The sequence below is a fragment of the Tenrec ecaudatus genome, chromosome 1, assembly GCF_050624435.1.
Source record: "Tenrec ecaudatus isolate mTenEca1 chromosome 1, mTenEca1.hap1, whole genome shotgun sequence".
NCBI classification, from domain to species: domain Eukaryota; kingdom Metazoa; phylum Chordata; class Mammalia; order Afrosoricida; family Tenrecidae; genus Tenrec; species Tenrec ecaudatus.
Genome location: NC_134530.1, coordinates 48,445,415 through 48,582,061, shown reverse-complemented (window position 1 = coordinate 48,582,061; position 136,647 = coordinate 48,445,415). Strand labels below are relative to the sequence as shown.

At 47.1% G+C, this 136,647-nt stretch overlaps 4 protein-coding genes and 1 non-coding gene across 7 annotated transcripts; 4 read left to right on the top strand and 1 right to left on the bottom strand.

Annotated features, from left to right (window-relative positions):
* The first annotated feature begins 14,952 nt into the window (after positions 1 to 14,952).
* RHCE (Rh blood group CcEe antigens) lies at positions 14,953 to 56,025 on the top strand. 2 transcript variants are annotated; one of them, XM_075538529.1, is made up of 10 exons: positions 14,953 to 15,100; positions 30,600 to 30,786; positions 36,046 to 36,196; positions 42,213 to 42,360; positions 42,979 to 43,145; positions 44,343 to 44,480; positions 46,060 to 46,193; positions 47,374 to 47,453; positions 51,183 to 51,256; positions 55,999 to 56,025. In XM_075538529.1, exons 1-10 carry the CDS (start codon positions 14,953 to 14,955, stop codon positions 56,023 to 56,025), a joined length of 1,254 nt encoding a protein of 417 aa, XP_075394644.1. The 2 variants fall into 2 exon arrangements, with proteins under 2 accessions (XP_075394644.1, XP_075394651.1); XM_075538536.1 differs by lacking the exons at positions 42,213 to 42,360; positions 42,979 to 43,145; positions 44,343 to 44,480.
* Positions 56,026 to 57,531: 1,506 nt separating this feature from the next.
* Positions 57,532 to 82,673, bottom strand: TMEM50A (transmembrane protein 50A). The gene is made up of 7 exons (XM_075552599.1): positions 82,518 to 82,673; positions 79,433 to 79,537; positions 77,253 to 77,365; positions 75,624 to 75,691; positions 75,080 to 75,172; positions 68,785 to 68,845; positions 57,532 to 57,828 (listed from the first exon to the last, which is right to left on the bottom strand). The coding sequence occupies exons 2-7, from the start codon at positions 79,523 to 79,525 to the stop codon at positions 57,783 to 57,785; spliced, it is 474 nt and encodes a 157-aa protein (XP_075408714.1). The 5' UTR covers positions 79,526 to 79,537; positions 82,518 to 82,673; the 3' UTR covers positions 57,532 to 57,782.
* Positions 82,674 to 101,882: 19,209 nt separating this feature from the next.
* Positions 101,883 to 107,056, top strand: RSRP1 (arginine and serine rich protein 1). 2 transcript variants are annotated; one of them, XM_075552589.1, is made up of 5 exons: positions 101,883 to 102,041; positions 102,323 to 102,896; positions 103,586 to 103,737; positions 105,410 to 105,496; positions 106,628 to 107,056. In XM_075552589.1, exons 2-5 carry the CDS (start codon positions 102,368 to 102,370, stop codon positions 106,721 to 106,723), a joined length of 864 nt encoding a protein of 287 aa, XP_075408704.1. In that variant the 5' UTR covers positions 101,883 to 102,041; positions 102,323 to 102,367; the 3' UTR covers positions 106,724 to 107,056. The 2 variants fall into 2 exon arrangements, with proteins under 2 accessions (XP_075408704.1, XP_075408706.1); XM_075552591.1 differs by lacking the exon at positions 105,410 to 105,496.
* A 12,514-nt stretch (positions 107,057 to 119,570) lies between these two features.
* SYF2 (SYF2 pre-mRNA splicing factor) lies at positions 119,571 to 125,961 on the top strand. Its single transcript, XM_075552588.1, has 7 exons — positions 119,571 to 119,692; positions 119,840 to 119,947; positions 121,810 to 121,935; positions 122,321 to 122,438; positions 122,752 to 122,842; positions 123,566 to 123,664; positions 124,993 to 125,961. Exons 1-7 carry the CDS (start codon positions 119,666 to 119,668, stop codon positions 125,156 to 125,158), a joined length of 735 nt encoding a protein of 244 aa, XP_075408703.1. The 5' UTR covers positions 119,571 to 119,665; the 3' UTR covers positions 125,159 to 125,961.
* Positions 120,966 to 121,114, top strand: LOC142438403 (small nucleolar RNA SNORA57). The gene has a single exon (XR_012782781.1). It is a non-coding gene; the product is annotated as a small nucleolar RNA SNORA57 (small nucleolar RNA).
* Positions 125,962 to 136,647: the final 10,686 nt, after the last annotated feature.

The window sequence follows — 136,647 nt, the reverse complement described above, 5'->3', positions numbered from 1 at the left end:
TTACTGAAGATCACTTGAAAATGGTTAAAGTTGTAAGTCGGCAAGGAGCAGCCAGGTTCAGAAGAGGACATGGAAGGAGGGGTATCATTGCTGATGTCAAATGCATCTCGGCTGAAAGCAGAGATTACCAACATGATATTTAAAACTTCTGTTTTCTTGACTATTCAAAGGCATTAACCTGCGGGATCATGACAGATTATAGATACCATTGTGAAGATTATGAATTCCAGAACACTTCATTGTGCTCACGTTGTGGAACTGTACATAGACCAAGAGGCAATTATCCAAGTAGAACAAGCAGATGTTGAATGGTTTAAAATCAGGAAACATTTGCATAGGCTTTTATCTTTTCCCTGTGCTTATTTAAGCGGTATCTTTAGCAAATAACCTAAGAAGCTGTACTGTACTGTATGAAGCAGAGTGTGGCAACAGGATTGGGAAAAGGTTCATTGATAACCCGCTATATGTAGATGACATAACCTTGCTTGCTGAAAGAGAAAAGGATTTGAAGCACGTGTGATGAAATTCAAAGACTTGTAAGTAAAATCAACTCCTCGTAACTGGACCAACAAACAACAATGAAAAGATTGACATTAGAAATTTTATTTTATTTGTATCTGCAATCAATGCTCATGGAATTGGCGGTCAAGAAATCAAAGGATGCACTGCATTGAACAAATCTGCTACACACGTTTTCTTTAAAGTCTCTATACTTTTTTTGAATCAGAAAATCATATGATTTATTAAGTCAGGAATAACACAATCAAGAGGAATGATGTGGCTATCATTGTCAAAAAGAACATTGCAAAATCAATCATGAAATACAATGCTGTCTGTGATAGGACTATATCTACACACCTTCAAGGAAATCCAATCAATACAACTATTATCAAAATGTAGGGGGCAGGGAATAAAGAGGTGGGCGAAGGGTGTGGTGAACAGATGGCATCATGGACAGGGGAACAACTAGGGAAGTGGAACCAGCATCTAGGAGAGGGTAGGGATCCTGTGAGTATTAGAGCAACACCAAGCTAGTGGCGAAGAAGCATTTTAAAGAGTCAAGTAGTCACTGGAGGACTAAGGTGCACCTGACTCAAGTATTGAATTTTCAATCACTTCATATGCATGAGAAAGCATGTGAGCCCGTGAATAAGGAAGACCAGAGAATTGATGTCCTTGGATTATGGAGCTGGCAAAGACTGTTGACTATATGATAGCCCGGCAGAAGAATGAAGATTGGTGTCTTTGTAGCAAGTACTTTGGACAAGTTATCAGGAGACCAGTCCCTGGAGGAGGACAGCATGCTTGGAAAGTACAGAATCAGTGAAAAAGTGGAAGAACCTCAATGAGATGGATTGATACAGTGACTGTATTGATGGGTCCAAACATCAAACCATTTCTGAAGATGGCGCAGGACCAGGAACAGTTTTGTCTCTATGAGTTGGAGCCACTAGCTGTCAACTAACAACATTTATTAAGTGTGCTCCATTGTTTGGGCCTGTTCTAAGCACTTGATACTCATTCATTCAGCTAATGACCCTGTTACTAAGGTTTTCAGTGGCTTCTTCCTCCAAAATGGGGAGCTGACCCCTTCTTCATTGTCTGTTGTTAGTCTGGAAGCTCCACGGAAACCTGGTTCAACGTCCACATTTCAACACGGTTAGGTATCTACTATCAGCCTTGTATTACAGACAAGAAACATGCCAAAAAAAAAAGGTTAAATGTCTTGCCAAGGACCTTGGAGTAGTGGAGTCGGTATTTAAGTACACCTAGACGTGCTGTAGCAAAATGTGGTGAAGAAATTAGATGGTGCGTGGCTATCAGAAATAGCATATGAGGCCTTCAAAGCTTATCTTAAAGCAAGCAGCCATCTAAGTGAGGTGTCAGCTAAGTCCACACAGAACAAGCACCTCAGCCTGTGTGATACAAGGGTTGTAAATAATAAAGTCCAAGATTGGAACTCTATCAGAGCTTAAATTATGGGCACTCGGTTTTCAGAAGGCTATAGATGACAGTGGTCGCCCACAGTAAATTTGCAGGGTCTACATCAGGGGCCCTCAAACTGCGACCCGCGGGCCACAAGCGGCCCACCGAGAACATTTATCTGGCCCGCCGGGTGTTTTTGCCCCTTTTTTTTTTTTTTTACTTCAAAATAAGATATGTGCAGTGTGCACAGGAATTTTTTCATAGTTTTTTTTTTAACTATAGTCCGGCCCTCCAATGGGTCTGAAGGACAGTGAACTGGGCCCCTTTTAAAAAAGTTTGAGGACCCTCTGGTCTACATCATGGACTAAGCCTTTGGCGAATTCCCTCTGACCTTTGCCCCAGGGATGTGAACAGCTTGGCTGTCAGACAGAGTGCGTAGGGAAGTGGGTTAATATGGAATGTAGTTAGGTTAAAATTGAACATCTATCACTTGTTCTTCTTTTTAACTTGTTTCAAATTGGTTCTAGTTTTATTATTTTCTGCTTTCTTTTGGATTGATGTTTTTCTATGTTGTATTTTGTTAATGTTCTTGTTATTTGGTATGTTTTTTAAATATGAAATGGTATGTTTTGGTATGTTTTTTTAAGGATGCGTAAATCTATAGGGACAGTTACTGGATTAAAATAGTTTCTTAGTGTTATGGTGGGGCGGGTTGGGGAAAATGGGGAGCTCATAATAATGAGTACAAGAATGAAGAAGACTGTGGTGGACAAGAATTACAATTGATTGTGGTGATTGACGTGTATGATATATTAATTATATGTCAATTGTTGTTGTTGTTGTTGTTAGGTGCCATCAAGTCAGCTCTGAAGGTGCCATCAAGTCAGCTCTGACCCATATCAACCTTATTCACAACAGAATGAAACATTGCCCAGTCCTGCGCCAATAAAACTGTTCTAATTTAAAAAATGATAAACAAAAACACAAACCAAGGCGGTCTGACTTGCACTGGAGGAGTAACCACTTAACTCCAGTCCAGGTTACTTCTGGGACTTTTTCCAACTCTCAAAGGGTCAGTATATGAGATCCCAACCCCTTTACTACCCTACGAGCATGTAAATGAGTAACTGCCCTAACCTTAGAGTTCAGAGGTAAGAGGTTCCGATTGCTGACCTCCTGGCCGTCAGCATTTCCCAGAACTCTGTGTTGGAGGAGCGACTCCCCTGTGTGTGCAGGTGGATGAACGTGACTCCCACGCTGGACCAGTAACCCAGGCATCCAAACGCCTTCAGAGGTGCGAAGCCTCCTCCAGATGAGCAGTCGAGATGGACAGCCGCCCCCAGCTCCCTGGCAGCCGTGTTTACAGCCGGCGCACCCAATGTGTGTGGCCGCTGGTTCCACGGCACCCCAAGAGCCCTGTGATTCTTGATCCTGCTCCAATGAGGAAGCACCAGGGCTGAGTGAGGGCTGAGCTCCTTGTGGGACAGAGCGAGGCCTTCATTCCTGCAGCGGGTGCCACCTCACAGGCCTCTCCCGACACATCGCCAGAAGGGAGAGTGTTCTCGTCCGAACCCTGCGACTCTTGTAAAAGGCCCCTCTTTCCTTTAAATTGTATGTTTTATGTTGTTGCTGCTGAGACTATGCACAGTGATGCATCCGCGACTGAACAGTTTCTACGTGTACAATGCAGTGACGTTGATTACATTCTTCGAACAGTGGGAGCAGCCTCACCCTCCTTCTGCATCGTTCCTCCACCATTAAAGTGACCTCAGTGCCTCCTGAGGTTCTGGTCTAATCTTCTGAGTGGCTGCGTTCTTTGACTCTCTATAGACAGTTCTTAACAGCACAAAATGCTCAAGGCAGACATTTTCTACATTTTAAGTGATACTATTGTTTGGTTTTAAAAAGACTTCCAGGGTGTGGTAGGTTTGAGGCTTAAAGAAGATCTCAGGACAATAGTTTCAGGAGTCCATTCAACCTTGATAGCTCCAAGAAGTCTGCTTTCCATGAGAGTCTGAAATTCTGCTCAGCATTTTCCCTCTTTTGACCAGGGTTTTGTTCAGTAATGGTAGATGAGCACCTTCCAGGTCTTCTGGTCTTATGGCAAAGGAGGCAGTTTGGCATGGAAGTGCTTAGATCTCCTTCCTTATCCTTATTTCATTGATGGGCACCTTTCTTCCTCGGTTGATTCAAGTAAATGGAGGCCAATTGTTGTGCCTCGGATGGCCTCTTGCAAGCTTTTAAGACACAAGACATGACACAACAAACTGGGACGCGGAACCAAAGCACTACATCACTAAATTTGTTATTCGTCCAATTAACTCGTATGTCCCATGAAACCCTAGATCTCAAAATTAAGACACCAAACCCCATGATTGTTTTTTGGTTATACATGATCATCCTGAGCATGTACTCCTTTTTTGGTCATTGTTTTAAATATACCCATCACACAACTTTTGCCAATGCACCTTTTTACAGGCATATAATTACAATAAATGGCTACCCTTAACCAACCCCACCCTTCATCAGTGCAGTGTTTCCATCACCATTAAAATCTGCTTCCCCCTCCCTCGCGGTCGTTAAGTTGAAGCCCTCACTGCCATTGCGTCAATGCTGGCTCCTGGACGCCCAGTCAGAAACTCACTGCTTGGAGTCGAAGCCGACTCAGCGTGATTCTACAGGACAGAGTGGAACTGCACGGGACTTTGCAAAACTGTAACTGTTTATGGGAGCAGACACCCCCATCTTTCTCCCATGGAGTGACAGGTAATTTTGAACTGCTAACCTCATGGATCACAGCCCAATTCATAACCACTATGCCACCTGGGCTCCTGGCTACTCTATATAGGTTTCTAAGATTGAAGATCTCTACAGGGACAAGCAGCCTCATCTTTCTCCCACAGCGAATTTGAACTGCTGACCTTGCAGTTAGCAGTTTCATGCCTAACGTGAAGCGCCACCAGGGCTCCTTCCTCTGGTGCAAAAGGCACAAGGGATGTAGGGTAAATATGTCATAAAGGAAATCTAGTGAAATGTTGAATTTAGGTAGAAAGTGTGTGACTTTTCACTGTACAACATTTCCAATTTTTGTGTATACAAGGAGGTACTAAAAAAAATGGATTTTTTCCCCAAAGCCATGTATTTAAATATTTTACAAAACAATCTTATCACCTTCAAAGTATTAATACATTTGTCAAATCTGTGATTCCATTCTTGGAAACATTTTTCAGACTCATCTGTTTGGATGGCTGACAGCACCTCCCTTGTTTTTTCTTCATCTCTTCTACATCTTCACATCAAATCTCTGTCCTTTCATGTCCATCTTTATTCTCTGGGGGAAAGAAAGAAGTCGTACGGAGTGAGGTCAGGTGAGTAAGATATATGGGCAAGAGAGGCATGCTGTTTTTCCCAAAACTGGCACACTGAGATGGCTGCATGAGTAGGTCCAGTGTCGTGGTAACAATGTCACTCCCCTGTCTGCCACAAATCAGGCCTTTTTTTGGTCACACACTGATATGCTTTCTTTTCAGAACCTTTCAATAGAATGCTGATTAACAGTCTGACCTGGTGGAATGAACTCCAAATGCACTGAGTCAACATTTTTGTCCATTCGGGAAATTGTTGGACGTCCAGAACGGGATTTGTCATTAATTGACATTTCACCTTTTTTGAAATGAGAAAACCACTCAAACACTTGAGTTTTCCCCATAGCACTGTCCTTGTAAGCTGTGTTCAACATCACAACAGTCTCTGTGGCATTTTTCCTGAACAGGAAACCAAATTTCACAGCTACATGCTGTTCTCTTAAATCAGTCATCACAAAAAATGAGGTTTGAGCATAACTGCTTTCATGAGAAAATTCACTGTGACCAGAGAGAAGCTTCCCACGTGATGCCACTATGTGCCCTAACACACAGCTAGTTGCTGAATGCTCACCTACCGGAAAAAGTGCATGCACGACAGGTCTGCTTTGCCCGGTGAAATTCCGTTTATTTGTGTGTGTGGTACCCTCTCATATATACATATATCCATCACTTATGTATATAATGTATTAAATTATACATAATATATTAAATAAATTTTAAACCTATTAAGATATAAGTTATATTAAAATATATAATTTTGTTATTGCTGGGAGTATACACAACAGTACATACAACAATTCACCAGTTTCTACTCATACCAATTCGTGACATTGATGACATTCTTCCCAGCCTTCTTGTCTGAGTTGTTCCTCCACCATTAACGTACACTCACTGCTCCCTATATCTCTGTCTATTGTTTTGAGTTGCTGTCATATTTTGATCCCATACAGACAGGTCTTAACAGAGCATAATGCTCAAAGCAGACTTTTCTTTTTCACATTTTACAGCAATACTATTATTTAGGGGTTTTTTTTAAGCTTCAGAGAATATTTGGGGTTTAGGCTGAAAGATTATCTCAGGGCAATAGTTTCAGATGTTCCATCTAAATGTCATGGTTCCCGCTTTTGATTAGGATTCAACTCTGGAATTCTAAATGAAAATGTTCAGTAATTGTAGCTGGGAACCATCCAGATTTCCTGGTCTCATGGCAAAGGAGGCACTTGTTTCTGGAGCCAATTAGCCACATGCTCCTTGTCCCTGTCCCAGTCCTGACTCTTCTTTCTCTGTTGCTTCTGGTGAATAGAGACCAATTGTTGTGCTGGGATGGCCTCTTGCAAGCTCTTAAGACAAGATAAGGGATGGAAGGGCTCACCTTTGGGGCCATGACTTCAGGAACCAGGTCCACATAGAGAGAGAGAGAACATATTTCCATCCAAGGCTTATGTACTGTCAGGGGGCATGCAAGCCCTCCTGATTGCAGATAACCACGTATGTAGCAAAGTGGGCTGTACCCTAATATATTGGAAGAGTAACCTAACACCAATGCTGGGGGCAGGTATGGGAGACTGGCTGTTTTCAGAGCCTAGAGAGCAATTGCACGTGTCTGCTCCTATAGTTAAAGCTGCCAGCTGGGTAGCAGTCAGCCCTTGATTGTAAGAGGGAACTTTAAGGCAGCACTATAATGGGAGGATAGAATTGAGAACAATATTAATTCTGAGAATGTGATTGGGACTCACCTTCAACTCACAAGGGTGAAGGCCTCCCTCCACCCCAGAAACCCAGCCTGCCAGGCTTCTTAATAGATGACAGCAGAGGATTTATCCGTGTACACTCTCTTCCTGTTCTGTTTCCCACAACACTCAAGCTAGGAAGTGAAACTGAAGCACTAAACATATTATTAGGCCAATTAACTGGGTATGTACAAAGAATACATGACCCTAAACCTCGAAACCAATAATTCAAATCCCATGAGATTTTAAATGTAGACAAGGCACCTCAGTATCTACTCTCTTTCTTTGTTATCATTGTTTTACATATATCTATCACAGAACATTGCCAATTCACTTTTTGCAGGTGCACAGCTAATTAACAGTCATTATAATAATCGACTGTGCAAACTTACCCTACCCTTAACTTACCGTATGGCCACTACTTATTTGTCTGTCTGTTTGTGGACTGTGGTGATGTGTGCGTTGCTGTGATGCTAAAAGCTACCATGTCACTGGTATTTCAAATATCAGCGTAGTCACCCAACTTGGACAGACTTCAGCAGCGCTTCCAGACTAAGAACAGGCTACAAAGAAGGAATAACCACTGAAAAGCTTACAGATGGCAGTGGAACATTGTCAGAAACGGAAAGCTTCATGAACAGCAGCAGCAGAACTCTGTCAGAGAGAGGGCCAGGAGAGGGCCCTTGGTTGGAGGGCCCGCAAACAATGACTGAAGAAGAGCTGCCCTCTCAAAGTAGAACCCACCATGATGATGTCATGCAGTAAAGCCTTTGGGAATTTTATGTTATGGCATGACTAAAAATGAGATGAAACAGCTGTAAACATATATTAATCATTGGAACTTGGAATGTACCAAGTATGAATTTAAGAAAATTGGAAGCCATCCCAAATGACCTTGACTTAGAAAGGTCTCAATAGCCTTGGCACCAGTGAGCTGAAATGGATTGATGTTGGCCATTTTGAATCAGGCTGTCCACATGACTTACTATGCTGGGAATGACAAAGTCAGGAGGAATGCTGTCACTTTCATAATCAAAAACGGATCTTTCAAGATTGATTTTGAAGTACGCACTGTCTGTAATAGGGCAATAACTATTTGCACACAAAGAAACCCAGTCAACACCACTATTATCTGCGCCAACCACTAAAGCTAGTGGGGAAGAAACTGAAGACGTCTACCAAAAGCTTCGGTCTGATATTGATCAAACATGCAATCAAGGTACACTGACAATTAGTGATGTTTGGAATGCAAAAGTTGGAAACAAACAGGAAGGAACGATATTTGGGAAATATGGCCTTGACGATATAAATGAAGCTGGGGGTCACGTAGTAGATTTTACAAGACCAACAACTTCTTTGTTGTCAATAGCCTTTTCAACAACATAAATGACAGCTATTCATATAAACTTCTCCAGATGGAATATAAAGAAATCAAATGGACTACATTTGTGGGGAAAGATGATGCAGAAGCCCAATATCATCAGCAGACCAAGGCCAGGGGCTGACTGTAGTATAGTCAATTGCTCACCTGTAAGGTGAGGTTGAACTTGAAGAAATTAAAACAAATCCACAAAAGCCAAAAAATGATCTTGCTTATTTCTCACCTGGATTTCAAGAACAGATTTGATGCATTGAGCACTGATGACAGAGGGTGGATGAGCTGTGGAATGACACAAAGAACATCATATATGAAGAAAGCAAAAGGTCATTAATAAGACGGGAAAGAAGAAGGGAAGGGAAAGGGATGCCAGAGAGACTGAGGCTAGCTCTAATCACAGAGCAGCTCAGGCGAATGGAAGAAACGATAAATCAAAGAGATGAACAGAACATGTCAAGGGAAGCTCAAGAAGACAAAGTAAAATATTTAATAAAATGTGCAAAGACCTAGAGTTAGAAAACCAAAAGGAACAATATGTCCAGCACATCTGAAACTTAAAGAACTAAAGAAAAATTCAAGTCTCTAATAACTATACATTGAAAGATTCTGTGGGGAAAATACCGAACAATGCAGGAATTATCAAAAGAAGATGGAAACATGTACGGTATGCTTGCTATAATTGATGCATGAATTGTTATGAGCGGTAAGATCCCCCAATAAAATGATCTTTTAGTTTTAAAAAACTACCTACCAAAAAAAGAAGATGGGAAAAATACAGTCACTGTGCCCAGAAGAACTAGTTAACGTTCAGCCATTTTAAGAGCCAGCATGTGATCAGAATGAATGATACTGAAGGAAGAAGTCCAAGATGCATCGAAAGCATTAGACAAAAACAAGGTTCCAGGACTTGATGGAATACCAACTGATATGTTTCAATAAGCTGATGAAGCATTGACTCATCTATGCCAGGAAATTTGGAAGACAGCTACCTGGTCAGCTGAGTGGAGGAGATCCATATTTGTGCACATTCCAAAGAATGATGTCCAAAAGAATGCTCAAATTACAGCACAGCGCCGTTGCTGTCATCTGCAAGTAAAATTTTCCTGAAGATCATCCAACAATGGTTGCAGCAGTAATTGACAGGGAGCTGCCAGAGATTCAGTTTAGATTCAGAAGAAGACGTGGAACCAGGGATGCCATTGCTGATGTCAGATGGACCTTGGCTGAAAGCAGACAATACCAGAGAAATGTTTACTTGTGTTTTATTAATCATACAAGGGTATTTGACTGTGTGAACCATAACCAACCACGGACAACCTTATGGGGAAGGAATGAGAATTATGGAACCTTTCATTGTGCTCACGTAATGTGGAACCTGGACACAGATCTTCTGCAAACAAAACAAGGAAATACCGCCTGATTTAAAATCAAGAAAATTGTGTTTCAGGATTGTATCCTTCCACTACACTTATCCAATCTGTATGCTGAGTAAATAATCAGAGAAGCTGGCTTATATGAAAAAGAATTCAGCAAAAGGGTTGGAGGAAGGCTTATTAACAACCTGTGATATGAAGATATCACAACCTTGCTTGCTGAAAGTGAAGAAGACCATAGATTACAACTCAGCATAAAGAAGACCGACATCCTCACAACCTGACCAGCTGTTACCATCATGATAAATGGATTGACGTTGTCAAGGATTTTATCTCCTTGGATCCACTATCAGTGCTCCTGGAAGCAGCAATCAAAAGATCAAATGATCCACTCCATTGGTTAAATCGCCTCAAGACCTCTCCAAATGTTGAAGACAAAGATATGACGTTGAAGACTATGGTGTGCCTGACCCAAGTAGAGTGATGGACTTATCAACCCACAGAGCGAGTAAAGTTGAGTGCTTTGGTGGAGGAGACTGGCTTGGGGAGTGGGGTGCCTCTGGGCACTTACGTGGGGAGGTTGGACTTGCTGACTCACGCAAGTGGCGCTGAGTTCCTTTGGGCTGAGGCTTATGGGAGTGGGAGTCTCTGGCCACTTCATTGAGGAAGCTGGGTTGGCTGACTCATGGAGCTTAAGCTGAATACCTTCATATGAATCACCTCGTGTGCATTAGCAAGTTGGCCACTGAATAAGGAAGACTAAAGAAGAACTGATGCATATGAATTTTGTTGCTGGTGAAGAATATCGAAAGGACCATGGATTGCCAAAAGAAAAAACAAATTTGTCTTTTAAGTACAACCAGGATGCTCCCTAGAGTCAAGGTTGACAAGGCTTCATCTCGGGTGCTTTGGCCATGTTGTCAGCAGAGACCAGTCTCTGGATAAGAACATCCTACTTGATGAAGGCCCTTGATGAAATGGATTGATAAGATGAGATGATTGAAACTACAGGCTCACACATAACAACAATTGTGAGGAAGGCACACGACCGGGCAGTGTTTTGTTCTGTTGTCCTTACGGTCACTGTGAGTCAGAACTTATTTGACAACAACAGCACCAACTGGTGCAGTGGTCTTACATTATATGGGTACATAGGCTCTACATTTTGCTTATATGTTCATCTGTTCATGAGCGTCTATTAAGTATCCCTATCGCTTGGCTTTTGTGAATAGCGCTGCAATGAACATTGGTGTACAAGTCTCTGAGTTTCTGCTTTCAAGTCTCTTGGGCATTTTGATAGTTATGTTTTGTGTCAACTTCACAGGGCTGGAATTGTGAGTGGTTTGGCAGTTAAAAACCTAATAATTTCCCATTATGAGACCTAAAGCAATGACATTATCTCCATAACAGGATCGTCTATGAGCAGCCAATCAGGTTCAGAAGATCGGGGTGGGAAGCAACCACCCCGACACCTATCACTGCCCTAATACAATCAATAGAAAGGATGTTTCCTCGGGGGCGTGGCCTATTTCCAATATGAATGAACACTGTGGAAAACCTTCCTTTTGTCTGAGTCTGGATCCTGCATCTAGCTCATCTACCTCTGTGTCTTTGGACTTGAGCCAAGCCCTACCATAGTGCCTGCCTACGTAGTTAGGACTCATCAGTGGCCTGCCATCTGATCAGCCTATCTCGGAGGCACTCACTCAGAGAGCCACCAGCCTCTACAGTCACCAGCCTGTCATTTTACTGGAGCTACAGCAGTTGGGGGAGCCTCCAACTTAGCAGCTCACCGTGGACTTTTTTGTGTTGGGCCATCCATTCATTTAATTGGTATCTTCCAGAACACATGAATAGTGGTTTCAGAATGTCCAACCTGTACTCCCGTAGGAAACAACTTTATCAACGAGTGTCTATACACGATTCAGGCACAGTTCCTTGGCCTTGAGTATTACAGACTTCAACAGTTTCCAGTGTTACGTAGGTCAGCAACTTTTTCTCCCACCTTTTCAGGGAAGCCATTTCATTATAAGTTAGATTGTCTTATCACATTATATAGTTAGGCGGTCTTATCACAGGGCATTGCAGCCTGGTATGCCTTGACTGAAGGATGTGTTTGAATTTGCCTGCATTAGCGTTGGCTCTTGGTGCTGTCAACATCTCTAGACTTTGACAAATGCAGTGTCATGGATCGGCCTCTGCGGTGCCAAGCAAAGAGAACTCATAGAGCTAAAAATCTTATGGGTTTTTTATAAACAGTTTTGTTGATGCATATTTCGCCTATCATATATTCAGTGATGAAAACTTATTAGAAATAATTGTGTGATTATCACCACAATCCACTTTAGAACATCTTCATTCTTTTTTTGGACATTAAATGTGAGTTTACTTAGTTTTTTCATGAAATTCCATTTTCTTTTTTTTTTTTTAACATTTTATTAGGGGCTCATACAACTCTTATCACAATCCATACATATACATACATCAATTGTATAAAGCACATCCACACATTCCCTGCCCCAATCATTCTCAAAGCATTTGCTCTCCACTTAAGCCCTTTGCATCAGGTCCTTATTTTTTTTCCCTCTCCCTCCCCGCTCCCCCCTCCCTCATGTACCCTTGGTAATTTATACATTGTTATTTTGTCATATCTTGCCCTATCCCGAGTCTCCCTTCCCCCCCTTCTCTGCTGTCCATCTCCCAGGGAGGAGGTCACATGTGGATCCTCATAATCAGTTCCCCCTTTCCAACCCACTCACCCTCCACTCTCCCAGCATCGCCCCTCTGACTGACCCATCTCCTCTTCTAAACCCCTCTATGAGGGGATCTCCAGTGGCCATACGGCCTCATTTATATTACAAAAGAACTCCCTTCTTTTCAAACAGGATCATGTCCACCAAGGCTCAAATTTCTCACATATTTTGATGGGGCTACAGATCAATCCATAATGGTTCTTTTGGGTAGCTGTAACAAATGGCTACCAATCGAGTGACTTAAACAGCAGGCATTTGTTCTCTCACTTTTCTGAAGGGCAAAGGGTTACAATTAAGGTGTGGGCAAGATTCATTCCTTCTGAGAGCTCTGAAGCAGAATCAAAGTAGCCTCTCTCTGCTTCTGGTCACTGCTGCTAATCCTTGATATTTCTTGGCTTATAGATGCACTGATCCAATCTCTGCCAGTGTCTTCACACGGGGTCTCTTTGTGCCCACTCCTCTTCATTTTTTTTTAATATTTTTTAATTTTAACAATTTATTGGGGCTCATACAATTCTTTTCACAGTTCATGCATATACATACATCAATTGTATAAAGCACATCTGTACAGTCTTTGCCCTAATCATTTTTTTCTCTTTTCTTCTTTTACATTTTATTAGGGACTCATACAACTCTTACCACAATCCATACATATACATACATCAATTGTATAAAGCACATCCATACATTCCCTGCCCCAATCATTCTCAAGGCATTTGCTCTCCACTTAAGCCCCTTGCATCAGGTCCTCAGAACATCTTAGTTCTTATAGTCATTATTATTATCCCCATTTCCCTTCAACCCTCCCTGCCACAACCCTACGAAATGATTCACCTAATTGCGGTCTCTATCGATTGGCCTATCCTGAATTTCCAATGAAAATATACCCCCCCCAAAAAAAACCCACCGCCACCAACAAAATGTAAAAATTTAATTTAAAAGAAAGCAGAAAATAATGCAAACTAGAATAAATTTAAACTGAGTTCAAAAAAAGCACAAATGATAATGTGTTCAATTTTATTATTTTTTTAAATCTTTTTATTGGGGCTCATAAGGCTCTTATCACAGTCTGTACAGACATCAGTTGAGCAAAGCACCCTATACATTTGTTGCACTCATCATTCTCATAATTCACCTTCCACTTGGGTTCCTGGAATCAGCTCTGTTTAATGTGTTCAATTTTAACCTGAAATTTTCTTCTGTGTGAATCCCCTTCCGAATGCACGCTGTCTGATAGCCAGGCTATTCTCACGCTCGGTCAACGATCCGAAGGGATTCCCCAGATGCTAAGTTCACGTGCGGACCCTGCAAACGGAGTTTGCGCTCTCACCGTCATCCATAGCCTTCTGCAAACCGGAAGGGGAGACTTGAAGCTCTGATACGGTGTCCTCCTCGAGGTCTGGATTGTATTGCTTTAACTCCCTGGATTCCGTTCGCTGGTGTGCTTCCTCTATGTGGACTTAGCTGACACCTTGTTTTCAGACAAGTCTGGAAGAGCCCAGATATTATTCTTACACACACACACACACACACACACACACACTTCCCTAGTTTTGCTTCTCTAGAGAGCCCAGCCTAAGACAAGTGTTCACCTCGGGGTAGAACGTCATCAGGAGAGACCGGTTCCTGGCAAGGACATCGTGATGGGTGAAGTAGAAGGGCAACAGGAAGAGGAAGACCTTGATGTGAAGGATGGACACAGTGGCTGCAGCGAGAGGCTCACACATACCCCTTGGGAGGATGGCACAGGACCAGGAGAGCTCTCTTCTGTTTGACAACTGGTCCCTGAGCATCGGAACAAGGTGATTCCACGTTCCCTGCTTTGGGCAAGCGCCGCTCTGGCTTCCACGATGGCTCTCCTATTTCGCACCAACACCAGCAATGGCTAAGGGTTCCGATTTCCCCACATTCTCATCAACATGTCTGCCTCTCCTCTGTCTTCTGCCTTTTGGGCTCTCAGTCACCCTAGTTGGGGTGCAATGGTTATTTATGGCTTTGATTTGCATCTCTCTGACGGCTAGTGACGGTGCATCTTCTTCCTGTGTTTGGTGGCCATTTGTATGCTCTCTTTGAGGAAATATCTACTCAAGCCCTTTGCCCATTTTACGACAGGGTTCTTTCTCTTTCTGTTGTTAAACTGTCACGTTTTATGCATAATTCGTCTTCGTGTGAAGTGAACACAACGCCTGGCCTCGGGTAGGAATACAGCCACAGCTGCTTGCTGAACAAATGACTATTGAAATAGATGCATTTCCTCTCCTCCCTGCCACAGTCCCTCAGCCCTGGTTTAACATCTGAGACAGGCCAGCCGGGCCGGCCCTGCAGCCTGAGATAAGGCCTTTGTGGGTGTCTCCCCTAGGACTCCCCCGAGTGAGAGAGGGGTGATACCTGGTGCTGGTGGGGCCCTTGCACAGTGACGGACACAGGATGGGTTCCAAGTACCCACGCTCTGTCCGGGGCTGCCTGCCCCTGTTCGCATTAGCACTGGAGACGGCGCTCATTCTCAGCTTCTTCTTTTTCACCTCCTACACGGGTTCCTTGCCGGATCAAAAGGAGCTCTTGGAGGCCTATCGAGGTGAGAGTCCAGAGGGGATGTGGTTCTGGGAGCAAATAGCAGGGGCAGGGCCAGGCTTGGTCTGTGGTCCTGCAGGGTCCTGGTCCTTTCCACAAGTCTCTGAGAAGAGGCATTCTCCCATCTTCTTCCACAGATTGTGCAAACATCTAGCGAACCATGCTGGCTCCCTTTCAGGAGCAGTCTGAGCCTCACTTCTGCCATGAAATATTCTTTGATTGATCAGGGCAGGGTGTAAGGGGTGGGGTGCAAAGACAGGATGAGGGGTCCTTTTCCAGGTTACACAATTCCATCTGTCAACTTGTCTTGATAGTTTCTTGCGTCCCGGCTTCGCCTCATCTGGCTCCTAAGCGTTTCTTACTGTTGTGGGGGTGTTTTGTTTTGTGTTTCTCTTGCTTATTTTTGTACAGCACCCCTGAACCCATCCACCATCTTCTTCTCACTGAGGGGCTAGGAGGTCTGTATTCTGTCTGCAGCTGCAGAAAAGCCATGAGGTCTGGCTGAAGGAGGGCAGAGGATGGGGATTACGTCATATGCAGCTAAAATTAGTCCCCAGACTTGGAGGAGAACAACTGTCAGAAAGGCAGTTGTCCACAGCTGGATGGTTTTGCTTATTTATTCATTTACTTTTCAGGCCGCAGTAAGTTTCTCTCATCTCAGTGGACTGATAGATTGCTTATGACAGACCTCTTTGAGTGACATCCCGCAGACAAAGCTGAAGCTCCAACTCTGTTGAATGCTTGCTGGCTCCTAAGTGACAGTAAGTTACAACTCAACTGGAAGCAAAGAGAGGACACTCCAAGACGAGGGAAAGTAGGACAGCAGATGACTTAGGCTAGGCTGGACAGCCCCACCCTGCTAGTAGACTGGGCTTGAAAGGGACCCCCAGAGCTAGACAGATAAGCTGTGGTCACAATGTCAATGCTATTTCGCTTCGTTCTTTTCCATCCCATCAGCATCCATTCACGCGACCATCACTAGTGGTTAGTGCTGGCATGGAATCCTCGGTTGCTTACGAAAAGGTTGGTGATTCAAGCTTGCCCAGAGGCCCCTCAGAAGAAAGGCCTAGCCATCTACTGCTGACCAGTCAGCCACGTACAATGCTAAGAGCACTGTTCTACTCTGACACACGGGCTTGCCTTGAGCTGGAGTTGATTTCACCGCACACCAGACCCCATTCTAAATGCTCCAGGGGGGACCCTCACAACATTGACCCTGTGAAGGAGGGGCTCTGATGAGAAGATGAGGCACCAGAGAGATGAATACATTGTTCAAGATCACTCGGCTAACGACAGCACAATAAAAGAGGAAGAAAGGTCACAGCCCTTAAGCCAATGCTGACTCATAGTGACCTGAAGGAGAGGGGACAACTAAGTGCCCCTGTGAGTTTCCACGATTGTTGGAAACCACCAGCCATTCTGGGGGAGGAAGACGGGGTTTTCTGCTCCCACGAAGAGCTCCAGCCCTGGAAACCGCAGGGGCAGTTCTGCCCTGTTTTGTGGGGTCGCTCCGAGTCAGCATGGGCTTGATGGCAGTGAGTTTGGTTTGGGGACTTTTTATGGGAGTAGAAAGCCCTTGTCTTTCTCCCGAGGAGCAGCTGGGGGTTTCGAACTGCCAACCTTGTGGTTAGCAGCTCAACATGTAACCACTGTGCCACGAGAGCACCTCACAATAGCACAGTCGATGTCAATTTCGGCCGCTTGCTTTAGTTCCCAAAGACTTAACCTTGCCGCGGTGCAGTGGCACTGACCCCCTTGTCTAATGTCGTGTAACCAGTAGGGGTAGAAGTCACTATGCCCACCCTGAAGACTGGCTGCAGGCCCTGTGCTGCTGACCCAGAGTCAAGTGGCCTTCATATGGAAACCCAGAGGAGAGCTCACAACCCTGGCAGCGGTGGGCAGAAGGCACGAACCATGTCAGGAAAGGCTTCTGGAGGGAGGTGACTGCCCAGCCTGAAAGCTCGGGAGTCACCTAGCAGAAGACACGCGCACACGCATGCACACGCACACGCACACACGCTGGACTAGACTGGGACAGGGTTTAGCACTGCAGTGGTGCTGGAGTGGGAAGTGGAGAGTCATGGCAGGATGAGCCCCTGGGTTAGGAGTCTGCTAACCTAGTGGGAGCAGAAATGTGCCGAGGGCAGCTTAGGGCTATGGAGAAGACCGTTTGAGCCTGCTTCTAGAGAGGATGGGGCAGGGGCATGGCTGGAGATGGTGAGGCCAGTGAGGAAGTGATGTCTGTAATCTTCTGACTGTGCCCCACTTCTTTTGTTTTGTAGCATGCACTTTATACATGGCACGCAGCATCAACTGCACTGGCATATTTTGTACGTGTTAATACGCAAATTAGGAGTGTTGGCAGTGTCAGGGCCAAATGAAACATACCGTGTCCTCGCATTGTTCCTGGTGATGTGGCAGTCACCCTCATGGCCAGGTCCATTGGTCAGGGGAGTGGGTGCGAAACTTTCTGGGAGAATCAGAAACCAAAGCCCTGGCCCCTGCCTTGGACCCTGCGAAGGGTTTCCGAGGCTGTAAGCCTTTGTGGGACCCGAGTCTCGTATTTCTCCCTGGAGCACCCGCCCTTGACTTAGCAGCCCGGTGCTTCCCTGACAGTGTCCTGGGGCGCCTTGTTCCTCGAAGACTGCCTAACAATTTCAAACAGTTTTAGCTGACTTCTTCTTAGATTTAAATTCCGTGACTTTTTTTTCCTTCCTATGAAATAATTCCAATGCATGGCATCAGCTATGATTTAATTGAGCTCTTCTTTTAAGATTAAGCTTTTATTGGGGGCTCTTACAGCTCTTATAACCGTCCAGACATCGGTTGGATCAAGCATATTTGTACACAGGTGCCATCATCATTTTCTAAATGCCTTCTTTCTGCTTGAGTCCTTGGTGTCAGCTCCTCTTTTTCCCCTCCCTCCCTTTGGCCCCACCCTCAGGACCCCTTGGTAAATTATACATTATTAGTATTTTCATATCTTACGCCAACTGCTGTCTTTCTTCACCCACCTATCTGTTGTTTGTCCCCCTGGGGGGGGTGACATTTTTTTTTTTTTAACTTTGGATGTGACTGCCCGAGACTGCACAAGACATGCCACTCTGTCCCTGTCCTTTTGTGTGATTGTGCAGTCATCTTTGTTTTACCTTTGTGTATGTGTGTGTAATGTATGTATGTGTGCATGTGCGTGCATAGGTGTGGGGTGCTTGGTATGAGTTGTGTCATCCGTCCATTTTGTGAAGGTTCATTTAGTGGAAACTACACAATTTAGTCTACTTATTCTAATCCAGCCCATGAAAACTACAGTAAATTACTTGAACTAGTTAACTCTAAAAAACTACTTTTGAGACTCTCGGGTCAACGTGAGTGTAGAGTACTCTATACAGGAATTATGGGTAATTTCGTGTGGGCTAGAGACGCTCTGTCAGGCATCTGACATGACACGATTCTGGGACTTGCTTCATGACAGAAAATCTGAGGGGGAAATGGGAGAAGAATGACAGAAACCAGATACTCTCCTGGTCCCCACTTCCATTCCCCACCCCCCTCCCTGAAGTATAAGTCATCAGAGCTGGAAGATGGCTGGGAGATTTTAGCACGCTTTCCTCTCTGCTCTAAAACTTTCCGTAATTCTAGAAACAGCCGCCGTGAGTTGTCACAGGATGAAAACGGGAGTCACGGGCCAGCCCTTCTCAGTGGTCCTGTTGGCCGAGCACACCTTCCACAGCAGGGAGGCTGGAGGCCGCCAGGCTTCCCTAACAAGGGAGCCACGGCTTCTGGGTCAACCAGAACGGCCAGCCTCACCATGGACCTTTCTAAGTAGAATAACCTGAGCTGAATAGGCTCTCAGTGCTGAGCCACGCGAAGACGTCTGGGCTGCCCGATGGAGTCCCATGCCCAGCTGCCAACCAGCGGGCTCCTTATTAGCAGTCTCAGAGTCACCTGGGAACTTACCCAAGAATACAGAGTATCAGACTCCCTGAACTGCGACCAGCCTTCCACATGAATCAGACGCAGCTAAAGTTTGAGCACACTTGAGCTAGACAGTCTGATTCAAACCTTGCAAACAACTCTGATGATGAGGCTATGAGACCTGGGACAGAGTACGCAACTGATTCCATACGCGACTGAAAGGGCTGAAACAAGAGCCATGTATGAATCCTGAAGCCCATTAGCTTTTATAACTACGCGCCTCTATTTTCTCCTCAGATAAAAATATACATAAAACTCGAGTCGTACTGATGCTCCCTCCCTGAAATGGCCACGGTTGGTGTGAGCATTTTCTGACACGTTAATAGCTGGTGTTGTGACCTGCAATCAGGCTGGGCCTGCAGGAGCGGTGGAGGGGAACCACGGGGCCAGATTCAAGAGCTAAACGAAGAAGCTAAACTAAGCTGTACTTGGTTAAAAAGGGGAAGTCAAGGATGGTGTCCGATGTGTGATTTGACAGATGAGGGGCCTCTTGCTCAGAGGACATGCAAGAGAAGGGCCAGGTTGGGAGTTGGGGGTGTGTGGACAATGATGTATTCGTTCTGAGCTTGGGATGGAGGTGCCCGTGTTTCTGGTATCTGTTGCTGCATAAAGAACTGCCTCAGCACCTGCTCCTGCTGCTGCTGCTGCTGCCGCTGTTGTTGTTGTTAGGGGCCCTCAAGTTGGTTCCGACTCATAGCGACTCTTTGAGCAACAGAACGTAACATGACGCGGTCCCCAACACTTAACATGGCAACCCTTCAAGTTGCTTATGATCCTAATTCTGTGGGTCAGCAATTAAGGCTGGGCACAGCTGGGTGGCTTTTGGTTGGCTTCTCTTCAGCTCCTCCAGACATCTGCAGCTGGAGATTCAACAGAGATGGCACGGCCTCAGATGCCTCATTCATCTGTTTGGCGGTTGGCGAGGGTTGGCAGCTGAGCCATGGGATTCCATCGGACTAGCCCAGACTTACTGACATGACATCAGAAGAGTTCTCATCATTGAGGGAGGACAAGCCCCAATGAGCAGGGCCTTTTCTTTTTCTGTTTTAACTTTGTACTGTGAATTAAATAGGGGCTGACGTGTCAGATCATCATTTTTGCATTCAGTAACACCCTCCCCCCATGGCTAGCCCTATTTCTCACTACCCACCCTATCTCCCTGTGTAGGACTTTGTTTTCCTTTCATTCATGTTAACCCCTATCTACCCTCTAGCCTGTTACCTCCTTTTCTTGCCCCCCCCCTGGGTAACAATCAAGTCGATTTCTTTTGGTATGCAAACCTTGATTTTTTTTCATAACAGTGGTCTCATACAACGTTTGTTCTTTTGTGATTGACTAACTGCACTCAGCAGAATGTCTTCCAAATCCAACCATGTCGTGAAAGTGCTTCACCGTTTCGCATGATTCCTTAGGGATGTGTAGTATTCCACTGCTGCAGGTTTTATTTATGCATTCTCTCCCTGATGGCCCTTTCGGTCGTTTCCATTGTCTTGCTCCTGTGAATAGCGGGCAGTGAGCCTGGGTGTGGGTGGACCTTTTCATTCCTTGTTTCTGTGGGCTGGAGACCAAGCAGCACTATTGCTGGGTCATTCGGCATTTCTCTTCCCAGCAGTTTGAGGACATGCCATACGTGTTCACAGCCCTTTCAAGCAAGCCTCTGTTGGCACCAAGCTTACTACTGTCCCATTGGCCAAAGTAAATCCCAAAGCCAAACCTAGGTGGGAGGGTGGCTGGTCTGATTCACTGAGGGCCAGCGCCTGCCCTGGGACTGCTAAACTGTGCCCTGTACTGTGGCTTCTCGGGGGGACAGGGGCAAGACTATTACAAGGCAAGAGGGGCTTCCTCAGTGGCATGCAAATAGCCCAACCCGCGCCTTCCGCCTTACAACTTTGAGGTGTCTCATTTCCTCTCCCCAGAGTGGGAAGTTTGGGGGACAGTGAGACAGGGTGGGGCTCCATGGGTGACTGCTGCTGTCTTCCCGGTCAGAGATGAGACGTCAAATACAGAGCCTGGGGCATAGGACTTGTTGGTGCTGAGGGAGGTATCTACAGGCCCGAGGGAGGGGCCAGGGCGGGTGGGGCACAAAGTCTGAAGGAGGCAGCTGTTTCTGCGATAGACTTGGAAATGATCCAGAGGGAGCGTTTACAGAAAGATGAGCAGGCCCAGGGAGGGGTGGGGCTGCCCCGGGTCACACAACTAACAAGGGTGGGTACGGGACAATAGTTACTAATGCTCACTGTGCACACCACCACCACCACCACCACCCCCACACACACACACAGGCTCAGTGAGGTCAAGACCCATCTCTAAGCAAGTGCCATTGTTCCTCTTTGTACCCGGTCCCCACTCTGAACCATTACACTACAGGGGCTGTGGTATTGCTTAAACCTCCCGTGGCCAGGTTCAACTCCTCCCACCATCCTAAACTAGCTGTGTGCTGTGTCCTGGGCTAGCTGTAGGGCCTCTCTGTGCCTGCCTTCCTCCCCCCCCCCCCCACATGTAAAGTAGGGATAATAAACCATAGCCACAGCCCAAGGCTGCTATGGGTGACAGCTGGACAGACTGAGCACGGGCCTACTGTACTACAGGGATGGGGCATGACCGCTCCCCTCCTGAGGCCGCTGATCAGGTTAGCCATTCTGTGAGTCCTGAGTTTTCATGAATTCCCCCTGGAGGCCTGCCTTAGGGACACTCCCCCTGGGGCGTGTAGCCCTGGAGGCCACATAGCACACCCAGACCTTATCCCTGCTCTCACACCTTACAGCCCCTGGCTTATCAGACACCATGGGATGCAGAGTGAGCTGGGTGGGACCCAGCCCAGACGGAGGAGCCGGTAGTGAGATGCAGAGGGGGCGGGGGGTGAGAGAAGCACTTGGAGGATACGGGGGTGAGACAAGAGGCCCCCAACTCAAAGGTGGTTTAGTGGACAGTTTGTGAGCAAAGCTCCACAGCTCCTAAAAGCGCCTGCCCCAGTTTCCTCCTGCCAGGGAAGTGTGGCTCCTCCCTCAGCACAGTGGGCACCTGAGGGAGGGAGGGAGAGAGGGAGGGAGGCCTCACACTCCGAAAACAGGGAGGTGGCTGTGCTGGAGGAAGCACCTCTCCCACTCCATCCCGCCGCCCCACCCCGAGTCCAGGCATGTCTGACTTCCAGCTCCTTGGGGCCCACTTCTGCCCTGTCCTGGGGATGCCCTCGTTTTCATGCTTTTTCCCACGAATTCCCTCCTTAGAATATGGCGCAGTGGTTGCGCGTCGGGCTGTCGCTGCAACTCCAGCAGTTCGGAGCCATCAGCTGCTCCCAGTGAGAAAGATGGGACTTTCTACTCCTATGAAAATCTACAGTCTCCGAAACCCGCAGGGGCAAGGCTACCTGCCCTATCAGGCCTCGAAGGGTCCTCATTGGCTCGTGGCAGTGGGAATGAGGGCCTTGGAGCATCCCATGCCTTACAAATAGGGAAACTGAGGTCAAGAGAGGACAAAGAAGTTGTGTAAGGTCCCTCGTGAGAACAAAAGCAAGAGGCAGCCTGTCCCAGTAGGACAGCCCCACCCCCAGAGATCAGAGCCTGGCTCTGCTGCTGGTGTGCTGTGTGGCCTTGAGGAAGTCTCTGGCCCTCTCTGGTCCCCTGCTGTAAAATGGGAGGGAAGCAAGTCACCACAGTCCCTCCCTGTTTGTGGACTGACCCTTCAGTAAGCCCCCACCCGGAGTGGATAGCGTTGTTATACAGTGGCAGCTCCTCTGTCTTCGGCAGCACAGCGTGTAAGAAAAGATTGGATTTGCATGTGTCAAGTGATGGGAGGGGCACATTCTCCAAATGACCATAAGCCTCACCACTCCCAATGGACATCCACCCTTCACACACGGGCTTCCCTGCTCAGGCTCATGAAAGGATTTGATCGATCCCAAGAGGAACTCGTATACAAATGTCCTCTCCCCCCTCCCCCCTCCCCGTTGTCAGAGGAAGCAAGCAGGGAACCAACACATTCCGTGCACCCACCTGCTCGCTCCCCTCCATGTCAGAGAGCAGACGGAGGGAGCCGAACCACCCCGTGCCCACTTCTCGCCTCTCCTTAAACTCTCGCTCCCATAGCCTCTCCTATGTCCTGGAGCCATCAGATTGATCAGGTAACATCAAACGTCCACCCAAGCCCGATTTTGGGGTTCCCCGCCCCCGTTTTTTAAAGGGAAGTGAATTGCAGTGGACTCTGAAATCTAATCTCTTCCTGAGACTAGAACGTTCCAGTAGACAGCGTCTCATCTTCATCACAGCGAGGACTAGACGCCAGTGAGGCCCCTGCGCGGGGGGGTGGGGGGGGTCAGCGGGATCTGATGAGAAATAGCCACAGTGCTCTGAGCGCTCGCCATGTGCCGGCACCGCTCCACACGCCTGTACGGAACATTGCTTCCTGCAGACCGCGTGCCCTTCGAGGGGTGCGTGCCTGCGCTTGCTGAGCTAGTGAAGAAAGGGGGCCAGGTACTGGGTCCAGCCTTCCGAAACCGAGCTGCAACCCAGCAAAGTGGGCCCAGGTGATCGGATGCTGTCTGTCATCTCAGGAAGGTTCAACCTCATGGGAAGGGATAGAACTGGGTTCAAAACATAACTGTCTGATGAGGCTCAGGCCCCTGGGTTTGTGGCGAGTGTGATGGAGAATTTGGGGAATGGTTAACAGTGATGCTGTGGCATGACAACGGTTAAACATGAGGAAACGGTGAGGAGGCTGCAGAAAGTTCGTGGGATCTGGAATTCTAAGGTAATAGCATTTGGGGGGAATAAGGGAATGTGTCACGGAACTTATACATGCGACATCGGTGACATGGCAACAGTGTTTTGCTAACTACGTATGTCCCACATGTCAAGATCTGTCTTGCACTACAACATTCTCTGTGTTCGTGTAATATCCATAGGCGCTACAAGGAAGGCCCGGTGAAACAACTATTATTCAAATACATTCTCCAGCCACTAAAACCAAGGGTGAAGCCATTGAAGGATTCTGTCAACTTCTGTAGTCCAAACTTGATCCAACATCCAATCAAGATGCACTGACAATTACTGGTGATTGGAATGTGGAAACTAGAAACAAGAAGAAGGCCAATGGAGATCCCCTCACAGAGGGGTTTAGGAGAGGAGATGGGTCAGTCAGGGTGCGATGTAGTACCGACGAAGAACACAGCTTTCCCCCAGATCCTGGATGCTTCCTGCCCCCAACTACCATGATCCGAATTCTACCTTGCAGGGCTGGATAGGGCAGAGGCTGTACACTGGTGCATATGGGAGCTGGAGGCACAGGGAATCCAGGGTGGATGATACCTTCAGGACCAAGGGTGTGAGGGGCGATACTGGGAGAGTGGAGGGTGAGTGGGTTGGAAAGGGGGAACTGATTACAGGGATCCACATGTGACCTCCTCCCTGGGGGAGGGACGGCAGAGAAGGGGGGGAAGGGAGACTCCGGATAGGGCAAGATATGACAAAATAACAATCTATAAATTATCAAGGGCTCATGAGGGAGGGGGGAGCGGGGAGGGAGGGGAGGAAAAAAGGGGACCTGATTGAGGCAGAGGGTTCAAGTGGAAAGCAAATGCTTTGAGAGTGATTAGGGCAAAGAATGTCCGGATGTGCTTTATACAATTGATGTATGTATATGTGTGGATTGTGATAAGAGTTGTATGAGCCCCTAATAAAATGTTTTAAAAAAAAAGAGGAAGCCCTAGTAGTTGAAAAATACAGCCTTGGTGATGGAAATGAGACTAGAAAACATGATGGAATTTTGAAAGATAAAGGATTGCTCTTTATTCATTGCAAATGCCTTTTTCAACAACATAAAACCTGACTATACATATGAACCTTGGTGGATGGAATATACAGGAACCACATCGGCTACATCTTTGATGAGAGACTGAGAAATGGACCTCCTCCAGCTCCAGTGGGAAGGAGAATCCAACTCCACACCAGTTCAAGGCCTACTGCCATGAGCTAGAGGAGCAGACAGGACTCCACCTTTACTCTGCCTCATGGTCTCAGAGCTGCAGCCTCTGGTGCTCCTGCCGCCTCGTTGCCTCTTCCACTCAGGCAGGGATCTCACATGCTTCTTTCTAGATGGTCACGGGGCTCTCTCTTCCTGCTTCTCAAATGGCTCACTTACGTGAGCAGGTACCCCTCAATGGAAAACCCCAGTGGGTGGAGCTTTCATAGTACGCATTTTTACCCTGCTAGGCAAGCATCCAGAAACTCTCTTTGTTACTGCATCCAGCGGAGTCACCTGGGAAGGTTCTCCAGTCACAGTGAAATTTTTCGTGAAAGCAGCTTCACTTGAACCCCATTTTTTGTGATGACCAATTTAAGAGAACAGAAGGTGGCTGTGAAATTTTGTTTCCTGCCCTGGAAAAATGCTGCAGAAATGGTTGTGATGTTGAACACAGCTTACAAGGACAGCGCTCCAGGAAAAACTCAAGAGTATGAGTGGTTTCCTCATTTCAAAAAAGGTGAAACGTCAATTGATGACAAGCCTCGTTCTGGACATCCATCAACTTCCCGAATGGATGAAAATGTCGGTTCATAGTGCATTTGGAGTTTATTCCACCAGGTCAGACTTAGTCAAGCTTTCTATATACAGGTTCTGAAAAGATAGCATATCAGTGTGCGACAAAAAATACCTGATTTGTGGCATCGGGGACTGGTTCTGCCACCACGACGGTGCACCTGCTCATGCAGCCATCTCAGTGTGCCAGTTTTTGGCAGAAAACAGCATGCCTCTCTTGCCTCATGCACATTACTCACCTGCCCTCACTCTGTGCAGCTGTTTTGTTTTTCTGAGAATAAAGACAGACATGAAAAGACAGGGTTTGATGTGAAGATGTAGAAGAGGTGAAGAAAAGAGCGAGGGAGGTGCTGTCAGCCATCCAAACAGATGAGTTTGAAAAATGTTTCCAAGAATGGAATCACAGATTTGACAACTGTATTAAGTGTAATGGAGAGGACTTTGAAGGTGATAAAGTTGTTTTGTAAGAATATTTAAATACATAGCTTTGGTGGGGGGAGGGCATATTCCAGGTTTGACGGGGAGGGGGAGGTGGCGGAACCCCCTCGTATATATTCAGAGGAATGGCAAAAATCTGACTAGGCCCTTCTCTTTTTTAAGGTCATTTTATTGGGGGCTCTTACAGTTCTTGTTACAATCCATACGTCAATTGTATCAGACATATTTGTACATATGTTTCCATCGTTTTTTCTAGACATTTACTTTCTATGAGCCCTTGGGATCAGCTCATTTTTCTTAGCCCCTTCTCCCACCCCCACCCCCAACTCTCGTGGCCCCTTGATAGTTTATAGATTGTTATTATTTTCATATCTCACACCAATCGCTGCCTCCCTTCCCCTCTGGTTTCTGTTCTTCCCCCTGGAGGGGTGTGTGTGGTTATGTGTCCTTCAGTGTGATTGGTACCCCTAACTAGTCCTGTCTACTCGTGTTTCACACACCTTATTTGCATGGCTCAACCCAGTCATTTGGTAGGAGTTACAGAGACATGGATGGAAGAGTCATACCAATAATTTTACTTCACCTCAGAAACAACGAACAAGCTCAATATTATCAGCCCAAACCAGGTCAGAGGCTGACTGTAGAACTGACTATCCATTGCTCGTTTGCCTGGGAGGATCGGGAACATCGGGATAGTATCCAGGAACATAACGGTCAATTGGCCTAGCACCCTACATCTGACTTCCCGTGGGAAGTGACTGAGGACTGACAGCCTCATGGACAGTCCCTTACAATGCAGCTGTTGGTCTCAGAGTAGATGAAGATCACAAGACACGGGAACAATTAGTGCAATAAACTAATGACTCCGCAAGTCTATGACCTTGAAACCAGGAGAACCAGATGATGCGTGCAGACACCTCCTGACTGCTCAGAGCAGGATCACAGGGGAAGGGCTGGATAGAGTGGGAGGAGCGTGAGGGACAGAATTCAAGGTCACGAGAGACCAGGCTTACTGGTTTGCTCTAGAGACTGTGGAGGCCCTGTCACCCCTGGTCACCCCTCTGGAGCTGAACCCACCTCCCTCTTAGAAGAACCGACCATGCAGTTCGCAGCCTTGGAAGAATGGAGACAGGTGGCACAAGGAAAAAGTGGGATAAGTCAGGATACACTGAGGGGCTTGCAATGAATGAAGCAAAACATGTATGCATTTATACACGCAAAACTCATCATCTCGTTATTTACATGTAAAACTCATTAGTGGGAATGGATCCACCTCGTTGAGGGCCTTCCTCTTTGTCGCGGCCCCTCCACTTTACCCAGCCTGAGGTCCTTCTCCAGGGACTGGTCTCCCTGACAACGGGTCCAAAGTACATCACATGCAGTCTTGCCACCCCTGCCTACAGGGGCACTCCATGGTGTAAATCGTCACCCACTCCACAATATAATGTTTTGTGGTTTTGTTCTTTTACCAAAAGCCCACGAGGGGGACGAGCTCAGAGGAGCTGCAGAAGCAGCAGGAGGAGGAGGGCAGCACGGGCAGTGAGACCCGAACAGCGTCAGCTGCCTTTCAAGAAGCTGCAGCCTGGTGCAGGGGAAGCCGAAGGAGTGGCCAGGAGAGGCCAGGGGAAGAAGTCCACCTGCCTTCCATGTGGACTGCTACATCTCCCAGAAGTTTCAGAGTGGGGCCTCAGTCATGCTGACCCTGCGGAACCTGCCCAAGGCCAAAGGGCAGGGGACTGTTCCTCCAGCCCCCGGCACCGCCCGCCATTGCCCTGTGAAGATCGCCCCTGGATTGGGAATAATAAAGCACCTGTGTTTAACCTACTGGAAAATAATCTCACATTTGGGGGACAAATACTACTGCCTTTTATACACACATGAAGAAGATGGCTGAGGATTTGGAGGGAAGCTTGTAGCAATGTGTGCTTGCAGGTGACACAACAATGCTTGCTGGAATCAACGAAGATTGGAAACACGTACTGGTGAAGACCGAAGACTACAGTGCTCAGTCATGTGAAGAAAACAAAAGCCTTCATCACCGGATCGGTAAATAACATCGTGCTGAATGGAGGAAAGATGGAAATGCCAGGGATTTCATTTTACTTGGATCCACAAACAGTGCTCATGGAAACAGCAGTCAGGAAATGAGCCTGCATCTTGTTGTTGTCTGGTGCCACCCACTTGGTTCTGTCTTTCAGAGACCTGGCGCTACATCGTGAAGCGTTGCCCTGCCCGGTGCCATCTTCACTGTGTCTCTCGGCCTGAGCTCCTCATTCCAACCCACATGTCGCTCCATCTCACTAAGGACCCTCTCCTTTTCACCACCCCTCCACTCGACCACTCATGATGTCCTGTACTCATGAGACCAGGGCCTGGTCTCTCCCGACATGTCCAAAGCACGTGAGATGGAGTCTTGCCATCCTTGCCTCTAAGGAGCACTCTGGCCGTACTTTCGATACAGATTGGTTTTTCCATGATACTTTCGATATTCTTCTCCAGCATCATAATTCAAATACATCCATTCTTCTGGGGGTCTTCTGTATTCAAGCTCCAACTTTCACAGCATATGAAGCCGTTGAGAATCCCATGGCTTGGGTCAGACACACTTTAGTCCTCAAAGTAACATCCTTGCTCTGAGGTCTTGTGCAGCAGACTCACCTGATGTCCGTCTTTTGACCTCTTCCATGAGCATTGATTGTGGATCCAAGCGAGAGCAAATCCTTGACAACGTAGTTTCCCTGTTTATCATGATGTTCCCGTTGGTCTGGTTGTGAGGATTTTGGTCTTCTTTTCCATTCAGTTGTAATCCAGACTGCAGGCTGTGATCCTGGATCTTCATTAGTAAGTGCTTTCTGGTCTTTCTGGCTCTCAGCAAGCAGCATGCTACGGTGGCCAAATTTGCTGCAAAAAACTCTTAAAATGTTAAGGTGTATTAACTCCCAATTGATACTAAAAATTTTTTAAAGGACAGAGTAACCCCCAAAAAGTATGAAAATAAACTATGCTTTTTCTAGAATGGATAAAACGTTAAGTGCATGTGAGCCAAGCCGAGGTATTTTCCATGGTCCCACATGCATGTGTAAGTGGGACAATGAATAGAGAAGACAGGAGAAGAACCGATGTCTTTGAATTATGTTGTTGGCAAAGGGAGCTAAATCACCACGGACTGCCAGAAGAACAAATCGTCGGTCTTGGAAGAAGTACAAGAATTCTCCATAGAGGCAAGGATGGCAAGACTTCATCTGACCTACTGTGGAGCTGTCCCTGGAGAAGGACAGCATGCTTGGTAAAGTGGAGGGGCAGCGGAAAGGAGGAAGGCCCTCTATGAGATCGATCAGCCCGTGGGCTGCCACAGGGGACTAGGCCTAGGGACAATGGTGAGGGCGGTGCGGAACAGGGCAGTGTCTCATTCTGTTGTGCACAGGGTCACCATGAGTCGGAACCAACTCAACGGCCCCTCACAACAAGAACATGGCCAGGGCGCTGATCATAAGTACTTTCCCCGAGTGTCCCGATGAGCCAAGCAGGGCCCATAGTGTTTGGTCAGGGGAGACCTGCCCCTATGATCCTCTGAACGGTCATCTTTCTGGGACCAAGTTCCTAGGTCTTTCCTTCCCTGGAGCTGCAGGGCGGGTTCCCGCCGTCCACCCCACTCCTGTTTGTAGTCAAGCACTTAAATCATTGCACCACGAGGGCCTCTCCACGAGTTTGCACCCTGACTTTTAAAAGGAGCCGAAGTTGCTTTTTTGACTGAGCACCAATGAGCCGCCAGACCCTATCTTTCTTTCTTTCTTTATTAAATCATTTTATTGCGGGCTCATGCAACTCTTATCACAATCCATACATTATCTTAACGGATTAACCATTAACTCTTTACTGTGAAGTGGGTGAAGGGTTACAGAACAGATCACCAGCTTTCCACTCAACCATTCATACACATATTGTTTCATCGCTCATCGAAACATCCTCCCACCTCCTTCCTGGGTTTCCAGCTTCCATGGCCCTGGACTCTATGTACTGAGACTAGCTGGTTATTATGCAGCGGTTCTCAACCTGGGGGTCGTGACCCCTTTGGGGGGTCAAACAACCCTTTCACAAGGGTCACCCAATTCATCACAGTAGCAAAATGACAGTGATGATGTAGCAACGAGAATAATGTGATGGTTGGGGGGTCATCACCACATGAGGGTCGCGGCATGAGGTATGAAAGGGTCGCGGCACGAGGAGGGTTGAGAACCTCTGCAGACTCCGCAGTGGGGGGACTTCACCCACAATCAGTGATTGGCTGAACATCGAGTTGCAGACTGTTCCACCAGTCTCTAGCCAAGCTTGGCCTCCTTTCTGATTCTGAGTTTTCTTCCGAACTTTTCTCCCACTCTCTTCCAGAGCCAACCTGGCATGAGCTGCTGGCATCTTAACCTCAGCCCTGCAGGGAATGCATGTGATAGCGTTCTCACTATGTAGGTGAGGAGGATGCGTCCCCAAGACGTGGAGAAACGTGACCAGAGACCTGCAGAAACTCTGAATTTCACACCGTTTTCTCCCCTCTCACCGCGCAGGCTTCCAGGATGTCACGGTCATGGCCGCTCTTGGTCTGGGCTTCCTCAACTCGTCTCTGCGGAGACACGGCTGGAGCAGCGTGGCCTTCACCCTCTTCCTGCTGGCCCTCGGAGTGCAATGGGCAATTCTCGTGGAAGGCTTCCTGAGTCACTTCTTCCGGGAGAATGTGGTCCTCACCCTGTCCAGGTAACCAGCTGGCAGCCCTCGGGCCTGAGGGTGTGGAACCTGGAAGGTGGCTTCTAGCAGAATTGGGGTAGCCCCCTCTCCTTCCAGCATCGATGCCATCTTGATTTGGGAGCTACTTATACTGGAAAAATGACCTGGTGTTTATCTGAAATTCACCTTCTGACTGGGCATCCTGCATTTTATCAGGAAACCCTCTTTTTTGCAACCTCACAAGAGGCCAGCCCTTCCTGGCTCCTTCCTTTCATCCTTACTGATCATGAGCTTGTGAAGTTTCACTACTATAGGCTCATAGGAAAATTAAGGGATCTGGATTAAATACAAATAAATAGAGACGGCACACCTAGAGGGCCCATCTCTTGAAATGAAAGAAGAAACAGCCACGCTAAACTTCCTTTATCTTACCTCTGAGCCATTTATACAAAAGTCTAAGGACTACAAAACCTAATTCCAGCAGATGGTGTAAGATATGAAAAAATAATAATTTATCAGGGGTCCATGAGGGGGGGGGGAAGAAAAAAAAAAAGCTAATACCAAGGGCTCAAGCCGAAAGAAAATGTTTTGAAAATGATGATGGCAACATAGGTACAAATGTGCTTGATACAATGGATACATGGATTGTTATAACAGCTGTAAGAGCCCCCGATAATGTGATCTATTAATTTAAAATAAATTTTAAAGGAAAGAAAGAAACCTAACCTATGGTGCTAGAAGTCAGGATCATGGCTCTGGGGACAAGGTGGCTACTGTCTAGGAGGGGACACACAGGGACCTTCCAGACTGAGAGAATGCTCTCTTGCTTAACTCAGGGCTGGTTACACTGAGATTTGTATGAAAATCCACCAAGTTACACATTTTCTAACAGGCACTAGCACTTAAAAGAAATGTTTGGTCATTTTTTTCCTCTTTTGAAGGCCAGACTTACTGGTCTGACAGAGACTGGCGGAGCCCTAGAGAGTGTAGCTGTCAGACACCCCCAGACCCAGATATGAACCTACTCCCGTGGTCCCCTGTCAGCAAACAGCAGGCAGGCCGAGAAAGTGGGCAAGCAGCCCGGGAGGAACGCGCTCCTCAGAACAATCGTCCACAGGAGAGCCACGGGCAGCGCTTGCCCCCAAATAAAAGGGAGATAAAAGGGGCAGGCGGAGGGAGGGGAGCAGTGAATACGGCGTTTCATATCACTGGGACCGGAGGATGGGGGATGGGGGTGGGGGCAGGGTGCTGTTGTCCTGGGGAAATGAACAGGAACGCCACAAAACAAGAGGTGTATAATGGTGGGCTGGACACCTAACGTGCTTGGTGAAATTTCCCCTAAACACACATGCACCTGGCTAGCAAAAAAATTGCTCTTTTTTTTTTTTTCCTTGTATCCAACTCTGAACCTCTGGACCTGCTCCACCCACTGCCACCAAGCCAACTCTGACTGGTCGCAGCCCAGCAGACCAGAGTGGAAGTGCTCCTTTGGATTTCGGAGGCTGCAAAGCTTGACCTGAGCAGGCAGCCTCGGTCTTTCTCCCACGGATAGCTGGCGGGTTCACACGCTGCCCTGGCTGCTTGCCTTGCCCCCGGGGGCCCCCAGGACTCCTGATGTGCCCAGAGGATGGTGAAGGCCTTCCCTTCGTAGGCATGTCAGGGGCCCTCTCTCCGCCCCCTCGGATACCCTGCTAACCGTCTGGGGCCCCTGTCTGTCACTGAACATTTCTGCACGAGCCAGGTCAGGCACTGAGCTAAGCACTTTATAAACGTAGACCTGGGTGTGGGCAAGCCTGGTCAGCAGGTAACAAATGGAGGCTCAGAGACAGTCGGATACTTACCTCGAGCCACATAGCCAAGGGTGAGAGAGGGCTTCTGGCCTTTCCCTACACCGTACTCCTCCCCACCCTATCGAGTTGTGACATGAAGCTTGTCTCATGTGATACTCATGGTCCCTGATGACACTGTCCACACCTGTCCTTTCTCAAGGTGTCAGGGCTAATACCACGGGGCTGGACAACCCGAGTAGCCGCAGGGAGGTGACACCAGCCACCAACTCCACAGGAATTCTGAGCGTGATGACAGCCTGGAGGAGGAGGAGGAGGAGGAGGTCACAGAAGCCTTCCTCTCCTGCTGAGCAGCAGAAAGGTCTTAACCAACCAGGTGGAACTAGTTGTTGGGTCAACTCTGACTACTGGAAGCAGGGGTGTGTCCGAGTAGAATTGTGCGCCATACGGGTGTTTCATGGCTGCGACCTACAGGAAGCAGATCACATCACGGGCCTTTCTTCCAAACTTCTTTTAGTCCGTAGTCACACTTAACCATTCCGGCCGACCAGTAGCCTAACAGTCAGGGGAGTGGAAGGCTGAGCCACTTCCCTTCTGCCTCTCCCCCCCTGGAATCCCCTCCTGCAGGCTCTTAACTCAACCCAGGACTGCAGGAAAAGGATCTTTTGAACTAGCCTGGGAGGAAACCCCCCTGCCTCTCCCCTTTCCCCAGCTTCTCCCCTTTCACCAGCCCCTAACCACTGGATCCCCCAGCTGTGACCTCTCAGTGGGGGACTGGCTTCACGGGGCTGAACAATGGACTCCTTCCTGGCCTCACTGCCAGGGCCTGTCTGACAGGGCCACACGGACTCATGCCTCCTGCCTTGGCATTGACTTGGTTCTGCTTTGAGTCACGGGACAGTCAGTTCCTTCAGGGTAGGGGCCCTTCTTATTCATCTCCGTCCTCCTTTGTGTTTAAGGACGTAGGACACGGTTCTTGAAATGAAAAGCTAAATCAAAGCAAGCCACCACTCACTGGTGTGACCTTTTTTTGTTTGTTTAATGCTGTATGTCGAAAGGTCTGAGAAGGCTCCCTTCGATCCTAGCAATAGGCAACCTTCTTGTTGTCTTTCATACGTATTCACTCATTTCACGCACACAGCAGCTCCAGGGGTGCTGCCTCCTCCTTGAAGTGGAGGGTGCTAAGGTACAGAGTAGCTAAGTAATTTACCCAAGAACACACAGCCAGGAAGTGAGCGAGTCAGGCCTCGCCCCAGACTGCACTGCTACCCACTGGCCTTCGCTGCCTCAGCATCGCCCCCTGGGCACACGCCCTTTCCAAGGGTGCTTTTACAATTCAATGAGCGCTCCCTGGATAGCCACAACACGCAGAGCCTTGAAACCTTGTAGGCCCTGGTCTCCGCCCTGCCCTCTGACCCGCCCCCTCCCCAGCAGGTGAGCTTCACTGGCAGCAAAACCAGGAGGAGGCTATCCCACCCTCCGGAGAGCAGGCTCTGGGCCCAGCCACCAGGCTTCAGCCTCTGGTTTGTCACCAACTAGTTACAGGCTATTGCTGAGGAAGTTACTTCTAGCCTCCATGCACGCTTCTGTAAAACAGGGGGACTGAACGGGACTCCAACACCACTTTGCAGAGGGCTGCTCAGAGGGTTAACATTTAGGTGAGGAACAAGACTATTCTTTGACACCATGCACAATAAATGATCGTTGCAACTGTGGCGGTTCAAGAGTGACCATTTTCCCAGGGAACTGGGGGGCCTCGGAGGATAGTACCCCAGAGGAGAGTGGATTGGTTTAAGCATTAGAGTTTGTCTGGGTCAGTGTCACCTCCTCCAGGAAGCCCTCTTTGGTGGACCTACACCAGCACGCCCCCCTCCCTCCAGTGAACTCTGCCGGCTCCCTCATAACTTTCTTTGGTATGTTGAGCCGGCAGCCTCAGTGTTGGCCTGGTCTCCCCTGCCAGATTGGAAGCACCTTGAAGGTAAATTATTTTCTCCTCCTGACCTGTAATGACAGTGCCCATTGTCACAGGGTTGACTGCCAAACGTGCTGACCTCAGGTGTTGCTTGCAGAGCCACTGGACATTAGGTGGCCATGGCTGTGACCCTCTGGAAGCAGATCACCAGACTTTTCTTCCAAGATCCAGCTGAGAGGGTTCAAACTACCCGCTGAACAGCTAGTAGCGCCGAACTGTCTGAACGACCCAGAAAGCTTATCATGATATGAGCATCTATTGATAAATTAGCTCAGGGGTTGCTGTTTGTGCCAGCCATGGGACTAGATAGGAGAAAAACCAAACCAAACACCGCCATCGAGTCGATGCTGACTCGGAGACCCTGTCGAACAGGGCAGAGCTGCCCCCTGTGAGTTGCCAAGACTGTAACTCTTTGGGAACTAGAATGCCCCTTCCATGCCCATCGCAGCCCAATGCGGAACCACTGAGTCAGCAGGGCTCCTCGCGGATATAAGGAAAGGGCGTGTCTAATAGTTTGTGGGAACTGTTGAATGTAGATGGTCTGAAAGGTAACCTCCCCCACCCCCGCACCTAATTCACAACAAAGAAATTCCTTTTAAAAGGTTCGTGGGAAAATTATCTTTTAAAAAATTATCTTTTCATTCCCTTTTCCCACGAACTGTGTGATGCCCACTGCCTCATGCACCGGCATTCCTTCGAACCCTGCACCACCGGAGCCAAGTGCTGTCACAGGCAATGGCTGGCTATCACCTTTATTTTGCAGAGGAACAACCAGGGACAGGGAGGCTCAATAGATGCTCAAATAGAAGTCAGGTGTGTTCTACTCCCAAACTCAACCTCCTTCCCCTTCACGTGCGCAGGGAGGGCAGCCACGGTGGCCTCTGCTGCAGGCAAAGGGCGCCCTCTAGTGAGCATCTGTGGGGCATGCCGGCCGAAGGGAAGGACCCCGGGGCAAACCCCCCCTCCCGCCCCCTCACTCCACCCTTTGCCCTGTCCTAGAAGCCTGGGGCCCCTGCCTGAACAAATTCTCCTCCTGGAGTCCTGGTTACGTGTTGGGCTGCTAACTGCAAGGTCAGCAGTTCAAAACAACCAGCCACACGCTCCCCAGAAGAAAGACAGGGTTTCTACCCCTGTAAAAGTACAGTAGAGCCCCCAATAAAGTGATTAATAATAATAAAAAGATAAGCGGAGAAGAGGAAAAGAGAGTTACAGTCTGGGAACCCCACAGGGGCCGTCCGACCCGGTCCTGCAGGGGCTCCGTGAGCGGGAATCGAGGTGATGGCAGTGAGTTTGGAGCCACCTGACGCCTTGTCTGAGGACCCCAGCCCATCCTCACTGTGGATGACTGTGTGCGCATCAGGCACCCAAGCCCTGGCTGCCACCCTGATGGGAAAGACACTCCGCTGCACAGCGTCAGCCCTGAGCGGGTGCCAGGCACAGAGTGGGTGCACAGCCAATGTTTGTTAAATCAGTGATTGGATGAGAGGCCATTCTCCCTTTTTCATCGACCTGCCGCTCTCTCTCCACCAGTCTCCGAATAGCTACCATGAGCGCCATGTCCACGCTGATCTCCGCGGGCGCTGTCCTGGGGAAGGTCAACCTGGTGCAGCTGATGTTGATGGCCCTGATGGAGGTGACAGCCTTCGGCACCTTGAGGATGGTCAACAGACTAGTCCTCGTTGTGAGTAATGGCATGACAGGGGAACTTTGGGGGGAAAGGGAAAGGTGGAACTCTCAAAATCGAAGAGTCCCAAGTGAGGTTGGAGAGTGGCCTATGCCAAACATGTAAACCCAGCAAAGGAATCCTTATCACTTCCGAAACGTGGCACTGTAAGACACTGTGCACAAGGCCCCTCAGTGATGCAGCAACACCGAGAGACTCTCCCGGCCCTAACGGCAGCGGCACTCTTGAGTTTTCTGTTCGGAATCTTCTTTCATGCTAGTCGGTGTGTTGCTAACTGCAAAGGAGGTGGACCGCTCTGGGAGCGACTATCAGAAGTCTTACTTTTGGAGTCGTTTGTGAAGGTGCAAACCAGTCACAATGCTGCCAAGCCACTTCCGATTTACACCAGCCACAAGGGTGTCGGAATAGAGCTGTACAGGTTTTCTTCTTCTTCTAAATGCTCTTGTGAAAGTTGACCGAGCTGTTTAGGTTCCTGTTCAACAGTTTCTACATCAATCACTCGGCACATTTTCAACGACTGATTCTGGGGGACTTGAACTCCAGGTCTTTATTCCAAGGTACCTCTGGGTGGTCTGAACCTTTCCATTAGCAGCCAAGCTTATGAGAGCAACTCCTCACTCTCTCGTTGTCCAGCATTCTGCACTGTGACCCTGATAAAGACGTGAACGAACTACGTCTGGCACTTAGCAAAGGCTGAGGTGTGAACCAAGAGTAATGCTGGCCGTCATGGTTAAGGAGATGCGTCCACTTGGCCGGGCTAAGCTGCTTAGTGGTTTGGCAGTTACAGTGTAACGCTGTGATTTGGCAGCTGTGTATTGAGGGAGTCATCATCCACCTTGTGATCTGATGTGGTCATCCTCCATTTTCTCGTAAGTCCGAATTTGAAAAGCGACCCAGTCTTCGGAACCTAACCTTGTGGAAAGCAAGAAGCGGCTTTGATACTTTGCACATGGACTCCTGTGGTGCTGAGGCCAGAGCAAATGACCCTCCCAGCTCCCCTGCCATAGCCCTGACCCAACATCCCCTTCTCTGAGGAGGAAGCCGGTGCCCAGACAAGGGAAAGGTTGCCCAGGATCACACAGCAACACAGTGGAAGAGCCCAAGTGGGAACGCAGAGGCCAGAACCCGGTGTCCAGAGCTAGGACCGTGGACTTGGACTCACACACCAGGGTCTTCATGCCAGTTCTACCATCAACCTCAGGGGGCGCTTGTGTCTTTGTCAGTCACATCACGGTGACATTAGGACTTCATAAGGGCTTGGGGGGTAATTGAATTAGTTAAATGAGATAAAAACAACAACAATGCAACCTGTTGTTGTCGAACTGATTCTGAGTGTTACAGAGTCGGACTGGTACATGAGGGTTCCTTGGCCGCAGTCTTTATGAGCCTGGCCACGGTCATCTCGACAGAAGATCACCAGGCGCTTCCCCTGCGGTTGTGCTCAGTGGGTTTGAAGAACCAGCCTGTGATCACAACCAGTTTTGTGCCTTCCAGAGACATTAACCTTACTTGAGGCCATAAGTCCATTTTGCTGTCTCTCCTGCGCTATAGAAAGGACCTTGGATTTTGCCCTGAGAGATAGGGGAGCAGGGAGGAGTGTTGAGCAGAGAAGAGACGGGCTCTGAATGATGTTTCTAGAGCATCTTAGTCTAGATGAACGTGAGCGAGGGTGGCGGCAGGGGGACCATTGTAAGCATCCAGGGTGCCAGCTAGTAAGATGGTGGGAAGTGGCCGGATGCTGGGTGCATTTTGATGGCAAAACCGACCGGATTTGCTGATGGACTGCATGTTGGGTATCCAAAGAGGAGGGAGTCGGACATGACTCTCTGGTTTGGATGCTGAGTGATTGGGTCAATGATGAGGCCATTTGCCAAGATGGGAAGGAAGCCTTGTCATCAAGGCGGCCTGGGAGGGGACATTCTGGCATTCCGGTTTGAAAGTGGTGGTGGTGGTTGTGAGGTCCCTCGTGGAGTCGGGGCCAGCTCATAGCGGCCCTGTGTGCACTGCCCCGCCCTGGGCCGTCCTCCCCATTGGTCTTACGTCCGAGCCCTCGTGGCAGCCACTGTGTCGATCCAGCTCGTCGGTCCAGGACCTCCCTCTTGTTCGCTGCCTCTCCACTTTACCAAGCGTGATGTCCAGGGACTGGTCTCTCCTGAGCACAAGTCCAAAGACTGTGAGAGGAAGTCTTGCCTTCCTGGCCTCTAAGGAGCCTTCTGGCTGTCCTTCCAAGACAGACCTGCTTGTTCCTCTGGCAGCCCACGGTTCTTCCATTCTTCTTTGCCGGCACCACAGCTTCAAAGCACCGGTTCGTCCTCGGTCTTGGCACAGCTTGTGAAGGCAACCGAAACTCCCTGGGCTCGGGTCAGGCATAACTTGGTTCTCAAAGTACCGGCCTGGCTTTACGGCACTTTCAAGAGACCTTGTGTGACAGATTCACCTAATGACTTCTAGACGACTGCTTCCATGAACACTGGCTGTGGGTCCAGGCAAGATGAAATCCTTGACCTCTTGGATCTTTCCTCCCTTTACCATGATGTTGTCTGTGGGTCCAGTCGCAAGGACTCCTGCCTTCTTTACACTGAGTTGTGATCCACACTGAGGGTTGGTGACGAGTGTGCATTAGGCATCCTAGGAGAGGTGTTGTATGGGAACCTACAATGCACCCCTTATCGCTTGCACTCGGGGTTGACTGCTGCCCCCATGCTCCCCCTGTTTTACTGCTGCTGAGCTAAGAGCAGTCCAGGCAGCAGGGTGGCCAGGGTAAAGACCCTGAAGTGAGCATGTGTTTGAGAAAGAGGAAAATGGTGTGTGGAGTGGAGCATGGAGGTGAATCAGGGTGGTTAGAGGGGAGGGGGGCAGATAGCATGGGTCCTGCAGGTCAAAGCCAGAAGGCTGACTTTGACTCAGAGTGAGATGGGAGCTGGTGGAAGCTTCTGAGGAGGGAAGTGATCTAGTCAGATTTCCTGCCGTTTCCTCCCCTTACTTTTCTACATTGCTCTCCCTGTGCAGCCATCCTCTTGCAACCCATTCTGGTTGTTCCATTTCCAGGACCCCAGTCTCTCTGGTCTTCCATCTTGGCTTTACAGTCAGTGATGGCCTCTTGGTCTCAAATGGGTTGTTTTTCATTTTCTTTTTAATGAAGCTCAATCCTCGCGGATGATACTCTTCTTTTGGGGTATCCCATGATCTCCCTCAATAAGGTGGGCCTCGGGGAGAGTTGTAGTTCAAGGTTCAATGGGCATCCCAGGGGGGAGCCTCTGGGCTTCTTCCAGTCTCAGCTGGTCTCGTATGTTTGGGCTTCTTTTTATTATAATGAAAGGGTTTGAGGATGTTTTCAAGATTTTTTCTTGTTCTATCAGGGCCTATTTAGTATGACCTGATCAGAATGAGAGGTAGCCAGGCACCATCTAGTTCTTCTGGTCTCTGGATAAGTGTGGCTGTGGCTTATATACGCTATTAGCTCTGTTGGCCAGATTCTTCTGAGACTTTGGGGCTCTGACTTACATCTTAGCAGGATCACCCTGGCTGCTACATGGAGATGAGTTGATAGAGGGGGAGGGTAGAAACAGGAAAGCCAATTAGGAGGCGTGCCCAGTTATTGGGGTTGACGGTTGTATTGGACAGGGTTCTCTAGAGAGACAAACCAGATTGCTAGTAATTATATATAAATATATTTATAAAGATAGATATATAATTCAAGAAATAAACCGTTAAATTATATACAGATAGATAATACAAGAAATTAACAGTTAAATTATAAAGCAGTGAGACACTAGCAGTCCTGTAAGGCTTGAGAGCCACCAGTTGCCAGTCCCTTTCTGTAGAGAGAGCTGGGCTATATGTACCCAGGCAGCAAACAGCAAGGCAGGTCCCCAACTGTCATCAACTGTCGGTCCCCAGCTCCAGAGATGAACATTCCAATCGTGTGGGATTAAAGGGACCTCAACTTACAGCGACACAGTCCACAGGCTAGGCATCCCACAGGTAGTGTACCCCTTTAAACTGAGGCACAGAACAAGCAAGGCGAGGCTCACCGAGCCATTTATCCCTCTGCCCTTCAGTTAATCCTACTTGTGTTTATCGGCCAGGCTGGCACAATAAACTATAGCAGCGGTCATGGTGGCTCAGCCAAGGTGGTGAGAATGAGACCAAACCCCATGTGATAAAGGCAATTTTGACTTAGACCGATCCCATAGGACAGAGTAACACTGCTCCACAGGGCTTCTGAAGCTGGAAACTTCCTGGAGGCAGACTGCTTCAGCCTTGACCCTTGGAGCAGCAGTGACTTCCCAAATTTTACTTAGCAACCCAGTGCTTCACCCATGGCACCATCCGGGCTCCTCGTCATGGGGAGAGGTGGTAGAAATCTTACAAACTCAGGACACATGCAGGCACCGCTGGCAGGCTTCATCACCAGCTCACTCAGAGCAGCATTAAGAACACGCCATTAGATCAGGTATCAGGCATCAAAGAACGAGAAATCACATCATTGTGAATGAGGGGGAGTGCAGAATGGAGACCCAAAGCCCATCTGTAGGCAATTGGACATCCCCTTACAGAAAGGTCATAGGGAAGAGAAGAGCCAGTCAGCGTGCAGTGTAGCACCAATGAAACATACAATTTTCCTCTAGTTCTTTAATGCTCCCCCACCCTCACCCACTATCATGATCCCAATTCTACCTTACAAATCCAGCTGAACCAGAGGATGTTCACTGGTACAGCTAAGAACTGGAAACACAGGGAATCCAGGACAGATACACCCCTCAGGACCAATAATGAAAGTAGAGATACCAGGAGGGGAACGGGGAAGGTGGAGTAGAAAGAGGGAACCAATCACAATGATCTACAATAACCTTCTCCCTGAGGGAAGGACAACAGAGAAATGGGTAAAGAGAGACATCAGACCGTGTACGACATGACAAAATAATAAGAGTTTACAAATTATCAAGGGTTCATGAGGGAAGGGGGTTGGAGATGGAGGGGAACAAATGAGGAGCTGATATTAAGGGCTCAAGTAGAAAGCAAATGTTTTGAGAATGGTGATGGCAACAAATGTACAAATGTGCTTGACGGATGGATGGATGGATGGATGGATGGATGGATGGATGGATGGATGGATGGACGGACGGACTGTGATGAGAAGTGTACGAGCCCCCAATAAAATGATTAAATGAAAAAAGGAGAAGAATCCGCCTTTAAAGGCTGGTGCACTGAGCCGTGGGCAGGCTGGAACTACGTGTGCACGCCCACTGTGACCGGCTCTGCCAGCCTCACCGAATACGCGATGAAGACGTCTGTTTTCTTTTAAAGGAATGCCCCCACTTGGTAGTACGTTCGGGATTTCCTGAGGACTTTAGCTCAGTACTGCAAGGAAGTCTGGCTGCTTCACGTCGCAAAGCCGCTCTCACCGAAGCTCCCGCGCAAACAGCGCTGCAACAACGAGCATGGGGGGAAAGAACGTGTTCTAATTGATGGTGGTAAAAACTTGGGCAACGCTCCTTGAGGTGGCCGAGCTACTGAGTTGCACGCTATGTGGAAGGAGTGCCAACACAGCTGTTTAAGCAAGCGAGGAAGAAGGGAAGAATGCGTGTGTCCAGCGGCCTTTCGCCCGCCTTCCTGGACCTCTATCACAGTCACTCAGGAGCCAGTGACAAAAGAGTCCTCAGGGGTTGCAAATGGCTCGGGGTCCAGCTACTCATCACAGGGTTGGCAGTTTGAATCCACCCAGTGGCCCCGCAGTAGAAAGGCCCTGGTGATCCCTCCTGCCGAAGCGCAGCCATCGCGGTCGTCCAGAGCCAGACCAAAACTTTACACCCCTGTGGTTTTGAGGAAGGCCAGCCGGCGACCCCCCTGGAGCAAATCCCCGGCTTTCCTCCGCTTCCTCTCAGGGGCACGTGGGACTTCAAGTCTCACTGCTGGTCGGCCCACAGAGCAGAGCTTTCTCCTCGGAGCACCAGGGTTGCCCGAGGGCTGGGGTCACCAACACTCATGGCTCCCGCCGGCGTTCTTGCAGATGGACAACCACATCAGCATGATGCACATCCACGTGTTCGCGGCCTACTTTGGGCTGGCCGTGGCCTGGTGCCTCTCACGGCGGCTGCCCAAGGTGGCAGAGGAGAAAGACCAGACGGCCACCAGCCCCAGTTTGTTCGCCATGCTGGGTAAGGAGGGACAAGGCAGGGTGGGGTGCTCACAGCCCTGGGCTGAGCTGAGAGGCCCAACAAGAAGGCTCTGCGGAAAACAAAACCCAAACCCAAACCCTCCCTCCTTTGCCCCACGCGCCGGCCCTGGGTGCCGGGAAGCCCGCTCCGCTGAGCCCGTCATCAAGCAGTGGGCCCTCTAACGACTGCTAAGGACAGTCGGAGTCAGTGGGGAGGAGAGACTGCTTACACTGCCGTCCACGGGTTTCTCTTCTCCGAGGAGGGAGGGGGGCGGTGGAGGAGGGGAGGAATGCCGTGGTATTTTGAAAATCTGCGGGGGGAATGGATGACCATTAGCGGCGGAGAAAGGCTTAGGGAAAGATGCGCAGTGAGCGGGGCAGTTGGCCGCGGACCCAAATGAGAGCGCCCGTTCACTTAAAAAGAACTAGCACCCGGCCCTCACAAATTAGGGCCAGGGGCCCTCAGACTCGGGGACTTCAGCTCTCCGGGCCTTGGCTTCCTTGCCTGTGTGACAGGCTAGCCACTCCCTGCCACGTGCAGTATTCAGAGAGGAGATGATAGGACCTGCCCAAGCTCCCACAGCCAGCCCGCCCCGGAGTGACCCTCTCTGACCCGCAGGCACCCTCTTCCTGTGGATGTTCTGGCCAAGTTTCAACTCCACCCTGCTGTACGTTCCAAGCGAACGGAAGAATGCTGTGTTCAGTACCTACTACGCTCTCGCTGTCAGCACAGTGACAGCCATTGCAGTGTCCGCCTGGAGTCACCCCGAGGGGAAGATCAGCATGGTGAGAGGGGCCAGGGGAGGCCGCCCCCGGACAGCACTTGGGAGCTCCATGCCTGACCTACCCCCGCTGGCCCCTCAGCCCCATCCGCAGGACCAGCCCCCCGGGGTAGGGAAGAGCTGACTGGGCGTCTGCGCTAGCATGTGGCGCATGGGAGAGCCGGGTCGGCAAAACAGGCGATGGAGCCTAGCCGACCGAGAGAACCAAAGACTCCCTGGGGAGCGCTTAAACCATGAGCTTTAACCAGACCCACCCAGGCCTGATCCCAGTTACGGAAGCCTATGGCCGCGAGCAAGTCAGCAGAAAAGAGGGGGCAGAAACAAGACAAATAAGTGAAACCTAGAATAGAATCCGTCAGTTTTCACCTTTCCTCCCTGGAATGTCGCCAACTGAGCTTCCGCGGTCTCCTCTGTCCAAAGGGAGTGGGGAGAAGTGCCTGCGGAGAATTCCGTGCTGGCTTCGGAGGGCTGGCCAGCCTGAGCTGGGGGAGGAGTTAGTTACAGCTGATGACAAAATAAGCTCCCATGACAATCGAGGCATGAGGTCAACCAGGTGCCCAGAGAGACTGGAGGCCTGGTGTGGACAGAATGTGGCCACAGGTGACAGGTCAGCAGACCCAGCCCTGGGTGAGCGCCCTGTGGGTGGAGAGCCTGGGAGCAGACAAGGTGGAAGGTGGGACATGCCGGGCAGCCGGTGAGGATAGCACCCGGGAGAGCTCAGCAGCTGCTTGTGGTGACCTTGTGTCCAAAGGGCCAAAATGCAGGCCGGTCCTGGGCCGTCCGCACTATGAGCAGCCATTGTTGCAGCCCTAGTGTCAGTCGGTCTCGTGGAGGGTCTCCCTCTTTTCTGTATCTGGTCCCAGAGCCCAAAGTCCCACCACCTGGTGACAGCTGGAGGTGAGCCTGAGGCAAGGTAAGCAGAGTCAAGGCCCCCGGTGAAGAAGGAAGCACACCGTAGAGATGAGGCTCAGGGACAAGATCCAACTACCGGAACTGGGCTCATCCTACGGAATGGCTTAATGAGGGTGAGATAAGCTCATTGACGAAGGTCAAAATCCCAACCAGGAGCAGGGGATGGTTTGAAGGTCAGCAAAGCTCAGGGGACATTCTGACTTCGCCTTGCTATCCGCTCACTGAGTTTGGGAAAGATGGTATCCTTTCTGGGCCTCGCTTCATTCACCCACAAGTTATTTCTCTGCAGATTCACATCCACAAAGCTGTGCTGGCAGGAGGCGTGGCTGTGGGGATCCCAGGTCCCCTGATTCTTTCTCCTTGGATTGCCATGGTGCTGGGCCTTCTGGCTGGGCTCTTCTCCGTTGGGGGAGCCAAGTACCTACCGGTAGGGATCTGGGACCTGACATCCTCTGCTTTGGTTTGGACCCTGGGCCATGCTGGCTCCCCTGCAGTGCTTGGAGCTGCCTTGGGCCGGTCTTGGCAGCTTTCTCAGGCTGGTTTCAAGGCCCGAGTGAGCAGCCTTGCCAGATTGGGTGATCAATTCCCCAGGACCCTAGAGAATGAGTAACAGAGTCCGTCTGTGCTGGCTCGGGCACAAGGAAAGAATCTGTGATAAGTGCGAAAAGGAAGCCAGTGTGTGGGGTCGCATGAGAAATTGCATCAGGAGGCACCAGGACTATTCAGGGAGGCACTTGCAGCCCAAGGTAAGGACGAACTGAGCAACAATTCCATTTGACCAAAACTGGGGCGGTGAGTCGGCGCCTCATCTTGAGGATGGTAACACACATCCTTTCTCTCCTCTGGCTGTGAAGCCTTGAGATGAAAGACAATGGCTTACAGCCAAGAATGCACAAGTTCTCACAGGCATTGTGTCCATTATGCTCCCTCTGTGCCTCAGTTTCCTTGATTCTGTTGAAGACTAGTCAAAGCTGATCCACCCATCCCTCCCTCCATCCCTCTCCTCATCCAGCTCCCCATCATTTTATCCACCCATTCAGCACACGTGTTCCCACACTCAGGCTGCTTCCCTGCTGTGGTTGTGTGAGGGAATTAACACAACACAGAGTGATACCTGCTACAGGAGCACAGCCAAATAGCCAGGCAGGTTGGGAAATGCTTCCCAGAGCAGAGGAGGTCTCAACTGAGTGTTGGCAAGTGAGTAGTACCGTCCAGGTAGAGAAGAGAGAAAACAAGGGAACAGTATGTACCAAGACTCGGTGGTGAGAGGAACGTGGGGCTGAGCAGGAAACAAGAAGTTCTTATGACTTCAGCGTGGGGGTCAATGGGGAGCATGGTGGAACCAGAGCCTCGAGAGATGGCGGGACGTGGGTTTATCTTCTGAGCCAGCTGACAGGTCTGGATTTTTATCCTAATGATCAGGACATTTCTAAGGAAGAAACCAGCAGGCTCATTTGGCATTGGCATCTATGGGTTCGTAGCCATCTGGGAGGCTAACCGGCCAGGTGGAAGGGGGTGTGGTCAGGCTCTTCCAGTTTTTCTCCTGCACAACTGTGTTGTTGTTGGAATGGGCTTAGACTGGTGGGTCCCACCCAGGGGCAGTTGGGCAATGTCTGGAGACTTTTGGGGTTAACAGCTCAGGGGAGGGGGGAAGGGTACATCTATTGATGGAGACTAAACATCATAGAAGGCAGAGGGTAGCCCCCAAAGTGCTTGGTTAATAGTGTGTGTGTTAGACCCTTGCTGCTCAAAGTGAAGTCCATGAGCACCAACATTGGCCTAAGCTTGTTAGACATGCAGAATTGCAGGTCCCTCCCCAGACCCACTAAATCCAACTCTGAGCTTCAACAAGAGCCCACTCAAGTCTGAGAAGGGCTTCTTTAGGGGAACTGAGTACCCACCCATCCCCTTTGGTGACCCGGGATGCCAACCCTCTGAGAGTAGGGTGGTGGATAGTGACGGTCAGTCTCACCTGCAGGCCTGCTCATACTGCTCTTTGTCCCCAGGTGTGTTTGAACCGTGTGCTGGGGATTCACGACACTGGCAGTGTGCACTCCACCTTCGGCTTGCCGGGTCTGCTTGGAGGGATCACCTACCTCATGCTGATGATGCACTGGGTCAACTGGACCAAGAATTCCATGTGGGTCACTGGACTCACCCCCTCAGCACCCCATCCAGCTCAGGAAAACAGTGTGTCAGATCCTCTCATTGGGGGCATGCCATCAGGGCCCGTAGGTCGTCAGCAAAGAAGTGTCGGGCAGTTGATTCAAAACTGCTTCCAGCTCCCACCATGTGTGGAGTTACCACCTCTCAGACTACTTCTTTCCAAAGAGGGGGATTTAGGTACAGGGCAAAGGCAGACCATCCTGAGCACACACCCCACCACCACATTTTTACATTTGCTTCCATTTGTGCTATTTCCTTTTAAATATATTTATTTACATTTTAAAAAGTCTGTTTAAAGAAAAATATGAAGGTGGAGGGCAGGGAGGTCTCCCTGGAATTCTGTGATGGGCTTCAATTGCTAACGCCTGTGTAACATCTGCTGGGACTCGGTGGTTAGACAGACTTGATTTAAGCCCCTGAGTCACCCATTCCAGCCACATGGTCATGAAACACTTGGTCACTTCCCTAACCCTGGCTTTCCTGTCTATGAACCACACAAGCAGCCCACTCAGTGGGACTGTTGTGTGGCCTACGTGGCCTGAGATGTTAGGGCTGAGAAGACCTGGGAAGTCTACAAAACTCACTTGTTCTTTTCCATGGGGCTAGAATGAAGGGCTGGCAGTGCCCCGTTGCACCGCGGGCCCTAACAGAGCCATACCCCACACCCCAATTAATCCCTGGGGTAGCCTTGAAGGTAGGAGGAAGAGGAGTTGTGTTCAGGGGCTGGACCTGGGGGGGAGGGTGGCGGGGGGATGGGTCTGCGAGCCTAGATTTGCCTGGATAGAAATAAAGTTCCCATCTTTCTTTTCCGAAGGAGGAAGCTGGGGGCTCAGGGAGGCAGCTAGGAAGTGACAGAGCTGGGACTTGAACTCGGGTTTTCTGACTAGTGGTCTCGTCAGTGACCCTGGTCTGAGGATTAAAATAAGTCAAAGGAGATCCTAGGGGACCCCTTCCTTCCCTTTCCCTCCCACATATCTGCATGAATTTGGGGAAAATGACAGAGTGACGAGCCAGCCGGGGAGGGGAAGCTTGTTCTCCTGGTGGCCCTTCCCGATCTTGTCACTACAGATGCCTGTCCAAGCAGTCCTTCGTGTCCCACCTGACCTGCTCAGGCTGGTGCCTGAGTGTGACCGCCTCTGCTCTGTCATCTCTAGGCTCAGCTACCAGCTGCTTATCAACACCGGGGCACTCAGCTTGGCGGTGGCCATGGGTCTGGTATCTGGTCTCCTGACAGGTCAGTGTGAGAACACCCCTCCCTGCGCTGCGCCTCAGGCACACCCTGCCCTGGGGCTGGGAGGGAATGTACCACATCAATTCAGCCAAACGAGGCAGGGGACTCAAACCTTGGATTACCGCCTCGTGTAAGGTCGGAATCGGGAAGACCCTCAGAGGCCACCTGCTTCAGGTATGGACTCAGGAGGGACTTTCCTGGGGTTCTAAGTAGGGACAAGGGAAGGAGTGGTGACACTGCAGCCTTTTGAGACCAGGGCCTGTGACTTTGCTCAGTTCGGTACAGAAGATCAAGGAAATCCTTACACCCAAAAAACCTGGATTTTCATTTCCTGGAGACACCAGCAGACCAGCAGCCCGTGACTGTGGAGTTGGTCTGTGTCGGAGCAGAAATGGGTTTTCACGGTTGAGTTTAGAGCAGGAGATGGCCGGGCCTTTCTTCTGAGGCACCTCGGATGAAGCTGAACTTCCAAATGTGGGGTCAGCAGCCAATGTGTGCACCCTCCTAGAATACCTGAGGACACTCACAATATTTCATTCGGCAAATATTTATTCCATATCTACTCTGAGGAGGGCACTGGTCCAGGCAAATGCCCTGCCAGACCTCCTGGAGCTGCCGTTCCAGTGGGGAGCATTGACATTGACATTGACAGGCAATAGGCTCATTTATAGATTCTATCCTATAGCGACCCGCCAGAGAGAAAACTAGAGCAGGCTGAGGGAGCATCATCTGTGTGGGGTACAGAGGACAGGGACTCTTAGATGGGTGCCCAGGGAAGGCCTTGCTGATAAGTGGATCTTTAAGGAAAGCCTTGAATAGAAGGGGGAGGCAGGCCCGGCATCTGTCTGTGGGGAAGCCTGGTACATGCACAGGACACAGTAAGTGCAAAGGCCCTGCAGCAGGAGCCTGCTTTTCATCTTTGGGGCACAACCTGGAGAGTGGCTGGGGCTGAGGCAAAAGGCAGCCAGAGCAGTGTGAGGGAGGGGAAGCCGCTGGGCAGCGTAGGTTTTGGTGTCTGCAATGTGACAGAAAGCAAAGCTCCTGGGCAGGGTGCGGGGGCGCAGGATAAGGTGCCGTCACGTTTCTGTGCCCGGTGAAAACAGGCATTCGGTCCAGAACTGTTCACCTTGATCATACCGCCATCTTTCACTGCCGGGACATCCACATGCCGTGTCCCTCAGCAAGTGGGTGGACACGATTAAAGAAACCAGCTGAGCCCTGTGACCCTGGCTGTCTGTATTGCTGGTCTCTCTGGGAAATGAAAGGAAATGGAAACGAGTCTTTTGCCTTTCTGCCTGTTCTTAAAAAAAAAAGTTACATTACCTGCATAAATTTAGCATGAGATTGGCCAGAACTGCTTTCATGAACTAGTAAGCTTCTGCTTTCCTACCGATGGAGGGGATTCATTAAATGCAGATGAGGGCAAAGTGCCTCCTCTGTGAACTTGCCGGCTGCTCAGCAGGACAACACCCACCCCCCAGGTAGAGCTGCCGGGTTCAGTAATAGAACAGACACGTCTTTTTTAAATTAAAATGAGCTGGGCAACTCGTATGTTACCTGGCAAATATACGGCTGGGACCCACCCCATTCACCACTAACCCAGGTGTTTACTAGGCGATCCTGACTCAAACTCCTTCCTTGTAAGCACCGGAGGGAGCTTAGGCTTTACTGGAGTTAAAAAGCAAACAAACAAAAACCAGTTAAAATCAATGTGAGTTATGATCAATGGCATTTCCTGTCTCCACGTAGCTTCTGCCATCAGGGAGCTGGAGATTAAATGGATTTGGACACTGGGAAGGGAAAAGGTGCCGCAACAACACGGAGCTGACCCCCCACCAACCACTGAGCATTTTGCTTGTAAGACGCTCCCTTGCTGGGGCCTGTCTATACTCATTTAAGAAACAATCCCAGCGAGCCTGGGCTCTGGCCCCCGGTCGGACAGGTTAGATTAGAGGTGCATGGGTTTCTAGGAGTGCGACTGACGTGCTGGTAGGTGTTAAAGAGGCTCCTCTAACCCGACACCGCAAGCCTGGAGGTGCAGTGGTTACGAAGGGGCTGCAAGCTGAAGGTCAGCAGTTCGAAACGACCAGCAGCACCACAGGAGAAAGATGGGGCTTTCTACTCCCTAAAGTTCGGGTGTGTCGGAAGCCCACAGGGGCAGTTTTACCCTGTCCTATAAGGTGGCTGGGCCGGCATCGACTCGGTGGTAGGGAGTTTGGTTTGGGGTTGATAGACCCAGGAAGTTGAAGAACTCCTGAGCAATTAGCCCAATGCCAATTCCACTGGCCCATCTTATCCCTGTGCCACAGCCCGGTGCTTAAGCAGATGCTCCGAGCGTGTGATTTAAAAGGTCCAAGTATGTGCAGTGTTGTCTCACAAGGCAAGAAAACAATTCATGTTAGACAGCTGTTCGTCAGTGGTGAGTAAGCCACAGCTAACTAGGAAATTCATGAAGGAGCTAGCGTTCATGTCTGAGTCACTCTAGATACGAGAGGGGCATGGGTTGCAGACCCCATGCCAACATGTTAGCGGTGTTCACCACAGCAGGGAAACAGCACTGTCACCAGGCTCGTGGCCATGCTTGTTAATGTTCCATTTAGTACACTGTCCCTGATTGTCCTTAAAAACACTCAAGGACAATCCGTCAGGGGCCATTGCGTCCTGGGCAATTCCGCTGTCTTTGGGAAGCTGAGGGAGGGCACAGGGCCAACCTCTCTGGGCCCGGGCTGGCTGGCTGAAAGGAAGAATGGGAGCAAGTTGATCTAAAGAGGAATCCTGAGCTAAGACTGGGAGTTGGTCGGAAGGGTGGCATAGCTGACTCATCCCTCCAAAGCGTGGCATTCTGCCCTGTGGCGAGCCCACAGGCAGAGCTGTGCCCGGGGGGCTTGGGGTGCCACCTGTCTCATGGAAGGAGCTGGGGTGGCAGAAGCAGTTGCGAACACCCGCGAGCCTACGGGCTGGTGGGTCAAGCCCACTCCGCGGCTCTGCAGGGGCATGGCCAGGTGAACGGTCACCGTCAGGATTATGGCCACAAAAACCCCGTGGAGCAGATTTTCTCTGCAGCACGTGGGCAATCATGAGTGAGGGACCAACACGGCGGCAGCTTCCGCTCCAACTTGACGGCAGTGCATTTGCTGCTGTTGCCGTGGTTGGTTCCGTTAAGAGCCAGCTGCCCAGAGCAGACCCGGGGTGCCGCCGGTCACTCTTGTTGTTAGTTGTCAAGTCCATCGGACTCGGGGACCCCACGCATGCGGAGGAGATGCTCCGCGGGTCTCCAGGCCTGTCAACCTTTCCAGAAGCCCACCACCACATCTCTCTTCTACTTTGTGTGTTTAAAGCACCAACTGGAGCCTATTTAAGTCACGCCTGCGTTTTATGTTTAACGTCTTATTTTTAGCATTTACTCCCTTTATTTTATTTCACTCCTGAACTTGAACTGGATCAGCTTTTAAGGGGGGCACCCTTTGGTTTCCTCTTGGGATGGGTGGCAGATACGCGGCTCTCAGGTCCGCTCAGTGAGCTAAACCCAGCAGGGATCATGCCTCGTTGAGAAGCTGTCCACAGAACTAAGTCCGGGGCTCAAGGAAAGACAGTGCTTCCATCTGTCTCTCAGGTGGCCGGGAGGCCTTGCATTTTGGCTAAGACCCCCATGGCTGACAAACGCGGCTTTGATGACTCTTGAGAAAGCAAATGCTGTCTCCACATGGCTGCCATTTCATTACCTCTCAACAGGTTGCCTGCTGGCCCTCAAGATCTGGAGAGCACCGCACGCAGCTAAATATTTCGATGACCAAGCTTTCTGGAAGGTAAGGTCTTTTGTTGCTGTTTGTTCATTTGTTTTTAACCTATCAATAGAATTTTAAGTGCATGAACTTCAAAAGATACCCTGTATATGTGCAGCCTTGGTGTTTATGAGATCAGAACAAAAACAAGGAACATTTGTGGAAGGAGCAGATCCAGGTGGGCAGGGGGTGGTGGTGGTGGTGAGAGACAGAGAGACAGAGAGAGAGAGAATGCGCGCACGCCAGGAAATGATTAAAGATTAGCAGGCAACCACTGCCACTGACCCCACTGCCCCTCACATGGACTCATCAAAGTGGACAAATGCTTAGAAACAAAAGCTATCAGGAAGGAGTCAGGAGGAACCACGGGCGTCCTTAAAGTCCAAGCCCTAATTGACAGTTGCTCAGAGGTGGAGAAATGACTTGTCCAGGATCTCACAGGGAGTGAGTGGCAGGGCTGAATTTGAAACACAGCTCTGGTTATGTTGTGACTCACGGACACAAGACAACTTGCATTCTGGAAGTCATTCAGCAAAGGGACACAGGGTCTAACAACTTCATTGCTGCTGAGAGTCTCTGTGTTATATTGCAGTGCTTGTCACTTAAGGATCAGTGCTTTGTCCCACCCTGCTGGGACCCACACTGTGGTTCACAAAGCACTCTGAAGGGTGTGACCTTGGATAATCTGGCAGCTGAACAAGCAGGGATCAACCTTCCTGAGTTCTAACTGAGAAGGCAGGGCCGACAGCATCAGAAAGTCAGGACTCAGACCAACCGAGTCCAGGCCAATCCTTTCTCCCCTGAGCACACCAAGGGGCTGAACTTCTAAAAAAGTACAGGGAGCCAGTCTTGGCGGGGACCTGGGCCTATCTAGTGACAAAGCAGAGAGAGCCTGCCTCTGCCATCGCTGCCATTGTGCTGCTGGCGTCGTTACCCACCCCTCCTTGTCCTCTTGTCTCTCTTCTTGCTCCCTTCCGTCTGTCCTCTTCCCTTCTCTTCCTCCTCCAGCCTTCCTGAGGTACAGTTGCCATATAATCAATTCCACGTAATTAGAGTGTGTATGTTTGATGTATGTTGTGATGTCCATCACATCAGAGATTCAGCCATGCCCCGTCGGGGATTTCTCCCTGGCCCCTCCCCACCCATCCCATGCCCGGGCCAACACTGACGGCTTTCTGCACCTGTGGAAATCGGTGTCAACAGAATGCCACAGTGTGTCCTCTGCTCCGTCTGCCTTCTTTCACTCAGCATGCTTTCTGAGGTGCATCCACGTGGTTGCATGTCACCTGCCGCATCTTGTACCAACTTCCCTCTAAAGCTGTGGGTACCACAAGCAGGACAGATGGTGCAGCTCACAACTTTGAGGTCCAGTAAGTCTTTGCTGAAGAAATGAAGGGCATCTGAAGAGCCCTGCCTCACACCTCACAGTCACAGGTGAAGCCGAGCAAGTGTACATGCACTGGGATGAGAACACCTAGATTCCAGTAGCCTTTCTCCAACGTATCAGCTAAACAAATCCCTTAACCTTTTACTCTCACTGGTGAAATATGAACCATAATTCTTTGTTCTACCTCCTCAGTTGCTTTGACAACCAGATGAGGTAATAAATAACACCTGTCACAGCAATTGGTAAAATGCAAAGCACCATGCAGGCATGTATTCCTAGGGGTTAGCCAACCACAAGGAGTGTGAGTAAGCATGACAGCTACCACTGCGGGTGGACCAGCTGGACACATTTCAACGTGTCTGCTTTTATCCTCACAACAATCCTGTACGAGAAGCGGTATCCCCACTGGGCATGAGTAAACATGTCCAAAATTACAGAGCTGGGAAATGGACCGGAGAGAATTTGCACGGATGGTGGGGACTTGGCTCCAAAGACACTGCAGGGGCGTGTGTGCGCTGTGACATGACAGCTAGTGGACAGTAGGGGGGGAGCTACTGCCCCCAATCTTCTATTAAAGAGGCAGGAATTCAAACTTACAAAGCAGATGAAGTCCAAGGGTGATTTAAAGACAAAGAAAAGATATACACTACCCAAAATGCTATTTTAGACTTTACTGAATTTCATAGAACCCAATTGCCAAGCTTGGAGAAGACATGAAAGAAGCTCAGCCGTGCCACTCTTGGCTGCTCTTCCTGGCAGGGCACCTCCACCACTCCCCAGGGGCTCCCCTCTCATCCTTGGACAAAATTCACTGCCACTGAGGCGATGCCGACTCATAGTGTCCCTACAGGGCAGGGTAGAACTGTCCCCTGGGTTTCCCAGACTAGTTCTTTACGGGAGCAAAAAGCCCATCTTTCTCTGCAGTCTGGTGGTTTCAAACTGCTGACCTTGCAGTCTGCCCAGCTCGGACCCAGGAGCCACCAGGGTGTGGGTTAGAAGAGGGTGTGACCCATGAGGGGAACAAAGCCTCCACCTTGGCTCTATGAAAATCCACTCATTTGTTCATTCACCCATTCCACTAAGCGTCTTAATAGGTGCCAGGCATTCTGCTAAGCACTGGAGAGCTGACTCAGTGGGATAGAATTTTAGATCTCAAAAACAAAACCCAGACAAAAAACTCTCCCCGACATTAAGTCGATGCTGATTCATAGTGACCCTATAGGACAAGGGAAAACGGCCCCCTGTGAGTTTCCAAGACTGTAACTCTTTACAAGAGTCGAAAGCCCCGTCTTGCTCCTGCAGAGCAGCTGGTGGTTTCAAACTACTGACTTTGCCCAGTGCATAACACCCCCCCCACCACCACCACAGAGCACCCCTGGATGTCAAGGAGCTCCCTGTGACGCTTCCTTCTCTCCCAGGGACTTACAGTGATCCAGATCCAGACTGGTTAATCTGCAAAAATTCTCTTTGCAAAACATGTTCCCCCTGGGTCTTTACTTTCACTAAAAGAATAATTAAATGGTTTGCTTCAACTCTTTATCTCAATAAACCACACGCTTTATTCCATGTTTTCCAAAGCACCGGGGCCCTTTCTTTGGCTTCCCCCTTTAAAAACGAATTCTACAACAAATCTTTCTGAAACGAAGTGAGGAATTTCTGACTCGGGTCTCCTGCGGGTGCGCCTGTGAGCTGAGTAGTGTAGAAGGCAGAGGACTGAGGGGTTGGCTGGCTTGGGTGGGCTGGAACACGGCACAGCTCGCGCCCCCTGCTTGGTGCCATCTAAATGGTGCTCGCAGGAGCTGCTTGAAGAATTCAGAGGAACTTGGAGTTGTGCTGGATACCACGACAGAACAGGAAGTGAAAGGCATTCCAAACAAGAGGAAGGATGTGAGCCGGAACAGAAGCAGAGGCAGCCGAGCCAGCAGTCTGTGTGTGAAGCAAAGGCTGAAGGGACGCTAGAGCCCCTGAATTTCCTCCTCTAGGCAATTGGAAGCTCCCAGCGGCAGGAGTAAGAATGGAACATGGATTCTGAAGTGACCAGAAACACCACTAGTTTGGGCCCCAAACTGTACCATGATGTCTGGAGAGTTCCTCTTGCTATCTTATGTAGACAAAAATATCCTTAAAATCTGGTCTTGTCACACGAGTCTCACCCCAGCTTCTGAATTCAAAGTAATGTTCTGAACAGTGTTCCCCAAAGTGGCAGAAGCAAACACCTTCACTCTATCCTGGATCACAGACTGCAGGACAAAAGCCTTTCACTGCCAATGAGTGCCGGGTATTTATTTTTTCTGACAAGGGGATGGTAGACCAAAGAGGTTTGGGAACCTGATACACTGTTGGTGTCCCACATATGCTTGCTCTACCCAAGGAGAGCCAGTTTTGTTTTGTTTTGTTGCCAGTTTGTAAGGAAAACAGCTGAGAACCTGACTGACTCCTCCAGTCTGCATACGTGTGGGGCGGGGGCGGGCAGCGCAGGCGTGAGCACCGCTCTGGGAGGCAGGCCTGCATTGCGCACCCCTGCAGGTGACTTCACTCTCTGGGATGAAAGCCCATGTTCTAAGAGCGTGCTCTGCCGCAGTCAGATGCTACCACTTCCTGTCTGTGACCGCTCAGATTCTCCATCTTCCCAGCTCGCCAACAGGAGACCACTATGCTAATTCTCTCGCTGGTGCTTGAGACTTGGAAGGAGATCATCTTTGCATGCTCGCACACTGACTAGGCCATGCAAGACAGCCCAGAAGCGTTAGCTGCCCTGATGTCCTAGGAGCTCGAGCACGGTGGTCCCAGGTTCGCCGGTGTGCAGGGATGCTGTGGGGCAGGTGTAAGGCGGCTCTAGCAAAGTCCTAAGGAGGATCCAGCTTGGAGAAGGCTCAAGAGCCACCTCAGAACTCTCCTAGCAGCTGAAAGCCTCTTATAGACGAGAGGAAGGATAGTTTCCTGTGTCTTGCCTAAGAATTGAAGTAGGCCCAATAGGCATCGAACGGAACTCACTGAATGAGTCACTTTCTATGGTAGTTAAGGTCCCCTGTGCTTGAGATTTCAAACCAGATGACTATCAGTGATCCGTGTCAAAGGCCAAGGGAGACGACTTCTGGGATGGTAGGAACGCACTTGTCAGGGTTTTATGAGGAGACCATGTTCTCACTGCCAGAGTCGACTCCAACCCAGGGCCACCCCACGACCGAGGAGGAGCACCCCGTGGGTTTCCTAGGCTCCAACTCTTGGTTTCCCAACTGTTGGCCTGTGGTTAGCAGCTAACAGGAATCCACTCTGCCTCCGGGGTCCTGGGGGGTGACAATAGGTCACCAAACTATCAAGCCAGAATTTTAGGCATCTAAAGGCCCATCTGTAATAAAGATGTTTGCTTTGCTTTCAGTTTCCTCATTTGACTGTTGGATATTAGACCCAAGAACCCGAGGGAAACAAGTTCTGTCCAAGAGCAGGACCCCTTCCCTTCATCGTTTCCTACCTTTTCTGAGCGACACTCTGTTACAGGATGGTCTCTCTGTTTCATGAAACAAGAGCAGAGAGAGAATTCAGATTATAAGCAAAAGTCTAAAACCGTGTTGAAGTGATCATTGGACAAATTATTTTCAATAAATGTTTGTTTTCCTTAGAGAGGATGTTATCAGTGTTTTCTTGGGTGCAGACATATAATAAAGGTTTATGTTATCTTCAGTGCGTCAGATTCTTCTCATATTTCATTGTGTGCTATACCCAGTTAACTCTTGCCTACCCCAGCAGAGCGGGACAGACAGGAGGAGTACTGTGGGGCTCTGCGTAGTCCTTGCAGACACCTGGCTTTTCTTGCGGGAGCGGGACAAAGCCGGGGGGGTGCTTTCCCCAAGCACATGCAGAACGGCCCTGCATGGAAGACGTGGCCACTTGTCTGGTGGGAGAAACGCTTCTTCCCCGTTGGACAACTCCCTTTATGACTGTGAGGACATCGTTTTGATTCCTGTGGGCTCCCTCATCAATAGAGAGGTTACACTTCACCCTCAACTCCCCCTCCCAATCCTCACACCCAAGGCTCTACGGCTTGACCTGACCGACTTGCTGTGGGGTGACAGGAGGCTCATTTCTCGGAGCGGGGCCTTGAGGACCAGGCCGTCTCCCAACATAATGAAAGATCACAAACTCGAGCCCCGTCAGAGGCCTGCTATTAATGGAGGACAACCTGTAGTGAGTTCTGTGAAAGAAGAACGAGCCGTTCCAGCCATTGCTGTGAAGAACATTTATCCCATGGTTAGCTAGCCTGTCAAAAATAAATCCCACTTTGTTAAAGTGCGGAGTCTGGGGGAATAACTAGAGTCCTTCTTGGGAAAAGACTAGGAGAATGATCAATGAGGTTTCTAACTGTGGTCCCCCTGGTAAACTGAGAGAAAATGAAGCATGGAATCCAATTCTATTACCAGACCGTCACCACCAGCAAAAAGTGCCACTTAAGGGGCTGCGGCATCAACTCCCCTCCTCTTCTTCTTCCTTCAAGGGTGGCTATAAATGGCCGTCGGCATCCCACCAGGACCAGGGCTAGTTGTGTCCCCAACTTCCCAGTGATAATAGCCCTGTGGAAGGGATCCCCATGGAAGGAACGTGACCGGCTCAGACTCCTCGCTCCTGACGTGTCTGGTTCACTGCTTGGGAAGCCCTCAGAGCTAGTCACACTGTGATGTCTACAGAAGGTTTGCTGACATGATTTAACCCAAAACAAAGTGTGTGTGTGTGTGTGTGTGTGTATGTTTGTGTGTGGGGGGGGTGCTGGCTGAATAGTGTTCTAAGAATAATAGGTATGTATTTCCTTTACCATGTAACACTGATGATGCCACGTGCAAACACATGCACAGACTCTCCGGAGATCTGAACTGCCATTTAGCAACCTTAGACACGACAAATACAGGCAGAGCCATCATTTCTTTCTTAATTTTTTATTTTTACAAATTACATACCATGATAAAATTTGATAAAAAACTGCCCTTGTGAAACCTTTTCCTTTAACCTGGTATAAGTTAGGTGGGAATTTGGTTGTTTCCACTGGACGTTCTCATGATTTTAGTAGTAGAGCGCTTTTAGCCGAGACTACCCTCAGAAGTAAGTTCAGAAAACAACATTACAAAAGATTGGGAGCGAGCGGACAGGGCTGCGGAGCTGTACAATGCACGGTCACTGCCATAAGTCTTCAGTGCGGCCAAACTTAAAAACCAGTCCTCTGTGAATAAAACAAGGAAAGGGTATCATTACTTGAGTTTGGGGAAAGGGTTGGATGATTCTAAGAAACACTGAAAAACTAGACACAAAATATTATCAGTAGGCTGGAATAAAACAAATCATAGACTGTATCCAAACAAAGTGGCCATTCCGACGGAAGAAACTCCTTCCTTGCGCTCAGCTGACTCCCATCCTCCTTAGGCCTGCTCTGAACACCAGACGACTGGAGGCACAGGCCACTTTAAAAACGTTAACCAAGGGGAAGGGGGCAGGGGGAGGGAGAAGCAGGGTGTGGAGAAACCAAGTGGATGGCATGGGGGGAACAGGGCACTAAGCCACCGGGGGAGAGTATTAGTTGTGTCCCCACAGAACTGGAACAAGCATACGGACCCCACCATGACAAGCCAAACCAGGAGGGCAACGTAAAGCGCAGAAGAATCCACAAAGAGATTGGACCATACGCCGGCCCTGACCCCCACCATGGAAGGGAGTACCACAGACAATGAAAATAGATCGTCTGGTGTGGGAAGGGAACTGACCTACCACACCACACCCAGAAGGAAGCTGAAGCAAAGGCAGGAGGAATAACGGAGCGGAGCACACCTGGGCCCACCAAGCTCAGAGGACGACAGCCCGGCTCAGAGGGCCCATTGTACAGAGAGGACCACACAGCCGGCCCCATTGTGAGATGTGACATCCTGCACTGACCCATGGCCCTACACGGGACAGCACCTGAGACACAGTGGGGGATGTGCGACTGAGCTGGCCCCACCACACTGTGGCAAACACTGGGGGCGTGCAATGGAGCAGTGGGCGAAGCAGAGCAAGGAGGTCCCGAGGGAGTATAAAGGATGGACTTTGGGGCCAGGACGTGGCACCCCATCAGACTCGTCCGGAAAACACTCCTAAAGGTCAACAAACAGACCTTGAACTACTAGCAGGCTTCTTTTTTCCTTTTGTGTTTGTTTTTTCTTTTTTTCTCTTCTTTTAAATTTTGTCTGTCAGTGACTTTTTTGTCAGCGTTTCAGTGTTGCTGCCGTTGTTGCCATGTTCTTATGAGCCACTTTGGTGCTGTCAAAGCCATCCGCAATTGTATGCACATATTACTATATCTGCAGGTCCACCAAGACAAGATAGGCTGGACAAACAATGTGAGAAGAAAATAACGGGACCAACGGTCCCAGAGGGACATGAGAGCGTGGGAGGTAGGGGAAGGGAGGAGGTCTTGGCCAACCCAGGGACAAGGGAACAATGAATGAGTGGCTCAAAACCAGTGGAGGGAGGGATGGGAGGACTGGTAGGGAGTGACCAAGGGCAAGGTAACTGAGGAATTACTGAAACCAGAATGAAGGCTGCACATGGTAGTGGGACAGGAGGAAAGCGAAAGGAAGAGGAAGGGAGTAGGAGGCAAAGGGCATCATACATAGAAGCCTAAATACAGACATGTACATACGTAAATATATTTATGATTATGGGGGAAATAGACCTATGTGCCTATATTTATAGGTTCAGTAGTAGGGTAGCAGGTGGACATTGAGCCTCCTCGCGCACACTCCCTCAATACAATAGCACCTTGCTCAGCTAAGGGGTCATTTCATGATACCCAACTTCCCGACATGATCACTGAAGACAGACATATGGATAAGCAAACGTGGTGAAGAAAGTTGATGGTACCCGGCTATCAAAAGATATAGCGTCTGGGGTCTTAAAGGCTTGAAGGAAAACAAGTGGCCATCTAGCTCGGAAGTAACAAAGTCCACAGAGAAGAAGCACACAAGCCTAAGTGAACACGAGGTGTTGAAGGGATCAAGTAGCAGACACCAAGGAACAAAAACCATCATTGGGTGATCACCTTGCCCACATAAACGCTGAAGAGGAATGTGTGCACACGTAAGTGGGGTGAAGAAGGCTGATGGTGCAGTGGGAAGGAGATGAGTCACGCAGGGTTCAGTGTAGCAACAATGAAACTCACAACCTTCCTCTGGTTCTTGAACGCTTCCTCCCCCCAACTATCATGATCCCAATTCTACCTTGCAAACCTGGTTAGACCAGAGGATGCAGAGCGGTACAGATGGGATCTAGAAACACAGGGAATCTAGGACAGATGAACCCCTCAGGACCAAGGGCGAGTGGCGATACTGGGAGGGAAGGGTGGGTAGAAAAGGGATTTACATATAACCTCCTCTGGGGGATGGGCAACAGAAAAGTGGGTGAAGGGAGACGCCGGGCAGTATAAGATAAAATAATAATTTATAAATTATTAAAGGTTCATAAGAGAGGGGGAGCGGGGAGGGAGGGTGAGGGAAAAAAGGAAAACGAGGAACTGATTCCAGGAACCCAAGCGGAAGGTGAATTTTGAGAATGATGAGGACAACGAATGTATAAGTGTGCTTTACACAATTGATGTATGTATGGATTGTAATAAGAGTTGTATGAGCCCCAATAAAATGATTTAAATTTTTAAAAATCCAAGAAAAAAATGCAATTAGGAAAAAAAAAAAGGTAACCACTAGTCAGTATGTAATGATCATACATCCGATTTTATCCAGCTCACTCCACAGGCGGATCTATGTGCCAGGGCTTTCCAGGAACATCAGATGTGGCTCCTGCACTCTAGCAGCTGACCCTCTTGAAGAGCCAATGTGGAAATACTGGGGGGAAGGGGTGTCCATGCCAAATGTTCAGCAAACATAGAAGTAGACAGCTACGTCTGCCTGGAAGCGTTAGGAAAGGCTTGAGAGAGGTGACACTGGAGGTGGGTCTGATGCAGAAGCAGGAGGTCGAATGGAAGGCTGGCAGGAACAAGAGTTGGTGGGATGATGGAGGGCATTTCGGAAGAGGGAACTGAAATGTGAGACTACTCAGGAAAGGAGCAGGTGATCGGTGTCGGGAACGTGTCCTCGCACACCTCACTGCTGTCTTCAGCGGAGATGAAACCGGGCCTGCAGGTGCTCTCAGGTCTCAATCTAAGAAGGGCCGGAGGGCAGTTCTAGCCACCAAAAAGAACAAGGCAGAGTCCACCCTGGCTTCATCAGTGTCGGGAAGAGATGAAGACGAGAATGGAGGTGTCAAGATTTAGAAGACCAACTTCCGAGAGCTGAGAAAACGTCCACAAGGATTTCAGGTGCCTTAGATGAGTCGGGGCTAAGTGCCAACTGCGTGCGTTCCCGAAGGGGCAGCCTGTCCCAGGCCCTGGACAGGGGTACGGTGGGAGTAATCCTCCCCACTTAAAAGAATCACTGCTCAGCCCTGGCGAACTGCTGCCGTCCAGGGCCCTCAGAGCTGTAGCTTTCTCAAAAGCCCCAAATGCGGATTGGTGCGCAAAATCTCTTGATTTTTAATTGTTGGCTCAGGGAAACGAGAGAAAAAATGGTACAAGCTAAATAAGAATGAACTGTGGGCAGAATTTGGCCTGGCAACTGGCAGTTTTGAGCTCTTGTGTAGTCCGCTCAGAGTTCTGGAAGATTCTAAGAGGGTGGTGGGAAGTTGTGAGGGTGTTTTAGGAAGAAGAATGGGGGTGAGGGAGGTGGCACGGAGGGAGGCAGTGAGGGCAGAAATATTAGCGAGGTGCTGGGCGAGAGAGAACAGGCTTCAGCGAGGCAGACTGGGCAGGGCTTGGCTGGGGCAAGGGTGAGCGTGCGGGCGGCGACAGTGGAGGAGGACAGGTATCTCCATTGCACACGCTGGTGTTCCTCTTGGCTTCTCTTCTGGTTCCCGATGAGCAGTGCATTGCAGGCTAAATCCACAGCTGCGACCATTTCATGAAACTGTCACAAAGGTAAATATTTCAGTGATGTTTAAGGGGGCGGGGGAGAGGAAGCAACCTGAAGTCATCTATAATCTTTATAAAAGCTTCAGAATTATTCTTTATAAAATTTTAATAAGCTTCCTAAAGGTGATTTGATCTGCTCTTCCACTGGAAAGAGTTGTTCTCAGGGCCTCCTCTTGCCAGCAAGCATGAAATAGACAGGATCATTTCAGATCCTAGCCAGCAATGTGAAATGCCTCGCTTCTTGGGCGAGAGCCAGGGCCTCCTCCATTGTCAGACGGGCACTGCTGGCCCTACCACATCTGTTTCTGATCTCTGAGACACTCCTTCTAAGCAGCTGCTGAGAACCGGTCTGTCACAGGCAGGGTGGCAAGCAATCTGCTGCAAAGCTTCCCATCAAAACGTCAGTTCGTTCCACTGAATTGCAATTTGCCTGTAGTGTATTCTCACAAACCACTTTAGGTTTGGGGCATAACAGAGAAAAAGGGAGACGCTAATCGAACTCCCTGCGTAAAGTCTTTACCGTAACTCCTCAATCGATGACAAGCTTCCAGTGTTTCGCGCAGTGTGGGGACTACTATGTGGGTTTTCATTTCTCTTCTTCACTGGAAGAGAGAAATCTCCATTCATTCCCCTCAATCTCCTGCTTCACCCTGCCACAACAGACGTAACTTCTTTGCTAAAAGCAGCATCTCAAGATGGAATTTCCTTTATCCCTCATGCTTGGCTGGGTAAAGACGAAAATAAAGATGGCGGATATCTGTGTCACTCACAGGCTGAGGGCTCTGCCTTTCACAGTGTCTCTGAGCCTGGCCCTGGCCCCGGCTGGAGCTGTGGGTCCTCAATCCCCAGAGAGTCCTTCATGCCGTGCAGATGGGAGCTGAGGATGCCTGGCACTGCCGGAGAGGCAGAGAAAGCCCCAAGTACCAGCACCACTCCAGAGTCTCCCTGTCTCAGACACCCGAGTACCAGCACCACTCCAGGGTCTCCCTGTCTCAGACACCCGAGTACCAGCACCACTCCAGGGTCTCCCTGTCTCAGACACCCGAGTACCAGCACCACTCCAGGGTCTCCCTGTCTCAGACACCCGAGTACCAGCACCACTCCAGGGTCTCCCTGTCTCAGACACCCGAGTACCAGCACCACTCCAGGGTCTCCCTCTCTCAGACACACTGACAACACTCGGGCTCCACCGGCTCGAGCGGTCCATGGTAATACGGGGCTTTATGAGGTGACTCTTCCTGTAAAAACGAAATATGATCTTTTTTTACTTCTTAAAAATGAAAACAAAAACACAAAAAAAATAAATTAAAAAAAAAACAATGAGGTTCTGAGTTAAAAATTATTTTAAGAGGAACTTTTGGAGATAGCTTATATTTCTCCAACTGTCTTTTATAATAACATTTTTTTAAATTTCAAAAATTAAAGAGTTTATTCACGATGTAGCTTTCGAATTTCTCTGGGCCTTTTGCCCTCTGTAAAACGAGCATGCAGATGGAGCACTGAGGAGACTGTACAGGTAAAGCACTGTGGATGGGCCCTAGCACATAAGAATTGCTCAAAATGTATTTTCTGCATAATGGCCTTATATTTAAGATTTCAAAAAGTTCCTGGGAAAGTATAATAGAAAAGTAAATTATATATGTATAAAGGGCATATATTTATGTGTATGTGTATACAACATGTAATTCAATATATACTGGGAAGGTGTAATAAAAAATAGTGGAATTTTCCACAAACCTTTGAAGTCTGTCTGTGTATATTTGTATTTTTTGCCCCCTTTGGGGTTTCAGTCCAGATTCAGGCCACAAACTATGACCCAAAGAGGTTACGTATCCTGTTGGATCTGCTGATGTTTGATGCTGTCAGTCGATTCCAACTCAGAGCAAGCCTGCAGTGTAGAGGAGAACAGAACACTGCCAGGGTCTGGCACCATGCCCACCCTTGTTATGTGTGAGCCACTGTCGCAGCCTCGATGTCAGGCCAGAGCCTTCCTCTGCTCTACCAGGCATGATGTCCCTCTCCAGGGACTGGTCTCTCCTGCCAACATGCCCCAAGGACACAAGCGAACCTTCCACTCTTACTTCTAAGGGGCATTCTGGCTCTACTTCCAGGACAGATTTGCTTGTTCTTTTGGCAGGCGTGCTACTTTCAGTGTTTTTGCCAGCACATTTCAAAAGCATCGACTCTTCTGCAGTCTTCCTTATACAGTGTCCAACTTTCACGTACATATAAAGCCACTGAAAACACCATGGCTGCGTCCTCAAAGTAATATCTCTGCATTTCCAACCCTGTAAAGAGGTCTTGGGCCAGATTCACCTAATACAATGTGTCGTTTGATCTCTTGACTGCTTGCTTCCAAAAGCATTGATTGTGGATCCAAACAAGATAAAATCCTCAACAACTTCATTCTTTTCTCCATTTATCATGATCTTACCTATTAGTCCAGTTGTAAGGATTTGGGTCTTTATGATCTTCATCAGCAAGAGCTTCAAGCTCTCCTCACTTCCAGTAAGCAAGGTTGTGTGACCTGCATATCACAGGTGGTTAACAAGTCATCCTCCAATCCTGATACTGCATTCTTCTTCATAGAATCCAGTTCCCATGATTATTTGCTCAGTATAATGAATGAACAAAAATAGAAAGAGGGTATATCGCTTGCACACACCATTCTTGATGTTAAACCACACAGTATTCTCTTGATCCACTCGCAGGTTTTGCGTGCGTACAACACAATGATCAACACTGAAAAGAGACACTGTCCACTCTCCATAGTTTATTACTGTACACACAGGTGAAACTTTGCATATGAGGGAGTACTTCACAAAAACTGAAGCTCACTTGGTTTTCTGATATGAAGGGAATAGTGCATTTGGAGTTTGTTCCACCAGGTCAGTCTGTTAATCAAGCTTTCTATTTAGAGGTTCTGAGATTACATAGTAGTGTGTGACAAAAAAGGCCTGATCCGTGGCAGGCAGGGGTCTGCTTTTGCCACCATGACAATGCACCTGCTCACGCAGCCATCTCAGTGCACAGTTTTTGGCAAAAAACAACCTGCCTCTCTTGCCCCACATACCTTACTCACTTGACCTCGCTCCATGCGACTTCTTTTTGTTTCTGTGAATGAAGAGGGACATGAAAGGACAGCGATTTGGCCACTATGAAGGAAGAGATAGAGGAAGTGACGAAAAAAAAAAAGAGGGAGGTGCTGCCAGCCATCCAAACAGATGAGTTTGAAAAATGTTTCCAAGGATGGAATCGCAGATTTGACAAATGTATTAAGTGTGATGGAGAGTACTCTGAAGGTAATAAAGTTGTTTTGTAAAAAATTTAAATACCTAGCTTTGAAAAAAAAACACCCTCGTCGTTAAGAAAACACAAGGAAACAGCTTCCTGCTTTCGGCTACGATCCATCTGACACCATCAGTTACACGCGTTGTTCATGACTCTTCTGAATCTGGCCTGAACCTCTGTTAATGCACTGCTGCAACTGTTGTGCCAGATCTTCAGAAAAATTTCACTTGCATGTGATTTCACTGATACTGATGTGTAATTTGTGTATTCTGCTAGGTCACCTTTCTTTGAAATGGGTACAAATACACGCCTCTTCTAGTCAGCTGGCCAGGAGGCCGTCTTCCAGATTTCTTGGCATAGAAGACTGGGTGCTGCTTCCAGGGCGCCATCAGCTTGTGGAGACATGTCAATCGGTGTTCCTTCACTTCCCGGGGCCTCTGATGCTTTCAGGGCAGTGTGGAGTGCTTCCTTTCCTTCGTGTGTAATGTTCTTGACATCAGCTCGCTGTTGATCAGGTCTGTCACTGGTGTTCAACACATCAAATCTGTCCTTCAGGTGCTCTTGAAATTCAGGCAGCATATACTCAAGGTCATATTTTGGCTCTGTGGACTTTTAAATTTTCTTCAACTGCATCCTGAGCTTGCTCACATGAGCAACTGATGGTCTGTCCATCAAAGAGCATTAATGAAAAGTCACAGAAAGAGGGATATCCTAGGCGCTAGTGAGCTAAAATGAACAGGGAGTGGCCATCTTGAATCAGGTAGTCGTCCGGTTTACTATGCCGGGAATGACAGACAGAGAGGGTGTGGCATTCATCCTCAAAGTGTGGATTTGAGGATCTATCCTGAAGTACAGTGCTGTCTGTGATAGGAATCTGTCCACACACACGGAAACCCAGTCAATACAACTGTTACTTCAAACTTAGGAACGAACCACCACAGCTAGTGAGGCAGAAACTGAAGGATTTTATCAACTTCTTCCGTCTAAAATTGCCACACCTAAGTTCACATTGTTTCTCATTTCTACAATTTTTAAAAACTGCAAAAAATGCCAGAACCAAATTGGTGTGACTGCCGACTGCTGCTGGTGCTGAAAAGCACGCCAGCACTTCAGAGAGGCTCACGTCAGACGGGTTTTTATTTTGCTTACGTTTCTGTGTGAGGGTAGATGAGAGGACTGGCAGATAATCTTTTGGGAGCGGTCACAGGGTGGCACTGCAGCTGCCCCCGCAGTGATCTGCTTCAGAAAGCTAACAGCTGGGAAGAACCCAAGGTGCAATTCGACTCTGGACGCAGGAGGCGGCTGTGTTAGAACTGCCAACTAATGAACCTTTTCCGGATTAAGGCCGTCTTTGAAAATCTGATGAAAACCACCATCTCCTCAGACACACAGAAATACCAATGTCTGGCATGTGTTCCCTGTTGGTGCTGTCACTGAAAATACAGCTGAGTATTTACAAAAGCAAGAGACCTGGTGCAAGGGCTGGAGAGGAGTCTGAGAGAGAGAGAGTGTGTGTATGTGTGCAGGAGGGGGGAAGGTGTTTGAGTGTGTGTGTGGGGAGGAGTTTGAGTGTGTGTGGGGAGGAGTTTGAGTGTGTGTGGGGGGAGGAGTTTGAGCGTGTGTGTGGGGAGGAGTTTGAGCGTGTGTGTGGGGAGGAGTCTGAGTGTGTGGGGGGAGGAGTTTGAGTGTGTGGGGGTGAGGAGTTTGAGTGTGTGGGGGAGGAGTTTGAGTGTGTGGGAGTGATGAGTTTGAGTGTGTGTGGGGGGGAGTTTGAGTGTGTGTGGGGGAGGAGTTTGAGCATGTGTGTGGGGAGGAGTTTGAGTGTATGGGGGGGAGGAGTTTGAGTGTGTGTGTGGAGGAGTTTGAGGGTGTGTGGGGGAGGAGTTTGAGTGTGTGTGGGGGAGGAGTTTGAGTGTGTGTGTGGGGAGTAGTATGAGTATGTGTGTGGGGGAGGAGTTTGAGTGTGGGGGGGAGGAGTTTGAGTGTGTGGGGGAGGAGTTTGAGTGTGTGGGGGTGAGGAGTTTGAGGTGTGGGGGGGGAGGAGTTTGAGTGTGGGGGGGAGGTGAGTGGGGGGGGTGTTTGAGTGTGTGTGGGGGAGGAGTTTGAGTGTGTGTGGGGGAGGAGTTTGAGTGTGTGTGTGGGGGAGGAGTTTGAGTGTGTGTGTGGGGAGTAGTATGAGTATGTGCGTGTGTGGGGGAGGAGTTTGAGTGTGGGGGGGAGGAGTTTGAGTGTGTGGGGGTGAGGAGTTTGTGTGTGTGTGTGGGGGAGGAGTTTGAGCATGTGGGGGGGGAGGTGAGTGGGGGGGAGGTGTGAGTGTGTGTGGGGGAGGAGTTTGAGTGTGTGTGGGGGAGGAGTTTGAGTGTGTGTGGGGAGGAGTTTGAGTGTGTGTGTGTGGGGAGGAGTTTGAGCCTGTGTGTGGGGGGAGGAGTTTGAGTGTGTGTGGGGGGGAGTTTGAGTGTGTGGGTGTGGGGGGGAGTTTGAGTGTGTGTGTAGGGGAGGTGTTTGAGTGTGTGTGTGGGGAGGAGTTTGAGCCTGTGTGTGGGGGGAGGAGTTTGAGTGTGTGGGGGGGGAGGAGTTTGAGTGTGTGTGTGGGGAGGAGTTTGAGTGTGTGTGGGGGGAGGAGTTTGAGTGTGTATGGGGGCGTTAGGAGTTTGAGTGTGTGTGTGGGGGGGGCACACTGGGATTGAGGACAGTGAGTTTCCAGGAAAGGATAAATGTTAGAGAAGAGTACTGAGGTTTCATGAGTTTTAATTTTGTTGTTGTTGAGAACATGTTCAGCAGAACATAGACCACGACAACAATTTCTGCAAGGACAATTTCTACAGGGACCCTGAGTGCATTCTTGGGGGGAGCAGCCTTTCTCATCCTCCTTTTCTGAGTGGTTCTCCCATTAACGTACACTCACGGTCCCCTAACCTCCCCTCACTGTGCCACTTACTGTTGGCACTCTCTTCCCTGCTGCTAGATCTGCCAGAGCACAATGCTCTGGGCAGGCAGTCTTCCTGGAGCACTAATTTACACTAGTGTTTAGTTCTAAGACTCCGGGGAACAGTTTTGGTTTAAGATTGAAAGATTCACCACACCGAGGCAAAGCACTGGGGGAGTGCAGCAAAACAGCAAGGGGATGGAGCGTCAAGGTCCCCAGGGAATGCCGAAGGTGGACTTTGGGGCCAGGGCTTGGTGCCCCAACAAACTGGATTGGAAAACACTCCTAAAGGCCAACAAACAATCCTTGAACTAAAAAAAAAAAAAATTGAAAGATTCTCCCAGGGCCTCCATGGACTCTCTGGGATCCGTGAGAATTGGGAATTCTGTTTGCGTTCTCCCCTTGTGATCAGGACCAGCGGACACTGTCTAGTGACGGTCTGGCCTCCCAGCAATGAGGCAGGCATTCACAGCCATCATCTTATCTGCAACTGGGTCCCAGCTGGGCCTTTTCCTCCATGCCACTAATCTCACCCACCACTTCAAAACGCACTAAAATGATAAAGAACTATGATACGCAAGCAAGAACCGTATTTTAAGGGGGAAAAAAAGCCTTTATGCAGGCTTCCACTAAAACCAACTCTTAGGGACCTAGGTTTAAAATGAACACTGGCAGTGTTATGTAACAAAACCACATGAATCACATTTCTTCACTTAAGGAGGCGTAATGGCACTTAAGAAAATTAACATAAGTCCCAAAGCTGGCAGCATACCAGCCCCATGTATTGAAAATATCCTTTCATCTTCATTCTTCATACTCTATGACAATAACAAGGGGGAGGGGCATTGAACAGGAGTAAATTATGAAACCAAATATAGCAATCGGCAGAAGGAATGATCTATTAAAAACTTAACATATTTTTATACAAAAACCAAAAAGATAGGATAAAGAATGTGAAACAGACTTACCCAAAAAAGATAAAGGCATTCTGGAAAAATACAGCAATTCCAGGGTACACAGTGGGTTTTCCTGTAAAAATAGTTGTAATATTTAGAGGCTTATGATCTCAATTCATTTAGTTTCAAGATATACTGGCAAGTATCAGTTTCTTGGCTTGCAAAACTGATTTTTCTAGTAATTACAGTTGGTTTGAGTATTAAATAGCATAATACATTCAACAGCCTGCCTGGTTTACTGAATGGCAGCTTCCTCCATCTTACACATACTTCCTGGGTGAGCAATGAGGAACCAGACATTGTTTATGGTGCTGAGGATATGGCAGTAAACAATTTTTTTGCTCTAACAGAGCTAGACAATAAACAGAATAAACAAATAAGTAGAAAAAAATTAAGCAGGGGAGGTCTAGAAACTCCAGTGGCCAAGAAGACCTCATGAGATCAGCTGGGTGAGGAGGAGGAGTGAGGGGTTAGAGTGAGGAAACAAGCGCAAAAGCTGTGTGGTGGGAGTGAGCCTGGTGTGGGATTGCAGAGAAAAGCAAGGGGAAGGGGGGGGTGGATGGGGTGAAGCCCCTACAGAGGCTGGAAGGCTGTAGGAAGGGCTCTGGTTTGTAATGAGTGACTTAGGAAACCATTGGAGGGGTCTGGGCCAAAAAGTGACATAAGGTGACATACTGTAACAAGACCACTCTAGTGACTGTACTCAGAGTAAAGGGGGCAAGGAGAAAAACTAGGTAGGAGGCTATTTCAGGATATCAGGATGAGAGTGTAATGAATTGAATCAGGGTGGAAGCAATGGAGATGTTTCAGAACCCAGGAAAAACAAGAGTCAGGATACAGTTTTCCACCAGTCAGGAGGCTTTGCTGATCAACTGGGGGGTGGGGGGTGGGGTTGGAAGAGAGAGAAAGAGAGAGAGAGAGAGAGGTGTGTCACCTGTAACAAGTCTTACCCACCCAGGGTTTGGTCCCAGTGCCTAAAAGGAGGGAGCGCTCCTAACTCACTGGGGCAAACGTCAAGTGTTCAAGAGAAGGATGTTACTTTGAGGACTAAGGTGCCCCTGACCCACGCCAGGGTTCAACCTGCTCATAAGCATGTGAAAGTTGGACACTGAATAAGGGATGTTGGAGATGAACTGTTGCATTTGAATTATGGGGTTGGGGAAGAACACTGAAAGTACCAAAGACAGTCAGAAGAACAAACAGATCTGCCTTGGGTGAAGTACAGCTGAAATGAATGATCCTTAGAAGCAGGGATGGCGAGACTTCATCTAGCACACTTAGGGCATGTCAGGAGAGGCCGCTCAGCGGAAAGAGAGGCAGACCCTTGATGAGATGGAGCGCAGCCCTGACAACCACTGGGAGGCTGGCGCAGGCCTGGGCTTGGCTTGGCTGTAGAGAAGCCACTGTGACTTTGAACAGACAAGAGGGGGAGGTCTGGTTCACCCGGAACTGAAATGCGCGTGCGTGTCTACTGCGGGAGCGGTCAACGATCACTTGCTAAGGCTCGCACTGCGACATGAGTCTGCACGGGCCTTTTCCTCTTCCACAGGAACTAACCGCTGCCACAGAGACCCTCAGAAGGAAGCGCCTTTGCAAACGTACAGGTCTGTCGCGGAGGAGAGGAAGACAGGACCCGAAGCCTCTATTAGCAGTGTTGTGCCTGCACGAGATGCGGTATCGCCCATTTCTGCTTTCTTCTTGGAGCTCTTTTGTATTCTCAGCTTCTATAATCAACACGTTGTGTACAACTTAGAGAATCACACACAAAATGACTTTGTTTTAAAATGCTGTCCAATCCTCTACTGAGCGTACACCCACAAGAGGTAAGAAAGAGACCATGACCAGTCTTTGCAGCTCCAATGTTTGTTACAGTGCAGTGCACAATCGCAAGGAATTGGAAACAACCTAAATTTCCATTGACAGACGAGTGGATTAGAAAACTGGCGTATTCACACAATGGAATACAACGCATCCCTAAAAATCACTGATGATCACATGATGCACAGTCTCATGGGAAAAGTAGGTGGAAATGATGCTGAGCGAAGTTAGCCAATCCCAAAGGACAAGCACAACATGAGTCCACTGAGGCAAGTTCAAGCAGCCTAGGGGCTATATAAGAAAAGCCACTTATTTTATACAAGACAGGTTGAGGGACCAACCAAGCCCAAGGATATACATGTCACTCCAACATAAAGAGGGGGAAATGGGGAGAAAGAGAAAATAGAAAAAAAGAAGAGAGACGATGGCACTGGGGAAGCAGGACACTAACCCACCCAGGGGGAGGGTACTGTTGTTGTCTCCACAGGAGAGGGAGTGGGAGCGCTGACCTCACCATGGCGCACCAAACCTTGAGGGCAACCTTATCACATGGAGCAACTCCTGAACAGAGAGGACGGCGGGAGGGCCCAGTTCGAGATATACTGAGCCCATCCTAGAAGGATGTGCTACAGAGGGCAACACTGAAGTCACAAGATGGGGAGAGGGGTCAGCCTGACTCGCCCACATGGGAGCAAACTAAGAAGGAAAAGAGAGAGGAAGGGACTAGATCCCATTCTGGCGCACCAAGCCCTGCAGACCACGTCCCTGGACAGAGCTGCTAAGGTCCAGAGAGGGACACAGGGCCGACAACAGCTCAAGACACAGTGTCCCCTCGCTGGAGCATACTGCGGCAGAGGACAAGACAGAGGACACACTGTGGGGAGTGAGGTGAACCAAGAAGGGAACAAAACAGATCAGCAATGGGAGCAAAGCCACAAAGCCCGAGGAGGCCCCAAAATAGACTTCAGGCTAGGAGGGGCAGTACCCTGAGCTCCCCAGGACTGTGGGGAGATCACCATAAAGGTCAGTGGTCAGACCTGGAATTATGTGTGGATTTTTTCTCTCTTTTATTTTCTTCTTGTTCTGTCTTCATCCTTGCTGTTTGTCCATATAAGACAGGCATGAGAAGCAACCCCGAGTAGAAAGCAACGGGACCAATGGTCCCAGGGAGACTTGGGGGGGGGGGACACACGCAGAGGGGGCATGAAGGGAGCCCTGAACAAACAATGCCACAGAGGGGAACAACTGGGGAATTAAAATCGATGGTGAAGGGGGTGCAGGGGCCCAGGTGCTGTTGGAGTAACAGTAATCTAGCCGAAAGGAATTACTGAGAGGCAAATGAAGGTGAATGTGACACATATATTTCCAGATGGCAATACATTGAGAAAGTGGACGGATTGGGTCTCTACTCAAGCCCTCCCTCGGTGCAAGAACATTGTGTTCTATTAACCTGGCCTTCTGTGATGCTCACCCTCCCGACACAATCACTGAAGACAAAATGGGTGCATAGGAAAATGTGCTGAAGAAAGGTGATGGGGTCAGGCAATTGAAAGATATAGCATCTTGTGGGAAACAAGTTATTCCCAGGTTGTCCCCCCATAACATATGCCAAACCTAAGACACAGACTGTACCCTTGGAAGTAAACTGCTACAGCTGTTCCACCTTAAGTAGAGCCCACTCCCTTTTGATAAGGGTAATGGACTGGTTCCCTCAAGGAAACCCCAGAGACACTAAGGTCAAGCCAGCTCAGGGTTGACCAAGGTTAAGCGGCCATCTTGACTCTAGAGTCCGCCCAGCTTGTTACCTATGTGTGTTCCTGTCACATGTGTGCCTCTAGGCCTCCCCTTCCTATTGTGTGTGTACCCCTATCTTGTCCCCTTGCTGTCGTATTCCGATTGTACAACTCCTTCCTGTTTTGCATGTGGTTACCTGTAATTAGGGGAGCTTGCAAGCCCCCGAGTGTACATAAGCCTTGGTTGGAAATATATTCTCTCTGCACAGACCTGGCTGCTGAGATCATGGCTGTCCGGGAGGTAAGCATTAGCATGGCCTATCTTGTCTGATGTCTCTTTAATATTACCCTTCAATTACACAAATGCCCCTTGGACACATTTTGATTGTGGAGGGTTAAAGGTAAACAAGTAGCCATCTAGCAGAAAAGCAACAAACCCACATGAAAGAAGCACACCAGCCTGTGTGATCATGAGGTGTCGACAGGACTATGTATCAGAAGTCCCCAAACAAATAACCACATTGCTGAGAATGAGGAGGGTCGGAGTGGAGACACAAAACTCATCTGTAGGCAACTGGACATTTTCTCACAGAAGAGTCACAAGGAAGGGATGAGTCAACCAGGGTGCAGTATACCTCTGATGAAAGACAATATTCCTCTGGTTCCTTGAGGCTTCCTCACCCCCCACTATCAGGCCTTACAGACCTTGCTAGCCTGGAGAACGTGCAATGGCACAGACAAGAGCTCTCCACACATGGAATCCCGGCAAATACACCCTCAGGAACAGAAATGGGAGTACCAAAGGGGTAGACGGAGAGGTGAGGGGAGAAGGGGGGAAAAAGGGGGAACCGATTTCAAAGATTGACGTATACCCCACCACCACCACCACCAAGGAGGAAGAGCAACAGAAACGTGGATGAAGGGAGACAGCCGTCAGTGCAAGACACGAAAATAATAATAATTTATAATTTATCAAGGGTTCAAGAGGGTGGGAAGGTCGGGGAAGGAGAGAAACAAGAGGAACTAATACCAAGGGCTCAAAGAGAAAGAACAAGTTTAGAAAATGATGATGGCAACATATGTGCTTGTATAATTAATACATGGATTGTCAAACCAACAGGGTTCAAAATGGGGCTCACCCTGCGGCATCACTCCATCGTCACAGGAAAAGAGACCCAAACACTTACGAGAGGTGAGATGCTCAGTTCTTTAAAAAAATATCTGGGGGACCATGATTTGAATAATAAATTAGGTAAACAAAGGAAAAACAGTATTAAAAATGTTAAATGCCTATCACTCCTGTCTGCCAAATTTAAAAGAATTTTAATAAAACCATCAGGAAAGCCGTCCTTTTAATCCAAACTTTCATTGTATTCAAAAAAATCTCTGTAGAAACATGAGCTAGGTTAGGTCTCTTTTTTTTTTAGGTCTCATTTTAAAATCATCATAAATATTACATTTGGATTAGGATCGGCATAATCAGTTTTTGGCATTTGAAATGTGCTTGGTATTCTGAGGTCCCTCTTCAGAGTGAAATTCCAGCCAAGAATCTCAGAGAAGCAAGCCTCAAGCTGACTTACCTGGCAGATGCACATTAAGTATTAAAAGCACATTTCTATTTATATGGAGATTAGGGCATATTACCAAGGAGTCTTCCTGGAGGACATTTCCATTCCAGAACATTAGTTTTACAAGAATATTATTCAGTAAGTCAAAACCTGCCCTAAAGCTAAGCAATACACACACGCATCACAACAACCCTAGAAAAACACAATTGAAAATGAACATGATTTTCATTTTGGAGTCCCCTCACATATATACGTGTGTGGACGTCAAAGAACATGTGGAAATTCCATTCCCTTCTAGCTCCATTTTCCCAGGCACCTTTAAAGACCTTTCATATATAGTCTGCTTGAGGCTTTGGGCATCAAAGAGAAAGAGGGTTTGGACCTGTGCCCCGTCAATGCCAAGCTCGAAAACACCGAAGAAAGGGGATTCTAAAAACACACAAGCAAGCAAATAAAATATTTATGGGGCATGCACAGTCAAGAAAGTATTCAGTGTCACTGAAAACAATTTGCATACAAATTGTTGGATGAGAACCTATACTGCTGTGTAATCCCGTCACTGAAAACACAGTAAGATGTTATTAAAACTACTACAGAACTTTACATAAGCTATAAGCATGTATGCTAATATATGTGGGCGGTTATGCTAATATATGTATATATAAGGGCAGTTCGCAAAATAACGATGTATAAATTACCAAGGGCACATGAGGGAGGGGAGGGAGGGGAAAAAAAAAGAGGACCTGATGCAAAGGGCTTAAGTGGAGAGCAAATGCTTTGAGAATGATTGGGGCAGGGAATGTATGGATGTGCTTTATACAATTGATGTATGTATATGTATGGATTGTGATAAGAGTTGTATGAGTCCCTAATAAAATGTAAAAAAAAGAAAAGAAGAGAAAAAAAATGATTAGGGCAAAGAATGTATGGATGTGCTTTATACAATTGATGTATGTATATGTATGGACTGTGATAAGAGTTGTATGAGCCCCTAATAAATTGTTTTAAAAAAAAAGGGCAGTTCGCTGGCATGAACACATTGCTAGCAGTTGGCTCATTTATATTAAAAAGGCTTTCTTTAAAAAGAACCAAAAATTCTAGCAAACTCGCATCAAAACCACAGAGTTAAAAAAAAAGACAACAGTTTTAATGCAAAAAGTAAAACGTAAACTTCTATTTTTCTCTTACCTTTAGCAACATAACCACCAAAGAGAATCCACATGGACGTGATCAGAGATCCAAAGGCCAGTATGAACCCAATAAACAGCCAAATCCGAGCACCTTGAAAGAAAAGACCATTTTACCAGAGTTGCTTCTCCTATGGCCAGTAAGTACAACTAAACCTTTCAAAATGAAAACAAAAACCCAAACAGGACACGGACACACACACACACACACACGCACGCGCACACACACCTCCCAACAAGTTCATGGAATTAAGAACTTTCTCCCAAACTTTTAGAAGCCTCCTCAGATACACATTGCTGTCAAGTTGATTCTGATTCTCAGTGACCCTTCACAGGGTTTCTGAAACTGTGACTCTCTCTGGAACCAGACAGCCTGGTCTTTCTTCTGAGGAACACTGGTGACTTGAACTTGTGGCTTTAGAGTTAGCAGCCCAATCATTTAAACTGCTTAACATTTTCCCACTGGAATCCCTGTGTCAGTGGGGCTCTCCATGGCTCATTTTCAGTGTAAGCATACAGCGTAAGATGCAGTGTGCACCATTTACCTGTCTGGCCCAGACAGCCTTCGCTGTAACTATCGCCTCGGACTTGTCCATTCGATACTGCATTGATCCTGTGTACGTAAAATAAAGCCAAGAATCAGGGTCTCTGCCCCCAGCAGCTAACTATTATGACATCAAATTGCCAGTTACAGTACACTGAAGTGTTCACATTTAAGGGCTCTTGAATAATGGGCTCGTATGACGTTAAGCAAGTCTCTTCAACCAAACGCTCTCTCAGATGCAGTGGTTGTGCGCAGCAGGATCAGCATCACTTAGGAACTTGCTAGGGGAAACAACACCTCTAGGAGTTCTGCTAGAACCTGGACATGAGCTCCCAGAAGCTCCGGGGAACAAACGACATTTGAGTACGGGAAAACGTCACACAGGAAGCAAACGAGTGCAGTCTGGACCTGAGAAGGTGGTGGAACGCAACGAGAGGACGCACATTTGAAGTTTCCTTTGTGCAGCATGGAGTCCTAATGCCGAAATGACATAATGCTTGCTTTTTCAGAGAACTTTTGTTCAACAGAAATGATCCTATGGAAACGGGAAGCAGTTCATCTGATGTTAAGATATCTATTCCTCTGCTCAGAATCCTCCAATAGTTTTTATCTCAACTCACAACGAAAGCAAAGTCCTTAGAATGCTTTCCCAGACTCTAGCTCCGCTTCTCTAGCTCTCTGACCGCATGCACGCCTACTTCCCCTGAGCACATCACTACAGCCACCCTGGCCTCCTTGCCCTGCAGCAGCAGTTCTCAGCCTTCCTCGTGCCAGGACCCTGGCACACAGTTCCTCATGTGGTGGTGACGCCCCAACCATAACATAATTTTCGTTGCTACCTCATCACTGTCATTTTGCTACTGTTGTGAATCGGACAACCCCTGTGAAAGGGTCATTTGACTACCAAAGGGGTCACGACCCACAGGTTGAGAACCGCTGTTCCAGAGCCTTGTCCTTGTTGTCCTGTCAGCCTGTTATGAACCTGCCTTCTATCTCTCCACAGCCAAGTCCTCTACCATTTTTCAGCCTTGTTAGAGGTCCTTGATATTTCTAGACGCCCTATTAGTATCTACCCCTTCTCTGTTTTATTCTTCCCCTTATCACATTCCATTATCTAACACACTATATATTTACTTCCTCTCCCTGTCATCACTGCCTGCCTCTCTGTTAGATTACCGAGGCCATGAAGGCCTGGGTCTTTTCTGTCCCGTGATTCTATCCACAAGAGTGTGGATGAAGAAGTAAGCCTTCAGACCAAGGACATGGTTTCCGACGTAAGTGAGAAAATAAAAGGGTAGCTGGGAGAAGGTGGGAGGCACAAGAGGGAGAAGGAATAGAAAAGAGGACTGCTGCTTTTCTTCTCCATTACGATTCGACTTTCACAATGGCAGATAAGCTATTTTAATAACACTTAAAATTCTAAGTAAACCTGTGAGAGCTGAAACTCAACGGGGCGGTCTCATTTTCCAGGTCTCACGAGTGTTCAGCTTTAGCCAGGTGGCAGAGTCAACACGGTGGTGAGGTGCGCTTTTACTGGGAACAGTTGCGTTCTCTCTGACAGGCCCCCCCGTGCACGCACACCCCGCTTTGTGACCGCCCATGCGCAGAGAGCAGGAGCCCTGGCACTCACATTAGGAAGGCGATGGTTGCTATCACACCACAGGCGTGGTAGGAGTGGTTGAACTCATCCATAGTGGGATAAATAACAGCTGCATCGATGATGATCCACCAGCCTGTAAAAAACTAACACCAACACACAAAATGAAGTGGTAAACGCCAAGAGAAGTGACAATAATTTCATATCTTACAGGTTACAGCGAGCAACGTCTAGGCAAAGAGATCCCATGGGATGAATTTCAAGTGTCTGGTACGTGATTTGCACATGGCTTAACATAGGTTCTATATTAGATCCTCTTAAATCTGTCAGCAATTAATATTAACAGGTACTTATTTTCTAAGTCCATTTTGATCATTATTTGATAAAGACACATACAGTCTACAATCTAATTTTAGAACTAGAAACAAGTAACAGTATCTTTGGGCAAAATAAAGGAATAAAAATGACTCAGGCTTCACCTGACAGAAGTATAGTCTACTGCTGATTCATTATGATAAGCCTTTAGAAAGATATTAGTCTCAGCTATGAAGAACAATTATTGCATTTTACATTTGATGGCGGTATCAAGAATTTCAGCGATTCTCAGTGTTGTGAAGGAAGCAACAACTGCACAAGCAGGCTTTTCAGTGGGGTGTCCCTCGCTCCCAGAACCACAGTCCAAACGACTGACAGAGTTGCAAGTGTAAAGCTAAATTTAAGTTTGAAAAGCTCATTGCTATTAAGTTAAAATCCAATCCACAGCAAACCTACCAGAACAAACACAACTTCCAACGCTGTAATAATCCTGCTGGAAGCAGGCTAGCACATAGGTTTCCTTTCAGTTAGCAGCCATGCCCTTCACCATTATGCCTCTAGGACCCCTCAATTTACATTAAATATAAAATTATAATTTACCTCAACTTAGTTCTGGATATTATCTAGGACAAATATGCAATGAAAAATATAATGAAAACTGCACAGAGCTCTTTTATCATCTGGGCAGAAACTACAGTAAGTAGTTACTACAGTAAGAAATTACTTGCTATGGTTCTTTTGTGCACAGACTTTGTTAACTCCCACACAGTGACAGGGTGGGAGTATGCAAATAGGGTGTAAAGGACTCTTACTCAGAGAACGCTCAGTTTTGTCACACCTAGGGGTACAGAAATGAGGCCCATCTTAGAAAGGGGAACGAGAGTATCCTGAGCCATCAAGAAAGAAATGCAACCAGCGGACTGCACCTGAGATGCCTGCTTGAAGTGGTGGAGCAGCAGAGGGCGCAGCCCAGGGTCGATGAGACAGACCCCGAGACAAAGCAGAGGCCAAGAGATGGAGTAGTGGGCTTCCCAGCCCATGGAATGAGTGAGACTGAGTGTCCTTGGCGGGAAGGTGGCTTGAAGAGCACCCTTTGGGGGTTCCCAGCACTAAAGGAGCTCTGTGGCACTTTTGCTTGAGCAGAGCAAAGGCCAAGGGGCCTCAGGGCTGAGAGGCTGAGGACCAGAGAGAGACATGCCTGCCTGCATCAATGAAAGCGGCACTGCTGTGCACAGATGGACTCTATCCTACAGGTTTCTGATCCTCACTTGTGGTCATTCTATAGTAGTGTTACATTTTTCCACTACGTTGGGAAAAGTACAGGATAACTACTTTCGTGGGCTATACATGTCCAGGGTTAGTGAGGAGATCAGAGATTTAAACTCGGATTTTTATTCATTCTTTTATTTCAAATTTACTCTTTAGAGTACATCATACCAATAACTCATAAATGACAAACATCAGCTCCCTTCAGGAATCTGCAGTGTAAATAAGAATTTTATTTACTGTAAATTACTTCTAAGTAATATACTTAAATGAGCTTCCTGTTATTTTTCTATGAGATTGAAAAGAATGTTAGCACTCAATTACTGAGAACTATTTCTTGACTGATTTGAACGTTATTGTTTCTTAAACACATCTTGCTAGCTTAATGAGGAGTCATAATCCATACAGAGTCAATATATAAAACATAATGTCTGGTTTCGGTACTTTTGTTATGCAGGTGAAAAGCCGAACCAATTTATTACTTTAAATTTAAAACCTAATTTCAGTTTTCAAAATGTAACATTTTAACATTTATAAAAATAAGTTCTATGGTCAGAAATAAACAGTACACATTTTGAAACATTACACAACCTTCAAAACATATAAACACACTACAAAATCCAAGCACTTACTAGAACACCAGCCGCAATGGAGGCAATGGTGTTGCGCTTTTCCCCCCAGTCAACGCACTCTGAGCATCTCAGGCCTTCTAGAATCCCAGACATTTTTTCAGGTCACTTAAAAAAGAAAATAAGGTATTTTTATTTACTTGCTTCAAATCTGACTGTGTTCCCACACGGTCCTGAGATAACAATAAAGGTGTTCACATAACTATACATGTAATGAATGTTATAAATATGTAATTACACACAAGGAGTCAAACATCCCCACATTGCCTACTCTTCACATCCTTCTTCAGAATATACAACGTTGCTTTTGATCAATTTCTATGTCCTAAATTGGGAAAGTAAAATTGGGAACCTTTGGATAGTTTTTAAAAAGTTTTATTGTAGATTGGGTGAAAGTTTGCAGAGCCAATCAGTTTTCCATTCAACACCATTCAGATTCTCTCTTTTTAAGTATTTTTAATATAAAAGATGGTTTTATACATTTAAGTAAAACAAACAAAGTTAAGTGCCCAAGTACTAGAATTTTTTAGCCACGTATTGACCAACTCCTGACAGCTGTCACATATTATTTCCAAGTAGTCTAATATAATTTACGTAAATCTTCTCATAATTTATTATAACGCTTATTAAGACACAAGAGCTCTTCTCTATCATTATGACATCAAACTAAGTTACATATTTCCACATGGACAGTTGAGAGTCGATGTAGAGCTTGTCTGGCTTAAGCATGTATTCAGATGAAACTTGCTTCTCTCATGCAGTTACGCATTTTGTTAGTGTGCATGTGTTTCTCCACACGCAGACTAAGAGATTAAACACATCAGGGGCAGGTTTTACCTCCCCCCATAGCACTCCCTTTCACCCACCTTTTTCCTCAGTCAAAGGTGCCTGTTTGGAGTCATTTCTATATAAAGCATATGCATTTTAATTCAAGATTCTGTGAAAGGCAGATGATACAACCTTGCTTGCTAAAAGCAAAGACAACTTGAAGCACTTGACTGATGAGGATCAACTACTAACGTCTTGAGTGTGGATATACTCAATGTAAAAACCCTCATAACTGGGCAGCATCAGGAGAAACAGAAGAGATTGACGTTGTCAAGGATTCCGTCTTGCTCGGATCCACCATCAATACTCATGGAAGCAGCAGTCAAGGATTCAATTGATGTGACGCACTGGGCATATCTGCTACCCCCCCAAAACCAAAAAACTCTCTTTATAGTGTTAAAATGTAAGGAGGTCACTTTGAGGACAAAGGTTCACCTGACCCACACAAGCAATGACAGTTTTAATTGTCTCGTCTGCCTGTGAAAGCTGGATAATGAGTAACGAAGACTACTGGTACATTAAAAAATGGACACATTAAAATTATAGGGCTGTGGAAGAAAGTTGAAAATACCATGGACGGCCAGAAGAATAACCAAGTCTATTTGAAGGAGGTGTGGCCAGAATGCCCCTTAGAGACAAGGGTGGCAGGAGGCCATCGCCCATTCTCTGGCCATGTTCTTAGGAAACATGCTTGGTAAAGTCAGAGGAAAGAGGAGATGGACTGACCCAGTGGTTGCAACCGTGGCCTCAAGCCTGACACACGTGGCTGGCAGTGTTTTGTTCTGTTGTACAGAGTGTCTTTGTATGTGGGGGCTGAATCAATGACACCAATAACAGCGTACAATTCTAACAGATGGGAACACCGAGGTTAATTTTAATTCATACCCCAAAAGACACTACTATTTAAATGACCAGAAATCAAACCTTCTGCCATCCAATCAATTCCGAATCACAGCAACCTTATAGGTCAGAGCAGAACTGCCTTGCAGGTTCCCAATACTATTATAAATCTCAAAGGATGCAGACTGCCACATCTTTCTCCCAAGGCTGGTGGCTGAGAGCCCCTGACCTTTTGGTTGGCAGCCCTATGTTTTAACCACTGCACCACGAGGGCTCCTTCGGAAGTTCCCATAAATCCAAACCCGCTATCAGCAAGTGATTCCACTTCTGAGCAAACCTACAGAACTGAGTAGAACTGCCCCGGGAGGTCTCCCAGTCTTTACAGGACTCATCTCATCTTCATCCTGCAAATCCAAATGGTCTTAATGAACTACTTAAAACATTCCTAAGACACAGCCTCAGCTTAGCTCTACTTCAGAGAATGAAAAATAGTATTATATTGTTAACCTGTCAATAAGCAAGGAACACCTAAACTGCTACAGAGAAGGCTGAATCCACCCACAAAACTATCACGCTTGTTGAGGAGCCCTAGTGGCACAGTGAGTTACACGTGCTAACACGAGGCTGGCTGTTCAAATCCACCTGCCACCCCTCTGGTGAAAAACGAGGCTGTCAACTTTCAGAGAGTTGCAATCTTGGAAACTCAGTTCTACCCTGCCCTATAGGGTCACTGTGCGTCAGAATTTACTAGACAGCACCGAGTTTGTTTTGGGGATAAGTATCAATTACTAAAAAAGGTAAATGAAGTTGAATGATAACCCTGCTTTCTTACACTAAATATTAAAAACTGTTGATTAAATGTAGGGCTAACCGTTGGGGCAATTATTAGATGCCATTTTGAAAACCCACTCCTTGTATGCTTCCCTGGGAGAAATGGCAGCCCGGTGTACTTTTGCTTGACTGCCACACTCTCGCCCAAAGTGGGCCCTCCAGACTCTCGGAATTTGGGTCCCGAGTGGGCAGAGCCTTGGAAGGTCTGGGACACTGTTCAGCTTGGCCACCTCGCTGTGCGACCCGGACAGACTACAGGGCTCTCGGGACCGCGGTTTCCCCATCTCTCAAAGGCAGGACGTTGAAATGATTTTTAGGGCTCCTGTGCGATTCCCGGAGGGAAGGGCGTGGTCCCATTCCCATCTCCCCTACCAGCCCGGCAGGCCGGACGCGGGCGCGGCTCCCGCCCGCTGCAACCGGACTCGGGACTCGTCAGCGCGGGCCCCGGGGTCCCCTGAGAAGAGTTCCTGAGCATCCCTGAGAGTGCCGGCGAGACGCTGTCGGCACGCCCGCCATTCGCAGCCAGTCCCAGCTCCAGGCCCAGCCTGGGCGGCTCTTCCCCTGCCCCACACTCTGCGTGGCTACTTACGTCCAACCCAACCTGTACGGTAGGTGCGGGGTGTCGCGCCCCGCGGAGCCGCCTCAATTTCTCCCGGGTTCTGCTAAGAAAACAAAACAGGCGCAGGCCGTCAAAAACCCGGATGTAGCAGCCCCGCCCCCGGGGGCTGGGCTGCGCATGCGCACGCTGGTGAGGGGCCGGGCGGCGCGGAAAGGGGGCGGGCTAGGAGGGAGCCCCGCCCACCGCGCCGCTCCACTGCCCCCTGCAGTTGGCGTCCGCAAGTCTTCCTGGTGCTTGTGAGGACGTTCCCGGAAGAGTTGGTTCGAGAAGTTGCAGGTAGTTCCAAGAAGAGCTCGGGCTCTGGCCTTCGGTGTGCGCGGTTTGTTTCCCGGCCCCGCCTCCCAGGAAAGGGCGGTTCTCGGGTTCCGCGCTGTGGGCCGCGGAGGCCCCGCCGTTCTGTGTGGTGGAGGGCTGGCCCGGAGCGCCCGCTCTAGCGGTGACCGCCGCTAGATGAGGTTGTCCCCCAACTCGCGGTCATCCAGTCAGCGACCCTGTAGTGGTTTCCCCAGACTGTGACGTTGTCTGGGAGTAGAAAGCCTGGTCTTTTCCCCCGGGAAGCGGCTGGTGGTTTCAAACGAACACAGTTGACAGTATTTTTAAGTGCACACCATTTTTACCCTTCAGGATTAAAGGTTAATTATCACTGCTAACTGACTTGGGGTGGGGAGATCTGGTACCGCTGACACTTGATGGAGTCTTTGTAATGTTAATTAACGAGTAACAGTTTTCCAACCGAGTGACGTGTGACCAACCTTCACTCCAGACCCCGACCAGCTAACCCAAGGTGTAAGCGAAATCTTTCACTTTCTGTTCTATGCCCTCCACCATTTTTACTTAACTGGCCATCACATGATTGGGTTAAGCATTTTTACATGGCTGTTATAAAGTAAACGCGTAATTAATGCAAGTTATTCATCTTTGGGGGAATAGTCTATCAAATTAAATATTTGCTTTTGACCTTTGTAGACAGAATGGAACTGGTAGAAATAGCAGAGGCCAGCACAGCTAGACCCTTAAGAAAATGTTCTAACCCTTCAGATGCATGCTGGTCCTGATTTGGTTTGCAACATTTTCTGTCTTATTGTTTTGTTTTTGTTTGCTTATATTAGGGTGAATCTCAGAGTGTTAAATCATTGGCGGAGACCAGCTTGAAGTTGTGTTACATGCCTTTCTGTGTTTTGGTATATAAAACCAAGGACTGGTGACCCTATTTCGGGGCAGCAAGTGGAATCAGGGTTTGGGGTGGGAGGTGATACAGGGTGGCAGGGCAGGTTACGGGTATGGGTAAAAGGGAGATGATGTCAAGGAGTCCAGGAAAAAAAAGAATGGTTGGAAACTGTGGTAGCAATTGTACAATTCTGCTTGACATGCTTGATTGAACTGTGGAACGATATGATCTATGTATTAACTCCCAAACAATAATAAATTTTTAAAAAAGAAAATGTTCTAAAATTGATAGCGATGATGACTGTACAAATCTTAATATGATTGAAGGATTGAATTGTATGATAAGTGAATTATATGCCAATAAAACTTTTTTGAAAAAAAAAACAGACCATCTTGATTTTCCAGCTAGTCTGACTGTGCCTCCAGCTAATGGAAACACACTGTGGAGCAGCTGTACCAATATAGCTGTGTAGTTCGAGGGGAGTGCTGCCTGTTTATCCAAAGGAAAGCCAGTAAGATCTGGTTAGCCATTTTTATTCTTTTTTTCCCATCATTTTATTGGGGGTTCTTACAGCTCATAACATTCCATCCATCAATTATATCAAGCACATTTATACATATGTTGCCATCATCGATTCCAAAACATTATCTACTTGAACCCTTGGTAAAAGCTCCTCTTTTTTTCCCTCCCCCATTTTTATCTTTTATTTTTTCTACCAGAAATATCTTAATAAAAACTGGTCATTCCAATAACACCCACTTCATACTCATCAACAAAAGAGAATCAGAACAAAACAAAATTTATCACATGGCTATAATTTAAAGGGAAAAACAAAAACTAGCAGACACTGAAGCACATTAGCAATGTCCAATTAAAGTTACATTCCAAAAATAAATAAGGTTACATTCCTTCTTATGGTGATTAGCCATTTTTACATGACTTATCTTAGACTCTCAGAAAGACTACTAACAATACCAGATCAGAAATTACTTGCTACCACCTGTGAAACTAGAATCAATGCACTTTTATTTATTAGTAACCACCTATCCCAGATTACCTGGGATTGTCCTGGAAAGCACCACCTTCCAGAAAACCTTCCTGGGTGCAAAAAGTCCTGGTTTTCAACAAGGAGGGCATGCAGTAAGTTGGGAGATTACAAAAACCTATATATTGGCCAAAAGAGACTCAAAAACAATTTTTCGTATCAAATGAATATAATTGCATGGGTTCCCTTGGCCACAGACGTTGGTACCCTGACTTGTGGTTCACGATGATGGACCACCGCTACTGGTTCTCTTAGAGGGATGGAAGGGTGGGAGTGCTCGAAGTGTGAGTGTTGACAGTACGATTGACCATTGTGCTTTGTCTGGTTTAACGCTTAGCTTTATGAATATTGAGACTAGATTTGGTAAGCGTTCAGATAAAATGAGAACGAGTACAATACCACCCCCAGCATGATCCAAGCAGCAGTACCAAAAAAGAAGCCTAACCGGTTATGTTACTTTAATGCCAGGTGCAAGGTCACAGCTAACTGGATTAGGGAGATACATAACTCAAGCAGCATACCGCCCAATTGCCACAATGGAAAAAAAGACCCTAATAAGGAGTACAAGGAAGAAAAAACATAACATTGATTATGGTAATGATTGTGCAACTCTTCTTGATATGATAAAATTATTGAATTGTATGATATGTGGATGAAGTGCCAATAAAACTTTTTTTTAAATAAAGAAAACAGCACCTGTGAATTCACTTGGGCAAACCACATGAAAGAGTATGCGTTATGAGATCATTTCCTGGACTGCTCAATCAACTGAAGGTTAGTTAAATTTCCTGATTCAGACACCGCAACCCAGGTGCCCTATGAAGAACAAGAGGACATTTTGATAACGTGTTGGCTCTTACCAACTATTATGCTTTCTGCAGTATAGTAAATGATGTGTTTGGACCGTGGCAACAAAAACATCCCCCCCTAGGGAACCAGTGAAGAGGTCTGAGAGGCCGGGCCCCAAACACTGAAGCTGCAGCTCAGGGAGAGGAACATGTCTGATCAGAGCACATGGGAGCGAATGAAGGGGAAGGAAGAGAGGAGCACATCCTGGCCCACCAAGCCTTGAGGATGATATTCCCACTCAGCGGAACCAAAGCACAGAGAGGACCATAGGACTGTCCCCACCACGAGACACGATATCCCTCACCCATAGCCTTACAGGGGACAACACTGGAGACACAGTGTGCGAATTCCGCCTAATTTGACCCCACCACACTGAGGCAAAACACTAATGGCGTGCAACAGAACAGCAAGGGAAACCGAGCAACAAAGTCCCCAGGGAATACCAAAAATAGACTTTGGAGCCAGGGCTTGTCACCCCATCTGGCTCAAACAGAAAACACTCCTAAAGGCCAACAGTCTTTGAACTAACTACAAGCTTTTCTTTTTTGTTGTTATTGTGGGGGGGCAGTTTGGGGGGGTTATCATTGGCTTTTTGTTGTTTTCTTTTGTTGCTTGGTTTTTCTCTGTCTTGGATTTGTGCATGTTATTATATCTGCAGGTCTGTCTAAATAAAACAGGCTGGATGAACAATCTGGAGAAGAAAACAATGGGATTGACAGTTCCGGGGGGCCATGGGAGAGGGGGATGTGGGGAGAAAGGAAGTGGTGTTAACAAACTCAGGGACAAGGGACAAGTGATCCAAATCGGTGGTGAGGATGGTGTAGGAGGCCTGGTAGGGAGTGATCAAGTGTAATGTAACCGAGAGGAATTACTGAAACCCAAGTGAAGGCTGAACATGACAGTGGGACAAGAGGAAAGTAAAAGGAAATAGAGGAAAGAACTAGGAGGCAAAGGCACTTATAGAGGTCTAAATAAAGGCATGTACATACGTAAATATATTTTTATATGAGGATGGGGAAATAGATCTATGTGTATATATTTATAGATTTAGTATTAAGGTAGCAGGTGGACATTGGGCATCCACTCAAGTACTCCCTCAATGCAAGAACACTTTGTTCTATTAAACTGGCATTCCATGATGCTCACCTTCCTGGCACAGTCCCTGAAGACAAATGGGTGCATAAGCAAATGTGGTGAAGAAAGCTAGTGGTACCCAGCTATAAAAAATACAGCATCTGGGATCTTAAATGCTTGAATATAACAAGTGGCCATCTAGATGAGAAGCAACAAAGCCCACATGGAAGAATCACGCCAGCCTGTGTGATCATGAGGTGTCAAAGGGATCAGGTATCAAAGAACAAAAAATCATATCATTGTGAATGAGAGGGAGAGTGGAGTGGGGAACCAAAGCCCATCTGTTGGCACCTGGACATCCCCTTATGGAAGGGTCACAGAGAGGAGACGAGCCAGTCAGGGTGCAGTGTAGCAATGATGAAACATTCACTGACTTGGCTTTCTTCCTGCAGTCAGCATCATTGCATCTATTTTGTGAGATGGAGGAGGACTTTGTGAGTTGGTGTCAGACATATGGGCTAATGTTGGACTTGTGGGCTTGGGCAGCACTGGGTTGGGATGTTTTCTTTTTTTTTTTTTTAATTTTAACAATTTATTGGGGCTCAAACAATTCTTTTCACAGTTCATATATATACATACATCAATTGTATAAAGCACATCTGTACAGTCTTTGCCCTAATCATTTTTTTCTCTTTTCTTCTTTTACATTTTATTAGGGACTCATACAACTCTTACCACAATCCATACATATACATACATCAATTGTATAAAGCACATCCATACATTCCCTGCCCCAATCATTCTCAAGGCATTTGCTCTCCACTTAAGCCCCTTGCATCAGGTCCTCTTTTTTTTCCCCTCCTCCCTCCCCATTCCCCCCTCCCTCATATGCCCTTGGTAATTTATACATCGTTGTTTTGTCATATCTTGCCCTATCCGGAGTCTCCCTTCCCCCCTTCTCTGCTGTCCCTCTCCCAGGGAAGAGGTCACATGTGGATCCTTGTAATCAGTTCCCCCTTTCCAACCCACTCACCCTCCACTCTCCCAGCATCGTCCCTCACACCCTTGGTCCTGAAGGTATCATCCACCCTGGATTCCCTGTACCTCCAACCCTCATATGCACCAGTGTACAGCCTCTGTCCTATCCAGCCCTGCAAGGTAGAATTCGGATCATGGTAGTTGGGGGGAGGAAGCATCCAGGATCCGGGGGAAAGCTGTGTTCTTCATCGATACTACCTCACACCCTAATTAACCCATCTCCTCTCCTAAACCCCTCTATGAGGGGATCTCCATTGGTTGACACTTGGGCCTTGGGTCTCCACTCTGCACTTCCCCCTTCATTTAATATGATATATATATACATATATATACATACATATATACATATACACATATATACACATACATACACACACTTACATCTTTTTTTTTTTTTTGCATGATGCCTTATACCTGGTCCCTTGGGCACCTCGTGATCGCACTGGCCGGTGTGCTTCTTCCATGTGGGCTTATTTGCTTCTGAGCTAGATGGCCGCTTGTTCACCTTCAAGCCTTTAAGACCCCAGACACTATCTCTTTTGATAGCCGGGCACCATCAGCTTTCTTCACCACATTTGCTTATGCACCCATTTGTCTTCAGCGATCCTATCATGGAGGTGTGCAGTCAATGATATGATTTTTGTTCTTTGATGCCTGGTAACTGATCCCTTTGGGACCACTCGCTCACTCAGGCTGGTGTGTTCTTCCATGTGGACTTTGTTGCTTCTGAGCTAGATGGCCGCTTGTTTATCTTCAAGCCTTTAAGACCCCAGTCACTATCTCTTTTGATAGCCAGGCACCATCAGCTTTCTTCACCACATTTACTTGTTCACACACTTTGGCTCCAGCCGTTGTGTCGGGAGAGTGAGCATCATAGAGTTCCAATTTAATAAAAGAAGGTATTCGTGCATTGAGGGAGTGTTTGAGTAGAGGCCCAAGGTCCTTCCGCCACCTTAATACTTGACCTATAAATATAGACACATAGATCTATTTCCCCATCCTCCTATATATATTTGCATGTACATGTCTTTGTCTAGACCTCCATGAATGCCCTTTGACTCCTAGCTCTTTCCTCCATCTCCCTTGACTTTCCTCCTGCCCTACTACCATGCTTCATCGCCACCTGGGCTAGAGTATACCTCTTCTCTAAGCAACCTTACCCTTGATCATTTCCCACCAGGCCTGCCACTCCCACTTCTCTACCATTTGGGGTCCCATGTTTTTCCCTTGTCCCTGGGTTTGTTAACACCACTTCCTTACCCCCCCTACCCCCCCAGGGATGTTTTCTTGATGTGCACTTAACCTTTATATAAAACTCTCTCTTATACATGAGTTTCTGTGGATTTGTTTCTCTAAAGTACCCAGACTAATACAGATAAGGACAAAAGACATTTTTTTAAAGGAAGACTGATTTTTAGCTGTATTAGAGATTAGAGAATTGTTGTTGATGATTATTATTGTTGTGTTTAATCATTATTATGATTAAAATTATTGTTGTATTATTGATTAGAGAAACAAATTCATAGATGCTCGTGTGTATAAGAGCTTTATATACAAAAGTAATTGAATATTGAGAAAACATCCTAGTCCAGGTCAAGTCCGTAAGTCAGATATTAGCCCATATGTCTGATACCAATCTACAAATTCCTCTTCACGTGCATGAAATACATGCAATAATGCCAAATGCTGGAAGATCACAGGTCAGTGAGTGGAAAGCCTTGTGGATCCAGCGGTGGTGTAAGCATCTCAGCGCTCCTGTGGGTCTCCATGTGGCTCCTCCAGCTCCAGGGCTCTAACGTAACTCCATATGTCTTCTCATCAGGAATACCAAGCAGCGTGTGTGTTCTACCTCCAGTGAGCTATTTATCGCCACAGCACCTCCAAATGAGGTCATCAAGCAGCAAACTGATTATTGGTAGGCTAAACTCCATCCCTTCGCTCTTAATAGGCTCAAGTTGGCGCCAGATTATGTATCTACCACAATAACTCAAAACAAACAAAAAACCTCCGGAAAAGGGCAGCAAAGTTAAACAGGACTTTCTTTTTTTTTTTTTCAGGTGGAGGAGGGAGGGGGAAAATTAGAAACTGATATCAAGGGCTCAAGCAGAGGGAAAATCCTTTGAAAATGATGATGGCAGCATGTGTACAAATGTGCTTGACACAATGGGTGAATGTATGGCTTGTGATTAGAGATGTAAGAGCCCCTAATAAAGGTATTTAATAAAAATTTAAAGTGAAAAAAAGCATCGCAAAACACATGCAATGACTCCAGCTGCAGGATGATTATAGGGCAGTGGGTAGAAAGTCTTGTGGATCCAGTGGCAGTGTAAGCATCTCAGTGCTGGCAGGGGTCTCCACGTGGCTTCTCCAGTTCCCAGGGCATGGGGTCTATCAACGTAGTGCCATGTGTCTTCTCAGTAGATCGTCTCCAAGGGAGTGAGCAGAGAGAGCAAGAGGACTTTCTCAACTTAAAAAAAAATGTTTTTTTCATCTTCTTCACTAGACTCATAACTTCTTTGGAATCCAATTTTGATTTCCCGAGTTCATATTGCCTTTGTGCTTTAAAACCGTTTTCCCTGAGAAAGAAAGGTTTAACAGGATGACATCCAGGATGCTTCGGAAAGTTTGAAAATGGACATTTTAGACAAGGGTAGCCTATATGATGAACTTGTAGGTACCGAGGAGCTAATTGATCAACAGCTGGTCTACCACAACAAGCCTTTAGGTCAAAATTGGGCAGGCATTTTTTGAAAGTTGGTAACGACTTCCTACAAGTTTAAAAGGCTAAGTAGGTCCTATTGCAAAATTCAGACTATCGCATCCTCAAACGTTTTGGGTTTGAGGCATGTGGGTTTACCAAGAGCACAGCTACAAGGCAGAGAGCATTTTCCGTTTGATTGTATCTGGTTTATCACTGCATGAAAGAAGGATGGATGGTCTAAAGGGGCAGGTAGCTCAGAGAAGACGGTAAAGTATACTGAGAAACATGCATTGTTACTTTTTATTAAACAGAAGTTAATAACTAATTGGTCCTATTGTATTTACATCCTACTTTCAAAGTCATAATTTTGTGTCTTAAGCATATAAATAATATAGTTTCCAAAATTTAAGTATTTGTGGTACAGTGAATTACTTCTACTTGTGTAAAGTAGTAGTCTCAAGCCCACAAGGGCAGTTCTGCCCTGCCCTTTAGGGCCCTATAGAGTCAGCATCCACTTGATGGCAGTTGTGTTTTGCTTTGTTGGGGTGGTGGGGTTGCTAGATACTAGCTACAGTCATTGTGACTCCCACAAAGTGATTGCGTAGGACTGTGCAAATCAAGTGTTTGTGGCCCACCAAGAAGGTTGGATAGCTTGCTAAGGGGGAAGGAGGCCATTTTACCTTCCTGCTAGGCTTAAAATGATCCATCAATTCCATGACAGTGAGTTTGGTTCGAGAGGCAGCTCGGCATCCCTGTCAGTGAAAGCCAGTGTATCCCTAGGATCTGGAGTCCCTACCCTGAGCACCTCCTAAACCCAAGAGATAGCTGTAGCACTGTAGAAGGTTTGAGACTGAAAAACAATGGCAGGAGGCATACTATGTGTGGAATTCTCTGCCCAATAAACAAGGGGCTACAGTGTGCTTAGGGACCTATGGAGTGAGAGAGTCCAGTGCCTTCAACCAGGAAGCTTCCTAGCCCGGTGAGGTGCTTAGCTAGAGAGTTCTGTAGGAACTCTGGTGGTCTAGTGGAGTCCACATTGGGCTAAAGAACCACAAGGTCAATAGTTCAAGATCACTAGCTGTTTGGCAGGAGAGAGAATGACGAGGTTTTTGGCTTTCCTGGAAGATTACAGTCTTGGGACCCTACGGAGCAGTTCTGCTCGTCCCATAAGTCAGAATTGATTTGGTGGCAGTGAGTTTGGTGGGGTTTTTTTGTTTGTTTGTTTTTCGTAAAGATCTTTGTAATAACCAAGCAGAGCAAAGGCCAGGCTGAGGATTAAAGGCCAGAGAGAGGCCTGCATGTTGGCACAACTGAGAAGCTGTCCTGATCCATGGAAGAACTGTAACTTCAGTCATTCCTGATCCTGAATTACAATTTGCTACTTGTAATTCTCAAATCCCGAGAGGAATTAGTGCCATGGAGAGGCTGGCTGTAGCAGAATTGGTAGAAAGACTGAGGAGTAGAAGGATGCCTAGCCTCAGCTTCACAGGACTTGGCCTGAGACTGAGGCTGAGGCTGGTTTTTATTTTCTCCTCCTAATGAGATTAGACGAAGAGGTTTGACATGCCCCCCAATCAATGCTATAGTATCCAATACAGTTTTAAAATGTAAGTGGGTTAAAGTAATAACACATGTGCATAGTTATCATGTATTATGGTGTTTGGGGTTTGGTCTGGCTTTATCCAAGGGAGACTCTTCCTATAATCAGTCCCTTTATTCTTTATAAATATGAAAATTTGGTTTCCATTTTAGGTGTGTGCTTCTGAATTGCAAGCACTGGTGGCTGCACTTTCACAAAGTTGTTAATTTTCCAAAAGCACCAAATTGTCTTTAAACAGGAATTATATAAATCAGAAGGATCTAATCGTATAATCTAATTAAGAGTTCACAAAGCACATGAGTTTAGCATATGACAAGGAGCTCTCTGAGTGTACTGTTTCCTGTTACCAAAAGCAAAAGTCTTACCAGAAAAACTTATATCTGAAGCTTATTAATTTGTTTAATCTTTTTTACAAATAGCTTAATATTATCTTCTTTACCAGTGCTAATTCTTTATGGTGCTATGTACAACCACCTTAGTGCCCTAAAAAAACCCTACTTTAAATTCAAGTATAACTGCCTTTTCCAGAAACATTGGAATATCCAGATGCCTGCGATATATTTCAAAAAAGGAATCAAGTTTTATTTCATTTTGTCTTTCCTGCATCTGGTACAAGAGGAAACACTGAGAACATACTTGTTGAATGAATAAATGAATGGATATCAGATCCTTAAAGAAGCTACGATTTACCTCTAGTTTTCCATTTCTGAAAATAATATGTATATGACCCTCTTCAAAATTAATGATTTGTTTTGTATCCCCTCTATTTGCAACATCATCAACAGAAATAAAAACATTAAAATAAAATCCTTGTTGATTCAAATTACCTAATCAGAAAAACTTAACCATGATGTACTAATGTCCTTATTTTTAACAATATCAAGGTGAAAGGTTTTCTGCTTAAAACTTTTAAGTCCATACATCCAGCAATCATTGTATTAGTCTGGGTAGACTAGAGAAACAAATCCATAGAAACTCATATGTGTATAAGAAAGAGTTTTTTATATATAGGGTAATTGTACATTAAGAAAGCAACCCCACCCAATCCAGTCCAGTCCAAGCCCATAAGTCCATATTAGCCCATATGTCCAATACCAATCTTGAAAGTCCTCTTCAGACTCACGGAACACATGCAATGACACCAAATGCAGGATGATCATAGACCAGTGGGTGGGAAGTCTTGTGGATCCAGTGGCATTGTAAATATCTCAGTGCTGGTGGGGGTCTCCACGTGGCTTCTCCAGGTCTAGGGTTCTGGCTGCGTCAGGGTAGGTCCACGTGACTTCTCCTTAGGGATGTCTCACAGGGAGTAAGCCTTGTTAAGGGATGTCTCCAAGGAAGTCTAGAGAGAGCATGTTTCCCGCCCCCAAGGAGGAAAAATACTCAAGTTCCAGCATTCTCAGGAGAAGGCCATGCCCACACAGACACCTCATTGGCTATGACCCGATCGACAGACTTAACTCTACCACTCCACTCTTAATCCTCTCAAGTCCCAATTGGACACCAGATTATGTAACTACCACAATCATGCTCCTTGGTTTTTACCGAAATGAGTAGAGAACAGTTGTTGTGAAATACTGCTTAGGCACACAAATGTTTATCTCCGCTTTATTCATGTTGTTCATGCTAGGTGCTGTCAAGTCGGTTCGAACTCATAGCGACCCTGTGTACAACAGAATGAAACACTGCCTGGTGCTGGGATATATTTACAGTGGTGTTATGTTTGAGCCCATTGATGCAGCCACTGTGTCAACCCAGCTTGTTAAAGGACTTCCTCTTTTTCACTGCCCTTGATATGCTGTAAAATGATATAAAATATTCAGATAATAAGTAAATAAACAGAGAACATGTGGAGGAACCTTAAAAGCTAAGTGGAAGAAGTATGTTTGAAAAGGGTGTGCACTGTATGATTCCGATTATATGGGATTCTGGAAAAGAGAACACTTAGAGACAAAAAGATGAGTAGTCATAAAAGGGAAGGGGGAGAGTGATGAACAAGGAGATTTTGAGGAGAATTAAACTATCCTGTGTGATAGTCTACCTCAGCAGTTCTCAACATGTGGGTCGCGACCCCTTTGGGGGTTGAATGACCCTTTCATAGGCGTAGCGTAAGACCATCAGAAAATACATATTTCCGGGGGGAGCGGGGAGGGAGGGAAAAAAAAAAGAGGACCTGATGCAAAGGGTTTAAGTGGAGAGCAAATGCTTTGAAAATGATTAGGGCAAAGAATGTACGGATGTGCTTTATACAATTGATGTATGTATATGCATGGATTGTGATAAGAGTTGTATGAGCCCCTAATAAAATGTAAACAAAACAAACGTATTTCCGATGGTCTTTGAACTGAGACTATGCTCCTCTAGCTTCCAGGTGGGTCCACCCACATGCAGATACACCCACATACGAGTACCAGGCATGAAGACTGTTACCCATGTTACACCATGCTTTAAGACAAAATTTCATTTATTTGTAATTAGAAATCAGTATTTCACAATGTATAATTAAATATTGTTTTATGATTAATCATTATGCTTTAATTATGTTCAATTTGTAACAATGAAAATACATCCTGCATATCAGATATTTCCATGATGACCCATAACAGTAGCAAAATGACTGTTATGAAGTAGCAAAGAAAATAATGTTATGGTTGGGGGCCACACAACCTGAGGAACTGTGTGAAAGCGTTGCAGGATGAGGAAGGTTGAGAACGCTGGTCTACATGGTAGACACATGTCTATACATTGCTGTCAGGGGCCATCGAGTGGGTTCTGCCAGAGTGACCCTGTGTGCAATCGAAGGAAACACTGCGCAGGCCTGACCATCCTCACAGTGCTTTCCAGGCCCGAGCCCATCACTGCATCCAACGTGCCCACCCATCTTGGTGAGGGGCTTTCTCTTTTCCACTTCCTCTCCACTTTGCCAAGAGTGATGTCCTTCTCCAGGGACTGATCTCTCCGGACAACACGTCCAAAGTATGTAAGATGACATCTCGCCATCCTTGCCTCTCTGACCATACTTCTTCCCAGACTGATCAGTTTGTCCTTTTAGCCGTCCCTGGTACTTTGAATATTCTTCTCTAGCACCAGAATTCAATACATCAATTCTTCTTCAGTCTTCCTTATTCAATGTCCAACTTCCACAGGTCAGAAACCACAGAACTGTATAATACTGGGATGGAATCAATGTAAACTGGATCTTAATGATCAATTTTAAAAATCAATTGTAACAACTGTGTCATACTAATACAAGATGTTAATAGAGAAACAGTGAATTTGGCGGAAAGGAGCTTGCTATAGTTTCTGCTCCATTTCTGTAATTTTAAAACTTCTCTTTAAAAGAAAGGCTTAATTTCTAAAAGCAAAGGGATATGTGTTTAGGGAACACCATTCATTGTCTTACTTAAAGTGATAGCCATAAAAGGACATATTTAATTTTTCCTTGTGCGCATGCAACGTAAACTCAGTATTAACTCACATCTTTACTCATTCAAATACTGAAAACATCTCATGTAGTTTTCTCAAAAACTTATTGCCATCAAGTGGATCCTGAGTAAATCATGTATTGGAAAAAAATCCAGTCCAGTCACATTTTAAACACATGATCATTAACTTTCAGTGGCTCTGAATAATGTCCAGTTTTCCTAGAGTCCAGACAATGCTATACCAGATAACTATGTTACACCTTCTCAGCTCTCTTCAAAATTTTAATATCTCTTGCTCCTCTTCATTTTCGGCTTCTCCCTTCCTCCCCCCAATTTTGGCTTCTTATTTCACTGGGAGAACAAGTCAACTGCAAGATTTCCACAGGTGCTCATATCCAATGCACTTAGCATTTACAGTTCCTCCATATATTCTTATATGTTAACTTATTATGTGAACAGTATTTCATTGTGTGGATTTTACCAGCTCCTACCTCCACCTATATGCACATGCTCTGCCTTCTTAGAGTCTGAGTGAACCCTCTGTGCTCCCATATAAGGCCGTCCCTCTCCTGACCACTGGATTTACCCATCCCTCCTACTCAAGTGTGGAGTCTCAACTGTTGAGTGTCTCTCCTACATTATCAGCTTTTCCTTCTTACTGTGTGGTTTGAGTTGGGGGGTTTGAGTTGGGGTTTAGTGAGCACAATTGTACGGTTGAGATATATAATTATATTAAAGTTATCGAGAGCATGAGAGATAGAAGAGATATTGCAATAATGGGGTCAGATACATTTCATGGTAGCATTGCTCACCTCAGCCCTGCTTGGTGGTCCACTTGGAGAGAGGGGGACGGGAAGAAGGAAGAGGGAAAGGGAAACAGGGGAGGAGAGGGAGCCAACTGAGGAGAGATGTGGGGAGAAACCAGGGAGAGTGGCCTCTATTGCTAACCCAGGCTTACATGCCTTTGGGCGCATGCACACCCACTAATTACAGGTAAAGACATACATCACAGGAAGGGGTTGCACTATAGGTTATACAGCAATGAGAGGGGGTGGTCTAGGGCATACACACAATAGGAAGAGGAGGGATTGGGGGTATACATGTGACAAGATGGGCGGATCCTAGATTTAGGATGGCAGTTTAACTTTGGATGTCACCTAGCTGGTTTGATCTGTTCTCAGGATCTACATAGGAATTATTATCAGTAGGGTGTAAACCCCACCCACAGGAACCAAGCTAATGGTTGCAAGCTTCAGGGAGAAATAGTCCATTGTCTCCAGCATCAGGGAGCAGGCCCACCCCTGTAGTGGGGTGACACAGCAGTCTGGCAGCGACTGCCTTCAGGGAGGATGTCTGTAAACATCATACCTCCCCCACACTACTGGATTAGTTTCATCAGTGTATGAAGGGAATCCAAAAAGTTCACAGGAAAACATGATGAAAAACTGATGCCATTTCCCACAGACTTTATGAAGCCTTTTCAAACAAACATGCGCTAATATAGTCTCTTAAAACAAACAAACTTGATCCAGACTTTCTCTAGCCACCAGCCTGAGGCTTCTTTGCATTCCTTCATTCTCTCTCTCTCTCCTCTAACTTCAACACCCACAGGAAGGCTTTACGTTTTTAAAAGGGGAAAATAACAAATGTTTTGTTTTGTATTAAAAGTTTTATTGGTTTGGGAGGGTGGGTTGGAAAGGGGGAACCGATTACAAGGATCTACATATGACCTCCTCCATGGGGTGTGGACAACAGAAAAGTGGGTGAAGGGAGACATCGGACAAGGGCAAGATATGACAAAATAATAATTTATAAATTATCAAGGGTTCATGAGGGAGGGGAGAGTGAGGAGGGAAGGGAAAAAATGAGGAGCTGATGCCAGGGGTTTAGGTGGAGAGCAAATGTTTTGAGAATGATGAGGGCAATGAATGTGCAAATGTGCTTTACACAATTGGCGTATGTATGAACTGTGATAAGAGTTGTATGAGCCCTTAATAAAAATAAATAAATAGATAAATCAATAAATATATACATGAATAAAGGTTTTATTGGCATGTAATTCACTTATACAAGTCAATAGTTCAATTATATCGAGAAGAATTGATATGACGACAGTCTTCAACACAGTCAATTTTAGAACATTTTCTTCTGTTTTGTGCTCCTTGTTATTAGGGAAAATAACACATTTTGATGAGGAGATAGAGAAATTGTAACCCTCGTTGGCAGACGAGGTTTTGTGATAGTGTATCTGCTGTGGAGGCCATTCAGGTGCATGACTCAGTAATTCCATTCTGAAGTGTGTACTCCAGAGAATTTAGAACATGTTCACACAAAAACTTGTACATGAATGCTTATAGAACATTATATGAGTTTGAAAGTAGAAATGACCCAAATGCCTGTTAACTGAAAAATGTATCAATGTGCTATACCCATATAGCATATCATTCAGACATAAAAGAAGTATATTACAATACTTCAAAATTGATGAACTTTATTCTAAATAAAAGAAGCAATTAATAAAAGGCCATATATTACATGATTCCTTTTATATAATATATCCAGATTAGGCAAATTGATAATTAGTGGTTGACACCAAACCAAAAACCCACTGCCATAGTTGATTCTGACATGTGGCAACCCTACTGGACAGAGTGGAACTGCTCCGTAGAATTTCTGAGACTAAATCTTCATGGGAACTGATAGCCTCATCCTTTTCCTTCAGAGCAGTTGATGGGTTTGAATTGCTGACGTTGTCATTAACAGTCAGATGCTTAACTCATAGCACCTCTAAGGTAATAGGAAGAGGACATGATTGCTACAGGAAATTTCTTTTGGGAATGAAAGAAATGGTCGTGTGATGATTATACAATCTTGTGAATATACTAAAAACTTCTGGACTGTACAGGGATTTTTTTATTATACTTTCAAAAGGTGAATTTCATGTTTATAAAAACCCTCTCTAAACCTTGTCTTGAGAGTCTCTTGCCCATTTTAAATGAGCTCACTCCAATCTGGTTTTAATTCCCAGCATCCCATAGAAACCACCATTGTCAATGCCATGTCTGACCTTGTTTCTTGTGCTTTTGTTCAACATTTCTTCAGCAGAAGGGTTCATTACGGACAATATTTTCCTTGATTTTATAGTACTTAATATGGTATGTAATGACATTTTTGTAGTACACGCACATGTTGCTTAAATTTTTGTCAATTTGATGCACCTATGTTCAGGGATGGTGTTGTAGTTACTTAATCTGGTGTCAATTTGAGGATTAAGAGTGTAGGGGTGGAGTCTAGGCTATCAACCTGGATATAGCCAATGAGACTTCTGTGGGCATGGCCTTCTGAGAATCCTGGGAAATCTGGCACTTCCTTCTAGGAGGCGGGAGACACCTCCCTCTCTCTGACACTTCCTGGGAGGCCTTGCAGAAGACAAGCCACATGAAAGCAACTCCACCTCGGAACCCAGAGAAGCCACAGAGAGACCGCTGCCAGCGCTGAGATGCTTACAGTGTCACTGCATCCAAAGACTTTCTACCCACTGGCTTGTGATCTTTTACATTCGGCGTCATTGCATGAGCTTGAAGAGGACTTTATAGATTGATATCAGAAATATGGGCTAATATTGGACTTATGGACTTGATCTGGACCGGACTGGGATGTTTTCTCAATGTTCACTCTCTCTTGATTATAAATCTCTTTCTTATACACATATGTGTTCGTGGATTAGTTTCTCTGGTCTACCCAGACTAACACGTTATGGTACCTGGGGAGTGGGGTCCTGGAGAAACAAATCATAAAGATGGAGAGTCAATGTTTGTTTGACTCTTAGTAGTGAGTCTCTCCTTCATAGTAGTATTTCATCTTTGGCTAGCCAGAAGTCATATATTCTTGCAGTTTACTGAGTTGTTTTCTGGAAAGAATATGGGAAGTTAAAGCTTTATTTTGTTTGGTTGTAGTCTTTGGTTATTCCTGTGTGAAATGATAAAAATTAATGTTAATGTTTATTTTGAGTTTGGAGATAGAAATAGCCATTTGAATTTATCAGAAACCATGCTGCTTAAAGAAAATGGCTGATAGAAGGTCAAAATGGCCTTCTGACTCTGGCTTGATACTCTCAAGAGGCCTAATCCCATATTTTTATATAAATCGAATAGAATAGTTTAGATAAGGATTTAGATAAGCTAAATAAGGATTGAACTTGACTGTTTTAAGAATTGAGTTTAGCATCTGATTATACTTTGTTTATACTGATTTTCTTTTTTATTAGTATTGATATTAATGATTGATAGAAATGTTTACTGGGAAGTATGAAAATAGAGAGCTCATAAACCCACTTGCCTCAAGCCATTAATTTGATCTTTAGATGGGTTTAGGCCACACCTGAAAAGAAGGCTCTGAGAAGATAAGCCCCACCAGTACTTTGGAGTACTCTGGACATTCGCATTCCAAGAGACTTGCCTGGGCAAGTTAGACGGATTGAAGATTTAAAACAACTAAAAAGGAACTCTTTGGATTTGAAGTTTGAACTCTAGTGGTTTTTGTCAGAAGCTGGAAAAAATCTGGAACCATGAAGAAAACTCCTTAGGACTGAGCGTTAAAGGAAACCTGTGGGCAGGCTAAAAGGCTTGCTAGGTGACCACCTGGATTCACTCATTGAGTGGCAGTGGGAGAAATGCAGCAATAAAGAGACGATTGAGTTTGGCCACTGACATCCGTGGACCTGGTTTACAGGAACTAGAGAAAATGAGAGTGGGTTGACTGGTCTGAAGCTCATGACCTAACACAAGCGGCTAGGGTTGTTGAGAATTTGTGATGGGGTCATGGCCTAAGGTAAGGTGACCAATGAACACCCTTGGTGAGGCTAAGAGAGGCACCCCACATTGAGTTGACCAGAACCTGGCCAGATGAAGAGATTTTTGAGCCTGTGAACTGGTGCATATTGTTGACTTTATGGATGGCCTGTCCTGATTTGACTTTGCTTATAGATGCAGACTTTACAAGGTTCCAAGTGGAATGAAGATTCTTCACGTCAAAGAATATGATTGTTTTCTCAGAGCACTGGGTTGATGTAAGTGGGCAATATAGAAATTGGATACCCAAAGGGGGGAATAAAGGCATAAAGTGGTTGGCTTACAAACTTTCATAAGTGGGGGAATATAGTTATAGGATTATAGGATTAAGGTATTGGTGTTACTTAACTGCAATTGCTAGGCATAGGATTTTTTTAATGTGTGGCACATATTGAATTGTATACTTTTTAGTTTTATCTATTAAGTACAGATATGATTTTGTTATTGTTTGAAAATTATATACGGCTAGTTATGTGAAATTTAAATTGACAAAGGGTGGTCTGTGGTAGTCACCTAATCTGGTGTCAATTTGAGGATTGAGAGTGTAGGGGTAGAGTCTAGGCTGTTAATCTGGAGAAAGCCAATGAAACTTCGGATCCTCAATCAACCAAAGGCGCTGAAAAATAAAAAAAGCATTAATTATTGCTCGTTTAAGCTTCGTTTTAATGAGGAAGAACACTCAGTTTTGATTCCCTTCCCGTTTTGTATTCGACTCCTCCCTTCCTTACCCTTACTTGCTGAAACAAGGAAGTAGAAAAACAAAACCAAAGACCCTTAAAAATATATTTTTTTAAAAAAAGAGAACTTGATACAAAGGGCTTAAGTGGAGAGCAAATGATTTGAAAATGATTAGGGCAAAGAATGTACGGCTGTGCTTTATACAATTGATGTATGTATATGTATGGATTGTAATAAGAGTTGTATGAGCCCCTAATAAAATGTAAAAAATAAATATTTTCAAGGATCTTGCGAATTCCGGGGCTTCGGGCTGGACACAGCGGAGGAGGAAGTGCCCACTGAGGGACTTCCTTGTCGGTAGCATTCCAGGCAAGGCTTTCTAATCGCTGGTTTTCAGATTTACAGCTTGGTAAACTTCCCCAAGTTCTTCCTTGGAAACCCACAGGGGGCAGTTCTCCCTGTCCCAAAGGGCGCTCCGGACCGGGCTTCACAGATCAAGCCATGCGGAGGGCTGCGGCCATGAGCTTGTCAGCACCTGCCATTCACAGGCCCCGAGCCCTAGACTGCGGCCCTTCTTCGCCCCCTTCCACTCTGTCTGGCACCTGTGTCCGAACCAGCCCGTGTGCCAAATTCGGAGTCCAGTGCATCGCCACGTGGAGCCGCCCCAATTTCCCTTAAGTGTCAGTCGAGAGAATAACCTCCGGTCGTCAACAAGAGGTAGGAGAGCTGCCCGGCCGGTCGCCGCTGAGTTGCTCATGCGCACTCTAGCCGCACTAATAGGAGGCGGGGCTAGGGAGGGGGAGGGGAGGAGAGAAGGACGGCGGTTGGATGAAAGAAGCCACGCCCACCACGGAAACGTCACCGCGCATGCTCAAAGCGCTGGCTCCTAGGGCTTTATAGCGCGCCTGTGATCTCAGCGCGCAATTCTCCTCAGGACGCCGAAGCTTGAGGTCGTGAAGCTGTGGTCGGAAGTTCGTGTCGCTAACGAGCCTTTCGCATTAAACTTCGACAGAAAGTCGCCCTTTGGGCCTTTCTCTCCGTCTTGAGGGAGCTGTCGACGGCTGTGGTAAGTAAGTGTGCTGGTGGTCTGGTGGGCCCCATTGTCGCAGCAGGAAGCGGCAGGAACGTTGCCGTCCCTGCCCCAGCGCTAGCCCGGGGGGCGGGGGGGGCCGTGGCTGGCGGGGAGCCGATCTTTCGCGCGGGAGTGCGGGGTCACTAGCCGGTGTTTACAGTTTCCGTCGGGCCCGGCCGCGCCTCGGGGAGCGGGGCGAGGCCGCTTCCGGGAGGCGGGCCGAAGCTGCTCGCTGACAGGCTTCCGGCCTCACCTTTGGCTCCGCTGCTTTTCAGGGCCGCCCGCGTTTCCGGGAAGGGATCGCTGCCCCCGCGGCGGAGATGTCGAACTACGTGAACGACCTGTGGCCGGGCTCGCCGCAGAAGGAATCGCCCGCCACCAGCCGTTCCAGCCGCCAGTCGTCCTCGCGTTCCCCCAGCCCGTCTTCCGGGAGCTCCCGCACGCGCGCCTCCACGCGGTCGCCGTCCCGCAGTCGCAGCCGGCCCCGGAGGAGGGACAGGTCCCGGTCCCGGTCCCGCGCCCGGCGGCGCCACCAGCGCAAGTGCCGGCGCTACTCGCGCTCCTACTCGCGGAGCCGGTCGCGCCCCCGAAGCCGCCGCTCTCCCGCGCGCCGCCGCGAGGCCTCGCGCCGCGCCCGCCGCTCCCCGCCGCGCCGCCGCCCGCGCTCCCGCTCCGGGTCCCGCGCTCGCGGCAGGGCGTCGTACCGGCCGGCCCCGGCCCCGGCGCTGGCGCGGCGCCCTCGCTACTACGGCTTCGGCCGCACCGGCTACCCCGAAGAGCGCCGGCACGCGCGCGAGCGCTCGCGCACCAGGTCCCGGAGCCGAACCCCGCTCCGCCTCACCGAGAAAGGTAGGGCACGCCGCGCGCGCATCTCCTCTGCCGGCCTGCCGCGGGGGCCCGCGCGTCAGCCGGCTGCCTTTGTTTTGGGCGCGGGTGGCTGCTTAGCTAATGAGCGTTTCAACACCACCCACAGTCTGATTTGGGGTTGAGCTGCTTCCTGATTCCCAGCCACCCTACCCTGTAAGGCCAGGCAGGGCTTGTCAGCTGCCCCAGGTGCCTCATCTAAAGCTGACCTTCCGTGCCCCGTTGGCACGGCCCGCGTTCGGGTGCTGTCCAGTGATAGGAACAGCGCTGGTGGTCAGGCATTTGGCTGCTAAGTAACTAAATATTGGTTACTTAGACACCACCAGTCGCTCTGGGGTGGAAAGTTAGGGCTTCCTACCTCTAAGGAATTTACAGCCTCAGAAACTCACAGGGACAGTTCTACGCTGCCCTGTATGTAGTGTGGCTGTTGACTTGGAGTTCTTGTGTGTGATAAAAGTCTGTTAGCAAAACAAAAACAAGCCGGAAGTTTAGGGGTACTAGCTTGAAGAGAAATACCTAGTTCATAAAGGTTAGTTGTTGACATTTAAAGGGCACTTGTTATATAGACGTTATCTTCACGCATGTACTATATAAAAATGGGCATGTTAATTGTGCGTAAAACTTGAGCGCAAATCTCTATTAGCGCTGATGAAATTTTTGCTGTTTTTTTGCAGATCGGATGGAGCTGTTAGAAATCGCAAAGGCCAATGCAGCGAAAGCTTTAGGAATCACTAACCTTGCCTTGCCAGCTAGTCTCAGAACGTTACCTGGAGCTAAAGAAGCAAACAGTGGAACAACAGTACCAAATAACGATGTGAAGTTTGAGGTAAGTGTTCCATGGGCATCTAATGGGAATACTCTGGGTAAACTACCATCAAGAAGCTCTAATTAGCTGTTTTTTACTTTTGAACTGTGTATTAGAATGACTCCCTAATAAGATTTTCCAATTTGAAAGTCTTAGAGTTGAACAGACTAGAAATGCTGGCATCTGTGAACTGGAATAGTTAGGGATTTTATGCCTTGGTGACTAGCTATCCCAGAAGGCCTAGGACTGCCCCCAAAAGTCTATTCCAGGAAACCCCCTCTTAGGTACAAAAAAATCCTGGACTTCAGCAACGTGTGGTCAGGCTTGCTAAATGTGGCCGAAATAGCTGACCTGAAAAGGCAAGTTGGGCTCTCACCATGGAATGAGAGAAAAATTAATTTTATTTTTGCTTGATTTAATGCTAGTTATTCTCATACACTCTACAGCAGGGGTCCTCAAACTTTTCACTGTCCCTCAGACCTGTTGGAGGGCCAGACTATAGTTTAAAAAAAATATGAACAAATTCCTATGCACACTGGAAAAAACAAAGCGGGACAAAAACACCCGGTTTGAGGACCCCTGCTCCACAGTGTAATTGGTATACCAAGGTGCTAACTGTGTAGTCAAAAAGACATTTTAAAAAATATAGTCTTGGCATTATTTGTAGTTTTCATTTGCAGCATTATTTCCCACAGATTCGGTATTCAACATGCAGTATACAGTATAGTTTACCTGCTTTATTTCTGTCTTATAGAAATCTTGAATGTGGTCTCCAGACATTGATGAAGAAAATCTGTTGGTAATTGATACATGGGCTAAAGCATCAGAGGTTTCAATAATTTGAAATTTCATTCACCCATGAAAGCGTAGCTTTTGGTTAGTAGATCGTATTGCATGCTAGAATTTGGGTCAGGTGCCATTTGGTTAAGGTACTAAGTCTGCTTTTAACCTAATAACAGTACACTTTGTAGTGGTGGGGCATCTGTGATGTAGATAGCCCTTTGGTAATATGTGTAATATGTTCCAGATGTATTGAGAGATTGATTACAGAAGACGAAACCGGCTTCCTTTGCAGATAAGCTTATTGTAATTCTTCAGAAATCTGCAGGATGTGCACTGGCAAATGACACTGTATGTGAAACCCAAAGCTTTAAAAGTCATTAAGGGGAATTAGCAATTGAGAACATGTGTTTCTGTTTTATATTGTCTGATTTTTTTTTAATGCAGAAGAATCTGTTAACATTATCCTCAGACAAGATGGGCTATTTAGATGAGTCTGGAAATGGGCCGTTTGATGTGGGTTTCTTTCATATTAGTAGACAAATACAGTTGAGTTAGTTTCTTATTCTGATGGTTGGGTGCCTAAACAGGAAAATACCATAGTTGAAGAGATAAATTTGGAACTCAGTATTTTTTGGTGTGACTTCACTCTTAAAAATTACTTGAATTTAGAATAGAGGCTACGTTGAGTTGATTTATTATTTGTATTATGGCAAAGAATGCCTGAGTGAAGTCTGTCACCAAATCAGTTTTGAAATGGGGATGCCTCCGCAGAGTACTTTTGTTTAAGCTGATAATTGTGGTTAGCGCCTACTTGACTGGTGTATGCAAGTGAATTTGTATACTGCTTGTTACACAGTACTTGTAAACCAAGGGCATACTTTTAAAAAATACACTTTCCTTACCTGTCTAGCTGTCGGAAAAGTTAACCAAAGATGGAACTAAAAGTCCCAGTGAAAAATCTTCCAAGCAAAGAAGCATAGCTTTTAGCGCTAATGTAGTAAGTACTATCTAAGCCTCCGACATTCAGAACCCAGATGACATACAAGTATCATGAGCCTTTTATTTCTTTTGGAAGGCTTATTGTTTTGTCTTTGTGGTGATCATTTAGGATCTATTGTTACACCTCTTTGTAAATAGTTCACATTTATATTTTCTATACTTTCACATTACTTATGCTACTTTTCCCAGTGACCAGTTTAATGGGCTTCCATATCTGACATCTGCATTGTTTTCAGTATTTCATCACTTTTATTTACTGAAATAAATAAATGTGTGTAATTGGTTAGGTAAAGATTTACAGAGCCTATTATAATTTTGGATTCAACAATTCATATATGTTCTGTTCCAGCCCTCTATTGCAATCCCCTCAGTGTGCCATCACTTACCCCACATTCTCCCTGTCTCCTGTTTCCATTGTGGCTGCTTTTCTAATCTAATCCTCTGAATTTAGTCCTAATGCTGCCCCTTTGATCTTAAAAATAGTTGATTCTAACACTGGGGTGAGTTCAGTTCCAGACAGGAAGTGTAAAGACCCCAAAGGTTTTTAACTGACCTGGAAACCTGTTTTACATTATTTTCTCCTACTCTGTCCAGATCTATCTGTCTAATGTCATCCTCTCCAGAGCATTTAGTGGTAGCTAGGCACCATCTTTAATTCTTCTGGTCTCAGTTGTAGAGTTGTCTTTCAATTTTCATTACTGTTTTCCGCTGGATGGAGAGAGACCAATATTTGTATCTTAGATGGCCTCATATGGCTCCAGTCACTGCTCACCAAATTAGGATGCAGGACATTGTCTTTTGTGGACAATTATGCCACTTGACTGAATATCTCTTGAGACTATGGTCCTGAGCACCCAGGCCCAGTAATCTTTAAAAATAACTTTTTAAAAAAAGAATACCTGTACATCTAAAAGGGCATAAAAAGCAAATTATCAAAACCCAAGTATCATGCCATACTCATTACTCTCTTACCTGCAGTTCCCCTGTAGTTTCCTTACATTAATGATTTGATTGAATCAGGTCCTAAATGAGGTCCACGCTGCATTTGGTTGAAGCCTCCATCTTAGAGTTACCAGGTTGGTTCAATGGCTCTGTTTGAGAATTTGACATAAGAATTTTTCTCTTACAGAATTCCGGAGTTCAAGGTGCTGGCGAAGAGACTTCTTCAGGATTACCAAAAGTGAATAAGAAAAAAAGCCCCTATGAACTGTGGTTGCCTGTCTAAGAGAAGAAAACGGAGGACTGAGTTTATCGGAAACAGCACTTTATTGAAAGTTTCTAGCATTCTTCCATCTCCAAGAGCCATTTAGTGGTAACTTGCAAATAAAATCCCCCAACCTAAGAAGATTGAAGTACTTAAATATTTAAATATTAACATTTAAGTTTGTCTTGCAGACATGAGGTAGCACAAATGGACCAGAGGTTACAAACAGGTGGGAGTCTTGTGTACATACTTGTAAATATTTTGTATAATTGCTTATATAGAAGTAGCATTTATAAGGAATCGAACCTTTGTGTTGTATATATTTGTTAATAAATGTCATTATTTTAGTCTTGATTATGTATGTTGCTTAATGTGCCATTATTGTAAGTGGAAATGATGGAGGCATTTCCATGCATCACAATAGGTCTGCTACTTCCAAGTGTGGCCCAGGAACTTTGCATGTTTTACAGGGAGGCTTGATAGAGATGGATTTTTATAAAAGTTTATAATAGCTTTAAAAACTGGAAAAGCTTAGCCTAAAATACATGGGCTACTAGAGTGTAGTTTTAAGTAAGACAGGTTTTGGAGAGGGAAAATCCAGGAAAGTACCTTGAAATCTTGGGTATAGGACCCAAGATTTAGTTGTGTTCATATGATAAAAATGCATTTTAAATTTTCAAGTGTATCTCTTAGAAATTCCAAATTCTGATTTGAAGTCGCCAGGCTTTTCAAGACTGAATTTTATAGGAGCAGATAACCTTTCCTTATTAAGTGGCTGGTGGTTTTTAAAACAAACTTGTAGTTAGGAGCCCAGTGTTTACTCGACAGTGCCGCCAGGACTCCCTCAAAACTGTTATTAGATTCATAGTAAGGATTGAGTGTCAGGAAATAAAGCCAGGAAGGAATTTGAAGTATTAAGGTGTAGAATCTGATGGTTAGTTGTGTTTGTTGTAAGTGCATTTTGAGAGCATACTGTTTAGCAGCTCAGTGGCTAGGCTAGAGGAGCACAAACTGCTACCCAGGAACCAACACTGCTGAAAAACTGCTACCATCTTTCTCGTCCAGCCGTTCATTAAATCAAGTTTGCACTGCATGTAGTTAGTGTGCACCAGTGTGCAGCTCCCTTTTGGCCATGTGTTCATTTAGTTAGGTTGAGCCTCCACTTTAACAGGATAGGCCTGATTGCAGGTTGAGTTTCTGTTAAAGGACTAACCTAATGTTACAAATTTTTGGTAACAGTTGAAGTAAGATTTAAATTCTTAAGTTTTCTTGCAGTACCGGTACTCCCTGCTGTAACTGTTTTAAGTAACACTGACCAAATGTTAGAACTTTTTATCCAGGGGATTTTGAAATTTGGCACCTTGACAAAATGTTTCAAGAGCATCGGTTTCTTATCCCATGCTCCCCCTAATGCAGATCAATGTACTTGTAGTGGTGTAAAGCAAGGGAGGGGCAAGCCCCTGTAACTGGAGGTGTGTCTAATGGTGAATAAGACCATTCTGCAAATCAGTCTTAAGTGTTCAATCATGTGCTACATTTTAAGCCCATAAAAATTAACTTTGTTGTTAGGCATGAGACCAGTGCTAAAACTTCAGGCTGCTTTTGTGGTACATACTGCTTTTGCAACTTATCGATGGTCCAGTTACTTTCCTCGGTGGAAGGCATGAAGAAGACTTGGATGTTGGGTAGAACTCTTCTCCACTGAGAAAGAGCAAGTTGGTGAGTAACATGAAAAAGACCCTCGGCCTTCCAAATTAGGCCATGTTTATCGGTCATGCATGGAACTAGTTGAGATTATACTTTGATTTCAAATCGAATTCCAACTCCAGAATTGACACTCTTAAATTCTTGTTAACATATACAAGAGTATCATGTTGAATCACATTGACTTTTCTTGTAGTCTCATGTTTCCATGGCAGGCTTATTTAATCTGCCTGGTCCATCGGTGATACGGCCATAAATCAGCGGCATAAACAAAATACAAACCACAGCCTGTAGATGCTGAGGCATTATTTAGGTCTGTGATAAAATTTTATGAAAAACAGTTTCTTTTTTATAAGAACTGGCCAGTAGAGGTGATAATAGAGATTAAGTCATTTACTTTCTGACCGAAAATCACCTTAATATTTTGACATTTTTCCTGGAGTTAGACTTAAAGATCTCAAGAAACACTGAGGGCAATACTGATCTAGGAGGCCCATTCAATAGTCAGCTTTACTTGGAAACCCCAGGTCAAGCTCTTTCCTCCTCTTCCTTTCCTTTCTTTCTGCAGCTGCATTAATTTCCAACAACTTCACTTCCACAGTTATCTTTTGCAGTCTTTCCTCAAGGTGGGAAAGTGGGGCAGCAGTGTGTGTGGACATATCAAATCTATAACTGTTAGGCCAGGTTGTCTAGAGAAACAAATCCAGTGACATCTGTGTAAGAGTTTTATATTCAGAAGTTATATATCAATACACCCCATTACAGTCCAACTTAAGTCGGTAAGTCCCTCTGAAGATTCCTGCAGTCACATACAATGCTGCAGAATGCAGGAATACCACACAAGCCAGTGGGTGCAATGTGGAAACATGGCTGATCTCTGGCAGATCTCTGGGTTAGCGTGCAGGAAGGTGAAGGCAGAGAGTTGGGGTTGCTCCCTCATGAGAAGGCCGCACCTATAGTGAGTCACCGTCTGGCTGTGACCTGAAAAAGTTGGATATCACCCATAAACATAGAGTTAAGATTATAACTACCACAATTAACTCATAATTTCTTGGTTCCTTGTGTGGTTCAAATGGAAAGACTAGACACGACCATCAGCACTGTCACTTGCTTGTTAATACATGAAAGGTAGTAGACTTTCAAAGACACTTGGAGGTGGCCGTGATCTGTGAGGAATGACTACAAGCAGCTGTGATATATGTGAGTGCCCCAGTGGTATGGCTACATGCTGGACTGTCAGCCAGAAAGGTTAACAATTTGAAATCACAGACCGGTTTGTGGGAGAAAGATGAAGCTTTCTACTTCCCTGGAGTTAGTGTCAGAAACCTGCAGGAGCAGTTCCACTCTGCCCTATTGGGGTGAGGGGTAGGCATCGCCTTGATGTAGTTGGCATCAACTTGGTGGCAGTGAGTTTGGTTTTTGAGTGCTAAACTTTGGGTGTCTCAGTCTTCTTTCCTCTCCGCTCCACTTTTCAGCCTCCTTTGCACTTGGGTCAGTGGATGATGCCAAGTTCTCAATAAAAGAAATGCTGAGTGTAAGACCCCCACCTGTGTAGCTACTGTCCCATCTTCACTGCCATATCCATACAATGGTTACCTGTATGAAGCAGAGTTGCCTCTAACTTGGGATACTCAGATACTGAGAGATTTAGCAAATTTTGTTTTTGTTACTGAAGCTTAAAAAACAAAAGTTCTAACTTCTAAAATGTTCTCACAACAGATGAGGAAACAGGCAAAAAGGTTAAGTTATGTGAACATGATGACCAAGAGCCTGGGCAGAGTCATGCTCCCTGCCCCAGTGAAGCACTGTCTCATTGAATCCGCTTGTGAATTCAGAAGCTTGTGAAGATGGTGCAGTTGACCACTTCTGCAGTTCTCATTGCAAACATGTTTTTGTTTTTCAGTTCTCCAGGTATTTTGACTTTTAGCTTCTTCCACAACTTTACAACATTTGGTGTTAGTTTCAAAGCTTCATTCTACTCACATGATTCATAAGTTTGCAAACCTGGATATGGAAACAAATCCCATGTTTTCTGTCTTGATGCATCTGGTAGGTTATCCCAAATGAGATTTTGATTATGTTCTGGGAAAGGGGGAGGGGGCCTGCAGGATTCTGTGGGAGGGAGGGGCATTGAAAATTGGAAGCACTTAGAACAGGGACAATACTGACTGGCTATTCATAGCTGCATGTTTTTTAACAAGTCAACCTGTGGTTAAAGCAGGTTTTCTTAAGATTTTCAGATGGGATGAATGACACCAAAGTTGGATACAGAAAGGGACAGTCATTTCATTCCTCTTTGGTTGAGAAATATTTTCGGAGTAATGGATTTAAGGCCTATTTTAAAACACCTATCTTAATATCTTAGATTCCCTTTAAAAGTAAAAAGAACCCACGGAAGGGTTACAAGGAAGGGACACAGCATTCCTAGTTCATGAATGTTTCCTCCCTCCCACTACCAAGACCCACTTCTACCTTACAGATCCATCTAGACCTGAGTCCACACATTGTAGATAAAACCCTCAGGAGGAACAGTAGTGGAATTGTGCTATCATGAGGGTAGAGGGGATTGGTGTGTGGGGGAACCCATCAGTAGGTTAGATATATAGCCCTCGGCAGGAATAACGAGTGGGTGAGGGGAGACAACAGAATGTAAGACAAATAGATAACTTATCAAGGATTCATGAGGGTGTTGGGGGGAGGGAACAAAAAGCTGATACCAAGGGTTCAAGTAGAAAGAATGTTTTGGAAATGGTGGCCATATGTACAAGTGTGCTCAATACAATTCAATGATGGATTGTTGAAAGATTTGTAAGAGCTCCCTAATAAAGTGATTAACAAAAATGAATAAAAGTAAGGGGTGGGAGTAGGATGAAAAAATTGGTATGCAAGATGAGAGATGCAGGAGAACCAGCTGATTGAAAAAGTACCTCCCTTCTGTAATAATATGCCCACAACAAACCCACCACAATCAAGTCCATTCTGACCTCTTCGTGGCTGCACAGGGAATCTAGGCTTTTACATTTTCATGGGAGCACATAGCTTCATCTTTCTCCTGGAGACATGCAAATAGCAGTCCAACAATGACCTGACTTTGCCTCCAGGGCTTCAGAACAAGTAGATATATAGTGTACTGTTACTGTTTAAATCATGAGGGGTGGGGCACAAGAGAACTCCAACCCAAATGTCCCTTTGCTTTTGAAGGTACAGAAATGTTTGAGGTCACAGGGTTAATGGCCAAGTTTAGCCAAGAAGAAAAATCTGATTTCTAGCAGTTTATTTCTACTGGTAAGTAATTTGAAAATTAGAAAATAAAGCCACAATGTCTTCTTCATAACTCCAAAATAAGTTTTTAAATACATTTCGTATAATCAAATATCTAGCCAGTTTACTTTTTTCTAACAGTCCCATAAGTGTTTAATTTTCATAGTTTGACCAGAGATCCACATAATTTTCATATATTGCAATTAATACATCTCAAGGCTTGCTTAATCTCTTCTGGTTTTTTCCCCTATTGTGGGGGGGGGCGGGGCTAAAAACACAGTTACATGCCCTATACGTTCCCAAAGTAGATTTTGCTGATTATATTTTTTATGGTGTGTTCGTGTGGTTCTTTCCTACAGATTGCCTGTTAAGAGTTAGTGTCTTTATTTCCAGCTCAGTTTTTTTCTTACTGTGTGATCCAGCCCACATCTGCTTGGGTCTTAAGGGACAATTGTATAGTTGAAGGGGATACCCTAAGAGGCAGACAGAAGTTTGGGGTGCTTACCTCTATGGCATCTGGAATCAGGTCTCGGGGGAGGGAGAAAGAATGCACCAATTTATATACTCTCGGTACACAGGTCCCCTTAATTACCAATAACCACAAACATAACAGTGCTGTATCTTAACCTTAGAGCTCCCAGAGTTCATTGGAGGAGTAACCTAACACCAGTGCTGGGGGCAGGTAAGGGGAGTGGTTGTCCTCTGATCGGGAGAGCAATAACAATATGTCTTCTATAGATAAAAGCTGCAATATGCCATGTATAATGAGAGGATGTTTTCGAATGATTTTTAATTGAGAATGTAGCCGGGATTTATCTCCAACTCACAAATAATGTAAGGCCTCCCTCCACCCAGGACCATGGTCTTCCTAAAGAATTTGTCCGTTCCCATAGTAAAATTACTTCTTATGAAGCCGCTCGGTATACCTGCTGCCATCAAGTTGGTTCTGACTAAAAAATCTTTATTTTTGTGATGTTAGCAGGCATTGGTAATTACTATCACTTCTAACCTAGTGATGCCCTCTGTAAAACCAAACCAAACACTGCCCAGTTGGGTACAATCTCAAAAGTGGCATCCGAGGTAGCCATTGTGTCAATCCCAGTCCTGTTCACCATCTACCAAGCAAGATGTCCTTTGCCCCAGAGACTAGCACTTCCTGATAGTAATACCAGAGTACATGTAATGTAGTCTCGCCATCCTCACTTTTTAAGAAACGTGTTAATTGGTGTATAATGCAGATTTAAGTTTTTACTTTCTATGATCCAAGCCAAGGAGAATAACCACAATCTACATTTTCACACACTGTCACTTCTTTGGCACATTTAAATGTTTTTGACTTTTACTAATTCACTACAAGCAGTAACCTATAAACTTGCTGTCACAGTAGGACATAGGATCCCTTCTCTGTTTTCTAGAATAAGAAAAAACTAAATGGTGTGTTGAAGTCAATACTGTGGCTTTCCACCTCTGGTTACGGCGTCTGGAGATATGTAGGGCTTGTCCCAAGTAACATCCATTTTCCCTGCAAGCTAATTTACAAGAGTATCATCTTTGAAACAGTTTGAATATTTTACAATCTAAAATGGATTCATAAGTCCTTATCATAATTCTGAAGTTATTAACTAATTGTAATTAAGTCTCCTAAATGGCTTCTATTTTCAATTCCCATGATTTTAATATGTCAATAATATGGAAATATTTAAATCACATATTCAATTACACTATTTCCCCACCAATAGTAAAATCAGTGATTATATTGGCCATGTTCCTTGATTGGCAGGGGGCTCTTTCACAAAGCTTCCAATGGTTTCCACTGCATCATTTTTCTCAGACTTCGTTCCTTTGCAGCCTGTAAAATCACTACGATTTGTCTGCCATGTCTTATATCAGATTTGTCTTGTGGACTGTCGCAGAACTGCTAATCCCACCAGCCCAGTGGTCATGTTCCCCAGCCCCACCAACTGCTTGATTTGTACCCACCATGCCCTATGCTGTAAGCAGCTTAGCTGCCACCCCATATATCACATACCTTTGCACATCAGGATCGGTTTGTTGCTCCCTCTAATGTGGCACTGTTAAGGGTTCCTCACTTTTTGACACCTGCAGGGTTGGGGGGGGGGGGCGAGGATAGACTTTAGAAGCTCCTGGTCAGCTTCTATGGACTAGGCCTAGGCCCTCTACCTCCAACCCCACTGTCTGTCTCCCTGCCCCAGCATTGCCTATACTTGGCCTGACTTCTCCATAAATGTCCTCTCCCCTTCACTTTGCCAGGTGGTCACCTCAGTCTTATTTTGCATACTTAACAGTGACTTGTGACTCTGGATCACTTCTAGTTACCTGGACCAAAGTTGAAAAGTCCGTTGACGCACCTAGAGGTAGCCCCATTAATTGGTGGAGTGTGCAGGTGTGGTTACAACTACAAAAAGATGGCAGTGTAGGTGTACACTGTCTTAGGATCCCAGATACGAGGATGGGGGGAGGACAAGGAAGGAAATGGCTGGAAAAGGACAACGAGAATCAAGTGACCAGGCTTATAATTCCGATTTTCCGCTTCTCAGTCCAAAGTAGGCCCACAGTCACTATCACAGCCTTGTTTTCATTCTTGGCATAGAAGTTTATCAGGTTTCCCATGGACGACTTCTGCCTCTCCATTTGGTGCAATGTGAATGAATGCAGTAAGAAAGCCGAACCTAAACCCATTGTTCCTCAGCTGACTGCCACTCCCTGCCCTCTAAGGGCATCAGGATAGGCCCTAATAACCAAATGTAGCTGGTTTGCAACTGAGTGTACCTGGTACAGAGTGTGGATTAATGAACAGATTGGGTATTTGGGGATTTCTGTTCCCAGAACAAGGGTCTGAGATTGCCTGCCACTTCAGCCAAAGACTAATAAGGTTGATTGGAGAGACCCAGGTTTGCTATCTCCAAATTGCTTCTGAGATCCACTTAAAATCAAGCAAGTTACCCCAAAACTGACAAAAAAGTTTTTCAATTGGCACCGGAAACAGTGATCTGTACACATTGTTCGAAGATTGGTTTATCATGAGTTTAACAATTACCAGATGGCCGTCCTGGGAACACGGTGTTCCGCTGCTTATCAAAGGAGCTGCTTCATGCCTGTCTTACACAGTGGCCTTCCTTTCACAGCCCTTGAGCTAAAAGACCATCCCTCCTGATTCAAACATAAAAGGACTATACCTCCCTCCCAGGGTGACAGAGTGGAATTTTTACCAGGAGGCTGGTTCAAATGGCTACTACATTTTGGATTTTTAAGTAAAACTTGTTAAAGGTCTAGTGTTTTAACTCACCCCTTCTATCATCTCCATGATAGATTTTTTTAAAGCTAATTTGAGGAGTTAACTTTTTTTGCAGCTGTTCAAATAATAAACTAGTAATTATGTGCCCATGTATTCTCTAGCCCATAGTTATTAAACTCACTTGGTCTACTGTCCCTTTTCGGGGGAGAGGGGTAGATTACCGTCCTCTACCTGGCAATTGCAAACTTTTAAATTATAGTTTATAATCCAGGATAATAGGTATCTGCTCTGTCAGCTCCCTGGATCATTCCAGTGCTCCCTAGGGGTGGGATCACCCTCTTTGTGAAACACTACCTAGCTTATGAGTTGCACTTTGTGCTTGCTTGATTCCGTATCCTAAAGGTTAATTGTTCAAACCCACTCACTGGCACAGCAGATTGCAACCAAGAACATTTTGTGGTTCGTGACCTATGAAAATGTGATAAGCAGCGTATCATGGTGGGTGGAGGACAAACTGACTATAGAATGGAGTCTTGGTGGTTCAGTGGGTTAAGCATCTGGCCAGTGTTGGAAAAGTTTGCAGTTCAAACTCACCTGTTTCTCCAAGGGAGAAAAATGGGTAGTCAGCTTCCATCGTGATTTATAACCTGAGGAAACTTACTGCACAGTTCTACTCTTCCTATAGATCCGCTAGGCATGGGATCAACTCGGCAGAGGGCTTGGCTTAATGAGTGTGTAAGTATTTGAATTACTGTGTTGGTGAGTAGTACTGAAATTATCATGGACTGACTCCCTGGAGAACAAAATGTGCCTGGGCTGCAACAGTGGACTCAGGCCGCAGTGATGGTGAGGACACCGCCGGAGCAGGCAGTGCTTCCAGACATCTGACCAGTGCCCTGGCCCAGAGGAAATGCTGAGTAACTGCTGTCACCTTTCCCTTCTGACATGTCTCTTCAGGGAAATCCAACTACTATCACCTGAAGAGATTAATTCTTGGTAAAGTTCTTTGTCTTGTTTGTAATGCTTACATAAACATAATCTAAGCATGGAATTGCTCGTTGCATGTAACTAACGTAAGTGGGACAACTTTCTGAATAGCAAATCTCAGTCATGAGGTTTTATTTTTTTCCTTTAGTTTGACAAAAAAAACAAACATTTTCATTCCTTAGGAGTGCAGAAATTGGCAAATGTCTAAAATTGCACTCACTAAAAAATGTCTAAAGTTAACTTCAGTAAGATCACATCAGCATTAGGGTCAGCATTAGGGGAGTGAAGATTATTTAATAATCTGGGTAGTTTAGTAGAGATTAATAAAGGATCTATTTAAGGTGTGGTGGACTGGGTTATGAGAAACCAGCAAGATAGAGAATAGCTTTTGTACACTCCCCTTACCCTTCAAGGGGCAGGGGGAACTAGGATTAGGGGAGGGAACAGCTAATGGAAATTCAGAAAGTATATTGATAGAAGAAAGCTTTTAGACAAGACAACAAAAAAAAATCTGAATGAGGGAGAATGCAGAGTATAGACTCAAAAGCCCATTTGTAGATAATTGGACATCCCCTTACAGAAGGGTCACAAGGAAGAGATGAGCCAGTTGGTGCAGCATAGCACTTTGCTCTAGTTCTTTAATACTTCTACCCACCCCCCACTATCATGACCCCAATATTACCTGACAAATGTGGTGAGACCAGATAAGAGCTGGAAACGGGGAATCCAGGACAGATAAACCTCTCAGGACCAATGAGTAGCGATACCAGGAGGGGAAGGTGGGGGTAGAAAGAGGTAACCGATCACAATGATCTTCATATATCCCCCTCCCAGGGGGATGGGCAACAGAAAAGTGGGTGAAGGGAGGCAACGGGTCAGTGTAAGACATGAAAAATTTTAATTATCAAGGGTTCATGAGGGACGGTGGGGGAGGGGAAATGAGCAGATACTATGGGCAACATGTACAAATGTGCTTGACACTGGATGTGTGTATGAATTGTGATACGAGCTGTATGAGCTCCCAATAAAATGATTTTACATATATATATATTTAAAATGCACTCAGTTTCTCAGAAGTGGGAGAGCCAGATTTTTTAAGAGTAAAAGCGTTTGTTATCTTCATAGGTAGTACTAATTGTCCTCTTGGGTTTGCAGTCTCACTATCAATATATAAATTCATGTTCTTCATAGTCTAAACAACAGGTTAATGTCACACTTTTTGATTTTTGCGAAACTTATTAGCTATATGTGAACTTTACTTTGCCAATTCCAAATAAAAATAATTCACTGAGGATTACATTTGTGGCTTCATTTGTTTTCTTTTTTAAAATAAATTTTGTGATACTAAGTCTACCAACTAGTAAAGCGTTTACCTATCATTTATTCAGACTGAGTATTTTAGTACTTTTCAAATTATTTTGTAACTACAAGTGGGTCCTTTAAAGTTTTACTTAAGTTTTCATCTTGGAGATCTAAAAATATATATTAGATGCCACTAGGTCATTACCAATTTACAGTGACCTTGTAGTTTCCAAGGCTGCAATCTCTACAGAAGCCGTTTGACCTTCTCGTTCACTGCTGGTATTCCTGTCACTGTGTCACTAGTGTTCATTTTGTTAGTGTGGTGGTTAATGCAGAAGAGTATTTTAATGTGTTCATCTTGTATTCCACTCTTTGAAAAACCACCTGGGCTAGTGTGGGTACTTTAGAGAAACAAATCCACAGAAACTCAAATATAAGAGAGAGTTTTAAGTAAAGGTTAAGTATGCATCAACATCCCAACCCAGTGCTGTCCAAGCTCACAAGTTCAACAATGACACATTAACCCATATGCCCAATGCCAATCCACAAAGTCTTCATCTCAAAACACGATGCTGACTGCAGGAGGAAAGCTGAGTCTGAATGTGTAAGCATCTCAACGCTGGTAGGGTCTCCACACTCAGGTGCTGTAGCACTCCGGGCTGCATTGGGGTACGTCCACGTGGCTTCTCAGGGATGTCTTGCAGGAAGTGAGCCATGCCCGCTAAAGCAGGGAACTGGCTAAGGCAGCTGCACCCTGGTCCGGAGACAAATGAAGAGACCTGATAACTAGAAAAGCGAGGCTCACTGAGCTTTTTATCCCTCTGCCCTTCAATTAAACCCACATGTGTTTTATCAGTCAGGCTGGCCCAATAAACTACTTCACCACCCAAACTACTGCCATCTATCTGGTCGACCTCGACAGGTAGTGACACCATATATAATATGGTTTCTGAGACTGCAGATCTTTACATTTTTATGGGAGTAGACTGCCTCCCTCAAGCCGCTGGTGGGTTTGAATCACTGGCCCTGCGGTTAGCAACACAACGCCAAATCCACTCTGACTCGGTGATAGACCACATGGGACAGTGTTAATGCCACTCTGGGTTCATGATTATGGGAGTAGCTAGCCTCATCTCTATTGAGCGGCTAGTGGGTTCCAACTGCTTGTGGTTGGTTAGCAGTCCAACATGTAACTCATGGTTACACCAAGCCTTGCTAAACCCACAGTACTATTCAAACCTGGGCAATGCTGGAATGTGACTGAAGGGCATTGTTATTTTCTGCCTTTCCCCACGTTGCTAAGGGAAGGTAGAATACACAGGGAGGAAAAATACCTTGCACTCTGAAAGGGAATTAAAATGGTTCCAGATGAAAAATTTCAACCCCCGCGGTTTAACATTGCTAAAGCGGGACACCATTGACAAAACTCATATCCTGGCGAAATAGTCACATGGCAGCCGAAAACCGTATACCCTAGCTTGTGCATTCTTTCCCCCCAAAAGGGACTTTTTAAAAATGCCGCGGGACGCGGGAAAAATTGTTAAAAATCGGGACGTCTGGGGACCTAAGGAGATGCCGCTGAAGCAAACCTCAAATGGAAAGTCCTTTTTTAAAAAACATTTTATTAGGGGCTCATACAACTCATCACAATCCATACATATACATACATCAATTGTATAAAGCACATCCATACATTCCTTGCCCTAATCATTCTCAAAGCATTTGCTCTCCACTTAAGCCCTTTGCATCAGGTCCTCATTTTCCCCTTCCCTCCACGCTCCCCCCTCCCTCATGAGCCCTTGATAATTTATAGATTATTCTTTTGTCATATCTTGCCCTATCCGGTGTCTCCCTTCACCCCCTTCTCTGTTGTCCGTCCCCCAGGGAGGAGGTCACTTGCAGATCCTTGTAATCGGGTCCCTCTTTCCAACCCATTCACCCTTCACTCTCCCAGCATCGCCCCTCACACCCCTGGTCCTGAAGGTATCATCCACCCTGGATTCCCTGTGCCTCCAGCTCTTATCTGCACCAGTGTACAACCTCTGCTCTATCCAGTCCTGCAAGGCAGAATTCGGATCATGGTAGTTGGTGGGGCGGAAGCATTTAGGATCTGGGGGAAAGCTGTATTCTTTATCGGTGCTACATCGCACCCTGACTGACTCATCTCCTCCCCTAGACCCCTCTGTGTGGAGATCTCCAGTGGCCGACAACTATTCAGTTCTTCCATGACCCTGTCTGGACCTTCCTTTCTAGCTGCCTTTCGCCCCGCCCTCATCCCCGCTCCGCCGCGGCTTTCTGCGGCTGCGCCAGGCCTAGCCCAATCAAAGACTGTTTAGTGTTCGAAGGACAGCGATTGGTCCTACAGTCCCGAGGCCGAGCGGAAAGGGCGGGGCTGTCGGAAGGCCGACGGAAGTGCTCCTTGTTGTTACGGAAGTGCGGAGGCTAAGGCTGTGATGGCGGCGGCGGCTACAGCGGAGACCGTGAGTGCCATTGGCCACACTCAGGGCTTTTGTCCGGGAGTAACGCGGGGAGGGGCGGGTTCGGGGGCCTGGGCCGCGGCCTGTCGGACCGGCGGAAATGGGTCAGGGCCCACCCGAGTCAGCTGAAGCTCGTCCCTCTCGCCGCAGGTGCCCGCGGAGCGCGAGGAGGAGCCGGCCCTCTCGGCCGGCGAGGAGTTGGCCGCCCAGAAGCGCGAACAGAGACTGCGCAAGTTCCGGGAGCTGCACCTGAAACGGGTGAGATTGCTTTTAAGAAAACTCACCGCCGTCTAGTCAGTGCCGACTCATAGCCACCCTGTAGGCCAGAGTCGAACCGCCCTTTTGGGTTTGCGAGACTAAATCTTCATGGGAGCAGAAAGCCTCATCTTTCTCCTGTGGAACGCTGGTGGTTCGAACCGCTGAACTTGTCCTGCACCGGGCGTCTTCCAACCCTAACCATATTCCCTGACATCCAGTAGATTTCGATTTAAAGTGACCACGTAGTGCAAAGTAGAGGTGCCCCGTAGGTTTCCGAGACTGTAACTTAACAGGGGTGGAAAGGGCTTCATTGACGCAGTTGTGCCTGGAAGTGGAACCAGCGCTCCTAGAAGATCCATAGAACTGGGCTATCTTTACTTTGTCTTCTAATCGGAATGCATTTATCCATTAAGCCCACGAGTCTATGCCTAGCAGCCTCCCTGTTCCGTGATTCTCTGGAGCCCATCTCTCTACCTGGGGGGATCCGTGGCAGAAACCTGACCAGAGGAAGCTGTTTCCTAACTAGCAGCGCCACTGTGCTAAGTGCCATGAAAGTGCAGTGGAAAAGGAGGCGCTAATGCTGTTGGGGGTGTCAGGAAAGCTAAGGGTGGCTATGTAAGAAAAGACAAAAGTGCTGGTGGAAAGTAGGATGTTACCAGGGGAGCAAAGGTGTGTGTGGGGGAGGGTGGGGGGCTGACCATTGTCATCTGGAGCTGGGGTCGCAGTGCTTGCCCCTGGTTTCACAAGCTCCGCCTAAGTCAGAGTGCTGGAGTCAGACAAAGACAGGAACACTGCCCAAAGCGCAGAGATGGCCACCCCCGGCCCTCCCCTGGCAAAGGGGAGTGGTGCTGTGACATAATGCTACATTCACCCCCATCTTGGCCCTTTCCCTCCAAACCCCGGACACCGAACCCAAGCCCTAACCAGCTGCTTGAACACACTGTGACCGAAATGCCTACACTTTCCCACAGTGAGCTATCTCTGTCAGTCCATTAAGTGTTAGAATTACAGGTCTGACCCTCCTTTTCTTGGCGGGGGCCGGGCGTGCAGTCCCGGTCCCCGTTATGTATGGAGGCAGAGGGAACGGACTCCGGTCCCCTCGGCGTCATGTCTTCGGTGCCGGCGGCTGCCCATCCGCCGGTTCTATCCTCAAGCGCCGAGATAATGAAAAAAGAAAAAAAAAAAAGAATTACAGGCCTGTACTCCGGGTCTCATTGGAGGGTACTGCAGAAGCAAGAGTGTATGTCAGTATAATAAACAGGGAAACACATGGGAGTGTTCATTTGGAGGGACTTTGTGAAGGATGTGGGACTGGAATTAGGAGACATGACTTATGGAATAATTCTGCTACTAGTCTGTAAACTCCCCCCCTAAAAAAGGTGTATGTAGAGTTTTTCTTCGGACAATTTATTCATTTCTTTTATATAATTTGTTTTAAAGGAAGCTGCTTATTCAGTGTACTTGAATGCCCCTCTCATAATGGTTTCCTAACTTCGAAGCCTGTTCCCATCCAACTCTAAGGAGCCTGTTAGAGAGCCTGCACAGCTAACTGAAGACCGAGACTCCATTAGCCCCCACATCCCAGAAAGAACAAACTCAGTGAGCCCAGTACCTTTTTCCGGGCTGTATGTGGGGTCACTGAGTGGGCGTCGACTCGATAGCAGTGAGTTTACTGTTTTGAGTGTAGGAATGCAAGCCTCAGGTGCTGTCCCCTTGCTTTCCATTCTTTGAAGCCTCTCTGCTACTTTAGGATAGAGTGGAACCCGGGATGCAGTGACTCTCATGGCCCTCCTCAAAGAAGGCAAGGTCCTCATGGATTTACTTTCTTGTTTCAGCTGACAAACTTCATGTTTTGGTTTCAGAATGAAGCTCGAAAATTAAATCGCCAGGAAGTCATGGAGGAGGATAAAAGGCTTAAGTTACCTGCGAATTGGGAAGCCAAAAAAGCCCGTTTGGAATGGGAATTGCGGGAAGAAGAAAAGAAAAAGGTTCACCATCCTTCTTTGTAATCGCTGTGCTTAGTCAGTGTGCTGTTCAGGTGCGGTAGCTTGAGTGCACTGGCTCAGGCGCCAGTGCTGGCGTGCAGGTCCTGGCTCTGCGCTTCCCCAGCGAGAGCTCTCTGCACAGGCGAGCCTTTCTTTCTGGGCCTCCCGCTTCTCATCTGCGTGAGGTAACCGAGTTAAATGAGTTCATGTGTGTACGACATCTAACACCTGATAAACCGCTCAGCAAATAGTGTTTCGGATGGGTGTTTTCGCTTACCTACCATACAGCTTCCCAGATTTCCTTTGATAGTTATCATTATATTTAAAATCTTGCTTGGTATCAAAACCATAGCTCTTGATTTCCCTTTTGCTGCTGTTTTCTCCTTAGGAATGCGCAGCAAGAGGAGAAGACTATGAGAAAGTGAAGTTGCTGGAGATCAGTGCAGAAGATGCAGAAAGATGGGAGAGGAAGAAGAAGAGGAAAAACCCTGATCTGGGCTTTTCAGGTAAGATTAGCCTTTCTTTTGAGTGGGCATGGCCACTGAGCATTGCCTTTATAGTTTATGGTGTCAGCGAGGGAGAGGCCTCCCGCATGTCTTTCATGAGTTAGTCTCCCAGAGGGCTAAACCCAGGAGAAGTACAGCTGAGTCTCAAGTGACAGAAGTAAACGACTGGGCTCGGCGAGTTGAAACCCAGGGAGATGCTGTAGGTTACTTCGTTTCTCTTGAATCAGCTCCTTAAGCGTTTTTAATTTTCTCCGTGTAGCAAGGCCCAAACAAAGGATACCTGTGCCATTTCTGGTTTTGATTGTATTTTCAGATTATGCTGCTGCCCAATTACGGCAGTACCACCGGTTGACCAAACAGATTAAGCCTGACATGGAAACCTACGTGAGACAGCGGGAAAAGCAGTAAGTGGATGGGGTTAATCCGAGTCTGTACACCGCAGCGGTATGTGTGTATAAATACGGAATTGTGATAGAGCCTCTGGTCTTGACGCCACTACTGCTCACCTCTCAGCGGCCACGGGGTTGTCTTTTTCTAGCCGAGCACCCAGCACCGGCTGGGTGTGCTACGCACATCAGCATAGTTGCTGAGATACTATTTTTGGAGGCAGAATGACAGTGTGAGGACTGGGCGAACTGGTGAAGGGGCCGGGTAGTAGAAACTATAGGCTCCGGGGCCATACAGCTTCTGCCATAACTAATCAGCTCTGCTACTGTGCTTGAAAGCCCCCGTCGAGGGCACAGAGAGCAATGGACGTGGCTGTTCCCCAGCAAAACTGATCACACAAACCGAGGCAGTCTGGTTGGCCGAGCCTTCCCTTAGTACAGAGAAAGAACTTGAGCTGAGGCCTCCGACTCTGGCTGGCCCTGGCCTCTGCCATCTGGAGGGAAGTTGTTGAGTAGAGAGGGCTGCGCTCAGTGGAAAGCAATTAGTTGGCCGTGGAGCTTTAAGATTTGTTGCTTTCTAATTCTGTACTGCCTCTTAAATAAAGGGGCTGGGAGGTATAAAACTTGGGCCCTCACAGTAATTTCAGGTATATATCTCTCATCACGAATGCTGGTTTATTTGAAAATTTGACAGTGGAGAATTGGTCATGTTGCTTTAAGTCTGTTGTGCTGTCTTTTCAGCGGAGAAGAATTTTTCCCAACATCGAACAGTCTTATCCATGGCACGCACGTGCCTTCCACCGAGGAGATTGACAGGATGGTCATCGATCTGGAGAAACAGTGAGTGCTCGGCAGAGATTCAATGTGCTCAGAATGAGTGGAACAGGCAGAAAAACTGTACCTGCTCATTTCTCATAGATAAAGACTTCAGGAAACCACAGTACTATCCTCTAAGTTAGGAAAAACTTGAACCTCAAGTGTGGGTTGAGGTCATTTGATTGGAACACAAGTGCAAATTGATGAATTTGAATTGTTATACTCAAAGGGAAAGAGCTAAAGAAAATGGTTCCTTAAAGGTGTTTGCTTTACCCCTTTTTTCATGTGAAGAGGCAAGAAAGGGCTAGTATATGCAGCTCAGATCTGTTTATGTTTCTTAATCTTGTAGAAGGAGCCTGGGCAGATTAGTAGTTAACTGTTGGGCTGCTAACCTTAAGGTCAGCAGTTCACAACCACCAGCTGCTCCTCGGGAAAAGATGGGGCTTTCTCCTCCTGTAAAGAGTTACTGTCTTGGAAACTCGCAGGGGCGGCTCTACCTTGTTCTACAGGGTGGCTGTCAGCCAGAAACGACTCGATGGCAGGGAGGCTACCCTGTGTAACGAGCACATCAAGTCACCTGAGCTGTGGCTCTTGTTGCCGATGGAATCCTGGTCGTTTTCATCCTGGAGTTTCTGTAACGGGCTGGGCTGCTCACCTGGGCGTTGGAGATCTGCCCTCCAGAGGCCCTTGACAAGAAGGGCCGGCAGTCTCCTTCCCGCAGGCCAGCCCTTGGGAAACCTGGGAAGCCCATTCTGGCTCAAATGGACAGTGAGTCGGAGTGCACTGGCAGGCAGCTGGCTGTGCGGAGATTCATCCTCTCAGCAGTGCTTCATGGGTGCAGGTCCCCAGAGGGCATCTTTGCGCTTTCCGAAGCATTTTAAAATTGAGTTTGTATTTACTGAATTCATATCCAGTAATGTGCTGCTTAGTGTTTTCTGTCTTTTTTTGTGTTTTAAAGATCATTTCCTGGGGGCTCCTACAGCTCTCATGACAGTCCACACATCAATTGTCTCAGCATATTTGTACATACGTGGCCATCATTATTTTCTACACATTTACCTTCTAGCTGAACCCTTGGTATCAGCTCCTGTTTTTACCTCTTCTCCCCCTCCCACTCTCGTGACTCCTTGATAAATTATAAATTATTTTCTTATACCGACCGACTGCTGCCTCCCTTCTCTTGTGGTTTCTTTCCCCCACCTCTCCCCAGAATTTTCATCTTAATGAAAAGATGACTTTTTTTTGGCCCCCTTTCCAAGTGTGCTATTTTAAGTGGACTGATTTTAAGGGGTTTTATTAAGGTCGGAATAAAGATATTTTCAGTTGTGTATGTGATGTTCTTCTTGCTCCAGAATTGAAAAACGTGACAAGTACAGCAGGAGGCGTCCGTACAACGATGACGCGGACATCGATTACATCAATGAAAGGAACGCCAAGTTCAACAAGAAGGCAGAGAGGTTCTATGGGAAATACACATCGGAAATTAAACAGAACCTGGAAAGAGGAACCGCTGTCTGATCCCAATCGGGAACTGCTTTTAGAAGCTGGGAACTTTGTGCTAACAACTCGACGTTTTCTTCGACATTCTGCCATAAAATCAGGATTCAATCGCCGCCTTCCCACTCAGCATTTAGAAATAAATGTTTTTCTTAAACATGTATGTGCAGGTATACTTCTGCGTTTTTGTCCTTGGATATAAGATGTATTTCTTGTAGCATACTTGTTTTGTAAAACTACTTTGCATAAATTCTGATTACATTATTTTTCTATGTATTTTTAATGTGTATGACTTTAATCTTTGGAGCTTTTTGGATTTTATGATTGCTTGCGATATTCTTAAATGTAGTCGTTGTTGCCTTGAATATTGAATTTGATAATGTCTGCAGTTAAATCCAGGAACCATTTGGGCTTGCCAACACCCAGGCCGTGGCAGTGATGAAAGAGGCCGCAGTGGCCAGCAGGGGTGGCACGGCCCTGTCCCCGGCGTCAACCATTGGCCATGGCGGTCACCCTGTGCAGGCCCTTCCCTGGACTGGCCCGCAGGAGCGGGGTCTCGTCAAAACACGTGGTGCGGGCATCATAATGCTGTTTTCACAGCAATACTTTTAGTAAAGAGCTGTTTCTTTTTGTATGCTGATGCTGAATTTTCCTTCTACATGTTTTTCGTGGAAAATGTCAGCTATGTTCTAAAGAAGAACTAATTCAGTGAGCCCTTCTGCCCCTGACCCACTGTTTGGACTCTTGTTGCTTGGCCACCCTGTGCACTTGCCCCTCTCTATGACTTCATGCCCTTTGAAGCACATAATAAATGTATAATTTTATCTGTGGATTTTTCAATATGTATTTCTAAAAACAAAGCCTACAATTGTAGTAATGGTATTAAATACTACAACTTTAGCTTTAAAGACAGTGGACAGGTAGGTTTTGTGTTGTAGAGATTGTGCAGCCCGGTCCTTCCTGGCTCAGCGGTGCTCTGGGCCTGAGGGGAGAAAACGGCCACAGAGGGGGCTGGCGGCAGCAACAGGGCAGTGACGTGGGGTTTGTGCGCCCGAGGATCCTGTCTCTGGATCTGGGGGAAGATGTCCACGCCAACCAGGCCCAGGTGGAGCCTGAGACCGATGGGCCTGCGCCATCCAGGGGAGCCTGCGGAGGACAGACGTCGTGCCCGGGCCCAGTGCCTCTTTCCACCTAATGGTCACTCAGTGGGAGTGGCCTGGAGCCGCTGGCCTTGTCAGAGGACCACCTTGTGTCGGTGTCCACCATCCGCAGCACCGCTGTGCTGGAGCTCATCTGCGACGTGCACAACCCGGGCCAGGACCTGGTCATCCATGCACCTCCGTGCCTTCCCCTCTCAACAGCTGCTTCCTCAAAGAAGTGTGCAGCGAGCCGAGTCCCGCCAATCCTGCACTTACCCCAGTGTCTGTTACCCCAGTGTCTGACCGACTAGTGGTGCTCCCTGAAACTCCACCTGCTGTTGACCCAGCCCCAGACCTGCCCCCACCGCTGCTTCTGTTGTCTGGGGCCTACGCTGCTTTATTTACCGTTTGGTGCCCTTCTCGGAGTGGGAAAACTGGTCTTATCCATTTTCTGAACTATTTGAGCAACTTTGTAATTAATGATCCCTTTCTTTGGGCAGATGGGTGCAATACTGCATCTCCATGTTTATATTCCAGATTCTCTTTAGTAACTAAATAAAATTTCTTGAGGTGTAGAATGAAGAAAACACCAAGATGATGCAGCCCTGTGGTTTTACTTCTGTAGTTTCCCCTCCTTGGATTGCTCCGTGGAGGTTGACCCATAGGAAGGTCCAGGTGCCAGCCCTGGAAGAGCTCAGTGCCACACTCATTCTGTAAATGTCACTGCTGAGCTAAGGGCTTTCTCTGGGTCAGAATACACTGGAAGCAAATCATCAAACAGCTCTTGGCAAGATAATTAGACACACTTCGCTCTGGGCAGGGTGGGTTCCAGGAATCCAAGTATATCTTGTACACCTTTCTTCAAGACCAGCTAGAACCCTGGGCGGGGGGGGGGGGACAGGGGTGGTGGCAGTGTGTGTGTTTCCAGCCAAACAGCTGTTTCCCCAGATGGATCTCTTTCAGGTAGCCAGGGGTTAGAAGTGGCTGATAAGACACAGGCTGGATTTATTTTGAGAGCTTTTGTTTTCCTGATCGAGGAGTTGCTGTTCCTGTGTCCCCTTATCTTGTAGAGATCACAGAGGTGAGGCCCAGAACTGAAGTCGTTTTGTGCCATGAGGTTTAACAGCGAGGTGTGCACTGGGCCCAGGGAGCAGAGTATGGGTCCTTGTTGCCAATGCTGATCATCTGTCTAGCTGCATGGCCCTGATGCCCACCTCTGGTGGGTAAATTTAGGGCTGATGTTCACATAAGGGCACCTGTCAATACACAAAAAACACGCACGCACACCCCCCATCCATGTACTTAACTTTCAAAGCCTCAGACGCTGTCATGTGTGCGCCTGACTCACGGTGACTTCGTGTCCGTGGAATGAAGTCCTGCCTGTCTCGAGCCACTCCCAAAGCAGTTGTGCATGGAAGACTGGCATCTGAAGGGCTTGTCCTGACGGACTGGTTGGGCTTCCTTGCTAGCCACCTGTCTTAGTCTGAGCGCTGCTGGATCCTGTTGAGCTACTCAAAGGCTGTTAAACATTTTTTCCATGTCTATATATATAACATAGGCAGGACAAACAATCCTGAGGAGAAAGCAGTGGGACCAGCAGTTCCAGGGGGGCAGGGGAGAGAAGGAGGTGGGGGAAAGAGAGGGGAGCCAACAAACCAAGGGACAAGGGAACAACAACAGATCTAAAATCAATGGTGAGGAGGGCATAGAATGCCTGGTAGGGTTCAGTCAAGTGCAATGTAGCCGAGAGGAAGTACAGAGAGCCGGATGAAGGTGCAACATGATAGTGGGACAGGAGGAAAGTAAAAGGAAATAGAGGAAAGCACTAGGAGGCAAAAGACATATATAGAGGTATAAACATAGGCATGTACATTTGTAAATATACTAATACATAATGATAGGATCTAGGTATAGGTACATGTATTTACAGGTTAAGTATTAAGGTCTCAGATGGACATTGGCCCTCTAGTCAAGTCCTCCCTCAGCACAAGAACACTTTGTTTTAATAACCCGGCATTCTGTGACACTCACTTTCCGGACACAATCGCTGAAGACAAAATGGGTGCATAAGCTAATGTGAAGAAAGCTGATGGTGCTTGGCCATCAAAAGATATGGTGTCTGGGGTCTTAACGGCTTGAAGGTAAACAAGTAGCCATCTAGCTCAGAAGCAACAAAGCCCACATGGAAGAAGCACACCAGCCTGTGCGATCACGAGGTGTCGAAGGGATCAGGTATAAGGCATCATCAGAACAAAAAAAACAATCTTACCAGAGTGAATGAAGGGGGAAGTGCAGAGTGGAGACCCAAAGCCCATTTGTCGGCCACTGGAGATCCCCTTGCAGAGGGGTCTAGGGGAGGAGATGAGTCAGTCAGGGTGCGATGTAGCACCGATAAAGAATACAGCTTTCCTCCAGTTCCTAAATGCTTCCTCCCCACTCCCCACCAACTATCATAATCCGAATTCTACCTTGCAAGTCTGGATAGAGCAGAGGATGTACACTGGTGCAGATAGGAGCTGGAGGCACAGGGAATCCAGGGAGGATGATACCTTCAGGACCAGGGGTGTGAGGGGCGATACTGGGAGGGTAGAGGGAGAGGGGATTGGAAAGAGGGAACTGATTACAAGGATCTACATGTGACCTCCTCCCTGGGGGATGGACAACAGAAAAGGGGTGAAGGGAGACGTCGGACAGGGCAAGATATGACAAAATAATAATTTATAATTATCAAGGGCTCATGAGGGAGGGAGGAGTGGGGAGGGAGGGGAAAAAAAGAGGACCTGATGCAAAGGGCTTAAGTGGAGAGCAAATGCTTTGCAAATGATGAGGGCAAAGAAAGTACAGATGTGCTTTATACAATTGATGTATGTATATGTATGGATTGTGATAAGAGTTGTATGAGCCCCTAATAAAATGTTTAAAAAACAACAACAACAAAAAAAGAGCTAAAGAGATACAGAGTTATTTAAAATAGGCCCACATGGAACTTCTAGGTGTGAAAAGTGCAATGTCTAAAATGAAAAATACATTGGATACATATGTACGTCCCACATACCTGGAAACCTCTTACATACCTTGGACATATAGTCAGGAGTGACCAGTCCGTGCAGAAGGACCTCATTAGGGTGGGAGAAGGGGAGGGGCGGTGACAAAGAGGAAGGCTGTTGACGGGATGGACTGACGCAGTGGCTGTGTACCTGGGCTCAGGCACAGTAACAATGGTGAGGGTGCAGGACTAGGGAGTACTTAGTTCTGTTGTACACAGGGCCACTATGTGTCGGAGCTGAGACACACACACACACACACACACACACACACACCACCAGTGCATCATGGGACATTGCACTTATTTGGAATCTCCAAAGCTGGGGGTGTGGCCTGAGTCTGAAGTCTGATCTCTGTTCCTACCTTAGCCAATAAGAGATGGGTATTAAACGAATGTTCGCTCCCAGTGGAAACTTTCTCCTCCACCCAGTCAGCAAGACTGAGAGAGCTTGGCCAGGGGCCTGTGTCCTGGTGGGCACAGCGGTTACACGTTGCTGCTAACCCAAAGGTGGATAGTTTGAACCCCCAGGTGCTCTGCTGGAAGAAGATGGGAGGGCATGACTTTGTAAAGGTTAACCCCCCCAAAACCCAAACTCATTGTCTTTGGGTTGCTTGTAGCAACCTTACAGAGTAGAGCTGCCCATGGTGTTGTCCTGAAGAGGCAGATGGTCACATCCTCATGACCACGGGGGGAAGTGAGTGCTCAGCCTTTCGAGCGCAGCCCAGCCCAGCCCTCCAATCCACCACTCCGAAACGCAACCAAACAGTGCCACCAAGGCGAAGCTGACTCAGGGCGGCTCCACAGGGCAGGGTAGAATGACCTCTGCGTGCCTGAGACTGTAACCCTCTAGGGGAGTAGAAAGCCTTGTCTTTCTCCATGGGTCAGCTGGTGGTTTTGAACTGCCGACCTTGGGGTTAGCAGCCCAACAGGTGACCGACTCTGTCTAGATATCATGAATCGAAGCAGGGCGCCGTGCTCCGGGCCGGCTCTGGAGTGATTGGCCTCGGCCAGAATCCTCGGAGGGCTTTCGTGAGTGGGGCTTTCCCGATACTCTCCTTACAGGACCGACCCGGGTGCCAAGTGGGCAGTCTTGAGAGCACCGTGTGTGTGAGCCAGCTGAGTGGACAGCAGTGCAGGCCAGGCCACTCCCCAAGAGGGGCGCTTCCCTCTCTTTTCTCAAGCTGACGGGGAGGGTGCAACATCCATTTCACCATCAGAGACTCAGACGTCAGGTGGCCGAGATTCCACTCCGAACACTCTTTGTCAGGTAAAAGATCCTGGGCAAGTCACTCCACCCCGTCGATTGTGCCTCAGTTTCCCGTCCGTCCTCAGCTCTGGGAAAGGATGGTCAGCATGGACCGTAAGAGGGTCAGTGTGAGGACTGAATTCACGCCGAGCACTTAGAGGCTGCAGTCCCTGTGGAAGTGCAAACCCTTAAGCCTCATTGCTCACGGAAAAGTCAGAGGTTCGAATCCCCCTCGACGTGCCTCAGAAGCCAGGACTCCAATCCACTGCTAGAAAGTCAGCTATTGGCATCCGAGTTCTGCTCTCATGCAGTGGGGTCGCCCCGCGTCCGTGTGGGCTTGGCCACAGCCTGTTTGCTCCAGCGTGTGGCCAGGGGCTGGGACGGTGCGGGCTGTGGTCTCGTGGTGGTGCTGGGGGCCATGGCGTCTGTTAGGACTCAAAGCACAGGAGACCAAGACGCTGCCCATGCCAGTCAGGAGGAAATGAATACCCGGTTCCCTTCATCATCGTCATTCCAACGTCCTGCCCGCGGGCCGCTGTCCTTACCTCCGCTCCAAATCCAGACCATCTCCAGTGGAACTTGCAGGACTCTGGAGGATTTCTATGTGACTTGGTCTCTTCCCCTTGAAAGCCTAGACCATTTTCAAAGGACCTTCCTGCCACGCTGATGCTTTGAAGAGAGAGGAAATTGAGGAACTTTTAAGCCTGGAAGAGGAACCCTGGTGATGTGGTGGTTAAAGCGCTCGGCCGCTAACTGCAATTCAGGTTGAGAGTTTGAAGCCACCTGTCGCCCTGCGGGAGGAAGATGTGGCAGTCGGTTTTCATACGGGTTTCAGCCGTGGAGACCCCAAGGGGACGTCCTAAGCTGTCTAAAGTCCTGTGAGTGGGCACTGACTTGATAGGGACAGGGGTGAGCCAGGAAGGCGCTCCCTCCCCCAGCTCGTGAGTGACCTGAGAGTGTGAGGGGCCTTACGGTCACCCCTTGCTCCTCTGGGCTCTTTGGCAGCCCCTCATCTGGGCAGGGCTTATTCTGCAGACTCCTTGAGTTGCTTCTCCAACCTGAAGTGGTTAGCAACAAATCCATTTCTTGGGAAAGGCTAGCAGGCGTTCAAGGACCAGAGGTGTTATCTGTCTTCTAGAATAGTGAGAGTCACTGCAGATGAACGAATCCTTGTTTGTTTTGGAAAGAAGACATCTTTTAAAAAATGTTGATGTTTTGGATAAGTAGCTTCGTCTTAGATTAGTCTTGTCTTCTGGGATGGCTGTCAGGTTTTTGTTTGGGAATCCACAAGCTGCCTGCCGGGGCGTCAAGTAAAAAAACCAGAGATATTGGCAACACCTCCTTTGGCTGGTGTGTGTGTGTGTGTTCGTGTGCGTGCGTGCGTTGTGGGTGTTTCTACATTTGGAAATGGCCTGCTGGAAAAAGTTGACAAAATACACAAAACAACCCCAAAGAGACACCCTGGGATGTATGGAGGGTATTGGTCATATACACGCCAAGGTTAAACGGCCACCTTTAAAAGATGCCACCGTATTTCCAAAATGTTGTCTGGGCATCTCTTGGTTGTTGTTGTATTTGAACCATGGCCACCGAGTCCCCTCCAGCGCATAGGGAGGGGCTCTCTGGGGTGGAGCAGAACTCTCCGAGGCTGCCAGTCTTGACGGGGCAGCCAGCCTCCTCTTTTTCCTCAGGCCAGTTGGAGGCTTCACTGCTGGCTTTGAAGTTGGCAACCTAACGCGCAACGCCATGGGGACTTGCGTTCATATGATGAAGAAGCCAAACGACCACATCAACCCCACTGCCGTCCACTCGCTTCTCACAGCGACTGTGTACAGGCTTCCCGGACTGTGAATCTTCCCGGGAGCCGACAGCTTCGTCTTTCATCTGCCTTCAGAGAAGAAGGCGTCCGGTCTGTGCCTGCTGCCCAGGATGCCTGGCCCAGCGCCCCAAGCAGAAAGGGGCCGGGAAGGAAAGCCCAGTGAATCCGTACACAGAGGGGCGGGAAGGAGCAGCTGCAACCGCTTAAGCCTGAAATCCACAATTATATTGACCTTGAAATCCTAAGCGAGGCAGTCACCGTGGATTGCCCCCTTGTGGTGCTCCATGGGGCGTATTTTCAAAGTCCATTTCATCCCTGACTGTCAAACAGGTGCGCCGCCACTGAGTGGACTCTGATGCACTGTGACATGGAAGGGCACAACAGAACTGCCCTTTAGGTTTCTGAGACTCAAACATGTTCAAGAGCAATCTCATCTTTCTCCCTCGGAACAGCCTGGGGGTTCAAACCACTGACCTTACAGTTCACAGTTCAATTAATCACCAATGGTTCCATCAGGACTCCCCACACTCATTCCGTAATTTCTTCACGTATGACCAATGATGCTGATGACGTTCTTCATATGGTGCGGTCATCCCCCCCTCTTTTCCAGGCTGCCCTCCCCTAGGGAGGGAAAAGCACTTCTCCCATGCTCCTGTCCAACCACGGCATAGCTTCTATCAGCTTAATCTACACAGACAACGAGTCCACCGAATGCAATGCTCACAGCAGGACAGGGACTCTCCTCAAGCTGGACTTGTTTGGTTTAAAGAAAACTTCAGGGGATCTTTTTGGTCACCTTGTATTTTTCAAACCCAAGAAATAAGGATATTTCCCCCCTCTTTCCCTAGTTAAAACACTAATCTACACACATTGTAGGAAATTAGTCTATATTTTGGGGTGTGGGAGGAAGCATGGCATTTTATTGGCCTATAACATCTTTAAGTATGGGATCAGCCAATTTTGACTCATTGTGATGCTGGAGGACACGCACAACTGCCCCTGGGTTTCCAAGGTTGCAAATCCTGACGGACAGGACGCTTCCTTTTCCTCCCGTGGAGTGGCCGGTAGGCTCGAACAGTTGACTCTGGTTAGTGGCCCAACACATAACCCACTGCACCACCAGGGAGCAATAGCACTAGCTTAAATGGTTTTTTAAAAGTCTTTTAAAAAGCTGAGGTATAACTCGGAGTCAAGTGCAAATCTTGTGGTGGGTTGTCTCACAATCGTGTTGCTGTCAGGTGCTCCAGAGCTAGTTCCTATTCTTTGCAACTTAGACCACTTCCAGAACTGTAGGCTCCTTTTGCTTGACTGTCAGGGGAGCCGGCTCTAACACATCACCACGGGTCCAGCAGGTGCAATTGTACAGAGATAATAAGTAAAGATTAAAGTCATAGAGAATAAGAGAGAGAGAAGAGAGGTTGAAATAAAGGAGTCAGACACAGTTCATGGTGGCATGCTCACCTCAGCTCTGCTTGGTGGCCCACATCAGGATGTGGAAGGTAGGAACTGCAGGGGAGAGTGAGATTTATTGCTAACCAAGGCTTATATGTTTTGGGGGGTGTGCATGCCTCCTAATTACAGGTAAAGACACACGTCAAAGGAAGGGGTTGTACACTCGGCATACAAACAATAGGAGGGGGATATACAATGGGCATAGGTGTAACAGGAAGGGGACGAGCTAGGGGTATGCACATGATAGGAAGGGGTGGAACTAGAGGTAAACATGTGACAAGAATGGCGGACCTTAGATTCATGATGGCAGCCTAACCTTCGTCACCCTCAGTGGGCTTGACCTCCCTGGGTTCCCCTTCAGGGAAACAATCTACCAAGATCCTTATCAGAAGGGAGTGGCCCCGACCTAGGGTGGAGCAGACTATACCCTCTGATTGCTCTAGAAGGCTGATAGTCCTTAGGGAGAATAACCCCTGGCCTAGTTTTGACTGACCTCCAAGTGTATAGTCATTTGCCAAGTGTAGCAAGAAGCTAAGTTTGGCATATCTTTGGGGGAGACAACTTGGGAGAAATATTTCTGTTTCCCACACTTGATATACTAAGTGAGGGGACTTTAAATCAAACTAAACTCACTTCCAACAAGTCCATTTCAACTCACACCAACTCTATAGAACTGCGCAGAACTGTGCCTGTGGATTTCTAAGACTATGAATCTTGGAAGGAGCAGAAAGCTCATCTTTCTCCCCTGGAAGGGGTGGTGGTTTTGAACTGCTGACCTTGTGGTTAGGAGCCCAACATGCAAGACATTATGTTACCAGGGCTCTGAGTACCTGGGGTAACAGGGCAATCCTTTCTTTTGTTATAGATGTCATATATATATATATATATATATATATATATATATATATATATATATATATATATATATATATATATATATATATATATATGTCACATGTGTCCCAAACCAAACCCATTCCCACCAAATCGATTTCAATTCAGGTTGTTTTTGTTAAGTGCTGTCAAGTCGGTTCTGACCCATAGCGACCCTGCTCACGAGGGAAGGAAACACTGCCCGGTCGTGCTCCGTCCTCACACATGTTCTTACATTTGAGTCCCTTGTTGCAGCCACTGTGTCCGTCCACCTCCTTCAAGGCCTCCTTCTTTCCCCCCGTCCCTCCACTTTACCGAGCATGCTGTCCTTCTCCAAGGGCTGGTCTCTCCTGGCAACCTATCCAAAGTATGTGAGACGAAGCGTCCCTATCTTTGTGTCTAAGCAGCATCCTGGCTGTCCTCCTCCCTCCCACGACAGAGGGGTTTGCTCCTTTGGCAGTCCATGCTACTTTCCATGTTCTTTGACCACCACCACTCTAGTGCATCGAGTCTTCTTCAGTCTGGTTCAGTATCTTACCTTTCCTATGCACACGAGGCAATTGAAAAGCCATGACTCGGACCAGGTGCACCATAGTGCTCAAAGCCACATCCTTGTTTCGGCACTCGGAAGGGAGGGCGCTTACACAGCCGACTCACCAATGCGGTGCCTCGTTTGGTCTCCACAAAAAGTGTCCGACTGATTGAGCCTGCGCGAATACTATTGAATGCGTGTCTGTATATTTCTTCAGAGAAGATACGCACATGACCAGCGGGCACACGGGAAGGTGCTGAACGTCCTTAGACATTCAGGGCGCGCACGCAGAGCCAGTGACATGCCACTTCATGCCCACTAGAACGGCTGTCCTGAGAAAGACAGCGAGCACATGTTGGCGTGGATGTGAAACAGCTGGAGCTCTGACGGGCTGCTGGTAGGAGTGCCAAGGGGTGCGGCCACTTTGGAAGCCGCAGTTCCTCAAAGGCCAGAGAGTGACCGCCACTCCTTCCTGGATACGTGTTCCCTCACTGGCATTGACTCCCTTCTGTCCACTCATAGACACACTGTCGGTCCGAGAGGAACTGCCCTTGGGTTTCTGGGACTTTACATCTTTCGAGGAGGGTTTTGAAGTTGTACATTCACATAACTGATTATTACTTGACCACAGAAAGCCACGGAGCATTGCTACACCCACGAACCCTGGCAACGTGAAGGGAAGTGACGGCAGCCGGGCAGAGAAGGCTGCAAGTCATAAGGATTCATAGGGAGGGCCAGTGGGTGGGAGGGACTGCTCGTGGGCACAGGGCTTCTCTCTGGGGTCGTGAAAGGGGTCTAGAATGACACCGCGGTGGCAATGGCTGTACAGCTCTGTGACGCTGCTCCCAACCACCGAACGGTGTGCTGTCAGTGGGAGAATTTCATGGTTTGCAAAGACACCTCAATGAAGCGGTTTGGTTTCTGCTTGCGACCATATTATGCGAGGGCTTCCACTCAGTGGGGAAGGGCTGTCTGATATCAGGGCGGATGGTCTTTCCCAAGTTCACACGACTGTCTTTCTACGGTAGCAGAACACACAGCCTGAGCGGCCAGAACAGCCTCCCAAGACACATGGGCTTGCCCATCACAGCATCCATCCATCCATCCATCCATCCATCCATCCATCCATCCATCCATCCATCCATCCACTGAACTACCCACTGAGCCGGCTCTCTTGAGCCCCGGGAGCCCTGGTGGCAATAGCGGACACAAGCTGGGCTGCTCGCTGCAGGGGAAATTGCTCAAAACCACCAGCTGGTCCTCAGGACATGGAACTTTCTAATCCCATAAGGGGTTGCAGTTCTGAAACTCACGGGCAGTTCTATCCCATCCTAGAGGGTCCTTAAAAGTCGGCATCGACTCCACGGAAGTGCGTGAATGATCAAGCACCTATCGTGTGCAGC

Bases quoted from the DNA above. Each gene is read 5' to 3' on its own strand.
- TMEM50A (XM_075552599.1), bottom strand. From the start codon at position 79,525: ATGTCTGGGATTCTAGAAGGCCTGAGATGCTCAGAGTGCGTTGACTGG. The intron at 75,692-77,252 runs GTGAGTGCCAGG...TTACGTACACAG, and splicing joins GCAACCATCGCCTTCCTAAT to GATCAATGCAGTATCGAATG. The intron at 68,846-75,079 runs GTAAGAGAAAAA...CTATTTTTACAG, and splicing joins TGGTGGTTATGTTGCTAAAG to GAAAACCCACTGTGTACCCT.
- RSRP1 (XM_075552589.1), top strand. From the start codon at position 102,368: ATGTCGAACTACGTGAACGACCTGTGGCCGGGCTCGCCGCAGAAGGAA. The intron at 103,738-105,409 runs GTAAGTGTTCCA...TTACCTGTCTAG, and splicing joins ATAACGATGTGAAGTTTGAG to CTGTCGGAAAAGTTAACCAA. The intron at 105,497-106,627 runs GTAAGTACTATC...TTTCTCTTACAG, and splicing joins TAGCTTTTAGCGCTAATGTA to AATTCCGGAGTTCAAGGTGC.
- SYF2 (XM_075552588.1), top strand. From the start codon at position 119,666: ATGGCGGCGGCGGCTACAGCGGAGACC. The intron at 121,936-122,320 runs GTTCACCATCCT...TTTTCTCCTTAG, and splicing joins GGGAAGAAGAAAAGAAAAAG to GAATGCGCAGCAAGAGGAGA. The intron at 122,439-122,751 runs GTAAGATTAGCC...TTGTATTTTCAG, and splicing joins CCCTGATCTGGGCTTTTCAG to ATTATGCTGCTGCCCAATTA.
- RHCE (XM_075538529.1), top strand. From the start codon at position 14,953: ATGGGTTCCAAGTACCCACGCTCTGTCCGGGGCTGCCTGCCCCTGTTC. The intron at 43,146-44,342 runs GTGAGAGGGGCC...ATTTCTCTGCAG, and splicing joins CCGAGGGGAAGATCAGCATG to ATTCACATCCACAAAGCTGT. The intron at 46,194-47,373 runs GTGGGTCACTGG...TGTCATCTCTAG, and splicing joins AACTGGACCAAGAATTCCAT to GCTCAGCTACCAGCTGCTTA.